General features: G+C 39.5%; 1 protein-coding gene across 1 annotated transcript; it reads left to right on the top strand.

Annotated features, from left to right (window-relative positions):
• Window positions 1-52,224: 52,224 nt before the first annotated feature.
• cntn3a.1 (contactin 3a, tandem duplicate 1) lies at window positions 52,225-139,113 on the top strand. The gene is made up of 23 exons (XM_026153117.1): window positions 52,225-53,118; window positions 62,851-62,994; window positions 78,372-78,504; window positions 81,524-81,699; window positions 91,584-91,679; window positions 105,942-106,145; window positions 107,294-107,396; window positions 107,958-108,142; window positions 110,545-110,684; window positions 114,279-114,408; window positions 116,603-116,753; window positions 121,227-121,354; window positions 125,056-125,231; window positions 129,025-129,142; window positions 130,542-130,700; window positions 130,885-131,034; window positions 131,896-131,966; window positions 132,472-132,706; window positions 134,033-134,148; window positions 134,409-134,595; window positions 135,672-135,784; window positions 136,759-136,927; window positions 137,733-139,113. Exons 2-23 carry the CDS (start codon window positions 62,940-62,942, stop codon window positions 137,822-137,824), a joined length of 3,087 nt encoding a protein of 1,028 aa, XP_026008902.1. The 5' UTR covers window positions 52,225-53,118; window positions 62,851-62,939; the 3' UTR covers window positions 137,825-139,113.
• The last annotated feature ends 717 nt before the right edge of the window (window positions 139,114-139,830 follow it).

The raw sequence follows: 139,830 nt of genomic DNA, 5'->3' as shown, positions 1-139,830 counted from the left end.
CAATAATTGCAGGTTCTGCCACACAGGTGCACGCCACGGTACAATTAAACAGTTAACATCAAATCACGCTCTGTGGCAGGAATTAAATTGTGGCAAGGGGGAAAAGCTCTTTAGTGACTTTGGAAGAGGATACATTGTTGTGGCGCAGATGGCAGGAGCTTCAGCCACAAACACCGCTCAGCTGGCTTGTATTTCAGCATGAATAGTGATTAAAGTGACATGTTGAGCATACTGTCAGCAAGAACATTTGTTAACGTTTACTTCAACATAATGACAATAGCTTATATAGAGTATTTTTCCAAAAGTGCACAGATACGAATTTGAGTGATATCCCATTCTTAATCCACAGGATTTAAGAGGATGTCAGCGAACCCTTTGCAGCTATAACAGTTTTAATTTCAGTTTCTTTTGGGGAGGCTTTCTACAAGGGTTAGGGATTTGTTCATGGGAATTTTTTACTATTCTTCCAGAAGGGCATTTATGAGATCAGAGACTGATGCTGGATAAGGATGCCTGACTTAGTCTTCCCACATCCCGCAGGTCTTCTATTGAGTTGAGGTTAGGGTTGCCAACTCCCTGAAAAATAAATAAGGGACACCTCGTGGCCAGGGCCGGGCGACCCAGTTGTCTTCACCCTTCCCAGTGTGGTGAATTTTCTAGCTCTTTTTTTGTGTGTGAAATTATTTTTTTAACCCTTTGACTTGAATTTGATTTAAGTAGATGTGTATTCTTTGTGATATGAACACATGTGAAACAAATGATCATTTAGCCATTTATTTTTAGCTCAAAATGAAAACATTAACACAATAAAACAGGTCTCCTTCTTAAACAGAAGCCTGTCATGCTTAACTTTTGAGAATATAAGTAAATCTTTCTTTAAAAGAACTCTGTCCTGCTTAACTTAAAACAATAGAAAGAAAAACATTCTTGTAACAGTGCACATTTAGTGCATTTAGTACAATCGGCTTCAGTTGAAATATTATTTCAGCTTTTCTAATGCTAATCAGCTGCTCCTGTTTGTAAACCCGCTTGTTCCCATGATTACGCATCTTAACTCATCATCATTATTCATCTATGTATTACTTTTATGTATTAGTCATCTATTTGTTGTAATCATCTATCCTTGCAGTTGTTTATTACAAAATAAATTATATTATCACACTTCTGGCCACATAGCGCTGATATTCATTGCACATGCCCATATTAACTTTTTCCAGCCAGGTGTTTTCCTTTTCCCATTCTTCCCTTTCTCTGAGGGGAACAAACATTGCTGCTCTAATGCTGGGGTTGTGCGGTTTTAGGCCCATTTTGAGCCGATTTTTGACCGATTTTGGCCTTCATCGTGCATCGTGTAGTATACGTGGGGTAACGAGAAGTGATTAACACCTCACGACCAGCTCCCGATCATCAATCGCTCGTGAGGGTCTCATCACAGCCGCTCACACTGCTCGCGCGCAAACACGTAAACGTTGGTGTAAAAGATGGAGCAGCACGGCTGTGCAGCGTGTGATCTGGACACAAGCGATGGAGGCACAACTTGTAGAACTTTGGAAAGCTCATCCGAGCCTTTTCGATGTGGCATCACAAAATTATCACGACCACAACAACCGTGAAAACAGTTGGATTTACACTGCTGCTCAATCACAGCTGCCTGATCATGTTTTTCATTAGCAATTTAGCAAAGTTGATGGTGGTGGTGTGTGTGTCTGTGTGAGTGTAAGACGGAGAGAGAGAGAGCGCGACAGATTTTCTGTTATAACCTTCGTGTTATGGAGGCACAGTGTGAGCACTCAGGTCGCATCAGAGTATCGGGCGGTATAGTGTGAGACCCTGCATCGTGACCTACCAACTTCTAACCCCTGCGAGTCAATCGTGCAGTTTGAGCAGGAGCTGAATAACGTGACTGAAAAAATCGCACAGTGTTTGCCCAGCTTTGGGTGTACTGTCGTCCGAGACTTGCACCGCAGTGTCGGCGTTTGTTTCCCTGTTGGCCATGCTTCTTGTTGTGGTCATCTGTTGTCTTCCGGTATTTTCTCCGTAAGCGACCTTTCCTTGACCAATGAGATGAGCGGTAATCTAAATTGTCATACTCGAATTGTCATAAGTGTGCTGTCAGCTCATTGGTCACAAAGCAGGAGAGGGGCTGGGAATTATGTTTTCAAACAAAGCGTTAATTCCATTAAAAGTTATAGACTACTTTTGATTCTCACTGTATTACGGGACAAAGTGCGTCCCTTATTAGCTCAATACGGGACGTGTACTTTTGTTTCGAAATACGGGACGATTCCGTATTTTAAGGGACGGTTGGCAACCCTAGTTGAGGTGAGGACTCTGTGTAGACCAGTCAAGTTCTTCCACACCAAACTCGCTCATTCATGTCTTTTTGGATTTGGCTTTGTGCGTGATTTGTCACTACAAAGAACTCGTCTCCACTGCTCTAGAGTTGAGTGACCACTGCATCCGACACTTAGCATTGCGCTTGGTGTTGTAAGGCTTGGATGCATCTGCTTGACCATGGGAACCCATTCCATGAAGATCTCTACTCACTGTTCGTAGGCTAATCTGAGGGACACACTAACAGTCGATTGAGGAATATTTCAACGCGACTGATGGCAAGTGATTGGAACATCTGGGTGGATGAATTAATACTTTTGGCGATATGGAGTATATAATATATGAGTCAAGCTTCACCCTGTTCTTGACAAGTGGATGCGTGGATTTGTAACGTACACCAACAGCATAGCAAATGAATACTTGATTTCTTTAGTGATAGGAGCTGCAAGCTCGGTAATTTGCTAGCATGTTTAGGTCCACTTTCTTCCAGGAAGCGAAAGGTCACTAATCAGCACTAATCAAGTTGTTATGGTGCTCTGTGAGGAAACATTTTTATCCTTGCGAAGGTGGTGTGTTCCAGGCATATGAAAATGATGTGAATCACATGCTATGATCTTCACAATTACACTTTCAATCCAACACTTTTATTAGCACTATTATGAATAAAATGCCAAATTATCTTTAGAAATAGTGGATTTTATCCCTTACAGAGAGATTTGTATAGTAAATGCCAAAGAACACTGTAGTTCTTCTGGTATATCATGGTGACCTAAAACCTTACTGCACTGCTTTATGTTACATTCTCCTTTAATTTGTCCTTAGTACATAGCGTGCTAACAATGGCTGTTCCTTCTGCTCAGACCTAAATTTATTTTCCATGTTTTCAAAATAGTGAGATACTTCCATATAGGCAAATCTGAAGAGTCATAGAAGTTAAATAAAATATGCATGCATACACGCAGTGAAAGCCGACTTCTGCACAATGGCCCCATTCATTGTTATTGCTCCTTTCAAACACACACCGATAATGAGCTTTTGTGCTCTGCCTGAAGTAACAAAAATAATTAACACATCACTGTGCTGCCCCAAAAATCAGGACAGACATATGAACAAATTCACACATAATAATAAATAAGGTTTTCATTAAGTAAAATATTTAGAACCATATACTTCCATCTAAGATCTGATCTAATAGGAAAACAACATCTAAAAGGCCCAATGCTCAAATGAATAAAAAACATTATCTTGTTTTTATTTATTAATAGCTGATACTGTGTTCATATTAGTTATTTCTAATCTGCTGAGTTTGAGCTTTTTGTGTGTGGGTAGCAGATGTAGGGCGAGAGGTGGGGTACACCCTGGACAGTTACCAGTCCGCTGCAAAGCTAACACAGAGAGACAGAGAACTATTCAATTGTGGATTCGACCTATCCATTCATGTTACATGTGTATTAAAGTTACATCCCAGGGGTAATGCCCAATATACATGTGTGATTTCCATTTCACCCTCCCAGTTGTGCTGCTCTTTAATATCTCAATTCACTGTGAAACTGAGAAACATCACAATGAATGAAAATGGCAAATAAAACTGGTGCAAAAGGCATCATTTGGCCAGACATAATCACACAATCGACTCCAAATCCTGCTGGAGCACGAACAGAAAAGGCTGCATGTTCGGTTCCTTCAATTCCCTTCAACACAGGCTGATTACTGTAATGGTTCTGTACAGCACTACACCATGAAACTACTTGATCCTTTTGCATGCTATGTTTACCACTGAGAATTCAACCGCATGCCCGTACACACACAGTCACATACTGGTGCAATGAGCACAGATGGGTACTATGTGTTTACTGGGTTTTCTATTCTTTTTAATGTGTTTTTCATTATTACAACATTTATTATAATGATGTGATCTCCCTTGAAGGCACCTTTCAAACACTTCTAGGATACAAGCTCAGTGGTACTAGATGTTATTGCTTTGACAAACTTGCGCCTTCTGTTTACCTTGCTTCTTGCGGATAATTTGTAATGTTTTGGATGTAACAGAGCTCGAAATGACAGCAGCATGCATCTTCAGAATGGGAATTAGAGCAAACCATCCAGAAAAAGATTTATTGTTTAGCAAAACACTTTTTGATGTGGAGGACATAAGCCAGGTGTTAGTATGCTCTGGTATACTTACAGATCATGTATTTGATACTGATAATATTTTATGGTAATCACTGATAGATTGTGGGAACATAAAGGGAAACACTAGGCAGAAGAATGGCATTTTGGTGAACTGAAAAAGACTAGAGGAAGGTACACAGCCTGAATACTCATCTGGGAGAGAAGGGTAATCAGGAACAGGTGAACTCAATCAGACATTAATGAGGGCTGGAAAAAGAACAAAAGGAGGAAAGGAAAACACAAGCCACACAAGAAAAGACTCTTCAGGAAGTAATGGATAGATATGGAGCACAGAGCCATACCCAGACAACAGAGGAAGGCACAGAAAACAGAAAGCACAGAGTGAAACATAAAGGAAATGATGATTGTGACATATAAAAAAACAATCAAAATTATCTGCTGGATATGTGATGATCCTGGGTCTAAGTGATTACTGTGTTCATTGAGGCTGTCATCGTTTTAATGTGTCTTGTGCTTTCGTTTTAGTTAATACAAACAAGCCCCACAAAAATATGGCAGCAGCAACATACTGATGACTAGCCTCGTGTTGTGGACCGTGTCAGGGTTGTTACTAAAAAAAGTAATTTACTTTTCTTAAAAGGAATGCACTATGTTATTTAATTACACGCTGGAGAAGGTAATTTGTTACAATAGCTGTTGCAATACTTGCGCATTACTTATTAAAATGATCTCAAAGGCATACACATAACTACCAATTAACAAAGTAAACATAACGCTATAGCTAAACACACCAACGCAAATCCATCCAATAGGATCTTTCTTTTAGTTTTTGCATATAAACACAAAACTAGCAAAACAGAGCAAAGATAGAAACAAGCCCAAAGAGACACAGTGATTCTACCGCAGAAACAGGCAGAAATTGAGGCAAAAATCTTGCAAGCCTGACTGCTTCTAATTGTCTCTGTTACCTGTTGAAGATCGGGCACTGGCTGCTAGGCTGGAGTTGGCATGCACTCAGCTCTAACATCACTCTGGGTTCTTTTTGTTAGCATGCGATGTGTGCAGATGCTTACTGAGACCTAAAGTTGTGTTAGCAGTATAATTCAATAGTTTCTGTCCTGGATCTAGTTTGCACTTTACCATCACATTCTTATCCTTGTATGCAATAAAAATAAAAGTAATGTAATAAAATGAATTACAGAATCTGTAGCCACTCCACTGTTTTTCTCCTCCAGGCACACAAACTGAAATCAGCTGATTGTTGCACAAGCTAGCAGGATGTAAAAAGAGCTTGTTAGTTTTCTATAACTGAAGAGCCTTTGTAATGGAAGCAATGGCATAATTGTAAATGTAATGTAATTACTCAGTTTAGTACAGTATCACATTACATTACTGTATTACTGAAAAATATGCTGTGATTACACTACGGGATTACTTTGTAATACATCACACCTAACTCTGGTTGTGGATGGATCATCTCAGATGTTCTCTTGGCTGAGGTTTGGTTTATTTTCAGCGTCTTCTTCCTGCTATGTGATGGCATCTGGCTGTGCCCATCAGGGACCATCAATGGTCATTGACCGGTAACTCATAACATCTCTGTGCAAATGCGTTCACATTAGCATAATCACAGCTACGTAGCTAGCCACCAGGTAGCACATCATTATATGTCAGCTAATCCAACTTCCCTAGCTCTTCATATTTTGCTGCTATTTCATTTTTTTCTTCCTTGTTTACTTGCAAAGTTACAGCAGATTTGTATTTTTTGTTTTGGTTTTTTTTTTTTTAGAAATTATTCAGTAAAAACACTATATATTATCTTTAAGTGGAAGCTAGGTTGCTAATTTCCTGCTAACATCTAATTCCACTAAACCTCATAAATCCTCTTTTTCATGGATACTGATCATTTTAATGGAGCTGGTAGAATTTAAAACATTTTTAACAATCAGTGGTCCCTCAGCGTTTGGTTCATTTTAGAAACCGAAGCAGTGTTTGGAACCAAAAATGGCTAACAAGAGGATTACAAAACCCCTCAAACTGTGACAGAATCCCACATTTGTTTTGGAGACAACAGAAATAAACCTGACTTTCTGACATTCACTCCATACACATACAAGCGTACACATTCAATGACATATTCATGGCTCATCCTCCGATGTTCACAGAGCGTGAACTTGGTGAAATCGGCCTCCATGTCAAACTTTACCTGCGCTGTTGGATTTGACATCTCTACAGCCTATGATAAGAAGTTTGACTTGTCGGCACTCATAATGCCTAAGTTCTTATAACGTTTTACACTCCAGTGGTTGCAAGCTCCCCTAAGGAGCTGCATCCTCTGCATCTTTCAGTCTAAATCACCTCATTTCATTTGCCTCCATTATACTCCATCACGCCTTATATCTCCTGTATGTCTTCAGAGAAACCTAATTTGCCCTACATTGTCTCAGCGACATGCAGTAAGACACAACAGGGGCGCCTCTTCCTCAATTAGTGGTCAGTCATCCTCCTCTGGAATCCATCAAGCCTTGCCTACCTCATTTATCTGCACTTCACTCTTCTTCTTAACTCCATATTTTCTGCCTGAGAGAAATCTCTCCTGACATGCACGATTACTAGAAAGCCTCTCACTGTGCTTTCCCATCATACTTATTCAGCTGTGATGGAGCCTAATTCGCCTCTATAGAAGGCGGAGTGTGAAATTCACTCTTTTCTATATGTCGTTTGCTGTATTTGGATGGAACTTTGCTCGTTGGGACAGCAATTTTCAGCCAGTCAGTCATTTTTTTTCCTCCTCTATATTTGTTCCCGCAAAGGAAAAAAGGAAAATGTGTATAAACATCTAATGACCACGCTGTTTTGGTGACTCCACATTGATAACAGCATGCAAAGTAATGATAGGAAGCCAACAGACCCTATCAAGGGAGTGAAGCTTAAAAGGGAACGAAGGGTCATGAGCTGTTCATAGACTATTATTGATCTCATTGCCCTGTGAGCTCTTCTCGCCCCAGTAAAGAGCCCCACTCTCACATCTACGTGGTGTAATCATTAATTTGTTATGATTCCTGCAAGGAGGCAGCATGTTCAGACATGGATCAAAGCTCCACGGTAAGGCACTTGCTTGACATTTATGTGGCTAATAACACCTCAACGGGGCCACGCATTCAAAAAAGTTACTTCACCGTACCTCGACACCTTTTTAAAGTTACAGTATATTAATGCTACTTTTGTCCTTAGAGACCAATTTTCGCCTTCCACTGCAGTCTGAGAGAAAAAAGAGCTTCTATGGTGACACTGATCTCAGGCACCACACACAGAGAATGAAAGTATATATTTATATGGAAGTATTTTTATTTTATTGTGTAAGCATCCTCTATACTGGATTTATTGTCCATCTGGTGTATTTGTTATAGAAGCCCTTCTTCAGAGTTTTTACTTTAAGCTTCTTTCACAGAGAAACTTATAAGGAATAGGTTTTTTTATCTCTTATCAAAGACTGAATAAGTAGTAGCCCTGAAGCACAACTACACTGTAGCATCCTATTACATGTAATGAATTACCAGCTGCCTCACATAAGCGTTATTCCAGAATACCTGGTGGGCTTTGAGGGTTTGTGGTTTGGCTTTTTTCCAGTATCCTGAAGATGGTAATGAACAAGATGAATGAAGATGGTAAATCTTATTGTCACTTCTATTATCTTTTATTGAAGGACCATGTGTTTCTGTCTCCCCAGACAGTAGGTAGCTCAGTGGTATATAAAGTTTTTGGAAGGCATCCATGACACAGTGGGGAGTGTAATCAGAAAACAACACAGCAGATCGTAAAATCACAATTCTATCAGGGAGAAACTTGATGTCGTGCTCTCTTGTGTTCTGCAGAGTAAAGGGAAAACTTTTCAGTGGATTCAGCACCTGTAGTACTATATCTGTATTGGGATATATGGGAATGGTTGTGTCTGGAAGAACATACGGCATAAAATGTTACCTAAATTAAACGTGGGTACAGGTTAACAGACGAGAGCCGGCAGGAGTCTTTGTGGAGGTGGAGGTATGTTCAGGAATTAAAGTCAGACGTAGAAAGACAGAATATATGTGAATGAGAGGGAGGGAGGTGGACTCAATTCAATTTGCTTCAGTTTTATTTATATGGCACCAAATTGCAATAACTTGGTGAAGGAATAGTGGGACGGACAAACTCCCTTTTAAAAGGGAAACAGAAATTAATAGTAACAAATGATTAAATGCAAAGTGGTGTATAAACACAGGGAGAGTGAAAAAAATGGACGCCTTCGAAAGAAGTGATAGTGTACGAAAGAGATGAAGAAGAGGGTGGAGGCAGGGTGGAGTGGATGAAGACAAGTGCAAAGAGCGATTTGTGTCTGAAGGATAGCAGCAAGAGTGAAAGGGAAGGTTTACAAGATTGAAGTGAGACCTGATGTGATGTATGGTTTGGACATGTGCAGAGGAGGGATACTGGACATGCTGGACAAAGAATACTGAAGATGGAGCTACTAGACAGGAGGAAAATAGGACCATCGCAGAGAAAGACTTGAGGATGTTGTGAAGGAGGACATGTAGAGGACTGTTGTGGCAGAAGAAGATGCTAGAGATAGGCTGAGATGGGGGCAGCTGATCCACTTTGGCGACTCCTAAAGGCCAAAAGAAGAAGACGAAGTATTACATGTGTTGTCAACAGGTAGGTAGGTTTGTAAATCTCCAGCATTGTTACTGAGAAAAAAGCAATTTTAAAAATCTGATGTAATAGTTGAAAGGCTTAAATCAAAAGACTTCTTTATTTTTTTTGGTAATTGTATCAGAAATGACAGTACATAAATAAGTTTCTTTTATTAGCAACTTGAAATGTCTAAGCACAGTCAAAGTCATAGTTAAAATAATCCCTTAGCAGTACCGGTGGTTTGTGGTAGCTACAACAGAAGGCAATTCTGGAGGCAGAAAACAATCCCTGCAAGCAGTTGATTTGTCAGAATACAACAGAAGAACTAGTACTGTATCGGTTTACAAGACAACCGAACAAACTCACAATATTAGTAAAGAAGTCGATCAATAATTGCTGCGCAGTGCAAGCCGATTTCCACACAACAGCAGAGCACAGTGAAGGGGGTTGGTTATTTTGCTGAGGAGTTCCAATCCTTCATGCAGTTTCCTACAATTATTATTAAAACATTTATTAAAGATAAATAAAAAGATTCTGAAAATGGTTGCAATTTTTTTCTTTTCAGTTTGGTCAAATACCTTTCACTGCTAATCTCCCCCAAACAAACAACAAAAAACCCCACTGCTTCTGCAGTGAATGCTTCACAATAAAAGCCACCCCATGTTTTACCACACAGTCCTTTTAATTTCAGGCATTTCAAGAGGAAGCTTACTGTGCATTTAAAAAAAAGTGCAAAATACATGTTATTGAAACGTTTTTGACACAAACAAATAAAAACAAGGTCAAACATCATGAAAATCATTTATATTTTATGGGAATTAGTTGGATTTGAGCTATTTTTCAAGCTATATCATCATCATCAGTTGGTCTTTTTAAATAAACTGCGGAGTTTCCATGTTCACTTGAACTGGTTGTGAGCTGCCCACAGTCATAAATAATGGCTTTGTTTATGGACTTCATCCTGCTGAGGGTTATAGAAAACCATAGACACAAGTAATGTGTAGTAAACCAAGCAATGAGGATGGTTCAACACAGAGAATCACCAAAGCAGAGGTACGTATGTATTCCGAGTGTTATTTCAGGCTTTTCCACAGGCATTATTTCCAAAGCTCGTATCCTTGGGTTGGTGGAGTGTGCAATTTTCACTTGCAGTGAGACTGCAGACAGGGGGACTCATTTTTTTTCTCCCAAGGATGACAAAGCAGAATATCCTATCGGAGTCTTTCCTGTGACATCCCGCTTTTTAGACAGAGGGAATTATGGGCCGTGATCAATAGGAGAGAGAGAGAGGTGCGGTGATACAACTGAGGCGGCTATCGCGGCAACTGTAATTTTGAGCATGCATTATTCAGCAGCTCTGTATGATCTGTGAAGCTTCAAGATTATTTACCCTTTGAAAAACGTTGGCAGGGCAATTGCAGGTATGTCCTAGAGAGCACTGAGGTAATATCTCAGCATTTGTGAAGAAATACAAGTTTTTGTGTATATGAGCCTGTACTATATACAGTTTATGGAAGGCTTTTTCATCATCATTAATTCTGACTGCTGACCATGAATAATATTCACAATGTCAAAAAGATGGCGGGATTAGTGAGATGCCACACATCAATGCCTCACTTGTCTAATTTTTATTTCAATAAGACATCAGTTAGTATTTTGGTATTGTATATGCTCGTGGGCTATTTTTACAGTGGTCTGGAGGTCTGGGCCTTTACAGTCATTATGGTAATTATCCATGGCAGCCAGGGATGACTCCTGCATGCTGTGTGTGTCCACTGAGCTGGCGTCACAGGAAGGGCATGGCCCACACACTGTCTACTGAGTTATCTGCATGTGAGTGTATTTGTGTCTGCGTGCCTGCTACAGGCATTTTCTACAAATATAACTCAGGCTCGTTGTCCTTCTATTTCTAAGCCTTCCTTTCGTTCTCTTTACTCTTTCTGTATGGGAGAGCTGAGCGTGATGCTAGGGCTCTGTAGCTGTAAGCGTAAACATCTCTCCATCTACACATGAAGACAAACAGAGGGGCATTATCAGGCAGAGGGATAGACCCAGCATTCAATCTTCGACTATATATAACCTCGCACCACCTCCTCATTGACATTCATGAGGTGAAATAGCAGCTTGGAAAAGAACCGCCACTCTGTTTGCAGTCTTATTCCTCTCATTTGTTTAATCAAACATCACTGCACAGAATTTATCACATCCTTGTCACTCACGTTGTCACGCTTCATAGCTTGTTCACTCTGGAAAATTCAAACTGTACCTGTTGATGTCTTTGAATGCTTTTTAGAAAGGGACCACTTTGATATGATGATTTGTGTTCTTGCTAAGAGTTGTTAGATGGATATCACGCTCATGTCTGCATGCTAAATATCAGGCTATTCATGGTTTTTGACATGAGGTTACGTCCTTTTAGGAGCACCGACTTAGTGGGCAATACAAGGTTTTCTTACTCTGTCTGCCAGTTAGCTTTGTAAGGTCTGTCTCGCCCAAATGCAATATGAATTCAGCACGTTGCATGAACGACTAGCCACTCTGTTTGTTCACAGCTGCTGTCAAAATTAGAGTATGTCGCTGCATGCAAATACACTACTTCAAAACCGAACCTAGCACTGGTGTGTGGGCCAGATTGCAATGATCCCTTTAATTGCAGAGTAACTCAGACTGACAGTGATGGGTCAGTGGTTGGAAGCAAGTTTTGATTAGCGGTGTGGAGTGTAATATGCTACAATATGTTACAACAATAGATTACTTTTCAGTAATGCAGTACTGTAACAGATAATTGTACTAAATTTAGCAATCAGATTACCGTTATTATGTCAGTAATTATATAGTATACAGTTATTATGTCATTACTTGTGTTACACAGGTTATCCATTTATCTGCAGGATTGGGCATATAGAAATAAAAAAACTAACAAAAATAACATCAGCCATGCTTTTTCTATTCAGCAGAGTTCAGTGTGTTGCCAGGTAGGAGGAAAAAGGAGCAGTCTGTAACATTTGAATCATGGATATATGAACATTACCTTGTTGCTGTGACAGTGAAGTGCAAACCAAGTCCAAGACAGAAACAACTGCATTACACTGCAAATACAGGATCAGCTATTTGCATTTGCACAGACAGGATGCTAAAACAAACCTGACCAAGAATCCAGAGTGATGTTAAAGGTGAATGCATGCCAACCCCAGCTCAGCATGATGTTCAACAAAGGCAACGATGAGCAGTATCTGTACTTGTTTGTACAATTAAAGTGGTAATTGATATGAAGTGTTACAGAGTAACATGAAAGTAGTGTAATAAATTATTTTGCAATGTGTTTTACGTTTTGTATTATAATAATAAGGCAACAAGCAATACGTAATACACAACTTTTTAAAGTAAAGACCCCAACACTGTTGATTATGTAGGCTATTACTATTGTAACAACTACCCTCGGATGCTAACTACAGTGGTGCTGAGTATCTGTTGTTAGTGCCTAAAATGTTGTCTTTGCTCATGTGTATTTTATTCTTCCTACTTTTGGAGGTGATGAAAATATTTGTGGTTGTTTATTTCCTTTGTCTCTGCAGCAGTGTGGCTTTAAAGCACCATAATAAACTGAGTGCAGCAGGTTAGCATAGCTAGTCACAATAGCTAGCTAATTCTTAAGGCCTTTACACACAGGACACATAAAATTTAATTTATTTATTTGGGACAGTGGATGTTAATGAACATACATGTAAAAAAGAAGTTACATGAATGTAAACATACCAGATTATAGCCAAAGGCTAATTTCCATCTGTTGTCCAGAAAATGGACATATTAATTCATAAAAAAGTTCATAATTTATACATAATAAGAACTCCATCACCAAACTCACACATACATACCATTCTATTCCCAAGTAAAACATTAAAACTATACAACTTATACATGATCACACACTTGATTTGTCCATAACCAATTTTTAACCTGTATCTTAAACAATTTGAATGTAGAGCATTCTCTAATGGATTGAGGAAGACTGTTCCACCAGTGGCCACCCTGGATAGAGAGGACATTCTGCCCAAATGCTGTCCGTCTGTGGGGTATAAACAAGTCTCAGCAGGTTGTGGCTCGAGTGGTCCTTTCTAAGCTTTCTTTACGGCTAATGAACTCCTTTAGTGGTGGTGGAGCAAGGGAGTGTAAAACTTTATATATTAAGCACACTCTTTTAAGTTTCACTAAATTATTGAAGTTCAATAATTTATGTTTTTTAACACATGACAGTGGGGATAGGAAGTCAATTTTTTGTTAAGTAATTTTAAACTTCTTTTATAAATATTTTCAATAATTTTAAGTGTTGTTGGACAAGCAAGTGACCAAGACGTCAAACAATAATCTATATGAGAAATAATCATTGAGTAAAAATAAGTTTTTGCAACATTCATATTTAAGCTACTACGTATATGATTAAAATTTCGATTATTAAATTTAAGTACCCGGGACACTTTATTTATTTATGTGAATATTTTGTGAATTTTGTGTATTATTTTCCAGACTCATTTATTATTAATGCAGCCATTTACACCGACCATGTAATTTTGCTGGATATATTTTTTGGCAAGCCGAGCTTGATACTAATTGAAATAGTGGGTTACATCTTGCTAAATTCAGCTGTGTAAATCAATAAAGAGTAGTAAACCTCAGAGCAGCAGTAAGAGCAGGTCAGCTGATCACAGCCTGTACTGTTGAAGTGTGGAGGCACAGTAAAAAGAAAGAGAAAAAAAGTTTTTTACTAATATTATTTTATTATTATATTAATTTAGCATCAGGTTGGATTAGCTTTGGATAAAACTAGCTGGTAGAAATGCCCTTCAGAGAGCAACTTTCTTACTAAATGTGTCTGCTAAATTTCAGAGCCTATACTTTTTCCTCTTTTACTTGAATAAATATGTTGAATCAGCACTTCAACTTTAACTAGAGTATTTTTTAAACACAAGTATTTCTACTTGTGTACTTTTGCCATCTCCTCTAATAACATGATAGCTGTCTTTGTGCAACCCCATGATCAAAAATTAAGTATCTGTAGAAATATTAGCTCTAGTGATCACTAAAAGAAGCCAAAGCAGAAGGGCCAACTGTCCAGCAAGTTAAAGTGGCAATAAAATACTTTCACTGTGGCGCCGTGGATGTTCCCAGTCGCTGTCAGCCTTCACACAGTTTATATTTGAGCAGCACAAACAGACAAGCAGCTTCTCTGGAGGAACATCTGCAGAGTCGGGTCTCTGTGTGTTTGTTAGTTGGAGATGACACTTTTGGGCGAAAGTGTGTAAAATCGTGTGCACTCACAAACCAGGCAACATAACAGAAGTCACACAACTGATATCTGATTCATTAAAGGGTCAATTTTATGTAGATTAATTTTATTTTTGTACTATTTACACTCCTGTCTGGTTTTACACTTGTTTTAATAGTTAAGCCAGTTACTCTCAAACCAGTTATCATGGTTCCCTCATAAACACTCAAAATAAATTTTGTTAAGCTCCTCTTAACTGCCAAAAATCAGAGGCAAGAGAAGTGCAGGATGTGTCCCAACCTGTGAGTGCAGAAGAAAATATAGTCCATATACAAAAACATTTCAGAAAATATATACCTGCTGCATAATTGAATATTTTTATGTCACATTAACTGTGATGTGTTGCAAGTTGAGAAAACAAAGCTAACACTCAGAGCCACAAAGTGAGACATCTGGCAAATCCATCTGAGTTAAAAAGTTAGACTGATACTTCCTTTTTGACACTCACACATTTAAAATTCAGCAATCCTTCCCATTGACTGAACCTTTATGTTTTATTTTATCGGACAAAAAAGTAATATTTTCGGCACAAAAAAAACGTGTGTCGCTATGGAAACTGTGCATATCAGTGTGTGTGACTGAAAGTCTGTCTCACAGGCATAATGGCTCAAACATCATTCTGGAGTCCCATCTTATCACACTGCTCGCTTGTTAAAAGTTTCAGCTACTTTTGTGCCTCATCTCCATTCTTCTTCTCGCTACCAATCAGCGTTCCTGATTTCCTTCTAGCCCGAGTGCAAATTCTACAGACACGCACACGTTTTGCAACGGCGCATGTTATTTAACACGTTCCCCAGGTCGTGTAATTCACGCTCTTGCTTTGTTATCTTTGATAGAAATTTCTTACATTTCCTGTGCTGACTGATGCGCCATTACCTGGCTTCATTCTTCTTTTCCTTTAACTACAGCAGTAATGTTGACATTTCAAAAATATCAACATCTCACTTAATTATGGAGTGGGAAAATCTTAGCGAAAACAGCGCTAAACCTCACCAAAGAAACACTAACTATCTGAAATCATTACATTGGATTTTAACATTTTGTTCATGCTTTTCCTTTTTCATTAATGGATGAGCCAAGCTTTTCTTTGCATCAGCCACAGGAGAACTATTGGCTATATGCCCGTATCAATCAATTTTCACTGGGCTTATGAATGTTTAGCGGAACCTAACATTGTGAGAACACAATGTCTGACCTCAAGACCCAAGAAAGCCACTGCATATTATTGTTATTAACCTCAGTTTACCCCAGAGGAGCTCGGGTATCCTCGGAGCTATTGTGTTTCAGGCTAACTCCTGCTCGAAACACAATCGTTCCAATGACGAGCTGTGAAATTTGCTACCTGTGAATCCTTGGTCATGAAAAATTAATAGGCGACTTGAATATTGACCTAGGTAGTGGCTAAGTTTGGAACATCATACTATATGTAAAGATGTATTTCATACACCGTTTTCACAAGAATAGAATTGTCTCATAGATACGTTTCTTTGGGGGGGGGGGGGGGGGGGGGTTGAATGCATTGTATTCATTCTGAGCATCCCCATAATAATTAATTAAAAAGTGTGTGTTCTTGAGTTTTGAAAACAGACGAAACTGGTGTAAAGATATGAGCAAAGCGCTTTTGCACTGTCTGCTTTTGAATCTAAGTCACTTTGTTCATTTGATTTTTCTGAGAAGCAAGGTCAGAATTGCTGCTAGAGATTTCTGTCTCCTCTATTTATGCGTTTGTATTTCTGTCAGGTCTTTGAGAGAGGATGACTAACGACAAAGAAGGATTGACAAGCCACAGCCTCAAGCCGTGAGAAAGATATGATTTATCCCTGTTATTAACCTGTGCCATTTCCCTCCACACTTATTCAAATTCATGACTCAATCTATCTCTTTTCCCCCGCCATTTTTTCATCCATGTGCTTTTGCATTTTCCCCGTGTTGATCTATATTCCAGGATAGAGATTTGCTGTTTATACACAGGCGCCGTTTCGATTGCATCCGCTAGTGTGGAAAAGGAATGAATATGAATCCTACATGACAATGCTTTTGATTAAAAGCAACACGAGGCACGTGCTTGGGAAAAAGCTGCATGGAAAAATAAAACCTGGATATGCAAGGCTACGCCAGTCGGTATATCATTTCTGAAATCCCACAAATCATACACCACACAAACACTGAATTTGCTCAAACAAAACGGTTTGCTTTAAATTGAATTTCACATCTTTACAGAAGCGATTCTCAGAAAAAGCACCACTGTTTTGACAGGTAGACAGCAGGTCAAGATTTATTGTAGCTTTTGCCGAAATGCATCAATACCTCTAACTGTCTGTCACTCCCTCTGTTGTTTTTCACACTATATTTCCCTTTACTCTAAGTGATAAACTATCTGTATGCCAAGGCAAAACACTGCAAGTTTATTTGTACCGCATCTTTCAAACACAAAAGCACAAAGGCAAGTTAAACTGCGTTACCGAGTAGAAGGGATCCAGAACAACAAACATGTTCTACTCAATTCTCTGTGAAAAAAATAAATCGAAGTAGTACAGAGTAGAATGTAATGAAAACAAGATGTAATGTAAAGGTGCATGAAAGGAAAAAGAAAAAGTTACAATTAAAAAACTTGATTTGCAATTTTACATCACTAAAAAGTGTGTGTGTATAACTTTGATCTGGGACTTCAGACAGAGTGCAGAGTGTTTTTATAATATCTTAGTTTTAGATAGCATTGCATTTTCAAGAGACGGGTAAAAGAATCATAAATCCAGCCACGAAACTCACAGGGACATAAATAATTGTTTCTGTTGTAGGTCTAACAACTCTATTTCTCATCTACCTCTTGGCAGTTGAGGCATATTCTCAGTGACTGTAACAGCCAGAAAAATCCATTTCAAGCATGACCTGAAACCCAGAGCAGCCACTCAGTGCCCCTAAAAGATCTGGGAGGAACCTTGCCTGCATTTGGAGTTCATGGTTTGAGTTTCAGCTCCCTGGTTGGTTTTATTCCCACCCCAACACCTCTGCCATTTATTTACCACAGACTTATTTAATTAGTCACTTTACTAGGTACACCTGTTCAACTGATTGTCATCTAATCAACCAGTCACATGGCATGTAGTCATGATTACACATGCTGAAATTCAATCTAAGCTTCCGAATGGGGGACAAAGGTGATTTGATGACTCTGAATGTGGCACAGTTTCTCAAAAAACCATCTGCAGGGTTTACAGAGAAAGGTCCCAAAAAAGAGAAGAAAATAACCAGTGAATGGCAGTTCTCTGGGTAAAAATGCCTTCTTGATGTCTGAGGTCAGAGGAGAATGGCTGACCAGACGAGCTGATAGGAAGGCAACAGTAACTCAAATAAAACACCACAGCCTACCAGCATTGTTATTGCTAACTGTGTAAATCCGTATATGACCACAATGAACCCTTTTCTGATTCCAGCAGGATAATGCACCATGTCACAAAACTCAAATCATCTCAAACGAGTTTCTTGACCATGAAAATGAGTTCACTGTACTCAAATGGCCTCCAGAGTTACAAGAGCTCAATCTAATGAGGATCCTTTGGGATATGGTGGAATGGGAGAGTCCCATCATGGATGTGCAAGCGGCAAATTTGGAGCAACTGTGACGCTATCGTGTCAATATGGACCAAAATCTCTGAAGAATCTTTTCAGCACCTTGTTAAATCTATGCTACGAAGAATTAAGGCAGTTATGATGCAAATTGCAAACTAGCAAACAGTACTAGCAAGGTGTACCTAATAATGTGGCTGGACAGTGTCTCCTTATATAATGTTGGAACGCTCCTGCGCATGTAATCCCAGCAGAAGGGGTTAATGTGAATATATATGAATATATAAACACAAACAAAAAACGTGCCCACAGCAGACACACGCCCTTGACATCATTATATTTATAAATGACTCACTGAAAACCTTTTCAAAGAGAGTTTTTGAGGTCATTCTATACAAGCAGCATAAATCACAGTCTAGTCAGTTGAAAAACAAAACAAAGCAAACCAAAAATAAATAAATAAAACAAAATGGAAGCTTTCTCTTTTTTTATTTTATTATTTATTTATTTATTTTTAACAACAGAGAAACTAGGTGATTGCTGAGCACCATTTTTAATATGCATTTTTAAAAGTTATTTTTAAATGTGCCTTTAAGGGCACAGTTAATCAATAGAGTCCTCTGTTTCACTTCAGGAGCAAGTACCTGATAAAATTTGGCTCACAGCAGGAACAAGAGCCCATGTGGAAACATCAAAATGTGAGGCTACATTTTATATTCATCACTATGTCGACCACGACCACAACTACTTTTTGTTTTGTTTCATTATTCATTAAGATCCAGAGCACAGCAAATATTCTTAGAGTATAATTTACACTCCTGTGAAAAAAAAAGGTTTTCCCAGGAATGGATAAAGTCTTGTGGAAAACTCTTACTGCCTACACAGTAATGAGAGGGTAGGTAGTAGTATCATCACCTCTAAAAGCAGAAGTTGTGCCAGCTTGCTGGCCTGGAGCATTCAGGTTGATGATAATACAATGCCGCAATCTTCCCAGGAGTGGACGTTCCAGCAAATTCATCCCAAGGCCAGAGCATGAAGTGCTCAAAGAAACTCCAAAAAACAACTCTACAGCCCACAGTTTGCAACTTTAATGCTAAAGTTCATGACTGCACAACTGAAAAAGACTGAACAAGTATGGCTGGTTTGGAATGGTTTCCAAGAGGAAACCTTCTTACTTAGAAAAAAACATGTTACTATGGATTAAGTTTGCAAACTTGAATCTGAGTAAAGCACAAGACTTCTGTAACCTTTGATAGATCAGACCAAAGTGGAGATGTTTGACCATAATTCACAGCACAACATTTGGAGAAAACCAAACACAGCATATCAGCACAAACACATTACACCAGCTGTCAAGCATGTTGATGGAGGGGTGATGATTTGGGCTTTTGTTGCAGCCACAGGACCTGGGCACTTTCCTGTTATTGAGATGACCTTCTCTGTATACCAAAGTATTGTATCCATCCGTCTAACACAATTATCCTTCTCGGTTTAGAAACCAGACAATGTTCCTAAGCAGAGCAGCAAATCTACAACAGAATGGCTGAAGTGATGCAGTGGCCCAGTCAAAGTCTAGTTCTCAACCAGACTGAAATGCTGTGGCAGGAACAAATGTCTGCAAACTTCAATGAGTTTACACAGTGAAATATAGAAAAAATACATTTACATATGTTAATAAGAGATGCAACAACCCAGCATAAGCCATTAGTCTGTAAAGTCCTGTTTTGAGGCAGTGACATCTTGGTCATGTGGAAGAAAAGGTGATCATATTTGGACAGGAGGATGCTAAGTTACCAACTAACCTCAGGATGTTTACTTTTTCTACCAACCTTTAAATGTATTTATTTTTAAAATGGGTATCTTAAAATCAACTGACTCACGTTTGGAGCCAACCTCAGGTGGCCAATCAAACACATGTTTTTGGCACTTACATTCTTGCTGCAGTTTTCAGTCTCGGAGGTTTTGGCTTGATTGTAATATTGGTGTACTATAAATAAAAGTGGAACAACGGACATGATATAAATAACAAACTAAACGGACAAAAATGCCAGCTGGAAGCTATCATCTAAAATGAATTTAACATGAATTGAACATTTACACACGAGACTATATGTATTCATTTATGATTTAATGTGTAATGTGATTTGTGAGTAAATTACATTTGTGCAGTACATGTATGCTGCAATGATATGCTTTTGGATTTAGGCAAAGTAAAAGTACCAGTGAGTAATAAAGCATTCATTCTCATGCTCTGGTTGGCATGCTGTCATATTGTAGAGAGAGAAAAAATTAGAGGGCATAATGCCCCAAAATATAGCCTGCAAAACAACTGTGAGCAAAATGGTATCTGACCTAAATTCAATTTAAAGTCATTAAACAGTTTTTGAGCTTGCGTGAAGGTTCATCAAAGATAAAAAGCTATTAGCTTTACTCTTTATTTGATGCAAGCCGAGCTGACAATTGCCAACAAGCGAGATTCAACCCCAAGCAGTTATTTTAAAACTCTTGGAGTCTCAAGGTTTTGAAGGGTGTTTTGACAGGCAGGGTGCATTTGCTGGGGAGGCTAATTGACTTGCAGCAGCTAATTAATTCAAAGGTTGCAAGGTTGTGATAACAGTGTAATGAGAGAAGGGAATGTCAACACCAGTTGATATTAGCCTCACTAAATATAGATGAGATGATGTTCGACAGCTTTTCTGTGGGGAAATGGGGTCCCAGATGTAAAAACAGATGGTGATGACACAATGTGGAGACAACAGAGCTCTTCAGGCTGTAGCTGTACACCGGGGGTACGGAATCATGTTTTAATAGACCCTCAAAATTCAGGGTCATTGTAGCGTAGTTTAAAAACATCTTTACTCACATGCTAAGCACTTCTTTGTTTGGCAATTAAGGCAAAAACACAATTAAGCAATGTGTTTTGCTAGTCTGTTTTTTAAAAAAAAGGTTCATAATCATTAGTTGAGCAGTTTCGAAAACAAAGCAATGAGGTGCTAGATTAAGAATTAAAAAAAGAGAGAGAAGCAAACAATTACTGCTTACTGTACAGACTTACTCATTTACTGTGTTGTGATTACAGACATTTAGAGGCTTTTTAAAAACTTGTTTTTTCAGTGCTTTGAAACATCTTGACACCAGGTCCCTAAAGCTGAAAGTTGTGAACTTCCTTCTTTCAACAAACTCTGTAGACGAAATTAAAAAACAGAATTCTGCCACCAGGATCGAGTCTATTGTCACCCTAACTTGAAATGGCGTAGGTGGATGCAGCTCTAACTTCTGGGAGAAATAATACCTCCATGCATGAACTACACCGACCTGTCAAATGTCCAGCTGAGTCTCAGTGTCAAGACAGGCAATTCTACCTGAAAGGCAGCGAGGTAGGTTTTTAATAACCACATCTATACTTAAACATGGCTAATCAATCATTCAGCTTGCATGAGAAAGTTAGAAGATTGCAGAAAACTGGAAAATATCTGTTATTCACCATGTTGTAAGACTCAGTAAATGAGAAGGTGGACCATGCAGACACACTGGCCTAATTTGACATCTGCAGTTGGCAGATTGCATACAGTTTGATTAAATGTGATATTTTACTGTCTGCTGAAAAGAAAAAAAAGATGAGACCAGTGGTTATTATCTCACATGGATTGCTGCTTTTGGAATCCAAAACAACAACAACAAACTGTTAAACTAAATTGGTGTTTCTACTCAGCTAAAGCAGGAATCAATCTGCTTTAATAGGGACAGCTGGGGTCCATTTGGTTGACCACGCAGTGGGGCCGACCTAATTGGCATGTCAATGTCTATTATCAGAAAACCCCAATTTGTCTCACTTTAAGCCGAGAGAAAGCCTCACGGTTCCAAAACGTTGGCAAGTTATTTTATTATTTTATATTAGAATCAAATGAGAAAGTGAACTAACCAGAGCCGCCTCCAACATGGAAATTCGCTGCTGTATAAAACACAATGTTCCTCGCGCGTGGCTTAGAAAACAAGTGATGCTGAAAACCTTGAGAGGCATCTAAGCTCAATCATGTTTTCCTTGAGTTGAACATATTTTCTAATTATGCCTTGTCCCCTTGGGCTGACAGAAATGTTCTCTGAGCAATAGAGTTGTGACATTTTAAAAATGAGGAATGCCAGACAATTAAGGCTTAAGTGGGATTACCTTCTCTTGTGCAACCGTAACTTGCATGTTAGGGTGGAAGGCTGTGTGCAGCCCAGTGATATGCTCTTTATTCTTGTCTCCTATCCTATAGTTTTGCTTGCCCAAATGTCACATATGATGGGGGATTGTTATTACTAGTTTTCTTTCCATGCTAGGGTGAAGCATCATGTCACATGAGTGTACACTAAGGCCACTGACATCAATTTAACCCAAGGGTCTGCTTGCAAAATGTCAGGTTTCTTGGTGATTTGAAGCCTAAATGTTATTTTTTTTTCTTTTACATATTTCACAGTCATTAAAATATAAATATAAAATTACTTCCTATAGCATGCATTTTAGTCAATTTTAATAAAAAAATAAGTTTAATGTTGTTTGTCCTCATGTTGAAATCTCTTACAGATCATTTTCTGAGAGCAGGAGATGTGCAGCCATGACAGCGACTATCTATCATGGCATCTCAAGTCAGTGTCAGAAAGTAACACCCATCCACTGTCTCCTCTTCAGTGGCTGCATAAAAAGCTGCTGAGATTGCTGATTGATAATTATTCTTATCTCCAAATGTCTCCTGTTACGAGGAAACAAATAAGGGGGAGAGGGAAGCGGGAGCTGGCAGGCAGAGGTCAATGGGAGGACTTCTACATTTCATCCGGCACACATTGAGAGATGGAGGTGCCAGAGTGTGACAGTCTCCGACCCCTAGGTGAGATCTAAGAGGGATGATAAAGGCAACTGACGGGGAGAAAATTGGCACATAATTACAAAGGCTAGAGGGGCACATTTTGTCTACCCTTGTCTCTTTCTCTCTGTCATATAACACACGCGCACGAGCAGGCATGCGTGCACACACGCACACAAAAGCAACAGTGACATGTCAGGAGGAACACTGTGCAGCATTCACAGGTAGACACTGAAATTACCTTTAACTCCAGTTCCACCATAATACCTGCTTGTTGTTGTTTGCTTTTGCTTGTTTCAGGAGGAACTGGTAAAATATGCCATATCATGACATTTTAGAGGAAATGGCCTCATTTACATGGTGGCCTTTTGCCTGTTCATTTCATGTCAGGCTTTGAAAAGTTAGGTCATCGAATTTTTACCCTGGAAGTATCTGCTTCTGCTCTTGTATTTACTGTCATAATGGAGCTAAATGACAGCAAGATTATAAAACTGGCAGGTCCAAGCCAACAATGATGTTATGTTTTGTCTGAAACAGAGAAACCTCAAACCAGTCGTGCATCAACAGTCAGATTACATTTAGTGCCATTAGAAAAAAATGAGCCCTAAACTATGGGCAGAAATCTGTGCCATCAGAAACTGAATTTGAATAAGTTAAATTTGAATTTGAATTGAAAACGCTAATTTAGCGTAGTTTGCCCTGAATTCAGCTTTGACAACAAATATGATCGACTGTTTCTAGTAGAATTCCAAAGTTGTCATCTTGGACCCTCTCAGAGTACCCCCTCTGTATGCTTGCAGAGACCCCTACAGTAGGGAAACATGCAAAACGGTGCCCAAACCTTTGTGTTTTAGCTTTATTTATGTCTTACACAGCATCCCAACTCTTTAGCTGACTTAATAACTTTAGCTAAAGTGAATAGTTAGTCTAATTCATTAGTGCAGCATTACTGGATCACCTCTGTTTGAAGTGATATAATATGATATACAACTATCACTGAAACAGCAAACTTTGTAAATAAGCAAACAACACTTCTCATTCTCTAAACGTTTGGCCACAGCTGTAGATTACACTATCAGTGCTTGTTCACTCTTGACAATAATTACATTTCTAAATTCTCTTTGTGCATTTACAGGTAAACAATATCTAATATTTTATCTAAATGACTGCTTTGTCTTTGAAAAGGGTGAAGAGCCTGAGGCCGGTGACAGTCCAGTTCTACTCTAAGTACATCCTTACTGTGGCTCACAGGACAAGGCCACATTCCTGTCCTGCCAGAAGAGAAGAGAAGCTTCAGAGTCTTCATGCAGTTCAACCACACCTGTCATATTCCATATGACAGGGGTCTCAAACTCCAGTCCTCAAGGGTGGACTGGAGTCATGCAACTTTTCCATGCCCTCGAGGACTGGAGTTTGAGACCCCTGCCGTATGGTGTTCATGCTGTTTTCTACCCCACAGTTACAGCATGTCTCACTGCCTGTTCAGCATATGCAAAAATATATGAGTTTAAGCATGTGATGACTAAGGCCTTCCATTATGGTGTTTGTCATCACATGTCACAGACATCTGGATGATCATTTGGAATAAACTAAAAACTTGTTACTTCATCTTTTATCTTTATTATTATTATTATTGTTGTTCTTATTTTACACTTTTCATGGTTAGGCATTAGGTTTATTTGTAGTAGTCCTTTCCAACGTCTTTCCCTCTTCCATGTTACTGTGTCAGCTTGTCAGCATCTATTTGGGTTTGGAAGTGGAACGGAAAGTCAGGAAATCCAAAGTGCCATTAAAACCAGAAGAGGTTCTTATATTTCAGAAGAAGGGATTAATTCAAAAGAAATGACCTCAATGCCATATTTTATTTAGGAACACTAGAGAGCACTTTGCAAAATAACACATTCTTATAATTTCACCCTCAGATGAGCCAAGCTACGACTGTCATGGAATGTGATGTAGGTACAGAGCATATGAGAGTGGTTAAGTTAATGTCTCTTGTCTAGATGAAGGCACAATAGGGATCAATGGCAAGGCGTAGAGATTCAGTATCTTCAGTCTTCAGTGGACACTCCATTTCTGGCACAAAACACCTGTAAAAGATGGTCGATTTAGGAGGTGACCCGACAACTTCAGCCTGTCAAACATAGTAATGGAGCAGCATGTTTAAAAAATATATCTAATTAAGCATGCACTCAGTACCCTAAGAATTATTATGGTAGTTAAACACAGTGATAGTTGTATATCATATTATATCACTTCAAACAGAGATGATCCAGTAATGCTGCACTAATGAATTAGACTAACTATTCACTTTAGCTAAAGTTATTAAGTCAGCTAAAGAGTTGGGATGCTGTGTAAGACATAAATAAAGCTAAAACACAAAGGTTTGGACACCGTTTTGCATGTTTCCCTACTGTAGGGGTCTCTGCAAGCATACAGAGGGGGTACTCTGAGAGGGTCCAAGATGACAACTTTGGAATTCTACTAGAAACAGTCGATCATATTTGTTGTCAAAGCTGAATTCAGGGCAAACTACGCCAAATTAGCGTTTTTAGCTAACAGCTACAATAAGCATAACAGTTACCTTACGGCTATCTTTTGTTAACATGACGCTTGTTCTTATACATGTAATACATTTATTACCAACCTGAGCGTTTATCCGCTGGTCATTCGACATGACGAATGACTTCTGAAGTCTTAATTCAGCTCAAGACGCTGTAGATTCCCGTCGGTAACACTTTCGGTCCACTAGTAAAACGTAGTTCTATTAATCTGCGCTTGAACCGGAACCGGATGTAAGTTCCAAAAAACTGAATTTTGGAACTGAAATTGAATTGTAGAACTGAAACTGAATGGTGAGAAGTGAAACTGAAATTATTCGAGAGCTGAATTTTTAAAGGATAAAATGCAGTTTCAAAGCAAATCAATTCATTTTCAAAATATAAATTCAATTTCAATTTAGTGATGATCATTTTCAAACCATAAATTCAATTTCAAATTAGACTAATTCAAATTCAGTTTTCAAAAGCATTTATTCAAGTTACAATTCAGATTCAATCGGAGCAATTCAAATTCAAATTGAACTTATTCAAATTCAGTTTCTGATGGCACAGATTTCTGCCCATACTAAACGTGGAACAGCAGAAAATAAGGCCAAAGTGGTTTAGTGTCAGAGTGTCTGGATATCAGTGTTTAACCTCAGAATCTCATTTTCACATACTGCTAACTTTTACCTACCTCAACCAAGTGCTTTATACATTTTTCAGCCACTTTTGTATTTCTGTACCATTATAATAAAGGACAGCTTTTTGGAAATGGTCAAATCTAGGCCGAAGAACCAGAGACAACTTGTCATACCTGGTTCCTACAATGCATCTTATTTTGAGACTTAGGCATTTCATGATTATAGAAGCAAATCCATCTGCATGATGTCACTGTTTTCTACAGGTGATAGCATCAAATGCACTCAGAGATCCATTTCATTTAAAATGAAATGTTACAATTGCTTGCAATGATTCAATATTGGCGTGCCCACTGACATCCCCCTACCACACAAATACCCTCTCCCAATGTCCCATCAGCCACCTCTGCTGCCCATTAATCACGTCATGCGTCCTTCTCCGGCTGTACCCCAGGGATTGCTGAGGGGATCAGAGGACTGAACTGTACTTGAACTGGAAAAAAACGAAATAAAGCAGTTCAAGCAGATGAACCAAATCGTGTCTTAAGAAAATTATGTATGTGTGTGTGTGTGTGTGTGTGTGTGTGTGTGTGTGTGTGTGTGTGTGTGTGTGTGGAGGGGGACAAGAGAGACATTAAAGTGCTGTGATGCTGGCTTAACTAGCAGTACTGTCCAAATGGATATGCTTGGCTTTTAGTAATGTCATTCCTTCTGAAGTGCTTTCTTAATCCCAAAGAGTTTTTTCCTCACTGTGGCCACCCTTGCTGATTCTGTTTCACAGAGGCAAAGTGGGCACAGACATATCACATTATTTTTGCTGGTCATCGAAAAAGTGATCAACTGAACAGCATCAAGAATGTATGGAAGAGGATAAGGGCCACTGGGAAAAAAAAAGAAGTGAGGACGTCTTTTTTTCCCCAGAATTCTGAGAAAAAAGTCAGAATTCTGACTAAACGTCAATTTCTTGGTTTCCTGGCATGAGGTTATTGCGCTGTTGTTTCATGGATGAAAGTAAATTAATGCTCGTATTATTATTTAAATCTTTTTCTGAAGTTGGGTTAAATTTCATGATGTTTCATCTGCATTTTTGTTTGGGATTCCAGTTCAAGCGGGTTTCACTCCATACTCTTTTTTAGAGACAAGTCACAAAGGAGGGTCGGCTTACACTGGTTAAACCATGAGCTGACAGGTGGCTTGGCCTGGTTCACCAGAGACACTTTACTCCTTAAAGCTACAGTTACAATGATTTAGATAGGCCTGTTTTAAGAATTCATTTGTTCAAGCACTGAACACCTCTTAAAGTATAAGACTGTATTCCCAATTAAGATCCACAGGCATTAAAAACAGCACTTGCAAGTTGGTAATTTTAACTGTAATTTCTCATCTGATTAGTAAAAAAAAAAAAAAACATTCCTATCCATTTGAATCAAATCTCCATTGCTTCCCACTTACTTTACCTAGATCATTGTTATGGGTTGCAAATGATGATGATGATTTAGTGCTGTAAGACAGACAATGATTTGACACTGTTCCAATGCTGGATCAATAGCTTTGTTGACAGAGAATCCAGATGAGCCAGCATTGCCCTAACAGTACAGGGCCTGCTCCATTATGCTAAACCCAAGACTTGGGAGGGCAGCAGTAATTGTCTAAACAACACACCCCACATTCCTCAGTTGATACCGCATTGACATCTAACATATTGGATTCCATGCTGGAGCAATCAGGCCAAGGCTGCAGTGTTGGGGCACTCGAAGATGCGACCAGGAGCCAGGATAATTAACATTTATTGATACATGACTGCTGTAAGCCTGTTTGCCCAGTGAATTAAACCAGCTCATTACAGGCTTAATGGTGGGTAGGGGGGATAAATAATAGATGCTGGTCCACTCACTGCCACTTTAGAATGCATCAGGAGACCCCCCCACTGCCTCTCCTCCCCACCATTCCTGACATCAATTTGCCCCACACAAAGTCAAGGCATCCTCCCTTGAAACCAAAACTGACATCGCCACTTTAATCCCATTCAAATGGTCTCATGTGGGCTTGGTTGGAGACTTTAATGATGGCAATTGTGCATTAAAGGTTAGATGTGCTGGATACTAAATCAGAGTTCGCACACAGGCAGGCACATTTTCAGTATATTGAGGATATGATAATTAGCAGTGTAAATTATGTTTAGGTTACATCTCATAGATTTTTTGCACCGTGGGGAGGATTTAGAGATAAAAACAAAGATGTCAAGATTGAAAAAAAAGTTATTTATAGGTGCAAACATCACAGAAAGGCTGTTCACTTGCTCTGTTGTGTGCTCACTCTCTGCTGCCTTAGCTCTGCCTGAAGAAATGAAAAAACCAATACAGCAAGGCATCCTCACAAACAGATGATGCTTTTTGTTGTGCTTCTTACCTTCTGTGCCTCTCTTGTCCTCTCCCATTGTTCTCCTCCCTGACAACATAACTTTCACCCTGCTGCTTCCTCTCCTCCCTCCTGTAACCCCACATGAAATCCTGCCTTGTCGAGCTTTAACCTGCACAGCCTTGTGCATTTCACTCACTTCAGAAGCTCATAAACATACTGAGAGCAAAGTGCGGAAGAAAGTAGCCATGCTTTAGATGAGTGTTTGATTTTCCTCTGTGGGCACACCACTGCCTGATCCAACAGTATCTTCTTTTTGGCTATGTTGCAGGCTTTTTTTTGCAGAACATTACAGGATTGACACAAAAAATATGTGGATTTTAAAGGCAGGTCCATGGCATTTTGTTGATACAAGGCAGCACAAATACATTATGCATCAGGAGTATATTTTTCTTGCAGTTTGTAAATTGAGCACGATTTATCAGTATGAGATATGTTGTACTTTAATGTCTTGTGAATATATCTGCTGTGTGAACAGACTGGCTGTAATCTCATCAAAAATACAAAACTTTACACAGGGATGTTTTATAAATTATTGGAAAACAGTCTAGGAAGTTAATGATTTTTTTTCTTGTTTTATGCAAAATTACATTAAATTTAACGAACTGGGAAAAAAAGATAAGAATAAGAACCCTCCGGCAATAAGAAATCTATTGTTGTTAATAGCATTTCCAATAAGTGTGGGAAGATGAGAAGAGTTGCCTGTTCTGTAATATGTAAAGATTTCACAGATATATTCCTCTATTAGATTATAATCACATCGTTTTTTCAGTCGTTCTTTATACTCTTAGACCACTTTGTCATCAATGACAAACTAAACCATCATTTCAATCTGGAAAGTTCACCCTAAAGAAAAACTTTACAAAAGGCTTAAGAGCCCCACTATTCAGTAGCATCTATTCTTGAAACATTACCACAGCAGCCATATAGTCATTGTGATGTCAAATGTATTGACGCATGTTTGAATTGGTTGTTGCATAAGCACCAGAGGTCAGTAATAAGTGGATTTTCATTTACATAACTTATAACGTAGGAACCCTAATCTACTACCCCCCCCCCCCCCCCCCCTCCACACACACACACACACACACACACACAGAAAATTATGATAGGCGACACCAAAAAATTTTAAACATGTGGGACTCAGGTCCTCCCTGATCAGTTGGATCCTGGACTTCCTCGCTGTTAGACCCCAGGATGTGAAGATGGGCAGCTCCACTGGCTCAGCGCTGCCTCTCAATGCTGGATCCCCTTTGGGAATGGGTCCTCAGCCCCATCTTGTACTCACCGTTCACACATGACTGCACAGACATGCGCAACTCACATGCCATGATTAAATGCACTGTCACGACCTTGAAAAACAGATATTCTACAACTTAAACCCTAGACTTCAATGTGCCATGACAACAACCTCCAAGGTGCTTATTGAGGGCTGCAGTTAAATGACACACGCGCGCGCACACACACACACACACACACACACACACACACACACACACACACACACACACACACACACACTCTCACATAGAGGATGGCACACCCTTATTTTGGATTTTAGAGGAACAAGTCAGCAGCTTCAGAATCCTGACTTCATGTTAGTGGGGTCCTTTCCTCACTCATTTCATCGTCTGCACGATAATGAGTCAGTGGTCCCTGTTTAAATGAACAAATCACACTGTGCAACTTTTACTGATGCACCATTAGGAAGATACTTACAGAATGTTTGACCACCTTGTAATGCAATGGCATTGCACCTCAGCAGCAAAATTAAAATGCAGACGTAAGAACAGGACAACCTGGCCAACATGAAGTCTAGATTGTTAGCAATGGAGAAATTCTATGCCCACGAGTTCAAGAGAAAGGTTAAAAATATTGCCAGGTGCATTAGAGTCCCAACTCTGAACTGATGCTGTCAGCCTGAATTTTGCCATCAGGTTTGGGAACAGGGCAAGCATCTGAACTTTTGAACTATACCAACATCCTTTCAACCAACACAAACAAAATCACTAAGCTCCTACTATCATGTCACCTCTTGCTCTGTAGGTTGTCAATACTTACTATCTGCACAGCATATTAGCACTGCTGGGATTTTGAATTAGATTCTGGATTTAACACAGAGCCTGTGAAGAGAAGCCAATATTGGAGAAATATCTTTTTCTAGTCTCTGTCAGTACTCTTGCTGCAGCATTTTGGATCAAATGAAGGCTTTTCAGGGAGTTTTTGGGACATCCTGATAATAATGAATTACAGTAGTCCAGCCTAGAAGTAATAGATGCATGAACTAGTTTTTGAATGTCACTCTGAGACAGGATATTTAGAATTTTAGAGACATTGCGCAAATAAAAGTATTTGTTTGATATGTGCATTGAAGGACATATCCTGGTCAAAAATGACTCCAAGATTCCTGTTTCTGGAGGCCAAGGAAATCCCATCCAGAGTAAGAATCTGGTTATAGACCATATTTCTGAGATTTTTAGGACCAAGTACAATAACCTTAGTATTATCTAATTTAGAAGCAGAAAATTAGAGGTCACCCAGGTCTTTATATCTATAAGATATTTCTGCAAGTTAACTAATTAGTATGTTTTAGCAGACTGCACGGGCAGATAAAATTATGTGTCATCTGGATAGCAGTGAAAATATATGCTATACCTTCTGATGATGCTGCCTAAAGGAGCGCAGAACCCCGTGGAACTCCATAATTAACCTTAGTGTGTGAAGAGGACTCTCCATTTACATGAACGTATTGGAGTCTATTAGGTAGATATGATTCAAACCACTGCAGCGCAGTAGCTGTAATACCTACAGCATGTTCTAATTGCTCTAATAAAATATTATGGTCAACAGTTTTGAATGCTGCACTCTTCAAATAAGCCATTTCTCTGCAGATGATTAGCTAGCTGTTTTACGATATGTCAGTGGTACTGAAAGTAGCCGACATAATGTTACACCTGTGAGATCATTATGAGTAATGTTTTCTCTAGTGGTTAAAATCTTATTTGTGAAGAAATTCATGAAGTCATTATTGGTTAATGTTAAAGGAATGGTTGGCTCAACAGAGAGCTAACTTTTTGTCAGTCTCCAATTCAGTGATCTTGGCCTCCAGAGCTGTGAATAGACTACATTTATTACAAGTATCATTTTTGCTAAAGGAGGCCGAGGAGTAACTAAACATCTGACACAATGAACAAGAAAGTGCAAGAGGAACAGGTGAAGAGGCCGTGTTGCTAGAGAGGCAGCTACTAGCTAAGAAAAGATAACAAATCTCTAAAGACACAGTGAATGAATACTGTGAAAACAATTAGCGGGTACTTAAAGCACATGAAGATTGCACTATGAAATAGGATGTTATCAAAAAAATTTCAATTAGACCCTGTGCACGAGAAAACGCTAACTTCCTGTTTAAAGACTGGATGTAGGGTTGTACATTTCCGGTAGCTTTATTTTGCAGTCAATTGCTACTGCGAAGGTGGACTCAAACATCATGTCCAAAATACAAAAACGGAAAGATTACGTTGAGTTAAAAACAGCAGAGGGTGGGAACACTCACCATTGCTGTGTCATAAAAAAATCAAATGATCAATTTTGATGTTTGAAGAGCGTAGATCGATTGTTTGTTTATATCACTCAACACAAGCAGAACTGCTTCACTGCATGCAGAAGACACATCGTCCACATTCAGAAGCACATCTCTGTATAGTGACAGCTGTTATGATTTAAGCAGGAAAATGTCCAGCATTCAAACTACAGGTGAAAAATAGTCAAAGCCAGATGTTTCCCCGTTATGTCGATATCAGTACACACCTACACAGCATGTCAACAAACCGTGAAAAAAAGGTTAAAAAAAAATAAAATGAATGATTGCGGGTAAGGGTCTCTATATGTTAGTATTTACGAAGGGTATGTTGTGACTTATCTTCACAATTACAGTGGTCCCTCGCTATAACTCGGTTCATCTTTTGCAGCTTCGCTGTTTTGCGGATTCTTTTAGTGCAAGTTTGCATGTTTGTTTGTTTTTAAAGCGCCTTGTGTTCTGCATCCCGATCGGCTGTAGATCATTGTCGATCTCCTCCATGCCGTGCTCTCCTGTACAGTACAGAATCGCTACATCGATCACTAGCAGTGTGACTCTGAGGTGCTGTACTGTATGTTTGTAAGTTTTCTCCCCAAGAAACGCAACAATGTCAACGAAACGTTTTGCACCGTCAAAGGCACCTGCGGTAGCACCATGCACAAAACGTTGGACTTCTGGACATGCCAAAGGAAGGTAGAAGTTACCGTTTTTTTTTTTTTTTTACCATACCGCGCACTGGATTATAAGGTGCATTAAGCTTAAATTAAGCAATTAAGCTTAAAGTTAAATTCATTAGTTCTAAAATCTGTCATTATTATTTATAGAAAAACAAATATACTGAGAGTTTTTTTTACGAAGGTTTGAACTTTGAGAGTGTTTAAACAAGACAGAAAAGTGTGAAACTGTTCATGCCTGTCTGAGAAAAGTGTATAAAGTGTTTAGTGACGAGTTTTACAGCCTTAAAATATTTTTAAAAAGTAAAGCTGGCTACTTCGCAGATTTTACCTATCACTGGTTATCTTTAGAACATAACACCCGCGATAAACGCAGGAAATCTATATACAAATACTGAGAAATGTCAACCCTCTCTCTCTTTTGCTCTGAGGCGCGAGGGAAAAATGATGAACATCATCTACAGATATATTCGGTAAATGCCCAAGGCATCTTGAGAAATGTAATTCGCCACTTGATTCGTCAATTTGGTTGACTTTTTTTTTGAAAACCCAACCGTAAACAAGACGCGAATATCACACCGGAAACAAAGCGCCCTACAGGAATTTCCCCACCGGAAGTAGCATATGCTGAGGTGCACATAGTCTACTGTAAGTTGTTTTAAAAACTGAGCTGAAAGATGTGTTGCACATGAATAGTGCTAATAAAAAGCCAGAGAGGGCTACAGTGACCACTGATTATTGTTAGGGGGTGTGTTTATATTAAACAAACAAAAAAAGAAGCATTTCCACAAGTTAAAATGACAACAGCCTTAATAGATGCATTTTTATAGCATTTTAACCTCCATTTTTCTATTTGCACTTGTTTCTACAGTAGAATTGCAGGGATGATTCGTTGAAGTCTCTTTGGTTGGTTTTCAACTCTACTTTGTGTTGTTGGCTTTGATTTCAACCTTTAACACTAAAAGAAAGTATTTCTTCATTAGTGTAGGGATTTGTGTGAGCTAGTGGCACTCTAGCCCAAGGTTTGCTGCTGATTATGTACCTGTGAATTTCAGTCGGTGTTACAAAGCAAGGTAATATAACAAGTATATTATTTTCCCCATTGAGTAGTTAAATAGTATAACGTATGATTTTATTTTGAAGTAATGAGTGTGTAATTTGTACCTTTGTTGTTTTGTTTTTTAATAACTGACCCCAAAACTGATAGTTCTAGTCCCTTAATTGTCATATATTTTAAGTCCCAGCAGCCCCACAAAAGTTCTTTTTCCAGTCTTTTAAACTGTTGGGACAGGTGCAAACCCACTGGCAGCTATGACCGCAATGCCTGTAATTTCTCAAATCTTGAACCTCAGATGTTTTGAGCATTTGTAGGAGTCATATTTCAAAAGCAGACAGAGGCTCAAGCCAGTACTTTACTACTCACACTTTAGCACAAATGGTGTCTGATTTGCACTTCAATTGTTTTTGAAAACAGTGAAGGTCAGCTGATGGGATTTCAATACTCCAACCATGTTTCACGGGTGCAGATAAGAGAAGAGAACTTGTAAGAGAAGTGCTCTCATTGTCCTCATTATGTCACTCCTGCCATTGGTGGGGCTGTTGCAGGTTTGTTTGTTCTGGCTTGTAGGGGGACTCCTCTGGTTCTGCACATGAGGGTCTATGAGCTTGTCAGAACTCTGAGACATTTCACCAGCCTTAAACCTGCACTGGGAATGTACTGTCAGACTCATATGAGTCATAACCAGACAGATCTAAGAGACTTCTGTAAATGTAATATTTGTGGTCTTTTTTTTAGGTTAGTATTTATCCAGGATGTGATTTGGCTTCAGCTGAATCACCATTTTCCCAATTTTTGAGTAACACGAGAATAATTCTACACAGCAAAATCTCCAGTGTTAAATTAACACTAGAGAGTGTCTATATGGGTCCACACCTCTGAGTGTTAAATAAAACACTGTTGAGTGTTAAATTAAATCCAATCCATTATTATTATTATTATCATGTTCTCATTGTATTTAAATTTCAGACATATAATCAATATTGTATTTCTAAAACTAAAAAAAAAGGGGGGGGGGGGGGTGTAAATACAGTGGAACCCCGACTTACGAATACCCCATTTAACAAAAAATTCAAGTTACGAAGGCACTTAACAGCAATATTTCTGCCCGTGTTACGGCAAAATGCCCACGTAACGAAATCCGCTTGTAGAGTACGCTTGGGGAGTGTGATCGTGTGTACAACGTCTCTTTATGTCTGTCTCCACGTTGGTTGAGTGTGGAGTAAGTGCATATGAGAGCATGAGGGTGGGAATGGATGTTTGTATCTGTGTGTGCCTGTATGTCTGTGTCTATATGTCAGGTTGGGTGTCAGGCGCCACCTCTCTGGGGACATCTCAGGCCCTCCAAGGTTTGGAGGCCTATCTCCCCCTACCACCACTTCCCCTGCCAGTGGCGGACCCCCTCAGACATCGGTGCGTTGGTGGTTCTTTGTGTCCGGGGATGGGCGTCCAGGTACACACCGGCTCACTCCTTGGCGGCCGCTTATCGGGGCCTGGAGCCTGGGGCTCGCTCGGGCCACTTCGGAGGTGGGGTGCCCCCGGCCTCTCGGCCTGGGGCTCGGTCACTCAGGCGCAGCTGGCTGCCGGCGGAGCTCACGGGCGCGTCACTGCAACTCCCCCTGGCTTCTGCTCCGCGGCTGCTGAGTGAGCCCTCATCTGGGACTCTCCTCAGCTCTTTCCGGGACAGTGGCGCGGCTGCCCCTCTGTTGGTCTTCCTTGGTCTCTTGTGTTCTGGGGGCCTCTGGATGTCTGGAGTTTTGATCTCCTCCACACCTGCTTCACGCCCTGGAGGACGGGGCTGTGGCCCCCCCCACACCCTCTAGCAGATTATTACATGAAGGAACCTTTTGAAAAACAAAAAACAAGCGCGTCCATGCTCACAGGTGTACACACGGGTGATCACACCCACAAACTACACCCTTTTTGGCTCCTACCTCAAAGCACACTGTGTTCTGTTGATCTTATGTGCTGCACAATAATGTTTAATATTTAGTATTTACTGTCATATTCCCGTATATCATTGTGATGTTGTTTATTCTAGTACTCTTGTTCTCTTCTGCTTGCTTTCTTTTTTCTTTCTCAGCAGGTGATCCAGGTGATTGATATATGCATTTTTTTTCTCTGCCCGTTCTGTTGGTTTTTGTCTTTTGCCCTTCTCCCCCGTCCCTCTTCTCAGCTGTTTCTCTTTCCCTCTTTCTTTCTCCCCTTCTTTCCCCCAGTCAAGTCTGTCCCGTATTCAGTAAGTGAAAATAAAATAAACAATAAAAGGTGAATCAAATGGACCATTACGGCAAGGCTGGGATGGTCAGTTTGGTAAAGTAAATCCGTTGGGCATCTTTCTTTGCCTTTAGACAACAATTCTGATGGCAAAAGAGCCAAACGGGACAGGCCAAAAAAAAAAAAAAAAAGAAATCCGCTGGCTCTGATTGGCTGAGCCTACAATGGCCACAATGCCTTGTGCCTTGTGCATTGGAACAACAACGTATTGTTGTTGCAGTTAGCAATTAACCTATAGCCTATCGTTCACTCAAAAGGCGCGATGGGTGCTTCAACTTACAAAAATCTTCGACTTACGAAAGAAACAAACAGTAACTGGCTTCTCCTCTTTGTCAGTTTATCATATCATATGCTGTAGCTCAGCGCATAAGGCTCGAAAGAAGAGAGCGCATATTGTATTAAAATACTACATAAAACAAGCATAAATGCTACGCATACTTCCATCATTTTTATCCATTCATGCTAGTGTTCAGCTTGTTGTAGAAAATTAGCACTGCCAGATATTTCTCTCGCTCATCAACGAAAATACACATTTTCATTTCTCAAATGTCGTTCTCAAAGTTGTTTAGCGACTCTGTGACATGATGACTATCATGGTGTCGCTGTAGTTTTTGTGCTGTGTTCATGCACTTGGCTTTCTGAAGGACATTTCTGTATAGCTTGGATGGTACTTTTTTTTTTTAGAGCCAATACTGTCACTAATAAGGTTAGAAGCAGTCTTTGCTGCTATCAGCACCCAGTTATAGGAGGCATTACAGAACAGGTGGCTCTTCAGTTGCTTTGGCTTTGAAGATTCTTAACTCTGACAGGCGGAGATGACTTTTGCTGAAGTGGTGTCACCACTGTGTTTTGAACATTTTAGCCATTCCAAGCTCTGTTGGAACTGCCACGGCTGAGTCTGTGTAATATCGCCTGTGGGTGCATTTCTGACTTTTACTTTGCTCCTTTTTGCTTTCTGTCAGTGCTTCCTTTTTTGTGACCTGAAACAATTTTTTCCACTACAATTTTTTCCTACCATCTTTCCGAGTAATCCACGAAGCAAAAAAAGAAAAGAAAAAGATACTTCAAAAAAAGCTCCATTCCAGCCTTTTTAATGAATATATTTGTAGTTTAGCTTTATATATCAGGCCCTCATCCAAATAAAAAAAATGCCCTGCTCCTTCCAAATAGATTTCATAGTTGACATCAACAATCATCTAAGGTTATTTACTTGCACTTGATAGGCACTTGAATTCCATGCAGTAATTATATTTCAGAAATTGATCTATTTTTATTTGCTTATAAGAGTTCTCCATAAAGAATATTCAAAGTAAAGAAAAAGCAGCATGTGCTGCACTGTATAAAGACTCTACCAAAGGCTCCAAATATGCAGATATTGTACATTAGTTATTTATGTTCAGTGCCAACTGTCAAATCCAGTGTGGGAAGTAATGTGACATTTGTAGCGCAGCGAAAATAAGGGTGTGAAGGACAGGGTGATGGAAGGCCTATAACCATTTGCCTTCAAGACAGCTAGATCACCTCTCATCTCATAATAACAGTTAGTGCTTACATGACTAGTGTCTCTCTCCATAAACCTAACTGACTCTGGGTAGACTGAAAAAAGGAATGTAAAATTTCTTCCATCTTGTGTTCTTCCACAAAATGTTTAAGATTATAACACTGAAACTTTAACCTCCTTATTGGGTAACAAATTTCTGTTTAATACAGTTCCTGTCATTCCTATGCAACAGATGATTGCACTTCAGGCCCAGGCACAATTTATTCCTGTGAACTACAGGAGTGAACCAGATTGGATACCTATGTAGATTTCAAAGGCTTTCAGTCTTGGCATCTTACACTGTTTACCATGAAAAGATCTTAAATTTTCTATGAGAGGCTGAAGAATAGGTTAAAAGGCTACTAGAAAATATCTTTTCCCCAATTTAATTGTACTGTTATTGGGGTTTATTGATGTAGCTTACTGTAGTGCCATTGACTCTGCAGTCCCATAAAAAACTAAATACACCCCATGATTCAGTAGAACCACCTATTGCAGCAGTTTCTTGAAGTAATTCTTTTTGTATGACTTTATCAGGCTCTCACATCACTGTCGAGGAATTTTGGCCCACTCTTCTTGTTGCTTCATTTCGCTGAGGTTTGGAGTTCATTTGTTAACCTATAAGGTCCCTGTACACCATTTCAATCAGGTTGAAGTCTGGACTTTGACTCGGTCATATTGCAGCATCTTGACTTGCCTTTTTAAGCCATTTTGTCGGCATTTACTTCTGTGCTTGGGATCAGGGTCCTGTTGCATGATCTAATGTGGGCTGAATTTCATCTATGGGACAGATGGCCTCACATTTGACTCGAGAATACTTTGGTATACAGAAAGGTTCATCTTTGACTTAATAGCTGTGAGGAACCCAGGTGCTGTGGCTGCAAAACAAGCCATGATTAACACCTCCTCCACCACTGGGCTTTATCAGTTAACGGTTGCTGGTGCCAGTATACTGTGTTGTGTTTTGCCCAAATATGGAACGGTGCATTATCCACTTTGGTCTTGTTTGCTGACGGGAAATAGTTCCAGAAGGTTTTGTTCATATGCAGCTTTGCAAACTTAAGCTGCGCTGCCATGGTTTTGGTCTGACATGTGCTGGAAACCCTTCCAAAAAAAAAGCCACATTTTTTTTGGAAGAGTTGAATTTTAACATTTGACATGCTAAATGTAAGATCTGTAGAGTCTGAGATGTGGCTCTTAGGGTTTTTGCAATTTGTCTGAGCATTGTCTGACCTTAGGGTCAATTTGCTGGAAAGTTCACTCCTGGGAAGATTGTGGCATTATGTTAAGACATCTCTGAATGCTGCAAATTTAGAAAACTGCCAAAACATCAGCACCTTATTAGCAGTTCTCAATAAGATTGTTCTGCTAAATTATTCTTGATTAAGCTCATTGCTGTGAAAGACAAGGTTAAAATCCTGGAATAACTCACTTCACCTTAACAACAGAGCTTCACCTCATTTAGATGATGTGAAGACTGGCAATTTTTTGCAAGCAGGAGAACAAATGTAAATTACAAATTCTACATTAGCCATGCCTCACTGGTTTTAACTCCACAAAAGAACAGACGGAAACCGGTGGCCACTGCTGCTACTGCTGCAAAGTAATTTTCAAGAGACATGCTGGTCAATCTCTGCTGAACAGCAAAACAACATGCGTCCTACAGCTTTCCATTTGAAAACTAATGGAGCTGTTGGGGCAAGATGTTTGAGACAAGTAAACCAAATGACACCAAAACAGCTGCTGAGGTGTGGCAACAATTTACATCTGCACCGCGGGTTACATGAAACAAGAACACCAAGAGTAACATACAATTTCACACTCTTAGACTCATGAACACTCGTGCCGTGTGCACATGCATAGACGCAATCCACTCAAAGGAAACACCTCCGCATCCTTCTTGGATGTTTTTATCATTCACTGTTTGATCCCACTTTCCTTGACTGTGTGTCTAACTTTAAGCCTGGCCAATTCAAGTGGCCAGGTGCAACCTCTTCAGAGTAGCTAACACAACAGCCCTCCAACACCACAATCATATGCAACAAATTATTCTGCCTTTTCACATTGCAGGACTGAAAACATCAAATCAGCTATCCAATTTTTCTTCTTTGAAATGTTGTGACCAACTGTAGCAGTCACACTGACATCCAAGAGACTTTTACTTTTCCTTCTCGCTCAGGACAATTTACAATAAGATATTTCTTGCTGTGTCAGTGGAGATGGGGAGGGGTGTTTGTAAAAGATCCAGATAGGTCCTTTCAGAGTTAGCAATGGCTAAAAACAGAGCAAAAAAATATGAATACCTATCCAAGTAGCAAAAACAACTGCTGGACATGTGAAAAGGCAACTGTTTGTTACAAGAATGCCATGTTAAAAAACACTGCTGTCTACATATGTTGCAGACTTCAGTTTAAATGCCTGGTTCGGATATTTTCAGAAATTCAAAAAATATTGTTCACTGTAATGTTTTTGCAAGGTCAATTTAGTGATCCCACAGCAAAGCCTTCAGGCTATTCCGCCCCATGCCTGGTTTAACTAACAGCTGATCGGACTGAATGGGGTCAAATAGGAAGGTTATTGGGATAAACACCAAATCTGTGCCTTTGCTATGCACTCAAGCACATCTTATGACTTCTTTGTGGCTCCAGCTGAAATGAAAACAAAACAGGATGCATCTGACATTTACGCCCAGACAATGATAATATGAATCCATCCCAGTAACAGTTGCCACCACAGCAACCACCACAGCTTCATCGATGCGAGCTAAAGTGTTACACAATCCCCAAACAACATCTGTTTAATTACATACCATTAAATCATTAGCTGATGTTCACGTAATGAGGTCATCAACAGGGATGTTCTGCCCAACACACACCTTTCCCCTCGACCACACACTGACTTCCCTTTCAATACAGCCTCACTTAGAGTACAGCACCACGACACAAGTGTGCCTCTTTCACCCACCACCACCACCATTTCTGTCAGCCATTCTTCTGCTCTATTGAGTCTAAAGCCACTCTCGCCCCTCTTGTTCTCAACTCAAGCAGAATCATTGGCACTGACATAATGTTCCTCAATGAGTGCTCCACCTTTAGCTGAATGTTGTAGCCTACGGGAGGATCTTTGTGCTGACCCGCGCTTGCGTTTTGATTGTCCACTCCAGTGAACCCCCACCCCCCTTCTGTTTCTTTTAGACTTTTTTGGGAAGCTTTTAAGGAACATAAACTACTTAAAAGTGCAAAATAGTTTTTAATAATATGCCGAGGTCAAAATGCCTACTAGAAAGATGAAAATTAAGAATTAAGAGTATTACTGCTATTAGCGCTTCCTTTATCTAAGTCAGCCATTGAAGCAAACATTAAACCCTAAGATACAACTAACAACAACGCAAGAACGATGCTTAAAATATGATTAAGAACAAATATTTTGAGAATTACACAGCTTATTTGTACAGTCGCGTATGAACAGAACAAAAAGGTTAGAGTGTGGTGCAGTGGCATTTTTAATAACTTACCTTGTAAAGATAAACAAATAGATAAATAAATCTCAGGTACACCTTACAAATCTGCTGCAAATTTGTCCAGTGGAGATCTTTTCTCGTCATTTTTGTGACAAAATAAATTACCAGATAAGAGGCAAGTGCTTTTCCACTATTTAAATCAAATGATATTGTGATACATATTTCTATTATATATGCAGCAGCTATAGTTTAAAGTGCATGAATAACTAATCCTTAAAAAAAACCTGAGTGTTACACACGTATTGGCCTGCTGCTTAATGTAAATTAGTACCTTCTAAAATGTAAGGGACTAATATGCATGAAATATTAAACCATGGGCAATCAGAGACACACTGTCACAGAGTCTGTTGGGGGCTTAAGTGTTCATTAGCAGTACTGGGCTTTGAGAAAGTCTCCTGCAGATTTCAAAAATTAACGCTTTGGGTCTTCTGTGATTTTTTCATAATGATGATCTTCCAAGAAAAGTCAGGCATGGCTTTGGGCAGACGTCGATATATACTAAAAGTATTATTCCACCAAATGACATACAGCCTATAATTACATATCCATCTTGAACATTGACATAGCAACATAAATGGTCACATTAAGTTTGCTAAAATCAAGGACAGAAACAATAGAACAATATGCAATGGCCTACTTATGCATAATGTGGAATTTTGGAGGTGCGTCATTGATATGGCTCTGGTTAAGAAGCATGTGGTGACTTTGACCTTTGCTAACCTTGGCTAGATGATGCTATGGCCAACTGTGTGGCCGGCTGTCTGTCTCTCACTGGGTCTGTGTCTGTAGGTGACAGGCCTGGAAATGTTGCCAGCACATTCCTTTATTCAGAGGAAGAATATCTGAAAGGGTTCACCAATGCATTTCCATGACAACATCTTTCTTGCCAAGATAAAGCAGCTGTTTTATTAATCTGAAGAATGAAGATCACACTGTGGTTTCACGGAAGCATAATCTTGCTTATGCTGACGTTGCTCGCTGTAAGAACAGCACATTTTTATTTGTGCCATTAAATGTTGTTTTGCCTGCTCTTTAATGGAAAAAAATGCTCAGGAACAGATGTATGTGTTGTCAGAAATGGAAGCCCATGCAGGGCCTTGGTAGCTCTGTGGTCTGGGTTCACCTGCTCACTCTGTTACTGCGTCCAGGAGGCGTGAGAGATATTTGTGACAGGTGGATTGCCATGTGGCCTGGTTGGTGGGCGCGCTTTTGTGTGCTCAAGGTGAGTTATCGCCTACCTATTTTTTTGTGTCTTTGAAGATCTGAATAGGTCAAACAGAGAAGCGGTCACCAGTGCAGCATCATGCTAGCACTGTGCGCTATTTTTAAAAAAAATATTTAATACATATGTAATCATTCATGTGGAATCATATCACTAGTAACACTTCATGGAAACTGTAAACAACACGCCATTTGTTTCCTGAAAAGAATGTGTATTTCAAAATAAAGCATATTGTGGAATGTAAAAACAACTTTCCTCTTAGAGGCAGGGAAAAACTAAGTGACATGCAAATTAGAAAAGCGAGGTGACTCATGAAAGCTAATGTGACCGTGTGTGTGTGTGCGCACATGTATGTGTGTATTTAGGAGGAAGTACACCTGTAAGCCCTGCACTCACTGGTGCAAAGCCTATTAGAACAAGCATAAGACATATCCCCCAGTCTGTGAACTGAGAACACACACACACACACATGCACATACACAAACACACCCAAACCTATTTTAGGGAGACAAGACGTTGTACAAAGCAGGCATGAATTACCATCCTGATCATACCCACGGCAGTCGTTATGTCACGCAAACTTATTGTTCTGTCTAATGCTGGGGTCACCTTCATCAAGCCAAGTCTGGATGTGGTATTAGGCTGTCTGCAATTGTGATTCTTTGTACAACTTGGAAAATGTATTTCTTGTTAACTGCGAGGAATCTATGGGATTTTCACTGGCAGGCCCATTGTTCTGCTTACTACAGAGGGTGTGGGGCTCTGGAGATCTTGAGTTACTGTAAACGCAAATGGTGGTATTCCAGAAATCCACTTAATATTACAGTGATGCATTTCCAGGCGCAATGTTTATTTCTAATCCTTTCTAAAAGATTAGTCATTCCATTGACAGCAAACCGCTGTAACTGTCTTGCATTTAGCATCTCAGGCTCTTTTGTGCATTGTCCAATATTTGGTGCTGATTAAATATTGATTTCTATACATTTTGGAACACAGTGAAAAATGTTCTCTCGAGTTGGATTATATGGGGCGTTACTGGAGGCCACTCATCATTTTTCTGATTCCTGTAATTTGACTCGAGAGGTTAGAATATACCCTATACTCTGTTTTAACATTTCAGTTATTTCAGTATTCAGCAAGCCTTTCTTTTATGACTTGTCCCTTTAGTAGAGATGAAACTTCACTAAACTTACTTCCCAGAGCAAAAAGTCCTTTAAAGCAATCAAGGATAAGGAGAAAATAGACAATCTCCAAGAGGGTATCTCATTCTGATTTTCTTGCAATGCTTATCCAAATAGTCTGGCTTCTTATCAAATTGGATTGGTTTATTTGAATAGCAGTGACGTCCCTTTTGGTCAGCAGAAGATTATTATTGATTTAATCTAAAATTGTTAAATATAGGGCACACGGTGACAGTAGAAAGACCTTGAATTCTGACAGCATTGTCTGTTACAATACATTGGTGTCTGCCTTTTTGCACAGAGGCAAGGCTTCTGTAGACTATTAAAGTGCATTCCTCAGACAGCGATGTGACACAGAGACCAGGAGCAGTCGTAGACAAGGTGTAATTGTGCACTACTTTGTCCTTTTTATGTACATTTCTGTCACATATTGAAACTGTGGACAATATTCAGGGTTCCCAGAGTACTGAACTAAATCAACAATAAATGATATTGCTAGAAATTGCTGACCTAGAGTAGAAGATATAAGATTTCATTATCTTTAAACACATTTCTGACCAAATAGAGTTTTGTAGCTCTAATATCTCGCAAATAAACAAACAAGCTGCTCTTATTCTCACTAATATGGTGCTATGATTGCAATAGATGTTACATGTAATGATTTCTCCTGGGTGAGCAACGTAACTGATTGTGGAAAAATGAGAATTGGTTTCATCTGCTGTTTCAGCGCTCTTGTCCAAAGCTCATTAAAAGCTCTCTCCGGGTGCCAGTAGAATATTACACAGGATTTACTGCAAGCCTTCAACTTAAATATCTTAAGCCACAGCAGGGCCATGGGTCAGCTAGCTGTTTTGAAAATGATCACAGCAAAACTGGGGCTTAGCCAGGATCAAGATCTGTACAGCTGAATTTCTAATTAGAGATACCATAAGCGCATTGATGACGTGGCCTCTGCTTTCATCTGAACAGCAGGTAATGAACTCCAGAGTATCCACGAGAGCACTACAAGCTTGATGCTTTCCTTGTTGCTGTTGTTCTTTTATTCCCCTATTCCCCTATTCCACACACAAGGGCAGTCTTTGAGCCTCCGCAGATGCTCGTGAGAGCCAGGAAATCAATCCACTCAAACAGGGATAACAAGGACTTGGTTTTGGATAACTCCGGGTGTCTTATTGTGCATTATTCATTAGACAGAAGAGAGACACTTGCGACTTCTGCCATTGCAGAGCTATACTAGACAATACGAATTAGCTTAGCCATGTGACTCCCTAAATCACCAGAATATTGTAATTCCTGGTGTTTTGGGTTTTGTCCTGCTTGCTTAGTGTGAGGGCAGAGTTTCTGAGGATGTTGGAAATAAAACATCCTCTTCAGCTGCACTCCTGAAGAGTATACTGACTTAATGTGGTTAACGTAATGCAAAAAAGCCCCCAAAACAAAACAAAAAATAAAATATAACTTTGAATCTCATCAAATAGCATTATTTAACGTAATTATGTTGACTGACATAATTTCTGCTTGAATCTAGGTGTTATCACAGCAGTTTTTAATTTGCCCTGCCAATAGCTCCATTTTAAGCTCAGAGATGAGAAGAAGAAATCTAATCAAAAACAGAGCATGTAGCTAATTCACTACAACAGCAGACAAATCTATTTTGTATTCAATTTGAAGTCACCTAAGCTCATTAAGTTCAGGCTAAATACAGTGTGTGAACATATTATTCATGCTGCTCCTATACAAAATGTTCCAGGAAGTGGGTGCCCTTTGTATGCTCCAAGAGATTGGCATATATCCAAAAACATATATAGCAAATACTTACAGATCAGTAAAAACACCTCAAGGGAATCACTCACACATTTTTTATGCTCAGTAAAGGTTGAAGTTGTCATTCTGTCAGTGTCAGTTTGTTCTTTGAAATGGTATCTGTCACTTCAAATCTGTATTACTTACCTACCAGAGTGACAAAAACCTCAAGGGGATGGGTATCATGTAAATCCATATGCAAACTGAGGGCAATGTGTTTAATTTGCACACTTCAAAATTTTAAGAGAACGTCTTCATGCAGGTTCACTTTGAGTTACCATCAGTGATTTGCCACATTTCATATTTCCAGCTATCTCATGCTCCCACTATTTTACGACTAAAGTAAAATGAACTAAACTGTTAATTTGTCACTGCATCAACTGTGTTTCAACAGCTTCGGGACATTTCATTTAAAGTTCTTTAAATCACAGTTAGCTCCGCCTAGTGTTTTCTTCATGTAAGGATACAGTTTTGAAAGTAAACCTTAAAAAAACAAAAAACTTAAACAACAACTATAAAAAAAAAAAACTAAACTAAACTCTGATAATGATTCTATCCTTCGTGACATTTGCAATGGCAATAATTGATTAATCTTGAAGTAGTCTGGGTTGTAACCTCCTTTCACAGGGACAACTACCTCTATTTCATGGTTCAAGAACTCAGCTTTTCTAAGTGAGAAGACAGATTGGCTCAAGGTTAAATGCTTTGGCAAGATGGTCATTAGTGTGCAGCAACCGAAGGCTGGTGGCCAGAGAGAAAGCCTCTACCTCTTGATTTTCTACGAGATAACTCCCACACAGACAATTTGGCCCATGGAGCCAAGTCACAAGTCAATCTGAAAGCCCTTAAACCATTTCAAACTAACAGGACTAATTACAGAATAAGAGTCAAGTGCATTCATTGACTTATTTCTAAGTACTTGCTTGGTACTATATTAGATAACAAGTATGCCTGTCAGAAGACTAATGTTGCCAAACTAAGCTCATTTTAGTCAGGCTGCATTCATAAAGACTGCCACGGAGCTCAGGTGTACTCTTTCAGCGTGTTAACTCAATAGTTATGAGCAAATTACAAACGAATAAATAATGTGACTCCTTTAGGTTTGCTTATCACATGATCTACGTCAGGTGCATCTCAGCTATAAGTCAAGGAATCTCAGTACATGTGTCTGTGTGTTCTTCATGTTTCTCAATAACCCTTTATCCAATCCACCTGGATGAAGGGAGTTTATTTATGTGGCAGAGCAAGCTAAGTGTCAAGTTTCAGGTTGATTGAATAAGCTGGAGTCATTTTAAACTTGTGGTGCTAGGCAATGAATGGGAGATTCCAACCCTGAAATCTCCAGGGTTAAAGAATGAAGGCAAAAAAAAAGTTTCAAAAACTTCAGGTACGAGATTGGCAACTTGATGCTGGCTCCAAAAGCAAATGAATCCCCACAAACTGAAAAAGAAGATTTCATTATTAGGGGCGTGTCCTCTTTGACAGGTGCGTGCTTTCTAAAATATAAAAATCAACCATCTTTTGCTCATTTACAATATAATAAAGAAACATTCTTAATAGTGAATGTATAAGCACTACTTTTACATTTCATGTTCATTACAGCAGCACACACCTATATTATTTCCCTCACAATTGACATTTTTTCGAAAGTCAATGCAAGAGTGCACAGTCAATGTCTTTTGTAGTCCACGTGTGGTTCTTTTCCCCTCAAAATGTGTAAACACTTTGATGTTGCAAATCAATGACGCCCCCCTTGAAACAAGTCAAAGCAGCACTCAAGACTCAAAATGTGTTGGATTAGGTTTAAAGCATCAGCACGCGACGGAGGCCAAACAGCAACTGTGCTGTCTCCTGAACACGTGTTGATTGTAGTATCTGCATTTGCCCATAATCAATTTTTACTTTAAAATAAAGTGTATTTTTTGCTATTGCTGCGTACACATGAAGGACACTCTCATTCTGTACCTCTGTGACTACGGACCCCTGGCGTTCACCTTTTTCACAACAAAGCCTGATATAGATCTGTGTTTCCAAGCCCATCTTTTCCTACATCTCCCAGCTGAATAATACAGTCAACACCAGCCTATATTTTTTTGCTCCTTGTTTCTCTGCCAGAATCCCATCTGTGGACCTGTGCTTTCAACAGCATTACCCTGAATATGCTCCACGGCAATGTGTTGCAGCTGTGCATTGCTCCCTCAATGAGTGGGCGGTTATAGGACTATCTGACAGTTTGAAGGCAGCTACCTGTCAAACTCCAGGCTACAAGAACAGATGAACAGCCATGTGTGTTTTCTTGCTCTCAAACTGTACATCAGCGCATATATGTCCTAGTGTGTCCATCCAGCTTCTTCTGTTAATAAACAGTTTTATGAACAATGGGTGTCAGCTCCAAAAAAACTAAAAAGTCTGAAAAGTCAAGATGAGTACACTGTGTCTTTGACTTGAACTATAAATAAGAGAATTTTATGCCTGTAACTAATGACTAGTGAGTGTTCACCATTTGTTTTCATTTTCCCAGTTTTCATGATTCATCCTCTGTAAGCTGGTCTACAGCAGAAGCAGCAGAGCAACCAATTTTCGTATCTAAGAAGCTGAAATGGGCAATTTTTCTGTTTAAAAAACACTTTAACTTTTTTTGTATAGTAAAAATTGTGTAGTTAACTGGTTGTTTCAGCACTTTGCATTACAGTGTTTTCTAGCAACCAACCTGCTGCTTCAAATGCACTCTTGCATGCTATCTGCTGCAAGTGAGTAAGTACAGGTGATCTACAAAGCACTTTTCACAGACATGCAGTCACAAAGCACTGAATAATCAAAATAATAATAAAAATAATTATTGATCCCAGATGGAAATTCATATGTCTGACATGGCTCATCTGCTATTTGTATAAGAATTAAAAAGCCTGATCACTGCGGGTTAAAGCTTTCAAAGCTAGGGATAACTACAATAAAATATAATATAAACTTAAAATACAATTAATATGAATACACACATGCAGACACATACTACACTAACTGCTAACTATTAAGCCTGTAGGGACAACAGTCCATTTTTTTATGGTTTTACGTGTAGCCAGGTTATTTGGAAGGCAGATGTGGACTATCTGGTGAGTTTGAGTGCAGTCAGATGGAGATTTAAACATCCAAACATGAACTTCAGTCAACATCAGATGATAGCCAAAGGTTTAAAGGCCTGCGCAGACAGTTTGATTAAATGTGATTGATTAATAGAAGTCAGCTGACAAATGGAAAGCTTCTAGTACCAAAATGCTTGTCCAGTGCCTACAGCCTTTTCTATCATATCCAATTATCACTTTGTAGCTTTTACTCCATACATAACTATAGAAACTTGATGCCTTTCAGGTTTCTGCTGTCACCAGCATAAAATAAAGATGAAAATCTAAACAGATCAAGTTGGATATTCTACCCATTGTAGTAAAATGCCTTACAAGCACTGTAATGCATTACAACAACTTGGGGGTAAGTATGAGAGAGTACCTTGACACAAGGTATATGTCTTGGTTTTAGCTGTACATCCTTTGGCCTTAAGAAAAAAACTCCAGTGTGTTGTCTGCATTGCTGAGCAGCTGCTTGAGATGCTGGCTGTCCTGCATTTGATTCAAACTGAGTGACATCATGCCGAGACAAGGGCAAGGAGGATTGCCCTAAGTCAGTACTGCACACCCAATCCACCATCTGTTGCAGTAATATTGTTCTAACAGAGACTTCAAATCTGCTTTCACCTCAGTAACATTTCACAAGCACAAAAAGTCTGAACAAAATGCAATTTAACAAGATTGTGAAATAAGCAGAATTCTGAAGTAACAGCAAGAGACATAAATTAGATTACAGCCTACACACATGATTTCTTTTCTCTTTGTTGCTTTTATGTTCAAGTAACAAATGGTATGTTGTGAAACAGGCAGTACTTGCTAATGATGAAAGTACTAACTTTAACTGATCAAACACACACATCCACAAATGTGCGATAACACTAATGTGCAATAATCTTTTCTGGCATCGTTGTATTTTTACTCAGTTGTATATAGCATTTGTATTCTATTTTTATTTTATTGTATATTTTATTCTATTTTATTCTACTGTACATAGCATTTTATTTTATTCTATTCTGTACAGTTGTGTACTGTATTTATTCTTATTGTATTCTAATTTTTGCTTCATAACTTTTGCACTCTCCACTTCCTGCTGTGACAAAACAAATTTCCCACATGTCGGACGAATAAAGGTTATCTTATCTTACTGCCTTTTTTTAAAACAAGAAAACAAACCAATTAAATCTCAGAGATCAAGCAGATACAAGATACAAGAATTTAGATAAATTAAATGTTGTTTTTTTAATTGGTTTATTTGGGAAGTGAAAATTATGAAACAAATCTATACCTCACACCTTCCCAGTCATCACAATGCATAAATTGGCAAAACAGCTGCACCACTATGTTCCTGTTATTGCAAAATATACTAACAACATTAACAATACGGTACATACTAGTAAGTATCATTGCTTATGATTCAAGACAGTATTTTATTTAAGCGTTGTTTCTCTTTTTATTTGTCTGGAAGAAAAGATAGAGAATAATCTACCTTTTCCGGCTCTTCAGTCTCCTGACAGTATTGGCAAGTTTCTCATTTCAGCATCTCGTTTATGGCCTCGGGACAAACAGAATTCATGTATTTAACTGACACCTTCCAAACAACAATGAAAAGTTCATCGTTGCATAAAGATGGTGGCATTTCTCTCAATGTATTTCTCTCAGTGGAGAGCACAGGGAAATGAGTAAAACTACATGAGGTAAAATTCAGTTAGTTTTTCTTTGGAGAGAAATCATCACAGTAAAACGATTTGAAAATTTCCCTCCAGCCATGAGCATTAAAGAATTCATGAAATATTCAAGCCTAGTTGCAGATATTTGTGTTTAGAGTGGCTATACTATTAAGTGTTCCTTGGAGCTTTGATGTGCCATTATTAGCTGCGTGCATGAATGACTAAGGAATACTAAATGTTCATTCAGTAGGTTAATCCAAATATTCTTTTTTCCCCCATTGCCTTTCCAAGGCTTAGTGGGGCATTCATTAATTTTGTCTGTAATTATCATTTTACCATTGGCTCAAAAAGAAGTAGAATCTTTTAAATCCCACTCAACATTATGAGCAGCTTGTGAGCCAGAGGCGTAGCGTTTGTAATAAGTCCTGACTGAACTTTATGAGCTGGCAGTCTTTCTAGTTTTGTATACTACAAGTAATGATGTATGATTAACTGAAAAAATCTTGGAGACAGCTTAATGTCTCCTGAAGTACATCAGAATACACTTAAAGTATATATAAAAAAGTCACTGTGAAAGATGGTCCCTTTCATGAGGTAGACTGTACACAGAAATGCACCAACAATAGTAAATGGACCTCTAAATTCTTTAAAGTGGCAGTAAGCAACTTTTCACCTGTGAGTTTTTGGTTTAAAAACATCCAGCATTACCATTCTAATAAATAGGAAGGTTTGATTTCTTTAAAAAAATGTCAGCTGAATGTTGCCTTTAAATCAGGTGAAATTCTATTTCATGTTCACTCTTGTTTGTTTTCCTGTCCCTTTCTATCACTTACCCTTTTTATCTTCTTCGCTTCTTCCAACAATTGGGTCTTTATTGTTTGACACAGTTACTCTGGTTGTTCCACCTTAAGCTATTTCAGCTACCTGGGGAAAGCTACTGGGAAACAACGAGGGCAAAAGTGAGAATTTAACTTTTCCAACGAAGTTTCTTTTCAGAGTTACATAGTGAAAATAAAAAGCAATCCACACACACACACACACACATACACACACAGACACACACACAGAGCATCTTTTGACACAGTGCCTGACTATAATGAACTTACAGTGGGGCAAAAAAGTATTTAGTCAGCCACCGATTGTGCAAGTTCCCCCACCTAAAATGATGACAGATGTCAGTAATTTGCACCAGAGGTACACTTCAACTGTGAGAGACAGAATGTGAAAAAAAAATCCATGAATCCACATGGTAGGATTTGTAAAGAATTTATTCGTAAATCAGGGTGGAAAATAAGTATTTGGTCAATAACAAAAATACAACTCAATACTTTGTAACATAACCTTTGTTGGCAATAACAGAGGTCAAATGTTTACTATAGGTCTTTACCAGGTTTGCACACACAGTAGCTGGTATCTTGGCCCATTCCTCCATGCAGATCTTCTCGAGAGCAGTGATGTTTTGGGGCTGTCGCCGAGCAACACGGACTTTCAACTCCCGGTGCCACAATCGGTGGCTGACTAAATACTTTTTTGCCCCACTGTACCTGATGCTCTTGTACAGAACAGTTATAAGTTACTTCTGTGTTTGAGTTCTCTTTCATTAACTATTAATTGTGTGTTCTTTGTGGCCTTAGACTGTAAGTCAATAAAAAAAAAGGGTTACAAGTCGTGCCTCCACTTACATTAAATAATTATATATTAGAATAATTTAATATTTCCACACTCATAAAAGCGTGCTCTTCACATGCACGCAGGTGTTTTCAGGTATTCTGACTCATCAGCAATGGCGTCATCACATTTTGCAGGTTTTAGAGTAGAAATGTTATGGCTTACTGGGATACGTATATGGAGCAGATCTGTAGCTCGCTTTATAGCAGACACACTGGCTTGTGGTACCACCAGGAAAAACATACTCAGAACTGATACTGAAATTTACTCCATTAAGGTGAGCTTATAAAGTGTGGCACTGTGCATGTTAGCTCATTCTATTAACTTTTCAGCAATGAAATCAGTTTTTACGTAATTTGCATAATTGAACTTTTTTTTTTTTAATTGGCTTCAAAGCCATTTTAAGATTTTGCGTACAATAAATGGCATCACTTTAGAAAATATGACCCATATTATGTATAATAAGTACCAACTAAACATCAGAATGAAACCATTAGCCCACGAATTTGCGGCAATAGCTTACAGGTCAATTCTGCGTAATTAGCAATTTTGGTGCTTAAGAAATACATTTTTTTAGACAATCCTCATTATCCCCCCAAATAAAATGAATGTGTGCATACATAACTCCCGTGCCTTATCAGCCTTATCAGCCAGAAACAATAAAACTACAGTTACTTTATACAGATCCGTTCTGCTGTACCCGGATAGGTGATCATGACATTTTGAGGAAATGTCGAAGACCTGCAGCTTGGAAAAAAACGCAGACCAAACCCTCCTGCATCCACCTCTGATGTCCCGTGTGCCAGCGGCGCCGCGCGCGCAGGCAGTTGGAGAACTCACCGTGTAGACGAGCTGGACTCGCGCATTCAAAAACCAGTTTTAAGCTGCTCGCGAACTCTTTGTGTTCCTTAAACGAATTTACCCAACAACAATTATTTCAACCTCAAAACGTTCACTACGCAAACTACCACCGCTAAGGGCTTGGTTTAAATCCGCCTGCCCGCGGTGCATGCGGGACCATCGGGATATCCTACATTAATGTACCAGTGAGGAGAGCGGAGGACCGAGGTGCTGGTAATTACTCAGACGCTGAAAACACTGGGACCGACGATGAAAAGAGTAAGCGCTTACATTTAGGGTAGTCTGCCTCAAGAAAGGAGAAAGAAAGCAGTTTGGGTGTATTTAGAGAGAGCAACACCCGCACTTTGAAGAGACCAACTAAACTGTAGTCGTCTACTCGATCTGGGGACCTGCTTGGGTGAAGGAGTGAGGAGATGCGCGGTGTATCATGGATATACGAGAAGGGATGAACGACAGCAAACACCAGAGGATATGTATTCCGGTAAGGAAATACATTTATTTACTTTATTCGGTATTCTACGGAAGCTGCAGTATTCACTATTCCCGATACAGTACTGATTATTTCTTATGCCTGTGCTACGAGGTTGTTGTTATCACCGGTCTACAACTTCCACTTCTGAAATAAACCACAGTAAAGTGGAGTAAAGCTGAATATTTTAGGTATTTACCGAAACGTGATGTCAAAGAAACTGCCTTGCTCATTTTATAATATGCATTTGTTTTTGAAGTATCCCATCAATAGTACGGAGCACACATTCACACCCACATATTAGACATTCAGCGCTCAATTGCACAAGTGACGGCATTGTGTCCATGCCATTATTGCCATGCATGAGTTAGAAAACTAACAGCTTTGAAATCCCAGCTGACTGGTGCCATTTCTCATCAGATAATCACATTCTGTGTCTCCTAATTGGCCATGGCCATCATTTATACCGTGCAGCTTTTTCTGTGAGGCACAAATCCAGACCATCATTCCTCGTTCATTTAAAACCTTTTGGCAGAACACATTGCCGTCAGTGATCACCAGGGGATTGGAATCAGTCCAGTCTCATCATCTCTCCTTTTCTTTGATTGCACCGCGCTCCTCGCTTGATTGGTTCGGATTGTCTAAAGTCCTTTAGCATCCGACTCTGCTGGAAATAGTTAATCTCGTGAAATCAAGCGTCCATATGTTTCATATGGATCTTCTTTGCTTGTGATTCTGCTATTAAGTAAATTACAGTGCTTTTGCTATTAAATGTATTAGAGGTGGTTTTGATTATTAACTCTTCCCTTTGTCAGTGTTTAGTGTTGCCCCTCTCTTAGGGATGCCTCAGGGGATGCTTCACAGGCGTAAATACAGTTTTTGTTTCATGTTGGCATACATTCAACTGCATGTTTGGGTATAGTTTTGTTGATTTTGTTGTTTCCACCGAACTGGAAGTGCAGTATCTCCTTTTTAAACATTTGTATTAAAGTGACTGGAATTGTAGAGTTACTACACATCTCCTTGGGGAAGTGAGCTTATGGCTGGGCAGGTTTCTGATGATGTCACCGGGACAGAAAAAGGAGGAGGGTGAACATGAAGTTCATAGTACCCCGCTGAGCCTGGTCTGCATGAGGAAAGAGGAGTCTGAGTTGGCAAAGACAAAAGTACCGCATGTGCATTCTGATTGGTTCAAGTAGGGGTTGCCTTTTTTTATTATTATTACTTTAACAAGTAAGCAAATCTATTTGGATGAGTCACTTGGTTTCTTTAAAATTCTGTTTCAGTTTTGTGTTTCTGCTGTTCATACTTGTCTCTGAGTTCACATGCAAAGAAGTGCAGACTATGGACATTTTACCTGCAGAGCTAAACTCTTTAGTCTTCATCTTTTATTCAGTTGTCTATGCAATAAGTAAGTGGGACACCAGCAGTGCATAAGCTAATCCGTGTGGACAATATGCTTACCTATTGCATTAAAAAGTAAAAAAACAAAACCAAAAGAACTGACTGCTTGAATTTCTTCTTATAGGAATATTAATAATGACAACTGTAATACATCAGTATTCAGTTTAGTGAAATAACGCAGAATTCTTGCATGTATACGAGAAGTTACATTGACAAGGCGCAGTTGCTCTGAGAACTGGAAGCAAAGTTTTCTGCATTATGAACCCCAATGAAGCAGCAAACAAGCGCATTAAAATGACATTTTATATACTAGTTTTAAACATGACAAATCTGTAAAAAGACAAAATTCTGTCAATCTGTGGTTGTGACAAAAATGAGCTAGACATGAACTGTGAGAAAGCTCAGAAAATTAATTAAGTAAATAAGCAAGTTTTTTCAATTGTAGTTTATTGACATAAATACATAATTGCTTATCATTAAAAAAGGAAATATATGTCCACACTGATAAAAAAAAAGTGCAAGTTTGTGCTTTAAAGATATTTTCTAGACCAACACTATAATATATGCATGTGTAAAATGTTTAGAAGGGGAATTGGCCTCCTCTGGATGTGATGCAGGTCACACATGGACTGCACAAGTGTCTCCATTCCTGGAGTAGTGCATCCTGCAGCTGTGCAGTGGTCATTCATCGAAGCTACCACTGTTGAGCACATCAACACATCTTCAATAAAAGACGTATCCGGACTAACTGCTGGCTAATGAAGCGTCCGGATATGATTGTGATCCTGAAAGTCCTTCACTATTCCCACTGTGGGCAGGCAGGTATTGTCCTTTCTAAACAGCCGCAGGGCGGGGTTCTGCTGCAAGAATGTCACAAGTACAGATGGGAACACTTCATGTTGGTACCGCTATCATGGACATGCAAACCTGCCATCATGGCAGTAGTCAGGTCAACTTAAGTCAGTCACGGCAAGTCAGCACCAATTACAGTGTTGTGTGACCACTGGCTTGTGAATATCTATCTATCTATCTATCTATCTATCTATCTATCTATCTATCTATCTATCTATCTATCTATCTATCTATCTATCTATCTATCTATCTATCTATCTATCTATCTATCTATCTATCTATCTATCTATCTATCTATCTATCTATCTATGCTTTAAACAATGGTCCTTACGGAGACTTAAAATCTGTCTTAGAGGATCTGTCTTCCTTACAGTAATAGCAGTTTGCCTTTTCTCCATCAAGGGCAGAAAATTACCTCCCATGATGACAGCTGAGATCAAGCAAGTGCTAAATTAGTGTATTTAAAAAACTATTAATTGGGAGGCTTTTATTATCCTAATTGGCATCCTTAATTGGTAATTTAGTAAAAGCATGTGCACTGGGATTGTCAGCTTGTGCCTAAAAACATTTATAGAGTGTTAAAATTACTTGTAAGAGAAGGCAAGGCAGGTTGATTTGTAGAGTTCATTTGCTCGAGGCAATGAAATTTTGACTCTCTGGTTATAAAACACAAGAAGGCGTTAAGATCTAAAAAAAACATGAGGTAAAATTAAAGACAGTACATAATCAGTACTTATTATCTATCTACATATCTGTTTCCCAAAACCATGTATATATCTTACTAATTTCAGACTTTTTCAATTAATTTGTTTCTATGGGTTTAACCACGTAAGCAGCAATGTTTTTAAGGGTTTTTAGAAAATGTTGAAATGGATTTAGATGCATGGCTCTATTCTCGGTTCTAAATTATTACCACACACTGGCTCATTATGCTAAAATTTGGTCTTGGAGCATGTATGCAAGCAGGGAGAACCTTTCAACATGCTCAGTTGCTCTTGTCACAGGGGAGATTGGAATGAGCGCGTTAGTGGAGCGCCCCTGGTGCGGTCTGGAGAAATGAAAAAGCTGGCATGTGTTATGTCACGCCTGCAGCTTGTGTGCTTAGATCAAAACACTATTAGTCTCTTTGTCTTGTGCCACTATTTGAGGTAGAATCTTGGCTGGGGAATACACTGGCACTTCCTTTGCCTCCTGCGGTGTGCCATTTGTGGGAAAGACGGAAAAAAATATTTGGGCATACATAAAATCTTTAGCTAAAGAAAGTTTTGTTGTTACTCATCATATGCAAATAGATTCTTCTGTGCTTCGTCAACATTGCACTTGTGTTGAATTCTTATACGTAGTACAATAATTAATACAGTGAGAAGTACAGTCACATTTAAATTGTGCAAGGGGCTACAAATACAGATATGGCACCATGTTAAAATTTAGCAAAACCCATAGTGACAATGAAAACAAAGCATAGTCAATATCTACATACCTTTATAAAAATAAAGTAAAAAAACATCTAAAATACATGTAGTGCAGTGAAAAAGTATATTTAATACTTGACAAAAGGAACCTGTGAAAAAGCTAAATGCAGTTTTGAAATAATCTTTTCATTAATAAGTAGGTTAAAAGATCTAAAAAAAAAGTGACACATCAACACACGAAGTCACCGACGTCTGTCAGCTAGGAAAAGGTTAAAGAGCCATTTCTAGCCATTACTCACACATGAAGAAAACTAGAGAAAAAGTAGTGAGCCTTCCCAGCAGTAGCCAGCCTACCAAAAATTTAGTATTACATGACTCATCCAGGAGATCACAAAAGAACCCAGAACAACATCTAAAGAACTGCAGCCATACTTGCCTCAGTTAAAGTCGTGACTCAATAATCAGAAAAAATTGGAAATATGGAATTCATGGGAGAATTCCAAGGAAAACAAACACTGCTGAGCAAAAAGAACACAAAAAATCCTGATAACCTCGAGACTGTTGGGTAAATATTCTCTGGACTAATGAGACAAGAAGGTTTGAGTCCCCTTACACCTGGTGTAAAACTAACACATCATCATTATATAATAAGAACATCATAGTAACAGCCATTTATAGTGGTGGTAGTGTGATGGCCTGGCTGCTTTGTTGCTTCAGGATCTGGATGACTTGATGGTACCATGAATTCTGCTCTCTACCAGAAAATCCTGAAGGAGAATGTCCGGCCATCAGTTTTTGCCCTAAAGGTCAAGCTTATTTGGATTATGCAGCAGGACAATGATCCGAAGTACACCAGCAAGTCCACCTCTGGATGACTAAAAAACAAAAACAAAAAAAAAAAAAAAAAAAAAAAAATGAAGGTTTTGGAGTGGCAGAGTCAAAGTCTGGACTTCAACCTAGTTGAAATGCTTTGGCATGGCCTTGAACAGGCCATTCATGCTTGAAAACCCTCTGATGTGGCTGAATTATAACAAAGAAGAGTGGGCCAAAATTCCTCCACAGTGATGTGAAATACACACTGCCAGTTATCATAAAAGCTTTATTGCAGTTCTTGCTGCCAAGGGTGGCACAACCAGGTAGAAGGTTTTGGAGGCATTTACTATTTCACATAGAGCCAGGTAGGTTTGGACAGCTTTTTTTTTCTCTAATAAATTGAATTATCATTTTAAAACTGCATTTTGTATTTACTTGGGTTATCTTTGTCCAATATTAAAACTTGCTGGATAATGTGAGGCACTTAAATGTAACAAATATGCAAAAAGAAATCAAGAAGGGGCCAAAGACTTATTCATCGCACTACTATCTACTCCATTATTAGTGGCACTTGTCTGGGAGGTGCTTGTTAAACTTTGATTTGTGTGTGGTGAATCCAAGAATGCAGGACATAGAAATAATTTCACATTTGCTACTACTACCAGTCTCAAGTTGAGCATCACCACAAAATAAATTTTGAATGACCGGAGGCACTCGGAGCTGTGAGATGAGCCACACGTGCAAGGAAAACACTGATCGAGCTGGTGTCTGCAGATTAAGTGAAGCCACAGCTCAGGTGATTAAAGATGCAGCATTGTATGCCATTCCTCCTGGTCTTGTCTCATTCCTGCAGAGTGTGGGAGTCTGGCCTCATTCATGATTCAGAGCTTGGGGGCCGGGAGGGGCTGGAGGGAGTGCATGTGCGTGTGTGTGGGGGATGCTCTTGCTTCTTAGTGTGAATTTTATCTTCATCTGGACTCTCCAACCACAAAAGGGACCCAGAGTAACCTTCTATTAATATATTTTTAAGCCCTAAAAACTGATGACAGCTGAAAGATCGGGTGTAGGGGAGAGGGTCGAATCAGTTGCCATCACTGTCAAAGTGTGTGGTTTACTGAACTGTAGTCTATGGTTTATAAGCTCCAGCTGGTGCTGTCAGAGAACAAGAGGATGAGTGGTGTCACTTTGACAACGCTGAAATTTGGAGGAGTGCTTTGTCTCTACAAATCTGAAGCTTCCCTGGAAGCAGCTGCGTATCCTCAAAAGTAAAACGAAACACTCGGTTTTGCATTCAAAGTTCTTTCTGCTGTTCTCTCATAAGCTCCTTTAAGTCAGAGAAGATTTCAAGTTTAACTCATTAGCTGATTGACAGAAACCAAACAAGCGCGATTTAGTCACTGAAGTAAATTTTTAAGCAAAGATGCCAAATATTTGATGGGCGTAGCTTCTTAAATGTGGGTATTAGCTGATTTTTCCCGTCTTATATGCGCAAATAAATTCCGTTTCCTTGGGTTTTAAAACAGACAAGTTCACTGGGTGGGTGGATGCTTGAGCATTTGGCTGCTGATAAGACTGCTGGTTTGACATACCATATGCCAGAGACACACTAAGGAAAACGATGGTTGGAGCTCATTAAAATTATTGTGGCCATGTGTAATGAACTTGCTAACTGTCTTTGAAATGGTTGCCTTGAAGACAGGGATCTGGACTTTGCCCACTTGCAGTCAGTTGCCATCTTCAAAGTGATTTTGGTTCTTTAAGATGGTGCTACCACAGCAATAAGGTACTCAGTCTGCTATCAGTTTCAGGGGTCAAGTTGGCAATTATTGCAATCCGCTTGTCATAATATGACAATTAACTGTGATAAATAAGTAAAAGACACAAATCTGTTGCTGTCTATATATGGCAAGAATCACACCAACTACTTACATTATGAGTCCAACCAGAAGCTCATAGTTAAATAAAACAGAGATTCAGAAATTCCTCCACAAATAGTGACATAGTTGCTGTAAGCTGGCAGTTTAACTGTATGATAACATAGGTGCTCAGCAACATTGCTTTAACGTAGGGAAATACAACCAGCTGGCAGATAGCCGAGCCAAGTCGTTGATGAATTATGCTCATTAGTGCGGATTGATTGCAATGTGTTGTCTTAGTCACACAATGATTGGAGAAAGGTTGTCTCCCACCCAGCAACCACTTTCAATTGCCTTGCTATGATATACAGTGATGTAGCTGACTAAAGAAAATCTTGGTGAAGTCATGCCTAAGTTGGTTGATTGGTTACAGAAAAAAAGAAGCTTTTTGTCTGTATTTAACTAAATCTGCCATATTGCAGATTAATTAAATGTAGAGCCTTACTCTTTTAGCTTAAATTAAATAATTTACAAAATCCAGTGTTGTATATTAAAGAATTTCCACATAGTTATTTTATTTCAGTCATAACAACAAACTCAACATATTCTGGCTCATATTTGTATATATTACCAAAAATATAATAATGCAGACTCAATTCTGGATCGCAGTACAATAATTTTGAGTAAAACTGTTAATCAGCCTCATGTCCTGAGCCGTAACAGTTCCTGTTGTGTATCGTTTTCCATTGGATGGCAAACCGTCCAGCTTGGTTTGAACGCGGCTGCTACTCTAGTCTCTTGAGCCTTCAAAGCTGTGTAGAACAAATTTAGACCAAACAGCAAAATATGTCAATTCAGATATTTTCAGTCTCAAAGCTTCAAAACTTTGCAGGGTTTTCTCTTTATCAAAGTAACATGGACGATTTGGTTGGATGAGCTCTTGTCAACCAGCCGACCTGAAAGCTTCAGGCTAATAACTTGACGAGTGACAAGAAGAAGACAGCGCTGTTAGTGAGTGTTTGCGTGTCATCTCACTGCTTGAGAGAAGAAATAACAGGGTCCCCCAGCTGGTACTGGTATAAGGTTATTGTGGCAAATGAGTATGCAAACCATTTCAAATATTCTGATTGGATTTGTACTGAAAAACTGGTTAAGGCATTAGTCAAAAAGAAAGAAACCATACAAATGTGTGTTCTTCATTACATGCAGTGCACCTGTTTTATTCTCCTTTACTTTCATCTGCATATGTGCAGTGAGAGGCTGACTTTGCGGCTGCGTTCCATTTAAGTGTTGTTGAGTTTGTGCAAATTGGGTCAGGAAATGTTTAGGCCAGGACTGTCATTCCAGGCCTTGATCATAATCCATTTTTCAAACACGGGCTTTTTTTCCAACAACATGAAAGAGGTTGAAACTTGAAAGGCAAAGTTTGAAAGCCTTCCTTATCATTAACTTTCATCTGATAAAGCAAACAAATGAGAGAATCAATTTGTGATGAAAGTAAGTCATTGGCCTTGTCGCTACCACTTAAGGTCACGAGGCTAATCAATTTGCACTGAATAGGAAGTCAAATGCTGGCCACGACTCAACTCCCCTAGACATCATCTTAGTGCTGAGCTTCTTTGGATCAAAAGGCTTTCTTTTGTCCCTCCACTAACCCTGTTGTCTGATGTCTCGTGTCTCGAGGCTTGCAGTCTAATAGAGATCAAAAGATTGGTGTTAGAGGCCAGCAGATAGTAGCTTTTTTGAATGGGGCCTCTCAGTAGTTCACACATTCCGGTCATGTTCAGTTGTGTTGCTGTCAGGGCAGGATAAATTAATTTTAGATGACCAGACTGTAAAACGTTTAATGGCTGACAAAACAATTACTTGAACATTTTTTAAAAAAACATGAAGTGTTTGTCGAAATGCGAGTGTCAAATTGCAGTGACAGTTCAATCTGCAGCCCGTGGTGACACACACGTTTACTTTAGTAGTCAAATTAAAACTGTACACATGCACGTTACATTAGATGTCGCCCGGACATTGAAGTAGCAATGCGCAAGTGTGCGGCTGGAATTTTTAAAGACTCCTATTTTTTCAATTAAAGACATAATGTTGAGTAATTTATTCAGCACATTTCTCACAATTATTCACTCAAAGGAGGCACATTCCAAAAATATCCAGGAGCCCTTGGAGGGATTTGAAGTGTCTCTGTTTTATTAATGAAAGCCAACATTTACTCCTGACATTTGCATCGTAATAACTGCGAGATAAGTTGGAACTAAGATGACTCTCTAAACCCAATCTCCATAATGAGATTTATAGGGGAAAAGTGTTGCCTTTAATGGTTAAGTACATGCAGAAGGAGGAATAGTGTAGGCAAATGTGTCAGGGACGCAGTTGATATATTCACATAAGCATCAGTATGCTCTATCATGCTTTTCAGCGGCGCAAGGATAGAAGGCGCGCATATAACTGAGAAAGCGTAATCGTTCAGTTGTCTCTGCTTTTTTGGCACGCGGCTCCTGATAGACTACACTGTATGTTCTTATTAATTCCCCCCCTCTCATTTATTTCAGCATGCTTATGGTTTGGAGTCAGAGGAAGCTTTACCATCAGTCAGTTAAATGTTCCAGGGAGAGTTGGTTTGAACAAAGGCAATGGCTAATTTCCCCCCTTCATCCTTTTTCACTCCATACGCAGCCTCACGTACGCAAACATTTATCTGCTGCTTTATCAGAAAGGATCTTGGCTATCACCATGTTAGGGATGTATGTGTATTTAAACAAATAAACAGGCTGCATCATTGTTTATCAGTGACGGGAGGAGTGCGACTTATTCTCATATCACAACTTGTTTGGGACTTCATTTAAGTAAGAAGGAGAGATAAATTACAGTTTAGCCTTTGAGAAAATCAATTGCAAGTCTCCCAGGGGGACTGAAAATGTTTTTGTACTGTGTACAGTCAGCGCTTTGTGTCAGACGTACATAATCCCCCTCGTTCAGGCAGAATCCAGGAGCCAGGACGCTACTTTATTACGTGCTAGGGATGTGTCTTGACAACCAGCGTGCTTTTTGTTTTGTCTCAGTAAGTTTGAGCACAAGTGAGCAATCCCTTTATGTTTCTCTCGCAGCCATGATCCCTATTATGAAACGTTGAGCACACTTAAGCAAACTCTGCAACAGTGGAAGCCTTTTGTGCACCACAAGATCTGCAGCTAAAACAAAAAGCACCTGCCAAATATTACCTGTTACCTAAAATACGTTTTCTACATGTTAACATTAACTTCTTGTTTTATATGTCACAAACATGGACAGTAATGGTTCTCATGAAATCCATCCAACTGTTTTGAATCGAGATTAGAGATTTTGAATGTTTAATGGTTTCCTCCCCTTTGCTTTCTTTCTTCTTCTTTTTTTTTTGACAGAACAACAGTGAAAGTGCTGGAAAGGACAAAGCTGTGATTCTACACACCTGTGATTGGAAGTGAGCTTTTATTGACCTGAGACCATTAAAATGAAGTTGCTATGGAAACTTATAGTGCTGCTGTCATTGGTGGAACGCCTGGCAGGTAAGCCTCCCAAATGTGTATTCTTGTCTTGATGCCTATGGTCTATGTTGAATTCAGAACAGATGGCTCTTAAAATTAAAAGAGAAAAATAAAAGATTTTTTTAAGGAAAAGAGTGCCCAAAGCTTTGAACAATTTTACAAATGTTAGGAAATGTTCATGTTGCTGTTCCTTTCATTGGCAGCTCAAGGCAAGAAAATCGACAATCTCTCAGTTGTGCATAGCAACTATTTCTCTCTTTCTCTTTTTCTTTTGTTTTTTCCCAGGCATTGCATCCTGTTGCAAAAAACAATCAGCCAGGTTTCCATCTCTGAAAGGCAGCCTCTTTCTATCAGTTGAGCGTGCAGTCATTCATTTTAAATAGCGCCTCAATTGTTACCTAAATGAGATCGCGCCGGTCGTAGTACTGGAATCTTGCTTTGTGATCTTGCTTTTAATGAGAAACCTAATTTTCCTCCCTTACAAATTTTTCGGGGTCAAATGGTAGCTCTCTGCAGAATGTCAGAGTTTGAAACTGAGAGCAAGATGAATAAGGGCTTTGTTGCATGAGCACAGTATCTTGAGGAATGAGTAATCTTTCATGTTGCCTTGCTCAAAATCAGCAGCCCCTCCTCACAGCTGGGACCTAAAATAATTAGTGTGCGTGCATGTGTTTGTGACTGTCACTGTGTGAATTTACGTGCACACGCGGGTCTTTTGTTTTTTTCTTTTTCAAAAGCGCGACGGCATGTCGGCACCTAAAATTGCCTACATGGCAATTAGCACCACTTATCACTAATTCCAATACACATCAGTGGACGTCTAATGAGGCTTTCCTCGGGGAGCTGTGACTTGCTATGGGATTACAATCTATACCACAATTCTGGACTGCATATTATGGCCTACTTAGGCATTCTCTTAAATATACAGACAAGACAGTGTCTTTGACATCGATGGAAACCCTGGAAGAGTTTTGATGTCAGACAAACTGCCTACAGGAGACAATTTAGGGCTGCAGTCTGCGCAGTCACAAAATTTGCTCTTGCAATCACGAGCTGCAGAACCCACATTCAGACGTTGCTATTCAAAGCAATTTAACGCTTAACAAAGGAGCAGAGGGCAAATCGTTTCTGAAAAGCATTGTGTTGCACGCCCCTTGCTTCAGTCCTGAGCCTGACATTCACAGTTGGTAACACAGAGTAACTGAGCATTAATATTCAGTGTGGAGTTACATTACATTGTTCTGCTTACGATAGAAAAGCATGGTGCAATGTAAGTACAGACCTCCAAAGCCTCTGTGTTCTACAGAAGACATGATCATTCTTTCAGCATGCAGACTTGAAATACTTGGTAGAGACAGTACTTGGTAGGTTATTTATCCAGACTCTGTGTTCTTTTTAAGAGTAAGCATTGGCTGTGTGGGAGAGCAGTAGGGCCAAGGGGAAGTTATTCCCATAGTGAGTTTATCTGAAGTTAACCGCCTCTCCCCCTATTGCTCTCTGAAGGTTTCAATGTCCGGTTGCATGGGTGTGCACTATATACAGGAGTGAGTGAGTAAGACAGAGAGCAAGAGAGCAATCATGATGCAGTTTGCCCACATAGATGCAGCTAACCTTCATACTAGGGATACACCAGTCCAATATTTGGATTGGTCTGATCCTCAGAAAACACATTTGCATCGTCTATGGGGCTAAACTGAATTCTAGGATTTCAGTGTTTACGAAGCTATGCTAAGTAAAACCACAAGCACTGCATGTGGTTGCTAAAGGCAGAGCTATCATATCATAGGGACAGGGTCAGCAGTTGAGGGTATTTCACACCTGCAGTACTGACAGGTTTTTGACTTGATGCCAAACTTTGGTCAAGTGAGCGCAGTGAGATTAGGAGTAAGGAAATGAGGAACTAGCATGATCATGAATGGCAGCGGCCTGCATTAACCTAATGACTCTCACACTGAGCTCTAACATGTGAATAATATATATTTTCAAATTGTATTTATTTTTGTTTAATTAATCAATCAGATGGTTTTCATTACATGTTCATTGCACAATTTTCCTTAAGAGAAAGAAGTTAATGCTGTAAAAGGTTTCCACAGGTGACCCTGTTAAAGGATGAGTTATATTTGCAGCTGCCTCTGTCTCTGGATCACGGAGTGGACTTTTTTTCACTCAGTCTGCTTTTGGTGTGGTGCCGCTGAGCTATTGGTAGGCTGTCCGCTCTGCATCGCTCTCTGTGTGATTACTGTGCAGATTTCATGAGGAGCACGAGCATGTTGCCTCAGCTTCTGGTCTGACATCTGAGGTGGGGGAAGCTAGCAGGGACCAACACAGAATGTCAGTTGCTCCTGTGGAATGGTCTTTTAGGTCAAAAATACCCATACAGCGTACACTATGTCCTTCACCATGTCCACCTGTTTTTTCCACAGTTTTTTTGCAATTTGTTGCATCTGCTCTGTCACGTTCCTGGGTCTGTTGATCCAGTGTTTTGAGTTTTAGTTTATTTGGATGATATGTTTAAGTTCTTTAGGCTAGCTAAGTTCATTTGTTTATTAGTTTTGTTTATTAGTTTCTCTTTGTGTTTTCTACCTGTTACGACTGTGACCGTAATTGTGTGTGGATTTGAGTGTCTAGGTGCTCCTCCGGGGTATGTTACGATTTGGCGTTGGTATTGTATTGTTTTTGTGTGACTGTTATGTGTTTCCTACTTTATTTTGAAAGTCTATGTTATCTTAGTGTGTTCAGTTTACGTTTCCCTGTCTCGTCAGTTCTGATTTGTCCCAGCTGTGTTTCCCTCCTGTTGTCCATTCCCTGATTGCTCCCTCCATGTATTTAAGCCCTGTGTTTCTGTATGTCATGGTCGCGATCTTCTTCCCCCCGTTGTAAATAGTTTGGCGCCTTGTGTGTGATGTAAATAAATATTGTGTTTTGCTTTAAAGAAATTAGTTGTTGATACTTTCGTTTTGGGATGATTTTGGCGGAAACCCGTATTAGTTTTTTCTCGTGTGTTTTTACCTTATTTTTATTTTCCTTATTTTTGTTTTTCTACGTTGCACCCCGGTTGCCTAGGCCGGGGTGTAACATGTGGGGGCTCGTCCAATCGCTGAGGGGTCCGAGGACCGCTTCGGCCGTCCGCCGTCGCTGGAGGGTCCGAGGGCCGGTCCGAGGGACCGCCTCAGCCTTCGTCGTCTGCTGGAGGGTCCGTGGGGCCGCTCCAGCCTTCATCCGCCTTCGCTGGAGGGTCCGTGGGACCGCTCCAGCCTTCGTCTGCCTTCGCTGGAGGATCCGAGGGACCGCTTCAGCCTTCGTCCGCCTTCGCTGGAGGGTCCGAGGCACCGCTCCAGCCTTCGTCTGCCTTCGCTGGAGGGTCCGAGGGACCGCTCCAGCCTTCGTCTGCCTTCGCTGGAGGATCCGAGGGACCGCTTCAGCCTTCGTCCGCCTTCGCTGGAGGGTCCGAGGCACCGCTCCAGCCTTCGTCTGCCTTCGCTGGAGGGTCCGAGGCACCGCTCCAGCCTTCGTCTGCCTTCGCTGGAGGATCCGAGGCACCGCTCCAGCCTTCGTCCGCCTTCGCTGGAGGGTCCGAGGCACCGCTCCAGCCTTCGTCCGCCTTCGCTGGAGGGTCCGAGGCACCGCTCCAGCCTTCGTCTGCCTTCGCTGGAGGGTCCGGGGCACCGCTTCAGTCTTCGTTTGTCTTCGCTGGAGGGTCCGAGGCACCGCTCCAGCCTTCGTCGTCTGCTGGGGGGTCCGTGGGACCGCTCCAGCCTCCACCAGCCTTCATCCGCTTTTGATCAAAACATTTCACTTGGGGTTAAATGTTTGATTTTTGGGTAAGGGGGTGTTACGACTGTGACCGTAATTGTGTGTGGATTTGAGTGTCTAGGTGCTCCTCCGGGGTATGTTACGATTTGGCGTTGGTATTGTATTGTTTTTGTGTGACTGTTATGTGTTTCCTACTTTATTTTGAAAGTCTATGTTATCTTAGTGTGTTCAGTTTACGTTTCCCTGTCTCGTCAGTTCTGATTTGTCCCAGCTGTGTTTCCCTCCTGTTGTCCATTCCCTGATTGCTCCCTCCATGTATTTAAGCCCTGTGTTTCTGTATGTCATGGTCGCGATCTTCTTCCCCCCGTTGTAAATAGTTTGGCGCCTTGTGTGTGATGTAAATAAATATTGTGTTTTGCTTTAAAGAAATTAGTTGTTGATACTTTCGTTTTGGGATGATTTTGGCGGAAACCCGTATTAGTTTTTTCTCGTGTGTTTTTACCTTATTTTTATTTTCCTTATTTTTGTTTTTCTACGTTGCACCCCGGTTGCCTAGGCCGGGGTGTAACATACCCCTGTGTTTAAGTTTCCCTCTCCCTGTTTCCCTCTTCTGTTGTCAAAGTTTATATTGTCTTGTCTGCGTCTCATGTTTCCTGTTTTATTTTGAAGGTCTGTGTCCTATGTCAGTGTAGTCAGCTTTGCTTCCTTTTTCTGGTTATGTCAGACTAGTGTCTGCTGTTTCCCCATGTGTTTCCACTTCCCCTAATCACCCTTGTGTGTATTTAGTCTGTGTGTTTCTGCTCATTCTTTGTCAGGTCATCTGTTGTTCACGCCATGTTTCTAGGTTTCATGTCCAGGTTTTTCATGTTGTTTGTTTATTTCTCCCAGTTTAGGTTAATGTTAGTTTTCTTTCAGTTTGCCTTGCCCTTTGGACTTGGGCGTTTCAGAATGGCTCTAGCACTCCACCTATGCAGGTTATGTTGAAGTACTACAGACACACAGTTTGAGCTGAATGAACGAAATTTATTGCATGTATGTAACATGCCAAGATGGACGAAAGAGTCCATGGAGACCCCATGATCCAAACCCAACACGAAGTCCAACATTTTGAATTGAAAATGGCAATTTTTGCAATTTCCAGGCATTGTACTTTTGTGAACTCCTCCTAGGGATCAACTTCAACTTCATATTCGGTCAGACTAAACTACAGACCTGGGCCACATTAAACTGCTTTTCAATTTTCACCACGTGGCACCATAGCGAATTTCGATAATTTGCCATGATATTTTAATTTGTTCATATTCCCACATGCATTGTCCAATCTGGACCAAGCTTCTCAGGTTTGCGGCTCTGCTCCTGAAGACATTTCAACTGCAATATTTTACAGTGTTCACAGCATCACCTAGTGGGAACAGGAAATGTCATGTTTTACACTTTGGGGTAATGTTTCAAGGCGGATGATCCCAACAGCCTCAAATTTGTCCAGGAAAGCCTTAATGAGTTGGTCTTAGGTTACATTCGAAAGGCGTGGCCCTGGCGGCATGGTGAATTTTGATGTTTTACCATGAAGCACAAAATTGCTAGAACTGAAAGAAATGTTGGCCAATCTCCCCCAAACTTCACAGGCATGAGTCCCACCCTGAACAGATTCATATGACCATTGCCAGCAGTGGTTAGAGCGCCACCTAGTGGGAGCACTTACTGCTCCACTTAGATTGAGCCCCTCCACCAAAAAAAACAGTGAACCTTTATGATGCTTCAGTGTGAAAACCGTGAGGTTTCATTGAACGGCGCACCGTGGTTGCCATGTAAATCACCATGAAATAGGACATAGGTTTTGAAGGACTTGGAAAGCTCTAAAACTCATGAATCTTGGCACAGACCTCCAATGTGATGAAGGCTTTCATGTTTTATGGTCGCTTTCAAATTTGGCAGCCTTATGTAAGAAATGAAGACGTAAAAATTAGTCTATTGGAACCACATACTAAACTTAACAGGAAATCATGTATTTAAAATTTAATTAGCAAATTTGGCGACATTTTTCGCCATTTTAAGGCCTCAATCTTTCACGAAGAAGTCCCCCTAGAGATTTCATCAGATCAACATGATATTGTGCGGAACCTGAAGACCTTGGTCATGTTAAATTGTGAAGCTTTTGGGGTTTTGTAAAATGGTGTGGTCATGGCCGCCATGAACTACTAAACTGCTGTAACTCAAAGGCACATTGTCCAATGTCTCCCAAACTTCCCAGGCAGGATGAGAATCGAGCCCCGAACACATTGATATGCCATTTCTCAGCAATAGTTAGGACACCAGCTAGTGTGAAGTGGAAATGCACAGTAGGTTATGATCATCATTCGATCTAGATGAACGTTTAACTGGTGATTCCACAAATGGCATGCATCAGTGTGACATGTTGGTAAATGGTATTCTCCATTGTCACCTAGTGGGCATAGGAGATGTTGGGCAGGGCTCGACTCCACCGCAATGCGACGGCCCTCTCTGCTTTCAGCTTTAATTTAAAATTGCTTTTATTTGAAGTTCAAATAAATCACATGTAAAATTATCCATGTACTATGTTAAATAATATGTAATTAATAGTCAAAATGATCGTTTTTATGGTTTATGCCTTACTTTGTCCCCTTGTATCATATTGATACTCAGCGTTGACAGATACCCAAAGCCAAAGATTACACCTGATGAAGCTGGATTGTTGTATCACTACTTAACACAGCAAGCAACTTCAAACACTGGGTCAAAGGTTTTTATGTGACTCTGTGGTTCTGCCATACTGTCTTAAAACAGTCAGTGGAGCATCATAAAAATTTATTACTCATGTTTTATTGAGAAATTCCATTTTTATTATGAAGTAAGTCATTACACGTAAAGCCTTGAAGGAAAAGATTGAATTTCTGCTTAATTAAAAACGAAATTCTGAAATATTCAAATGAATCAAAGGGGTAGTGTACAGCAATCTGGTCATTAGGGAAAAAAAATACTCGTGTGTCTTTTGTCATTTGCTGTGGATAGCAGCTTGCCAAAAATGATCTTCTATTGATGCAAAATATTAATTTGAACACTTTATTCAAAGTTCTACAAATTTACAAGCATCTGCCTAAAAATAATTGGCAGGAGTACAATCCTAGAAACATCTATAGTCGGCATTGAAGGAGAACAATTTTAGCAAAGCTGGATACAAAAACACATAATCCCATTAAGCTGAAAGGTTTAACCAGCAATCAAATGTTTGTTTGTTTTTTCTCTTCACAATAACTGAGAAATAACATTGGAAGAATCTGCCTTACGTATAAAATTGGGTGTCTTCACCTTTTAAGAAGTCATATATTTTGACTTTTATTGTCACAGCCAAAATGCACAGCCAGTAGCTTGGCAAAGCAGTGGTGTCACTGAGGCTTGCACACGATTTTCTTTAGTTTATATGTTGTGGAAACCTGTAAGAAACCAGTGAAAACAACAGTTATGAGGGATTGTGTTTCAAATTGAGGGACCAGGTTTGAATGAACACATAATTACCTTGGGGCATCTTGGAGTCCTACCTGATATAAGAGTAACCACAGACAAATACTCTCTGATCAGCAGGTTAGTTGATAAAGTTGGCTAATTTGGGCTCACAGATCATTTGGGCATTTCAGCCATGCTAAAATCAGAGTTTTAGCTGTTTATAATCCCTGTTTGACAGCCAAAGCATGATGTGGTATACAAACACCAAACAGGTTTCAGTGCACCAACTTAAAGGCTCACCCAAAAATCAGTTTTATTACTTGTTTTTCATAGTTGAGAATAGTAAACTAATGCCCGACACAGGTTGCTTAAATATAATCAGGATTTTGCAGACTGCATATTGATATGTTTACTTTTCAAAGCATATCATTATAAACATATTTATGATTTTTAGCAAAACTGCGCTCCCCTAATTGTGTAACGGGGGATCCATTTGCTCTGCTTGCTGCATAGCTAAGCTAAGTAGAAGGGAAAAAAAAACTTTTATTAAGAAAAAACAAAAGGGAAAATAAGAAACACACACACACACACACACACACACACACACACACACACACACACACACACACACACACACACACACACACACACACACACACACACACACATTAATGTTGCTTACCTCGTTTATATGCATTTGTTTCATTTGAGCATACTTTGTTGGGAGTCTTTGCTGGGATTTTTCCTAAGCTCTTTGTTTCACTGTGCACTTTGACAAGTGTGCAAAGCCCCTTCTCTTGACACAACAAGCAGAGGACGACTGGTAAAATTAAGATAACAATACTGATTGCTCCAAGTGCTGTAAATACTGCTCTTTACTGCATTTAGCAACAAATGACAAGTGCAAAACTGATCTGATACAAAAATTAAACAACAGCCAGTGTGTTTGCAATTGCCATTTTATTTGCCAATAGGATAGTGGCAGTCAACAAAAGCTCACATAATGAAAATGTTTGACTGAAATATGGATTTGTATTCCCAACAAAACTTTTTAGTGTAGATTGGGTTCTTTAAGATTTTTTAAGATAAACCTGAATTTTGTTTTTCGTTACAGCCAGCTATTACTCTAAATTGAAAACATGTTTTAAAATACACATTTTATTGACTCCAAATGGCTTAGTGACGCAAGTGAAAATGAAACTTTTAGCTAGCAGTCTAATACAAAGTAATGGAACATCTTTCACTTTCCTTTGTACCCTCATGTATGAATCTAAGACGTGAGTGGAGTTTCAAATATTGACTCACTCACTGATTCATCAGTACATGGCAAAGCCTTTAGGAATCCTCAAGCAAGATCTCAGAGTGTCTTTGAAGTTTTCTATACAGATATGTAAAGATGTGGACTGTTCCTCCCTGTGAATATTCCTCCCATCAAGAATAATAAATAACAATTTTGAGAATCTATCCATCCATTCATTTTCAAGTCACAGCAGCAAGAGACTTAACAGGGTATTCAAAGAATCCCCCAAACACCTGTTTCTAGCTTTGTTTCGGGAACCCTAAATGTTCTGTGGGTCATACTCTGGGGTCTTCTCCCAGCTGGATGTGCTCAGCAAGCCTCCAATGGAAAGTACCCTATCCTAATCAGCTTCCTATACTACCTGGAAAAAAAGCAGCGTCTTTACTGTAAACTCCCTTTGGAAAGCTGGTACCCGCAACATTATGGAATAAAATCAATTTGAACCCAAAGGTCACGATCTTAGGTCAGGAACATAAAAGCGATCCTTGGCCCAGGAGCCTGTTGAATACTTGAAGTCAGAGCATATCCTTAGTCACCATCATGAAGAGAGAGAAGTTAAAAACCTGACAATCTATCATCCATTGGAAATGTACCTGACTTTGTACCACTTTGGTTACACAAGGAGTGGGGTAGGGCTGTTCGATATAACAATATATATTGGATGACGATATAAAAACATCTATCGTTTCATTTATGCTATCGTCTGTTTCGTGGTGTCGCAAAATAAACTGTTTACAGCAATATTTTTTCATCTTTTTGATGGTCACTGTAGTGGCTATATTAATTTCCTAAAGTTCTCTCTTTCTCTTATTCTCTTATATTTTATATAACCACACTACTTATGCGTTGTCATTAGCAACAACGACGGTAACACCATCGCGTGTCCGCTTGTTTATGTTCCACATAAACCTTTCACAATAAAGCTCAAGATCCTGTTGAGACTTTTTCAAAATAAACTGAATCACATGAAAGAGCAGATTATTTACAGATGAGAAGTAAAAAAAGAGCCGCCAGGTGCTAAAAAATAAACCTTAGACTCAAACGTTAGAACAGGCTTTTCCCCGCAGCACGTCTTTACAACTTATGTCTAAAAATGTATAGTTTCATGCATCGGTTAAAACACTCGACTCCAGCTACATGACGCCCAGCTGGAAACACTTCACGCAAGTCGAGCTGCTCGAGATTCACAGAATTTACAGAAAATGTTAAATTTTTGTGATTTATATCGTTATCAGGGCGATAGAATTGTTATATCGGGATATGAGATTTTGGTCATATCGCACAGCCCTAGAGTGGGGTCATATCAGTGTCAGCAATACCTCATGCCACTCACAAGTTTCCCAGGGTGGATATAGTTGTAGCACTCCTCACAAAACTTCCCACAGTGTAAAAGAGCCCACTGTTCCATGGCTGCTGCTTCTCCTGAGCCCACAGCTTGACAGTCAGTTGAAGCCTCCTTTGCATCACCCTGGAATAAAACTTTAGTGAGGCTAAGCTGTATGACTCCCTGATAACTGGATCACATCAACCCTCCCTCTTTTTACATGCATCTTATAAATACATTACCAGTAATATATATCTGCGATGGAAGAAAAACAGTAGCTTGGAGAACTGCTGTGAGCAGACATTGACTTTACTTTTTGCGTCACAGCATGTCAGCATTCCTGTGCATGAATGTAAACAGCTTATGTTTGTTACCTTGTGTAGCAGCAAAGATGCAATTGTACTTATTTTCTTAAATTATCATCAAATTAGTTTTTATTTGAAAGAATGAATGAAAATGATTGTTTTCCCCAGTCATTTATTTTCAGGGATTTCTTTGTCATAACTGACTCATATAGTGTAGTTTAATTAGAGCGTATGCAATCATAAACAAGACAAATACAATATTTTACACAGATTTCACACTATATTCCTATATAGAAAAGAAATAGTAAAAACGTATATGATTTACTCATGAAAGTGGCCACTTTGTCATTACTTTCATATATTGTTTTAGTAAGTTTCCAAAACATACAAGTTTCATTATATAATTCTTCAAGGGATCTTATACCTGTTTTCACACAAGACAGATACAAACTTTATAAGATTTATATATATCTTTTCCATATGGGTTATCACTGTATATTAGGTTTTTAGTCTGTAGAGAAAGAAAGAAATCTATACTACATTGACGAAAATTAAAACCAAAAATGGTCAGGCATTCGTGGCTGTGGTTAAAAACATTCTACACATTTATAATAAATATCCCTATTACTATATCTTGACATCTGATGGTTGACAAATGACCTTCTTACTCATGTACAGGAGGAAACTTGATTAAACTAGATGAAAATATCCTTCTCAAAACAATATATACCTGTCTTTATGTAGACATTCAATATACAACAGAGAACAACAAAGAAATAACTTTAATTTGTTACTCCCGTATATGGGCTTGGACCTAATCAATTCTGTTTCCCCAGTGTACACAGCTCTGGAAACACTTGGTGCAATTGGTGATATTGCATTTGAGATGCAGTAGCTTTGATTTGCTAGAAGATGTGGTGACATGGTTGGAACATTCATGTCACATTTCTCTTACAAAGACAGTGTAAGTGAAAATGCAGCACAGCACAGCACACCCCAGCTGATAGTCACAGCAGTATTGGCTGGCACATTTTTTTATTAGCTCTGTTAACTCCTGTTTTTCTTTTTATGTATTTGCAGTATTTCTCTGTAAGTTTGTAGCACTTGAATCACAAGACTGTGTTAATTTTCCCTCTCTTTTCTAGTGAAGTTTCTAATTATTTTATTCTTTATAGTTCAATATTTCGGTTTTTCATGAATTAAAAAAAAGAATACCACATTTTTCAAGCCTTTGAATAAGATTTGATCAAACTCATACTGTGCTTGAAATAACCTGAACCAAACTGAGTAGCATTTGCTGTTCCTAAATGACAGACCTTAAAGATGTACCTTATCGGCCTGGACAGCGGGGAAGATGCCTTAAAAAGCAAGATTGGCTTTTTTTCATTTTTTTTTTTTATTTGATGCATAAAACCCTGAGCTGAAACTAATGGATTTGGGGCCTCACAAACGGCCGATACCTCCCCCACAGCTGACTCCCCATATGCCTATTTATTCATGCTGAGGTAAGCTGGAGGAATTCATTTGCTGTCAGCTAGTATTGAATTTGAGATTAGTTTTTATTTCAGCCTCTGAAACAGCTCTCTCTGCCTTCCACTTTTGCTCCGATGCTGAGTCTTGTGTTGTCTGAGGAGTCTTAGAAAACACGCGCGTATCACCATCTGGCAGCAGGTGACAGATATGAGCAAAGCCGGCTTATTTCATAATGACCTCCAGCTTTATCCTGAGGCATTCCCCAGCCAACTTCCTGTTAGGATTCTGGATCACTGCGCTTCTCTGATAGGGAACTTTTATCTTTTTACTTTCTGTATTTTATGGGTCTTGGTGTTGGACCTGCTATCAGATTTTGACAGCCTGGTTTTAGCATGACTTTGACTTTTTTTTTATGTCTTACAAGGCGTAACAGTCTGTCAACCAGAGTGTCAGTACTGATTTTAAATTGAAAACTTTCTGTTGTCCAGATGTCTTTGCAATATGTATCTGTTCTCTTTTTAGGCCAGCAAGTATACCTCCAAAATAACGCCTTCCTGGGAAGAAAAGAAATTTCTCACTGATTTCTTGGGCCTGTGGATTTCAGACTGGTGTAGCGTGTAGAACCTTAATGTTCGATTACCAGAAAGCAAGCTTGACAGTCATTCTGCATTCCCTACCGCATCTTGCTTTCATTCCCGTTAAGGCAACGAAAGAGTTTCAGAGAGTTTGCATCAGTTTGAACTGAGCCCCCTAGGCACAGCCCCAGGAACTCAATCCCTTCTCATTATTCTTATTCACCCTTTTAATAACAGTTGCCATGGTGCTGGCAACGATCAGGTAAGTTTAGCACCATAACCAAACATACAGTACTGTGCAAAAGTCTGGAGGCACCCTCCAATTCTTTGTATTGTAGTCCCAAAGAGCCAGACCTTCTTTCAATTTTTAAACTGGTGTTAAACAAGTTCTCTGGCCTTTGTGAAGGTCTTTCAGAGTTTTCCTTTGTTGCTTTTTCACTCATTTTCAGTCCAGTCCTTGTACCTGAAATGATTCAGAAGAATAATTTTGTTTGTTTATTAAATCACTTAACACTGACCTCTGAATCAATCAAAGAGAAAAAGGCACCCAACTCAATTTATGAACCAATGCTATGTCCACACATAACAGACAACTGAGCAAAGAATATTTTTTAAATGGTATCTTTAGCAACTTTAATACTAGCAGCCTGTCACAAAAACAGTTGAATGTAAAAAAAATCCAAAGATAACACAGTTTGAGAGACATAAAATATTTTTTTACACGAACAAGGTGATTTTCAAAGAGCTATTGGTCGAAATGTTGTCATATCTCGCCATGGTGTGCAAAGTGTACTTTAAAAAAATGAGGAAATTGGATAAGTGGAGGACAGAAAAAGAAGTGGCATACTTAAAAAAACAACAACCCAAAAACCCCAAACATCTACAGCAGATGAACAGTATTTGGAAATCATGTCCTTAAGAAATAGGACAATAAATTCCGCCCCATCGGTTGATCCATCTACTGTTCACTGAAGCCTTAACAGAAATGGTCTCAGTGGAAAGGTGACAGTTGAGAGGCGATTCTTAAGGAAGCGAAACCAGGAGAAACAGGTGAGATGTTACATGGGAACTAAACTGAAAATCAGTCGCAACAGGTTTGATTAAATTATGAATCAAATTTGAAAAATTTGATTCAAATCGTTGTCAACATGTAGGGAGGTGAGGAGAGAGGTACGACAGTGAGTGCCTGCAGCCATCTGTGACACATGGTGGAGGCTCTGTTATGATATGGGGCTGCATTTCAGCCAGTGTTGTTGAGGATCTTGTCATAATTGATGGGATTAGGAAAAAAGTGTCAACACACTAACAGTGGAGTAAAAGCGGACTTGGATAGAAAAACACAAAGAAGAACACTGGGCTGGCCTCCCCAGAGCCTAGACCTGAACATTATTGAAACAGTATAGGATCATCGTGACTGAGAAGAGAACAAAAAGCATCCAAAGAAGAAGAAATCTGGAAAGATATTCCTGAAGACTGTTTATGCAAGTTACAAGAAAGTTTGCTTAAGAGATTTCATGCTATATTTAAAAATGCAGTTGGCTTTCAAGCTCCAAGGATGTTTGCACATGCTTTAGTAAATTACTTCATCCATTTCCCATTTTCCTTGCAAATTCAAAGAAATGTGAGGTGGCTTAAGACATATGTTGAAGATAAATGTTTATCTTATTGAAATCAGAATCATAATACTTTATTAATCCTTAAGGAAATTATGTGGTTACGATTGTTACAAGACAATACAAACAGTAACAGACTGAAGTAAATTAAATAATAAAATATATTACAAAGTTACAAAATATAAGAAATAGCTGTACTATACACAAATAGCACAATTATAAATATTCAGAATATTACAGATATTAAAAATGTGGGATTTTACTCTTAAATGTAAACTGCTAAACTTTCTTATCCTTTATAGTCACTTTAATAAGCCAAATGATTCATCTCATGTTTGTCTTCCTTTCAAGTTCCTGTGCAATTTTATTTTAATAAAGGCTGCACAATAAGGATCTTCTAGTAATCATTCATCTCTCCTTTCTGCTTTGAGGGACATGCTACATGTAACAAAGATTATAATTAGACAGCCTTTTGTTCTGTGTAACTTTCTTGAAGGGTTATGCTTGCAGAAAGGAACAATGAGGTCCCTTGTCAAACATCTCCACCCTTTCAGAGAGTTATTTTGAATCTTGAGTACTCCCAGGACTCCAGAGACGCGAGGATGATACCTGTCTCTCATACAGATTAGTTGCCCTAATGATGAAATATTCCAACTTCTGTGCCATTACTGAAATGCAAATGCTTTGTGGTAAACACAAATGAATTCCCCTTCCACCTTAAAAAGAAATGTTTATTGTAATGAAGCACTGACTACCACAGGAATCACTCTTATGCTTTTGATGAATAACATGTAATCTCTGTTGTACCTTAGTAATTAACCAGGAAACGAATGTCACACATGCTCCTGTCCTTGTTGTCTATGTTTTTTGTTCTTGTATTAAATTTTTTTTTAATCAAGGTTCTCTATTATCACTCCAGGAATTTAAATACACTGTTGTAATTAATATATATGTATTGGGTGTTTCGTCCATATAAAGCAACACATAAGGAATGAGTATTGTAACAGTTCTCCACCATCAACACAGTGCATTAGTGCACAAATACTTTAAAGTGTAATTCAAGGTGATGTGTAAAAGCACACTCACACCCTCAAATATTTCCTCCCTCTCAACTTTGGAAATCAGAGAGTCTTTTACTTTAAGTTACGAGGGTACAATTTGACATGTCAAATGAGAGAGAAAGATTCAAATTAAGTGTTTGTTATGGCATTTTACTTCAGATCTTTTATTGGCTGACATCCCCTGGGAAGGCTGCAATAGGTTTGAAGGGTTTAAATTAAATTTAAGTGTGGTGGCAGTGTGGTTTGTTTTTGACAAGTCTGTACCTTCAGATGTTTGCATTAAAGTTTTATGAAGGTTACCAGCTGATTATGCAGTACTGCAGGGATCAAGCAAGTTCTACTCACATGATCGAAAGATCCATGCATGAAATGCGTACTGTTTATGCTTCTCCTGCGTAGAATTTTCCTCCCTCGCTCCCTCGCTAGGACTTCAATATCCACTTGCTTGCAGAAAAAAAAAAACCCTGTGCAAAGTGGTTTTCAGTTTAGCAGGACATCAAAGCTGATCTAGTTTTGTTGGTTCTTCACCCAGGAAGCGGAGTCCTGCTGAGGCCCATGTTTACCAAACAACCTGGCAGTGTGGTGTTTCCCATTCGTTCTGGCGAAAGTCGCAGGGAGGTGGTGTTTAGCTGTGAGGCCCAGGGACACCCACCTCCTTTCTACAGGTAACAGCTGCAGACATGGCTTTATGCATGCTTCCCAAGTAATATTCCAGAGACGGAAAAGGTAGCCAGAAATTTTCTTAAAAACTGTACAGTATGGATATTTTTTTTATTTTTATAAACTGTGACCACTGTGATTTGTAGATGCTTGCCTCCTGCAATAACACATTTGTGTCTCTCTCAGTCACAGCCAGTACAGGCTTATTACAGTTTCCTAAGCTTCATCTCCCCTAATTCCAGTAAATTCCAGTAACTGAGTTGGACCGCTTGTATTTTTGTGCTGTTTGTGCCTGTTGGAGCCTTTTTAATAGAATCTAATAGAAAAACCATTTCTATGTTCCACTTTGGGTAAGTGAAATTCTATTAATCTGTTACTTAGCCCTAATTAAGAGGTCCTTGCATCACAGCCATACAGTTTATAAATGCAGCTTGTTAACCAAGCACACGAGTGTTGGCTGCTCTATTTTGTCATTCAAATAGTTCACTTCAAAAGCAACATAACATTAATAATAAGGCTTATATTAATCTATGGTAAAAGGATTTATCGCCTTAATAAAACTGATTTGATGTCATTGCTCATTCTTTGTAAAATATTAATTATTAATTAACTGCCCTTAGTTGCAGGTGTTTTGTATATTTGCTCTGGGGTGGCTGTAGCTCAGGAGGTAGACTGAAGGTAGAAGCTACAATCTGCAGAAGGTTTGTGGTTGTAGTCTGCATGCCAAATATCCTTGAGATACTGATTCCAACTTGCTCTCCAATGCATCCACTGGTGTGTGAATGTGTGTGAATGTTAGACAAAAAAACACTTGAGCATAGAAAAAGTGCTTGTATGATTGAGTGAATAAGGCATGTTGTGTAAAGCGCTTTGGGAGCTTCAGGAGAATAGGAAAGCACTATATAAGAATCAGTCCATTTACCATTGACAGCTTGACATTGATCTATACAGTTCAGTGAAAGAGCTTCCTGTCGTTGCTATCCCTGACCAGTGAAAAGATCAAGAGAGTCAAGCACCACCTCTCTGATGTCATTGTTGAGACTGGGTGATAGAGCGACACATTAATGGAGTTTCTTTCACACAATAGGAATAATATGACAGAAACTGTCTTTCTGCTGTAGGCTTTCTTTACAGTCCCACTGGTAAAGATGCACAGACACTGCCACGGGGCATCTGATCTGAGGTTATCACTATGATAAACATGATGCAAATCGCTTGACGGATTGAGGTGCAGTAAACAGTTGCTGCAGGTTGTCTTTGTTCAGTACACATACCCTGTGTAGCTGAGGAGTCCCAGTGCTAAAAAAAAAATTAATGCACAGTTCTAAAATGTTGACAAATTAAAATAAATGAGAAGCAATGATTTACTTTAAAGTGCATCAAGCGCATAAGCTATTAATTTATAATCTATCAAATGGGGCTACATAGCTGTTTTCTGGCAGGGTAATTAAATACAAATCGCAAAAACCAAGCATTTAATGTGTAATAGCTCAAAATGATCCCTCATACATAAGCATATGCGGGCGTTAATGTAGCTTGAAGATCCTTGGTGTTATGCCTAATGGATACAAATTGAAATGAATGTACAAGATGTTATCACTTGGATCGGCTGGAATACTTAATAAGCAATTGGTCATTTTAGTTTTTAAACGAAAACTCGTTTACGAGTTCAGATCTGCAAATTGTTCTGCCCTTCTTAGTTTAAGTTCTGAGGGCACGCCTGGATTCACATAAAATCAAATTTTGTTTTAATTAGTTCTTTAATTATAGCAGGTGCCACCAACTGTGGCAGTTGGTACACCACATCAGTAACTGATTTCCAGATTGATGACAGCTGCTGTGATATCTCTTTTGATGATGGGGCTGATATTTAGACAGACATATCGGGGGCATTGTTACGGCCTGTTATTGTCGTGTGCCAGCTAGCGGTGGTTTTGATTTAGCGTGAGGTTTAAGATGCCACATGTTGAAAGTTTGTTTCAAGGTATCAAGGACAAATTAACTTGTCTATAACTACCAAGCTATCACGATGTCACGTGGCCCCTAAATTTGTGTCATCTGGACTTCTGTTCTAGCTGCAAAACAAATCGTTTAATCAGTCCAGCCAACATATCTGCTGGTGAACGCCGCACTGCTGCATATGGCCCCGTTCCCTCGCTCCTTCAGTGGTGTCCCTCTCTCCGTTTGCCTTAATCCTTAACACTGTCCGTAGCAAGAAAGTCTAAAATAGAAACCTCAAACTTCCTTCTTTCTGCGAGCTGTGATCATCTAATCAAATCTGCAATTCTGCATTATTAGAATTTTTTAATACCTATTTTTTCTCAGTTATTCTCCTGACTCTAAGTGCCCTGTGTACACTAGCATTGGCTGACTATAAGGCAAAAACCATCATCATCAACTCTTAAACTGACCACATTTATCTAAATGTAAAAGTAGCTATGAAACAGAGTGGAACAATTTTATCCTTTGGGTCTGTTTTTTTTTTTTGCAAAACATCGATTGTAGAACATTTAGGGGATACTCTTAATGGAAACTTAACCTTGAAGTCTTTGCAATCATTGAGGAGGTAATGGTCATGTGATGCATCATGAACTCGACAGGTTTCTTAGTACATAAACCTTAATTATGCAAATCAACTTAAGTCGCCCAAAGATTTTAAATATTGAAAGTCGATCATGTTCCTTGTGGAATAAATGGAATAGAAAAAAAATGATCATGAAGCATTTGAACTGAAAGACATAGAAATAAACAGCTGTTTGAAATAACTGTTGATGATTGCTTCTCATTTAAGTATATGTTTTCAGGTTTCCTGCAGCAAACATCAGTCACTGTCATTTCTTTTAATATTTATTTAATCCAGTATGAATTAAATGGATGCATATGGCTTTGTTTCTGAATCCCTAACAGTCTGTGACTTTATCATAATCTTATCACCAGACACTCTTCTTATGTGCATGACATTATTATGCAGATCAAATTATTTTACAAAGGGTTTTGTGATGCGTCGTGTGCTTGCATTCACAGGTGGAAGCTAAACGACTCTTTCATCACGCCCAGACCGGGGTCTCGTTACTCTCTCATGGGAGGAAACTTACACATCGCACATCTTAATAAACAGGAGGACGTCGGCATCTACCAGTGCATGGCATCGAACTCTTTCGGCACCATCGTGAGCAGAGAGGCCAGCCTTCATGTTGCATGTAAGTATATTCGCAGTTTTTTTTCGTGTCCGGATTTGCTAGTCGTTTCACTCAGTGGAGGTTGGATCTGAAGACTACAATTTGGATTCTGCCCAAACATTGCAGCTGAATCTGGCAATCAGGATTTGCTGTGAGTAATGTAGGTGCTATTTTCACAGTTAATAAGAGAACGTAGATTGAAAAAGGTAATTTAGCCGGTCCTGCTTGTTGATCCTATAACACCCTTGTGAGTATGGCATATATACTGTGAGTAGAAGTGCACTCCTTGGTAGAGTACTTTTATAAGAAAGCTGCAGGATACCGGGTGCAACTTTGGCATGGTTACGTCCAACAAAGCCTTTAATTCAGCATTTGTCAACAGTTTATATTCTTTAGTCTTTTATTGTTTCTCTTCTGTTGTGTTAAGGTCACTCAGATTTGACTTCACTTCATTTGAGTTTAGTTCAGTCTATTCTGCCTTAGAAAAGTAAAAGCTTCATTGAACATCAGACCCTGCGGTTCACTGAAAAGTATAATGCCCCAGTAGAGTTCTCTGGAAATTGTTTGTTGGCAGACCTGAGCTTTTTTAACAAAAACAGCCAGCAACAAGAGACAGCAGGCTCATAATGTTGAAATTATTAATTGAAAACCCAAATGAATGGGCCATTTTTTTTATGTCCTTTCATGATTGAATCCTTTGACCCTGATTAAAGCTCCAGTGCTAGTGTTTACTCTGCTAGGTGTTTCTAAACTTCTCACACTGCTGTGATGAAGACTGCAGTCGCGTTGTGGGCTTTGACAGATCCCTTATAGCTGATTCTTTACGGCTTTTATCCATCACATTTTATAAGACCACAGTCTAAGGCATCTCTCGTGGCAAGGTGAACTTGAGTCCTCCACTCTTGATGGGCAGCCCATATCAAATGACAACCCTGATATCTGGGAACAGATGGTGCGGCTAGATTGGATTCTGATGTCTGTTTCTCTGCCACAGTAGACACAGTGATGATCCTTGGCGGGAGAGCACCAGAGATATTCATCTTGCAACTATTTGGCAATTCTTTGTCGCAAAGCAGCATTAAATCTTCAGCATATAGAGCAAATCTGTGTGCTGAGTTGCCAGTGGGCTGTTGATCATATTCACATTTCCTATCAATTTTTGGGGACAGGCTTGAACTGTATGTCATTGTTATTGGTCTCATCCATCGCCCGGGCCTGACCTGAGACCTGCTGCTTTTGTCAACGGATGAGGACAAGCATCAGTGGTGATGTGTCGTACATCTTATTTATTGCTCTTGGTTTAACTTAATTAAGTGTGCTGTGTGATTGAGTGGGTTTCAGGTCAAGGGAATCATTCACAGAGGAGCAGTCTGTTATGAAAGTCAGCATCATGTCATTTGTAACAGACTGTGACTCAGAATTGCTGAAAATGCTTTCTCAGAAATCAAGGGGATTGCACTCCTTCTTCTAATAACTTCAGCAGACAAAGACCAGGTAATGGCGTGAACAGAGTGAATATAAAGATAAACGTTGCACACAGAGCTTTAAGGCACTGCCGCTGAAACAAATCCAGAACAGTGACGGCAGAGTTCTCCTAATTGAATATTTTGCTCTCTTTAACAATGCAATCAGTCTTTGTTGTTGGTGAACAAGATTAAAGTCTTAGATTTGCACCATCTAATGGTTCTAATATCATCAAATTTGTATTTCATGGAAGTTTATTGCATATATAATAATTGAGCTGGCCTACATTTTTAATCCTTTGAAAGATGGATGATGTAACAGTTTCTGTTACCATCTGGTAGGGGCTTAAATCTCTAAAAGTAGAAAAGGGTCCTGATCCTGTTGACAATACACAGTTCACGTTTAAAAGGTTCTGCTTGCCTGCTGGGAGTGCTGGAAGGAATAATTTAGTTGGTGATCGAGCCAGATTAAGTTTCTTAATCCCCAAGGGATGTTTTTTTTTTATGTAAGTGAAAGGATTTCCACTGATGCAAGATGCAACGTTATATAACAGATTGCAAGGCCTGCAAACGAAGCAAAGTGTATTGAATGTGTGTCCTGAAGACGGAACATGGTGCTGCCTAGATTCTTTGCTGCTTATAGAGCCACAAGGGTAACACAGTGTTTAATGAAGGGTGAAATAGCTGTATTTATGACCGCAATCTAGGATGTATTTCCCTTGTATCTCAGTGCCTGTGATTTCTGAGCAGATTCACGTCTGTAATTGCATACGACATGATTATTTTAATGCCTCCTTCATGGAGATAACCCTGACCGGAGTTGTCTTTAGGTTGTCCATCAGGGCAATATCTTTTGAGTCTTTCAGGGAATTTCTTCAAGTTTTATCATAAAGTTTAATTTGTACTCAAGTATGAAGTTCCTAGATTTTGTGGCCAAAGCTCAAGGTCTCTGTGACCCCACTTTATCCTATTCTTAGAAGCACTTGCAGCGAATTTCATCACATCTGTGACAGATGTTTCCTTAAACTCAAGCATGAATTGATTAGAATGGGGTTCTCGGAGATCAAGGTGTCTGTCAAGTTATTTAAGTATGTGCAGCTTCCTCGCTTGAAATAGACTGATGCGTTTACCCAAAGGTCACCTTCCCCTGTGCTTATACAAACCAGCAATCTCACACATACAATCACTAAGCCTAAATAATGGAGCCACATGTAAATGGCAGCCCACCTGTGGCATAAAGGCAATGCTACGTAAGCTAGCGGCGCAGTGATTTTGAGCAGTCTTCTCAAACAGTCTTAGTTAACAATGACTTTCCTTACAGCCTGTCTTCCTGGGCTTTGCACCATTTCTGCACCATTCTGTGCAGCAGTAACAGCTTATCTTAGCAGTGTAAATCTTAGCAATTTATTGATGCTGTATAGCTCTCCTTTTTTATGGTCTGGGCACAAAGCAGACCTTCGCTTCCACCTGGCTTGCTTTCCTGTCTGACCTTAAAAAAAAGCCGCCAAGAATGAATTTTCTAATTACTTTTTCACACAGACGTGTAATTGAATATGTCGATGGAGTGAATAGCCTTAATAGTTCAATGTCACTGTGACATCATACTGTTCTGCAAAACTGTGACCGTAATTTCATATTTATGAGGCAACTAGTTACACTAATCACTACATGTTTTCTTTGCCAATATAACTGGAAACCCATGGAACAGTTTCATACTTTCTCACAGTCCTTTCTTTGTGCTGCCACTTTTCAAAAAAAAGTGAGGACTTGACATTTTACACAGTCTCACAGCTTCTCTGAGCTTCTAAGATTTCCGTGTCTTTCTTTTGTTTGCTCCTCTTATTTCCATCAGCTCTGTGGCTTCTTCACTGCTTTTGACAAGGGTGAAAATTAAGACTTTCTTTTTTTTTTTCTTTTTGCAGAAGAAAGGCCATGTGCACTTAACAGTTGTACTTGTCAAGAGACACCAGCGGTGAGAAATAGGCTCCTTTGATGTTTATCACTCCTTAAATGTCATGCATCACACGCTGTTAGGGTTTTACTCAATGATTCTTCTCTGAGAACAGAGATTGGAGGGGAGGCAAGAAAAGACGCAGACAAAATGAGAGAAGATGACGGTTTCACAGCAGTGGTCATCGCAGTTAGTTATTTATTTGGTTTCCTCATTGGTAACTTGCAATTCATCGTCTGCAAGATAGTTGAACACTTATTATGTAGCAACTAGATAGAAAGAATTTATACTGATGAGTAACCCATCTTTCTACAGTTGAAATAATTTTTTAGTCGCTCTGTTTTTTCATTCTTCAACAGAAAATCATACAGTATAAAACTATTTACTGTAGTGTGAAGCTGTAATTACATAGCATATTATTTATTGCATCAAAAACAACTAAATGTTAATGGCAGTGCTAAAAAGTAAATAAATGGGCTGAGAAATGGTAACACAGTATAATATTTTTATAGCTTGACATCAAACTTATTACCTGGCTAGACTCATACATGATAGTGATGCCAAACTCCACTGAATGTACTAATCTGGAACTTTAACCAGGAAATACTAATCCGCCCTTTTTCAATCTTTTCTCCAACATTAACAAGATTTAAAAAAAAAAACAGTCATCTTGGCAAGGCACATCATTATGTTATGGCTTTGCATCACATATACTATTGTGTTAGCTAATAGGATTTTATCTTACCTCGACATTTCATCTTAGTCTTCCAGAAGTTTAAAGATGCTCTTTGTTGTCAAAATGCAAAATGGGTGACACATTTGTTGCCAGCATCACATGTGACATTTGTTACTGCAATCCTAAATCCAGGTGTGAGGTGGTAGGTGCAATTTCTCTGACAATAAAAACTCTGTTATGCCTTTTGTCTAATGGCTGGGGAAAAAAATTGAGCTGCAGTTCTGACAGAGTAGTTTCACTTTTTGGTTTCTCTATAATTTCCTCTTGTTCATTACAATGGGTCACATTGAAAGAGTTAGCCCAAAAATGCAAATTCATATCCAATTTCATGGATCTGAAAACACTCCAAATAGCCTGAACCCTGCCACGGAGAAGCAAAAGGAGGTGCAGTGTGATGGGCTTGATAAGATGATGCACGTGGTGCCGAACAGCTTGGGTTGTCAGGCATTGTTGGCTTTTAGTGCGTCTAGCTCATTTATGCCCCGCTATACACCAAAGGAATACTGATCAGGACAGACTCACTCCCAGTGTGAGCTGAGCACCTCTGTTTTTTTTTCCTAATGTATGAGCCCAGAAATTTTTGAAACATAGTATTATAAATAAATAGAATATATTTATATATCCACCATACTTGCAACAGTTACAGCCTTACAACTATTTTCTTAACAATGTGAATGCAGTAAGTAGTTCTTTTTTTAGCGTTGTGTAGCCGGTAAATTAAATCACAGTTAGATTGACAAGAAAAGTGACACACTAGTGCGTTTCGAACATTTCACATCTTCTTTCAGAAAAAGAAATTTAAACTGCTTTACAAAGGAGAAAGAGTTTTGCACCTACATTTTATAGTGATCGGGACATTACCATAAAATGTTATTTTTAATTTTCATCATTACTTTTAGAGAATTTAGGGGGGAAAAGTTCCTAAAGGTACATTATTACTTGCTGTGCTCTAATAAAGCCCTACGACGTGGGAGAATAAAGATTTCGAAAAGTTGTATTATAGGAACTATAAGGAAAACGGCTCATTTTGTTTAATATCATTGCAAGTCCACAGGGTGTTATAATTTTTATAATTATAATATTTCTTATCTTTAATAATGTGTGATTCCTCACACTATTAACTGCATCAAATCATTCAAAGTATTTGCAAATGAAGTTGCTGTGATACACTGTCCAGTCCAGCAGTGGTAGTGGCTCTGGCAGGGCATCCAACATCCATTAATTGTACCTTTATCCTCTGAATGATCAGCTGGAGCATATCCTAGCTGACAATGGATGAAAGGCAGGGTGAAGTCAATTACACAGAGACAGACTCACACCTCTGGCCTAAATAGAGCCTAACCTACTGAGCATGTCTGGAAGAATCAACACCCAGAAACACAGGGTACGTGAGTACGTGCAAACAGCACACATAGAGCAGGTTTAAAAGCTCCTGCTCCTGCTGTGAGGCTATCAGAGCAGGTCTAGCTTTAAATGTCATCAGATAGTTGGTTACCTTTCTCACTATAATAATGTAGGAAGTTTAGGTAGATGTAAAAGTTTTGCTCCTTGCTTTTCAGCTTGCTAGCGCTGTCGTCTTAAGAATGATAATCATCCCTACGAGAACCATGGGTGTAAATCATAAAAACTGTTATATCTATCAGGATCCTTCTTTTGCTCGCGGTCAGTCATTCTTACACTGTGCCATGTTTTGGTATTTAGTATTTATTTATTTATTGTCATTGTCAAGAACAATGAAATTGCGTTTGGGGCTTCCATACAACCCCAAAAAAAGAAGAAAATAATAAATACCCCTTAAAACCCAAGTGTACATATTTAACCCAGTGTGACTCCAATGCAATAAGACAATCCTTAGCAATAATGTTCGTAGAAATTCAGACAAAGACCTGAGAAACATGACAAAATACAACAATGCAACCCATTCAATATTATTGTACTGTGAGATATGATATCAGATATGATAGTTATCTATTTAAGAAAGAGGGGGGGGGGGGCAGGAGGGGGAAGAGAATAAAGATATGATGCACCAATGCAGACCAGTTCATTGCTATTAAGAAGTTGGATATGGTTATTGTCCGTGAGAGGGGGGCAGAGAGTTCAGGAGCCTCACAGCCTGTGGATACAGGCTGTTGGCCAGTCTGGATGTTCTGGCCTGTATAGACCTGTACCTTCGCCCTGAGGGCAGCAGTTGGAAAAGGTGGCGCGCAGGGTGATGTTGGTCCCGCAGGATACTGTGCACCCTCCTCAGACAGCGAGTGGGGAAGATATTACTGATCTCTGGCAGACTTGTTCCAATAATTCTGCCAGCTTCTTTCACCACCCGCTGGAGTGCTTGCTGATCGGTCTTGGTGCAGCTGGGGAACCACACTAGAAATCCATACGTCAGAACGCTGCTGATGGCACAGTTGTAGAAGTTCAACATCAGAGATCTGGGAATGTGTGCGCTCCGCAGTCTCCTCAGGTAGTAGAGGCGCTGTTGGGCCTTCCGTACAACTGAGGTGATATGGTTGCCCCAGGACAGGTCCTCGGTCACAGTTACCCCCAAGAATTTAAAACTGCTCACCCTCTCCACCGCCTCACTGCCAATGAAGAGAGGCAGATGGTTGTTATGACCCCTCTTCCGGAAATCTACAATGATCTCCTTGGTCTTTTTGGTGTTTAAGACCAAGTTATTGTCGTGGCACCATGACTCTAGTTGTTGCACCTCTGTCCTATAGTTTGTCTCATCATTGTTGGATATAAGTCCGAGCACTGTAGTGTCATCTGCAAACTTAACAATGAGATTGGACGCGCAGGAGGAAATACAGTCATGGGTGAAGAGAGTGTATAGCAGAGGGCTCAGAACACACCCCTGAGGGGCACCGGTGTTGACCACAAGGGTGGAAGAGGTGTTCTTACCCACTCTGACACTCTGTCTACGGTTAGTGAGGAAGTCCACAATCCAGTTGCACAGAGAGGAGTTAAGTCCCAGTTGGTGGAGTTTGGGACGGAGTTTGTATGGCCGGATGGTATTAAAAGCCGAGCTGTAGTCTACAAAGAGGAGCCGTGCATAGGTGTTCCTGTGTTCCAAGTGCTTCAGTAATGTGTGCAGCACTGTGGCGATCGCATCCTCGGTTGACCGGTTCTCCCTGTATGCAAACTGGTGCGAGTCCAGGGATGGTGGAAAAGCAGCTCTGATGTGTTTAATGACCAGTCTCTCCAGGCATTTGGCGGGAATGGGGGTGAGTGCCACAGGTCTGAAATCGTTCAGACATGTGACATTTGACTGTTTTGGGATGGGAACGATGGTTGCTGCTTTGAAACAGGATGGTACCAGTGAACAGGACAACGAGGTGTTATATATAGAGGTGAAGACGTCCGCCAGGTCCGCAGCACAGTCTTTTAGCACCCGGCCCAGCACTCCATCCGGCCCGGCCGCCTTCCTGGTGTTAATGCTCCGGAACACACGCCTCAGCTCATGAGTGCTCAGGACCGGAGCAGGGTCGGTTGAGGGGAGAGGGGACAGGACAGGGTCGGTGTTCTCCCTGTCAAAACGGGCATAAAAGAGATTTAGATCCTCAGCCAGAGTAGAACTGTCGGCTGAGGGTGATGGTGTTCTCCTTTTGTAGTCCGTGATAGCCCTGATGCCCTCCCAGACCTGCCTTGGGTTTGTGTTGTTCTCAAACCTGGCCTCGATACGCCTCCTGTGCTGCTGCTTGGCAGTCTTGATGCCTCTTCTCAGGTTGGCCCTGGCAGCACTATATGCCTCCTGGTCCCCGGATTTGAAAGCGTTGTTCCTTGTTCGAATAAGTTGTTGAACTCCGTGTGTCATCCAGGGTGGATTATTAGGGAACACACGGAATCGTTTCCAAGTTGTTACATTGTCCACACAGAAACAGATGTAGTCCAAGACAGTGGAGGTGTAACTGTCCAATGCGACACGATTGTCAGTGTCCTGCACCTTGAATACATCCCAGTCTGTGCAGTGGAAACAGTCCTGAAGCATCGGAATAGCATCCTGCGGCCATGTTCTCACGGTTTTGGTTGTAATCCCAGTGCTCTTGATCTTTTGTGTGTATATTGGGTGTAGCAGAAGGGAGAGATGGTCTGACAGAACACTTTGAAAATGTCTGCTGTGAAAAAAGGCTTCATGTCTGCACTCATGTAGGTGTTGAACTCCACATGACTTTCATGTCCTGTTCATGATGGATTGTAATCACGTCCATTTAAAAAAATCACTACATCACTAAAATTTTCATTTGTCCAGTTCCTGCACTAAAAAACCCCCCTAATAACTCTTGTGTGCATTCCTACATCCTGAAACAAGATTAACTAACCTTGAGTCTCCTAAACAAATGCCTTTGCTAATGCAACAGGCATGTTTTCATTCTGACACTAGCCATTATCTCATTGTATAGTCTGAGAAAAAAGCATGCCTGTGAAGTTGTGTTGTTCAGATTCTACTAAATCTCAATATATTCAGTGAAGCCGATAAAATTAGATGAAACTTGTATTTTCGGATCAGCCAGAAACGGTCATTTTTCCAGGCTTACCAGTGTTTTAAATTGCAATGGTCTTAAAAGTTTCGTTTCTGTTCAGTGTGAAATAGATAATAGATGTGAAGAAGAAGAGATTCAGTGAAATTATATCTTATAGTTATTATTTTGTTATGGATTTTTACAGTGATTACTAGCATGAATTATTATTTTTATATAATATGACAGTGTGTACTGCCTAATATAATATAATATAATATAATATAATATAATATAATATAATATAATATAATATAATATAATATTTTCTAGATTGCCTCAGCAGCTTGTGGTAGTATTTATGTCTTGGATGACCAGAAAGAACCTAAATGTTGCTGCATGTAATTGTCAACCATAGCTCATCCTGAGTTTAAGATGGTCACGAAGCATCCATTAAACCTGTCTGTTCCAAATGAAAAAAAAAAGTTATGATCTGCTAATTAATTTGTGAAAGCCATACAGGAGATTTTCATAAAATCATTTGTGAACCGAAACAAAAGCTCTCAGTTGTGATAACATTCTGCTGGATGCAATTTTTCCATTAGTCACAAGGTCTGAAAAGATCACGCTCTGCTTTTATTTTGCGAACGCTCATCCTACTGTGCTCGCACACAGGAGGTGTCAGTTTTGCATTCTTTCGCCCTGTTTTTGAATTCAGTCTTGATTATGTCATTATATGGCAGCTGCGTATTTGGCTGCTACGCCTGCGATATCTCCAAGAGCCGCAGCAGGCAAGAAAAGGCAAAGTGTTCAAGGATTGCTGTCTCTATTTGCTTTCTCTCAGCAGGTTGTCAACAAGTAATCGGCCTCCATACAAATGATGTTTCAGTCTTAGTCATTTAATTGTTGCTGGTCTGTGTGCAGTGGATGAAACACAGAAAGTGATAACAATACGCCGTTCCAATTAAATTCACTCATGTGTGACTTATACTTGAAGAATTGCTTTCTGCTCCAGTCAGAAGTGTTTAGGACTTTATAGAACCATGTCTGCATTTATGCAAAACTACCACCAGTATTTCACAGCAGGCATGCATATCATATAACACCGTTAAACTCTGGTCACTTGCCGTGCGCTAACTAGATATGAAATTATTGAGCAACCACATATATGAGTTGCAGTGCATTTCTTTATTTTTTTTAGCTCTATAAACACCCAGACTTGTTGTGTTTGTGTGCTTATGGCTTTCATGAAAAATGAAATGATTATTTTTGCTTTATTGCTTTTGTGTTGTGGTAAACAGACTTGGAGAATTTCAAGACTCAGAGAAGAAGTCCAGTGAGGGTTCGTGAAGGTCAAGGAGTGGTCTTGCTCTGTGGCCCTCCCCCCCACTCTGGAGGTAAGATGGACTGCTCTCAATGTTTTTTCCATTTCATTTCATTTTCTTTAAATATCCTTTAATATCCTCCTTACATAAATCTGTTTTTTTTTTCTTTTTTTTACTAGAAACGTAGAAATACTGTGGTATCATCTCTCTGATTCCTTATCTTCTCCTTTACTTGAACAAAGTGGAAGTAGTGTTTGCGTTCTCCAGCTCAGATCCCCTGTCTGTTTGTCTGTGTTTTTAAAGTCAGCGAAGTGAGTTATTTTTACTTTGGGACACTCTGGTCTGTCAGCCTGATTTTCAATGGGGGCGAGGAAAATCTTTGGCATACAGACTGGAGAGGCTGACTGCGGCTGGGGTCCCGCCAGGCTGAGTAATTGAGCCTCTCTCTGAAGATACCTTGCTGGCTTCACATCATCTGCTTTCATCTATGACGTTATCAATGCGAGCTAGCATCCAGTGCTATCAACTCCTACACACCGGTCTTAAGATTGACTTTTGCCAGTAAGGCTGAATGTAATTATCCACTGCGTGGATGTAATGTTAGTGCACATGACAGAGGGTTTTACTGTAAATATAATAGTATTGTCCTGCTGCCAGTCACAGGTTAGTTAAAAATTTAATTGTGAAACAGAGGAGAGGTTTCAGGCTTACTTCGCAATACACATTAAGTCAGCTGATCAAGTTGTTTCACTAACTCATCTACATGAGGCATTTCGTAGCAGGTATAGAAGATGTGGCAGTTGTCTGGCTTGAAATGTAATCTCCACATTTTGACTTTTTTCTCAAAGTAGTATTTCAACTTTAATCTCGAAATTTCAACTCTATTCCCCAAATGAACACTGTTTATGGCCCTAATACTCTGTAGTACAAGTACGCCAAGTTTTACATCCAGATGAAGTTGCAAGTCCTTAATTTTGGGACTGGAATGAAAGACGTTGTTAAGGTGTTGGTTTTTAGACGATAACCCTCATTTATGCTACTGGGGCGTTAAACCTGCAGAACAAACGGAGCTATTTTGTCTCATTCATTTGCAAACTGAAGAGAAGGCCTATATTTGTTGTGCTATGTTTTGTGTTTGAAATGAGATGTCTCACCTTGTCGTAACAAGACAAGTTAAAATAATGAGCCATATGCACACAACTGGCAGACTTGAAATGTAATAGCTCTTTTACAGACAAGTACTCTAAGGTGTCCACAAGCCAAAATACACATTCTGAACAGCAGCATTGTCTGGAGTGTTGAGCTGTAATAGCAGTGTCATGACGGTGTCCAAAAATATTTTGGAAAAAACTGGGCACAGAAATCTTAATCCAGTAGTTTATGCATTATGTAGAAGACAGCAGCGCTTGTTTAATCAGGAAGATATGCATATTTGTCTCGAGTTTCAGCTACAGCACCATCTGTAGTAAAATCACCTGCCCAATGTCTCACTGTGAGTGCTTTGACTACCTTTTGTGGGCAGTCTTCTCTTTGGGTAAGAGGACTGTAGCGAACCCCCCCGAATGAAGGATGACACTTTACTGATGACGTTTTGAAGGTTTAATGGCAGTAAACCATCAATCTCACCGTAAGAGCTGGAGATGTATACACAGAAACAGCGTGTAAGCAAAATAATCCACACTCTTACAATCGTAAACCTTATAACATGAAGTTCGTTTCAACGTAACATTTAACAAATGTAGCGACTGTCACAAAAACATCTAAACGTCTCCTTATTTACATCATAACCATACCTTGTGCCTCTATCAAGGGGGCTGCTAATGACAAAAGAAATCACCATAGGCTCCGTTAAGCCATCACTTTTCTAAACTCCCGCGACTGCTGCTGAAAACTGCGCCAAAACCTGTTTTACAGGAAATCGTCCCATCAAAATAAAAGCTTCTACACACGGACAGGAAGTTGGTAGTAGAAAACAGGAATGAGTGCCAAAATAAGGTGCAAAGAAAGGCATTCAGGGTTATTTACACTCCCACCAAAATTACGAATAATTGGTTTACATAAGAACCAAAATGAATAATTTTCCCAAACAAAATAACCCATGTAGGAGTTACCTTAGGAACTTTCTAACAACAATACAAGTTTTTGTACTGGACGCTCAACAACTGATAGTTTAGTAGAGCGTTGACCTTTATTATTGAGTCTCTTTTCTCCAAGTGAGATCTTTACCCTTCGCACAAGTCCATCTTTTCCACTGACAGTTTCTACAACTCTTGCAAGTCTCCATTCCCCTCTGGGTGCCAGTTCATCCATTTCCAACACAACATCACCTACTTTTAGATTCCTCTTTGGTGAGTGCCACTTTTGCCTTGAAATGATGTTGTGAATGTATTCTCGTCTCCAGCGGCTCCAGAACTGCTCTGCAAGGAACTGCACGCGGCGCCACCTCTTCTTGCTGTACAGGTCCTCATTTGAAAAGGCACCAGGTGGGGGCAACGGTGCATTGGATTTCATGTGCAGCAGATGATTGGGCGTGAGCGGTTCCAGGCTGTTGGGGCTATTCAAGTTATCTATAGTCAAGGGTCTGCTATTGACTATAGCCATGGCTTCGTAGAATAACGTCCGTAATGAAGCATCATTGAGTCTGTCGTGAGCCAGTGACAGAGTGGTATTCAGCACACTTCTGACAGTCTTTATCTGACGTTCCCACACTCCCCCTGCATGACTAGCATGGGGTGCGTTCATCACAAAGTCACATTGTTTTTCAGTCAAGTATGTAGTTAGTCTCTGAGTGTCTAGCTCATTTAAAGCTGCTTTAAACTCATTCTGAGCACCAACAAAGTTCGTTCCCTGGTCACATTGGATGTGTCGAACTGCACCTCTGATTGAAATGAAACATCTTAATGCATTAATAAATGCATCAGTAGACAAGTCCTCTAAGAACTCGATGTGAATGGCACGAGAACAAAAGCAAGTAAGTAGGAGTCCATACCGTTTGTGTTGTTTTCTTCCCTCAGTTGTCACAAATGGACCAAAACAGTCCATGCCACAGTGTGTGAAGGGAGGAGAGGGCTCTAAGCGATGTGGAGGTAGGTCACTCATCCTCTGACCCTCTGGAGCTTTGCGGAGTCTGCGGCAGATCACACATTGTCGGATGAATGAGGCAACTGTTTTACTCATTCCAGGAATCCAGTAGCCACTGGATCTGATTTCATTTATGGTGAATCCCTTTCCTTGGTGTTTTACTTTGTCATGACAGTGAGATATTATGAGTTTGGCTGTACAATGTTCTTTTGGGATCACGATCGGGTGTTTGAAGGTGTCACTCGTTGCATGCTGGAGTCTCCCTCCCACCTTGAGGAGACCATCTGTATCCATGAAAATGTCCAGTTTAAACAGTTTGTTATGATGTGGGAGCTGTTCTCCTTTCTTCAGCTGTTTTATTTCCTGTTCGTACGCTTGACTTTGTACACGTCGAATGATCACAAGTTCAGCATTTTTCTGCTCACTCACTGTAGCTGATGCATTTGACTTGATGTGTCTAGCCCTTCTTATGAGACGTGCTACAGCTTTAATTGCTTTGGACCAGGAGGAGAACTTACTTAGACATTCAGCAAGACTTACAGTGTCTGTGACTTTAGTTAACATTGTCTGTACTTTTCTGACTTCTGGATCTCCTCCCAGCTCGACAGGTTGTGCTGTGGGCAGTTCATTTTTGTAGTTCTCATTCTTGTTCAACCTTCTCCTTAAGTGTTCCAGTCTGATCTCTGCAAGCCTTCTGTTGTCTGGTAAGTTTGGCCTTTGCTTGAATGGAAGAGGCATCTCACAGTATCCTTGTTCATTTTTCTTTATCCCTTCCTTAAGTTTTTCCAGAAAAACGAGATCCTCTTGTGAGACCGTTTTGTCACATGCCTTTGTGTCCTTGAAATCTGATTCAAGAACATTGATCATGTCCATTGGTGTTACAGCAGGCATTTCCTTTACCATGACCCTATGGCACAGACTTGTTTCAGTTTCATTTGACTCTGATGAGCCACCAACAATGCTCCACCCTAGGTCTGTCTGTATGGCAAATGGCTCATTGTCTTTTCCGAGTAGAACCTGTTTTGGAGCTAGAGTTCTGGGACAGTTAAATCCAATGAGTAGTCCAACATCACAACTCAGGAGAGGGGGTATCTGATCAGCGATCTCTGACAGATGGGGCCATTGCCTTGCAGTTTCATTTGTGGGTATGTTGTCATAGTTAAATGGGATGTAGTCCTTTGTGTAGGAGGGTGGAAGGTCGATGTGAACATCTGAATTATAACCTCTCACACGTAACCCTGCTACTCTCTGGCTTTTGACTGTCATGTGAACTCCCAGCATCGTGGTTAGTTTTAGCTTAACTGGATGGGATGCTGCTTGTAACTGGTTAGTTACCTCCTCACTGACAAATGTGTTGTCACTTTGTGTGTCTAATAAAGCGTACACAAGCTGCTCTTTAGATGGACTCTGAGTAGTGGAAACCCACACAGGAACAATCATGGAGGTACTACCTGATTGACCCACCTTAGTAACATTCAGAGCTGTGGCTGCCATGGTGTCATTTTCTGTGGTTGAAGCGACGTTTGTAGAGCTCTGAGGCCTTTCATTTGCCATGTGACTCTCATTGTGCAAACAGGTGGGGTGTCGTCCTTTGCAAGTGTCACATTTGTGGCGATGACGACAGTCTCTGGCATTGTGGCCCACCTTTAAGCACCCGTAGCACAGTTTATTTTCCTTCACAAATGTCCGTTTGTGGTCTAGTGACTTCTCTGAGAAGCTTGGGCACTTTGACAACTGATGACTTTCATCTTTGCAGAACATGCAGGCCACCTTTAACCTTGTGTCATTTGACTTAGTTTTTCTCCTTGTACTGTGGCTTGTGTAGTGAAGACTTGAGTCACAGATCTGTTTGGTTTGGTCTCCCTTACGTATCTTTTCTCCAAGGATGAGCTGCTTGAGTAGAGTGCATATGAAGAAGTCACAGGATTACATGCAATTTCTGCCTCGAGTGCTACAAACTCTGCGAAATCCTTGAAAGAGGGAAAATCTTTGCCTTTCATGAGAGTAACTGTGACTTGACGGTTCCAACGCGTTGCAAGCCATTCTGGAATCTTTTGCAATAACTTTTGGTTTTCCTCACAGTCACTTAGTATCTCTAAGCCCTTTACATGTGGTGTTGCTTGCAGACAAGTCGTGAGAAAATCAGAAAAGGCCCGTAGACCTTCTGCATCTTTTGAGTGGATTTTAGGCCACTTTGACAGTTTGTCTCTGAATGCCTTTTGAACAACAAATGGCTGACCATAGCGTTGGTCAAGTCTTTTCCATGCATCTTTGTAAGCCTCTTCATCACTGCGGTAGAACGTGCCCTCAAGACACTTAAGAGCAGGACCAGTGATATACCTTTTTAACAAATGCAGTTTTTCAGCTGGAGATATACCTTTGTGGCCCACCAGTGAGATGAAGGAAGCCTTCCATTCGATGTAGGTGATGGGATCTCCGCTGAACACAATGGGCACAGGCACTGGAATTCTGCTGACTGCTATGCTGTCTTGAATAGCTTTAGCCAGCTGCAATACGTCTGTGGGAGGCGATGGAGTGACAATTTGTGAGTGCAGTTGTTGTAGAGGATTATTGACAGGGATGGATGCATATTGTTCCACATGTGGGTGATATGAACCTGTAGAGAGCTCTGAGGCTGGTTGTGCAAAGCTTTGGTTGATAACAGACATCCCATTGCTCTGTAACATTAGCTGACTGTCCATATCAACTCTTAACTCCTTGTCATAAATCTCTAATTTTGCACGTGCTGCTTGCCTTTCCTTTTCTGCTTGTAAACGTTCTAGTTCAGACCTTTGTGCATCCAATTCCCTCCTGTGTTTCTCTTCCATTTCTCTTATTTTTTGTTTTTGTTTTATTTCCTCTTGTGTGATTTTATACTGAGCTTCTTTTGCAGCTAATTCTGCAACAGCATCGATTCTTTTGGCTGCAATGCTTGCTTCAGATTGGTAACTTGACTGTGATGCAGTACCAAATATGGACTTAGCATGTTCATAAGCTAAGAGCTGATGGAGGCGCTGCCTTTCTCTATCTGCATCATACTCATCTATAGCTGCTAAACGCTCAGATATGATTTTCATAATGTCCTTTGTCACTGATTCACAAGAGTCCATTTTGCGCCTTATGACATGGGATGGTTCATTACGTTCTCTATATTCACTGTATGCTTTTGTCATATCATTTACTGTCCTTTCAATATCATCAGCCATTTCTGCTAACCGTGAATCTGATAAATCACTTTTCAGGTCTTCTCTGTATACTCTGACCTGGCCTTTCCAATGTTCATAAATGGTTAGCAGTTTCTTCTCTCTTTTATTCTGTTCATCTCTTTGATATAAGAGCATTTTCTCCGTGGGCACACTGGGCCGTTCTGATCGCCTTGGGAACGTTTCATTAGCTGTTTCATCAGCTTCGCATGTCAATTCCTTTCGTTGTTCCTTTTCGTTTAACTGACCTCCTTCTATATTTTCCATTTTGAGAGCAATTGCTTGTTACCGGACCGCTGCTGTAGCTTGCTGCTCCGTGCCGTGCCGTGCCGTTCCGATCGCAGGAAGCTCTCTCTCTCTCTCGCTGCTCCCGGAGGTAAGCTCTCTCGCTGCTCTCGGAGGTAAGCTCTTACTGTAGCGAACCCCCCCGAATGAAGGATGACACTTTACTGATGACGTTTTGAAGGTTTAATGGCAGTAAACCATCAATCTCACCGTAAGAGCTGGAGATGTATACACAGAAACAGCGTGTAAGCAAAATAATCCACACTCTTACAATCGTAAACCTTATAACATGAAGTTCGTTTCAACGTAACATTTAACAAATGTAGCGACTGTCACAAAAACATCTAAACGTCTCCTTATTTACATCATAACCATACCTTGTGCCTCTATCAAGGGGGCTGCTAATGACAAAAGAAATCACCATAGGCTCCGTTAAGCCATCACTTTTCTAAACTCCCGCGACTGCTGCTGAAAACTGCGCCAAAACCTGTTTTACAGGAAATCGTCCCATCAAAATAAAAGCTTCTACACACGGACAGGAAGTTGGTAGTAGAAAACAGGAATGAGTGCCAAAATAAGGTGCAAAGAAAGGCATTCAGGGTTATTTACAAGGACAAAAATGAGGTTTTAATTAATCCTGACTGACGTCTCCTTGTACTGATTGTATGTACAGTCACCTAATCAAAAAGACATTTACATTCATTTACTTAAAAAAAGGTATCGATATGAGTCACATACAGAAGTATAGACTTCAAGCTTTAATTCATGGGGCTTTACAAAAAACTTGCATTAGCTATTTAGGAATTACAGTCATTTTTGGTTACAGACCACATTCATACAAATTCAAATTTAATTGGACTATTGCCTGACAAGCAATTTCATGGCCAGGTGAGGTCTGGTCCCTTTCACTGGTATTTCATGACAAATGAGCACATTCAAAGTATTGAATTTGTATTTTATAACTTTTCACTGTAATTTTAAATATTAGACCTAAAGAGCTGGCAGAACAAGTGAGGGAGGCAATTATTTGGCTTAAAAGAAACCCCACAAGATGGGAAAATAAAACTTTGGGAGTGACTAAATCAACAGAATGTTTTACATTCTTAAAAATAATAAACAAAAATAAACAAACCTCAGTAACATCTAAAAGCCTTAGGTAGCACAGAATAGGAAGTCCAGATTAGTATTAAATCAGTTCATCTATCTATCTATCTATCTATCTATCTATCTATCTATCTATCTATCTATCTATCTATCTATCTATCTATCTATATGTATGTATATATATATATATATATATATATATATATATATATATATATATATATATGTATATAAAATTATGTCTGCACTGAAAGTCTGCACTTGAACCATACAATAATTATAATACATAATCCAGCTTTATTTACATTAACAGCAGCTGAGAGTTTCACTCTCACAATATGCGAGATACGTGAGAAATCTTACAATATGTGCACCTTTTAAAAGCTTTTGGAACTTGGTAATTTTTCTTCGCATGCGTAGAGTGTTACTCTTTTAGTTTCACAGCTTTTGTAAAAAAATAGATATATGTATGTTATGCCTTATTTTTATTACGAGTGAAGAAATACATTGTTTTTACTTTTAACTAACAGATGGTGAAATCAGCAGGGGTTTCTGTACTGTACTCTGTACTACTTCTGTACTCATCTTTGTGACTCCGCTCCCATTTATCACCAGGGTACCATTTCATTTGAATTAGAATCCGAAATATAACATCTCTGATTATAAACTCCTCTGCATGACATTCAGAAGGTTCTCTAGTCTTCTGATGTTTCACTTTGTTCAAGAACTCCAGCTGCTTTGTTGTGACTGTGATCTCGGATCTTGTGACAACATCATTTTTCATAGATGTTTGCTAAGATGAGTGCCAGCATGTTTGGCTAAAAAAAATTACTAAATCATTGGAGATATGGTGGTGGTGATGTGGGGGGTTCCTTCAGGCAAATGTAAATAGATTTATTCTGTGATTCTATTCAATAATTCATGTTGATATTGTATGTCAATTTTTCCCACATGCAATCTTTTTTAGATAAACTCCACACGCCTTTCTTACTCTTTCCTACGTGACGCCCATCATTTGGGACTGGAGTCCTGAAGCGATTGTTGTCAGTGTGTTACATTGTACCAAGCCCATATCTGTCACATCCAGTCTCATACAGAGTCTTTACCTACTTTTAAAAAGGAATGATAAGTAGATGCACAGCAATGGCATGACCCATTTTTTTAAATTAAGCTAAATGCAGTCTACCTACCTACCTACCTACAAATTCCCTTTGCATGGGCCCCAGCCATACAGCCCTAGGAATCCGCTGATGATGATCTGGCAACCCTCAGTCACCAGGGGAAATGTGTATTCCCTAAGGGGTTGGTGACCAGTTGCTGGAGGCTGATGGCAGCTGCCATGTGAAATAGGTTGCAAAAAGGGGCTAAACAGAGGTACAAGACGGAGCACCACTACACAAAAACTTGTTTGCCTCGGCATACTGCAACATGTAGTTGAATGATAATTGTGGCAAACAAGAGAAACTACTTTCTGGTGCAGCCTCCGAGAGCCTCAGTCTATAAATGGCATGGATAAATAACAAAGCAACATAGCTCACGAAATAATTAGCAGTCACTAAGTGAGAGATAGTAAGGCTTTTATGTACAACAGTTAACAAGCCAAGTACTGGGATACACTAACCACTAATGCATTAACACAACACATAACATGAGGCTTTCAGGCAAGCTGCCCACTCTAAATCACAGCTACCCTGAATAGTGTGGTGTGGGCTATCATTTAATGAAGTGAGTGACGACATGGAGCAAGCCTGAGTACTGGGGCAGCAGTCTATTCAGTCTGGGTGGAAGGTTGGATGAAGGAAGGAGTAGGCGGAACAACTGGCTGAATAGGAACCAAGTGGAGACACCAATTCAGCACACACGCTATTTTTTTACTGAACAAAACAGGCTTTATTAGAATAATTGGTGAAGAAGTGCACACACCCAAGGCTGCACCAGCTAAAGTAATTATCGTGGTTTTATAAACATGTCAAATGGATGAGCGCATTTTTTATGTTAACATTTGTTTTGCCTATTTATTAACTCCTCAACAACTAACTGCAACAAAGAACCTGCTGGATAAAAGCCATTAAACATTTCTTGAAAAGTTTCTATTTTGAATATAATAATACTCCAAAATAATGTTGAAGTAACTCGTAACTCTTGCTAGAACAGGCATCTTTCAAGTAAACAGAAATTAATTTTTTGGTTTTCTGATAAATTTCTAAACTGCTGCTGAATGAAATAAACACAATCAAATAGAATGCGGGACATGTCTTGTGATAATGTGAAACAGAGGGATCTCCAAAAAATCCAATTTTCATATTAAGTGCTTTCAGACTGTCACAACATAATTTTATAGTGGTGTAATTGCTATACTTGGTCAAATTCATTTCAGCTGGGCCAGTTTGTTTCTCTGCTGTTTTCTTTGCATTTGTCCAAACCAGTAATGTACAAATAGACTGATAGCCGTTCTAGAGGCCTTGCCCAGTGCCTGTTATACTCTATTTTCTGGCAACGTTTTGTCAAATTCAGCTGTCATCATGGATAATAGCGATTGATGGAGATGTTAAGATGTGCTATAGGATGAATCACCTTCAGTTTTATGACATATTCGCTGAAAGGGTAGCTCACAGTATGCATGAATGCTTACACATTCATACATATCCACACACGCCCACACATTCTCGTCTTGGTTCGGCTGCTCATTTTCACTGCATGGCTATATTGTACCTGATCTAGCTGTTCAAATTAGATTAGGTTCACTGGAGAAATTTGGTTTGATCTTGTCAAATATATATATATAAAAAAAGATTATTTAGAATAAAAGAAACAAAAACTTGAAAATTGGTAAGGTCTGAAAAATGAATATGCAAAGACATATAATGGGATGCTCTATGGCTCTGTGGCTGTATTGTTTTTCATCTGATACAGAAAATCCTGACTGGCATTTAAATAGACTGCCATAGTGTTGGAAAGTAAGGCATGTTCTCATAAAGGGTGACAGGACATAATTCACGATCAGCAAAAAATGTGGTCTTGGACACGGATCTGCCTCATCTCTCCTGTAAAGGATTTCAGTGCCCCATGCATGATTCAGGAAGCCATTATTTCACTTTAACGACGCCTCGAAACCCTTCAGACCGCAGCAGGAAGTAGTGTGGTGCAGCCAGGATGTTCTAAAGCTGAAAGAGAGTGTTGATGCACGTTTCGAAATGATCGAAATATTGTCAAGTGTCCAAGAGGGGCTCCGACATAATTCTTTCCCTGTGCTGCACTGTATTAGCATTAGACGTCACTCTGTATCATCTTTTGCTTTGAGACAGTTTGAATGGCTGTTCTGGTTAGTCCAGGACCTAATGCATCTGACCTCCTTTCCCTAATGGAAATGGGCCTTTCAGATTTACTCAAGGCTGAAATCACTTGTTTTGTCAACCCAGTGCATCTCGTCCAAAACAGAGGGGGCTCGCTGGCTAGTAACAGCCCACATTGCTTGCAGGGATTTTTCCCGTGTGCATGACCTAAGCCTTTTCAGTGAGCTTTTGTATTATGAATACAGAGAGGAAGCCATGGTTGATGGTTGTTTCTGTTGAGGTAAAAGATTTGTGAGAGTAAACTTTGACACAAAGTTGAGCATGTACTTTTCTTTGATATAATACACACTTGTGCAAAAACCCACTCTTGATTCAGTATGTCCTTGGCCTGTCATGTTCCATTTCTCTTTCCTCTTCTCAGATCATTAAGGGGGAATTGATGCTGCCTGTTCATTATACAAAGGCTAAATGGAAACAAAATGAAAATCTGCCACTCACTGTCAGTCATGATTGCATTATTCCATTACTGCCCATCCATAGTAGGCTCTTAAGTCAAATCATAAGATACAGCCAATGGTGCTTTCCAATTTCTATTTCCTGCTTCCTTTTCTCACCATAAATCTTTAACTAACCAATTAGTAATCTCTTATTTGCTGTTCACTGTGTCACGCTTTGCATCTACAGAGGGTATTGTTTCAAAAACAGACATTAAATATACATGGAAATGCCTGGATGAGAGCTGGCATGTATTATTTATGAGAGAGGAGGATATTTCAATGATTCCCTTTGCGGTTTGAATGGATAGAGCTAGAATTTATGTTTGGTAAGTCATAGAGGCTAGGAGATGCCTTAAAAGTGAAGTGCTATGGCTATAATTAAATGATTAGTTCAATGTTATGGGAAATACACCTCTTTGCTTTCTGGCAAAGAGTTATGAGAGAAGAACAATCCCACTCTTAAATATAAGCGTACAGTCAGAAGGTTGTTAGCTTAGCTTTGCTAAATAATTCAAAATACAAGTTCAATTCAATTCTATTCAGTTCAATTTTATTTTTATTTATATAGCACCAAATCACAACAGCAGTCGCCTCAATTGTAAGGTAAAGACCCTGTAATATTAGAGAGAAACCTCAACAATCAAACAACCCCCTCCGAATAAGCACTTGGCGACAGTGGGAAGGAAAAACTCCCTTTTAAGAGGAAGAAACCTACAGAAGAACCAGTTGGGGGCAGTACTTGTTTTTGTCTGAATCAAGTTTTTTAAAAATATGCACTTGTCCATATTTCTGTTATTCACTAATTACTGACTATTTCATGTATTTAATTTTTTGAAACATGAGGTAATATGTATGGTGGTAACAAATTCCATGTACATTATACAGTATGCTCAAAAGGTAAATCCAAAGAAGAAGCCACACACCAAGGCCAAAAAAAGAGGGCGCTTACACACATGATTTTACATACTGTAAAAATTATTTCTCATATTGGAGTTCTGGGCATCACTGACACATTCTTGGAGAGAAAGGTGTGATTGAAATATGTGGTCCAAGTTTCAATCTGCAGTTGTGTTGATCACAAGGTCAGGCTGTCCTTTACTCCTCCAATGCATATAAAAATCTGCTCTGTGCTTGGTAAAAAGGGAACACCTTCACATGCTCATTATACAGGAACTCAAACAAAAACTCACTTACAGGGTCACAGGAAAGAGGCTGGCATAATTACAGGGAATATAAAACAGACTAAGTTAGTGTAAACATTTCTAGAAAGGTGTTAGTTAGGAATGTTCTCAGAGGTACTCTGACCAAAGAAGCGACAGATACTACTTTAAAAGTGCCTACAACACACAGTATGAAAACAGATGTGCATTTTTTATAAAGTGCTGAAAGTTGTTTTATGTCTTTGCTTATATTTATTTACCTACATATTAATAGAAATTGGCTCAGCTTTCATCAGTTTCTGTGATGATTGTCTTTGCTGGTTTTCCAACTCCTTAAAAAACTCTTAAGCTTAAAACTCTTGAAATTCTTCCCTTCTCCTGGCAGTTTTTCACCTTAATAACTCTCTTAAGGGCTAAGATGCCATTATCTTTACCTGGATTTCCTAGCTGTGTACAGGGATTTTTTGAAAATGTCATAATTTTAGGATTTTTCTTTGCATTTTACCACTCAGCTCTCAGATTAGGGCCCTACAGGTTGCATCTGGCGAGACGTCAGGCCAGTTTCCTGTGACTAGGAGTTAAAGAAGAGAATGCAGGTGACCAGGGTAGTACGAATAAAATAATCAAAGCTGTTACACACGTTGTCAAGATTATGATCTCTGTATCACTTTGTGATCTGCAAGGTTAGCAGTAATATGCCAAAGCCCACACATCCTCTTGACCCCTAATGAGCAGAAGTGAAGAATACTGAGTCAGTAGATGAGTGTCCAACTCACATCTCAATTATTCCCTGTACTGTAGTGCAGAATCATCACTTAGACAAGTTTTTACCAACAGCCAAGATTGCTTTTGGGAACAGGGATGCAATATGGTCCAGAGCAATCTATCCTAGTGTCAATATGTCAAAACACCATCATTCCTTTTTTATAATGTTGCTGATTGTTAGTGCAAAGCCTCTCTGACTGCACTCCATTTGGTTGATAGTACTGGGAGGCTTTTCCAGAAGCTTGTTATCATGGATGATGAATAGTAGACGAGGTGGCACAATACCAAATAACCAAATCTGTAATAAATTGGTTTTATTGGGCGTTGAACTGTTTTTTTATGCAGGAGGTGCAGCTTAAAGTTTGATTTAGGGCCTTCCGTAGCTACATAACAACCACAAGGGGAGATGCTTTTTTTTCTGTGTACATCCACTGTTGCTTAATTGAATTCTTATTGGATTATAAATCCCAGAAAGAAAAGGTTAGTCAAATAAAGAACAGGAAATAAAAATTAAACAGCATACGTAAAATTAAGGATGGTCCACTTACAGTTGAATTTTACTTTAAGCTGGGTTTAAATCGGGAAAACTCACTTATTATGTGTTATTATGGATTCCTATGACAGAATTCTTACTCTCTGAATAGCAAATTATTCATATTCACAGCATCATAACTTCAGATTAGTGGACGTATGAAACTTTTACCATATTGAGGACATTTATTCAACAGTGAGTAAGAGTAATTGCGCTTCAATTATAAATTGTGTTTTTAATCAAGGAAGGCTGGTGCTCAGTCCAATCCACTAATTGCTTTATCCCTGAAGGCATCCACTTACCCTCTGAAGTGACGAGGCTGCTGATGAAGCACACATTATCTGTATATGGGTGTAGGCGATGCTCAAACACAGCATGTGTTTTTCATCTGCTGCTTTTTGATTGCGTTCACAGAACTTAGCTTCACATGGATCTTCAATGAGCACCCCTCGTATGTCACCCAGGACACGCGGCGATTTGTGTCCCAGAAGACGGGCAATCTCTACATCGCGAAAGTGGAACCCTCTGATGTGGGGAATTACACCTGTGTAGTCACCAACACGGTCACCAAAAGCAGCGTTGAAGGTCCACCAACACCTCTGGTCCTGCGCGTTGATGGTATGAAAGAAGCTATTTACTAAAAATACACACAGGGACTGTGTTTTGAGACATGTAAAATTGAGAAAGGCTTTTTTGTTTTTTAATTAAATTATAATTGACTTTCATTAAAACTTGGCAATTTTCACAGCCAAGTCTGAGAGTGTTTTCAGAGTGTTTTGATATTCTCTGATCTGATTGTTGAAAAGATGGAAACACTATTGTCAAAGTCAGATGAATTTATTTTTATACATTCCAGGCACGGCAACCTCTTTGCACTGTGCATTTCATGATGTTATTTTAGAAAGTGGTAAATGAATCTTTTTTTAAAGTAGTTTTAAAGTTAATCTAGAATGCCTGCACATCTGAAAACTGACCTTTCAAGAACAAACTCTTTATTGTCATTACACAATATTTTCTTCCCATGGTGCATAAAAGCTTAAGTAGCATAAATACAAATATAGAATACAATATACAAATACGATATACTGACATGTATTAAAAAGTGTGTGATACCATTAAGGAATAGGTAAAGTAATTCTGTCACTGTTTAAGGTACATATACTTTTCTCAGCTTGACTAATTTGCACAACGTTACCATCACATAGAAATTAATGTCATTGTTTTTAGATTAAGAGATGATGGCAGGATAAGTAAGAGGTGTTTACAGTGAATATGTAAAAGGAGGTCAGCCCACCTACATAGCAATATATGCACTGTCCTGGGGTCACTCGTTTGTGTCTATATTTTTAACATGTTGTACAAAAACAGTATACATTTTTATTTTATTTAGTTTTCTTTCACAGAATGTGTTTTTGTGTATAATTATACAAATTATATGTGCAACAGTACTTGTTTTGGATGAAAAATACATGAGTGTAATCATTTCTATCATTTATGACTTTGACTTGACTCATTAAGTTAAACGTTTTCACTGTGCATTTATAGAAAATAATTGAAATTTAAATCTACAAGCCAACAAATGCAATCAAAAACATCTCCCAGAGTGAGATGTAGAAGTTCTTAGAGCCCATATACAGCATCATCACATAGTGATCTAAAGTATGTTTTGATTTTCTTTCATTGTGACCTTTTCAGTCCTTAAGCTGAAAGAATCCCCCTCTCATATATGTGAGGCATCTCTCCCTTTTTTCTCTCTGTAACTGCAGGTGTGATGGGCGAATATGAGCCAAAGATTGAAGTGCAGTTTCCTGAAGTTGTCCCCGTTGCTAAGAGCTCCACTGTCAAACTGGAATGTTTTGCACTTGGAAAGTACGTCCCGCTGTGAATTGTTACGCCACTTTCATAACTACACACTGAGCTGTTTGCTTTGCCATTGTAAGCTGCATGGTAAGAGCAAAAAAAAAATACTCTTCTTGTTTCACAGACTGTAAAGAAAAGAAACACTCACAACTTCATGTTTCATGTTATTTCTACTTAAAAGCACTTTATTGCTAATATTCATTATTCTTTCTCATATATTAAGTGAAGGTAGATCTCAATAATATACCAAAATACTCATTGGCCATTTTTAGTTTTGCAGCTCTAATATTTGAAAGTTGCTTTCAAAGACATTTGTGAAATGCATAAATTTGTATAATTGAAATTGTGCAAATTCAATAATTGTAGAAAGATTTTTAAATTCTACACATAATATTTGTACAAGCCTTCTTCATTTTTCTGTCACAAAAAGGTGGCTCCATATCCATATAAGTCAAATAAACAATCAACAACCAATGAATATATTAGCATGGACTGTCACCAGTTTATTATGTTAAACACCAGTGTTGATATATGTTGTTTTTGCGTGTGTGTGTATTTTTGTGGTTTTAGCCCTGTGCCAACAATCAGCTGGAAAAAAGTGGATGGAGCCTCCTTTACCAGGAAGGTGGACATAAATAAAGCCAGTGGAGTTTTAGAAATCCCTTACTTCCAGCAGGAGGATGCCGGGATGTACGAATGTGTGGCAGAGAACAGCAGAGGAAAAAACTCGGTGAAAGGAAAGCTGTCTTATTACGGTGAGCAGGAGCGCGGTTTGCCTGTGTTTGATCTCAAACTTACCTTACTTCACACCTCTCAGAGATTAAAAAAATATCTCATGCCTTCAACCTGTCAGTCTTCTTCCTCATATGTCATGTAGTTTCAGAGACTTTTACCAAATCCTTTACCCACTGATTCATAACCTTATTTAAACCTCTTCAGAGGTTCACTGCTCTGAAGTATGATTGAAAATCTTTCGAACAGGAGTGCGCCATTGGCGTGGAGTGTAACAGAAAGTTTTATATGTTGTCATGCAATCTGTGGTTTTTATTAGAGCCTGTATACAACTGCATCATATAGTGGGATGTGGTAGTAAATTAACCTATTACCAGTAGTACAGTTCAGACAAGCTCCTTATTGAGCCAGCAGGTAAGACGGGGCACACAGATTTATACCACCTTTCAGAGAGGCGTGATTTTTCCTTCACCACACTGGACTTATGGACCATATTCTGAAAAAGCTTTTAGCAGTCCTTGATTAAGTATTTTTATGGCTTTTCTCTCCATTATTTTGCAGTTTATGCATTGATGATATCTGCCCACGAGTCCCAATAGGGATGTGCTTGAGTGAAATCATCAAATCCAGATTTTTCTTTCCTGTGAAGGAGGATGTCTTTGATATGATAATAGGGTTTTTTTTTTTGCAGGAGCTGTGGGTTAGATGAAATGCTCACAGTACCTGTTGGTAGGCTGAGGACTGAATATGCATTACTCCAAGCAGTAGCATGGCTGACAATGCTTAAAATAAGTAAAATGATCAAGTGTTATGGTCATGTTCTAAACAAGGTAGTGATTTTTCAGCAACTTATAGCTAGAGCGCTGGCCTCTGTGCCTCATCTCAGCTACAGTTGTGGGGAAGTCATGTTTCTCTTTGTAAGATTTAAGTCGTGTCTCATCTCAAAGCCCCACAGATTGACCAGCTGCCAGGTGATAAAAATCAGTAATCTCATTTTAAAGTCCCATAGACAGGGGCTTGTGGGACATCCATCAACTCTGCAGAAGAATAGAAGAATCAATACGGGGATGTGGAGCTAGTGACAACAAAACAGAACGAGCACAGTAACAATAAGGGTCGGCCTCTCTCCTTTCATTCCCCGCTTAATTGTCCTTCTGCAGTTCCAGGGGGTTTTAAGTAATCAGATCATGGTTTACTGCATTCGAATGGGCTCAGTCTCAATCAGATTGACTTTGTGTAGAAGTCACTTGCATGGCTTCTTCCATTCCATTATGTTATCTCAGACAACCTCATTTGTAATGTTGTTAACAGGCTGTCATGCACTCCTGTTTCTATAGTCACACATTTTCAGTACTTTGCACATTTACCATACTAAATGTACTTCCCTCTATCAAAATGATCATTAAAATAACCATTTGATAACAAAATATTATCGGATCTCTACTGAACAGGAAATGCACCCATAGCTACTCATATTGCTTTACAAAGAGTTGTATTCACAGACACAATAGTCCATAAAAGCAGCCATCCTTTCTTCCATATAAAGATTTGTTGTTTGTTTGTCTTTTATGTTATTAAACAGCAGAATTTTTTTATATGGCAGTAACCCCACCCCTATGCTAAGGTTCATAAAATGCGGTACAACTAATTTATATTGATTGTCTTATTAAATAATCACATTTTGATCTGAAATGACACCATTTATAAAACACTGTATTTTAAATGGAAAATGATTGGCTGAAGTTGCTGTACGTGGGTGAGGAGCTCCTTTGCAAAAAAACCTCCTTGGCACTGAATGTGCTATAGGTGCTAATACTTTATGATATTATTATTATTACATTATTAAAGTAGCACACCTAATCAAGCCTGACTGACTCTCATTGACCCTGGCAGGGTGTCATGCATTTGCGTGGGTGCTTCCTGGGGTCCATAAATCTTATATAAGGTGCTGGCTATTTGTGCGGCAGGAAAACCACCATTATGTCTTTAAATTGATATGACAAGTGTCAAAAAGTCACTTGCCTATGTTACCAACTGCACTGCGGAAAGCAAAGAAGCAGAGAGCCATTGTTAGTGTCAGTGGACCCGCATCTTTTTAAACTTCTACACTTTACCGTGGATGGTCTCACCTATTCACTATTGATTTTTCTCTGTGCTAACCTTATAAAGCATTACTTATTTATATATTTTCCATGTCGAGGTCAGCTTCAAGTTAATTAGGAGTACATTTATGATTTGTGCCCTTGAATGCTTTTTAAAGAAGTAATTGCCGTGCTTGGCTAATTCATAGATTTTTTTTTTCAAATTCCGCTGCTTGAGGTAATGCTAAGGCATGTGTTTAGGTATAAAGTGTTAATTTAAAAAAAAAATATATATATATATATATATGTGTGTGTGTGTGTGTGTGTGTATTTTGACTTTCTAGCTGCACCTCACTTTACTGAAAAGCCTCAGGATGTACAGAAGACCATTGATGAGACTCTGGTGTGGGAATGCAAGGCCAGTGGCAAACCAAAACCCTCGTACCGCTGGCTGAAGAATGGAGAGCCTCTGGACCCCATGGAGGTAAAATGGATTTCTTCCTAAACTGAGATTTCTTACATTGCTGCAAAGACACATAAAAAAGCCAATTCCCTCCTCTGTGCAGCACTGGCCCCCACAAAAAAGCACAACAAAAATAGAAAGAAACAAATGAAAAATAAATTAAAATAATACAAAATGGGTAAAAAAAAAAAGAAAAGAAAGAAAAGGATCTTACCTTTGATCACAAAATCAGTCTGAAACAAAGAAGCATCACCTTTTCAGACTGAATTGTCAAATTAACTTTGGCTGAATTGTCAAACACTGAAGATTCTTTGAAACAAGATAATCAAATGATAACTCTACTTTCATGCCAGAAAATCAGTTTAAAATTGTGGTTGTGCAAATCACTTGCTGGCCAAACTCCTCTGCTGTTTCAGGTGGTTGGTTGTAAGACTTTGCAACATAGCAGCAAAAAACAGAACAGTTTAGCTATCCTGCTTTTTTATTTTTTCATCTACACGTTTTAACCACACACATAATAAACATGCACTGTGTGCTTACTTTTCTCCTTAGATTTGGTTCCATAAAAGATGCATTTAATTACCAGCATAAAAACATACTAATTTGTCCTCTCCACCTCTAATCAATACCAAGTAGTACGAAGGTGTGCTTTGAAAACAAGCACATTAAGACTACTGAAAGACTGAAGTATATAGGCTAGTAGTTAAATGGTATTGTTATTGTTAGCAGCATAGCAATATTTCTTTTTCCGTCAACAGCCCTTAACCAGTTCATTGGGTGGAGATGAACGTAATTTAATGTGTAAGATGAAAGATGATAAGATCACAGCAGATTCCTGCAGTAACACGCAGTGCATCTTGGTTAAAGGATGCACTGCGTGTTACTGCGCTGTTTTGCTGGGATTCACTTTGCTTCGAAGCAAATAATGCTTCCAACTCATAGGCTTGTACTTGGCAAGAACATGTCAATTTGAAATGCCTCTATTTGCTTGGGACTAAATTTGGCATCAAACGTGTGTGTGTATGTGCCGGGGGTGGGTGTTTGTATGTGTTTTGCAAAGGAGCCAAAGTGATGCCATTTTCTGCCTGTCATCAACTGGGGACTTTGTCGACAATTTAGCGCTCAATCTCACTCTTATCTGCAACTCTCAATTTTATCATTAAGTCTCTCCTCTCTGGGGAGGGTGAGAAATGCCTTATCATCCAAAGTGCATTTCACATTTAGGCAATTTGCCTTGTTTTGTGTTATTGTGCTGCTGGAGTGAGTGTGCTTTCTGCCTAAAAAGACCAGCTCTAGAGAATCACAGTCACCGATTGTGTCAGAATTTGGGCTGGGTGTAATGGGCTCAAAACTGGACAGTTCCTATTTAGTTTGGACATGCTTTTAAAGGGGGGGCTGGTGGGGTTTTGTTGTCTGGAACTGAGATAGGTACCCCAAATATGTGGCACTTTAATTTAAGAGCTTAATGTCAACACACAAGCACCAAGGAAGATTACGTTTTTGCCATTATGACACCAAAGTATTAATCTGCAAAGTCTGTATGAGGAGCAGCTTAAGTCTGAATCTGTAAAAATAGGCAATATTATTTGAAACATTTTATCTCTGAGCCATTTCAAGTTTTATTTATTTGAAAGCCCACACATGCTTAACCACAGGAAGCCCTTATCATTCCACATGCGCATTTGCAGCATTGATTAGTAAATAACTGTAAAACTTCCTTTGGCAGGTAGCCAAGGTAACATATTCTCTGTACATGTGGCTATATTAATGAGGTGGGGTGTTACCATTTTCAAAATGCCACCGTCAACCGCGGCAACAGTAAATCAATTTCCAAACCCAAAGGTCAGCAGTGTAGAAGGAGAGGGAGCAGGAGGGGAAGGCCAAGGGGGCCATTTGTTATTCCTCATTAGAATGGATCAGTTCTCTCTCCCTCCTCTCTGTCTCAGCATCCTCGGCGCTTTCTTTCTCTTTCTTAAGCTATCTTTCAAGCTTTTTCCTCCCTCTCCACCTCATTTTCCGTCTGTTCCAAGGGAATTAAATGGCGCAGAGGAGAGCTGTCACTTCAAAATGTCACCCCGGCAAAACAAGAACCCACTCATGTTTGTACTTTTTTCACTACACTACCAGCTCCGCCTTTTAGTTACATACACGAGAGTTGGTTTCTCTGCCTACGACCCTCAAAACCTGCTACGTGCCTTCCGCAGTTCTAATGGTGTAGTTGCATACCTGCGACAGTCTAGCTACTATAGGTGAGCGATAGGATCACTACAAGATACAGAGAAAGCAGCAACAAGGTGCCCATGACTTAACTTTTCAGAGCTCAGTTTGATAAAGTGTTCATATCAGACAGGAGTCAAGCATAATTAAAGATGCTGATAAAGTAGACAATGCCACAATTTGTCTTCAGTGCTAAGGAGATTGTGATAGAGCTACCACTAAGTGTCAGGGTACAGAATAGCGCAGAATGGCACCAACCTGTGCTTTTATGGGTTCGTAAGTGCACAGCCCTGGGCTTGTGCACTGTGTAACCTGAAAAGAACCATCTATCATCTATTCAAAATCCTCCCTCTCTTTGTGGTCCTCTCCCTCTCTCTTTATCATTTTCTTTTTTCCTTGAATACACATACATGCACCCAGCCGTAGCCAAATTTATGGGACTGCTTATTTTCCACCTGGAAACTGCTGGATGCATCAACACCCAGGACATCCTCTGGCGGTGGTTTTAGTTGCTAGGTCAGCCATGTCTCTTATCTTGTTACTAGTCGTCAGAAAGAACTCTATTTGAAAGTCCTCTGCGGTGTCACAGACTGACGTTAAGGGACAGTCCTTGTCTTTTCAAGTGCCAGTGCTGTAATGATTCCAGACGACAGACAGACTGACGGCAGGACCCTCTGGACTACTTTGTCAGAGGCATTAAAAGGTCCAGCTACACTCTATGGAAAGATCAAGGGCAAGAACAATGAGTGCTGCCACAATTAAATTGGGGTAACTATAAAACGGGAGAAACAAGAGGTGCCAAACCTTGTAAAGGTCAAACGAGCAGTGGAAAGTGAAGAACTTTGTATCAGTTTTATTACGAAGGTGTTTTTGAAGGTATATGTATTCATTTTAAAACAATTAATAGCATTGTATATCTATATCTATATATATTTATAAACTATGTACTGAGTATTTGGTGGAGTAAAAAAAGAGTCAGCAGCAAGTTTGATGTGCTTGATTTTAATTATTGTTCTGTAATGAATATTAATTAAATCTCTCAATATAGCTCTGCCCACTGTAAATCTTTTCAGTCTAGCACTTTTACTGTATCATATACTTGTTAAAATACTAATTTTACCGTTAGAGACGTGCTGTCAAGTTCTCCTCGGTTTCAGTAAAACACCAGTTGAAGTGCAGAGTACGTGGAGTACCAGAATACCATCTACAAAGATGGTGGTCCTGATTAGATGCGAACCTTGGAGTGTACTGGGGCATATTTTGCACCTGAGGCAAGAACCTTCAGTTGCTTCCTCGAATATTCTCTAAACTTGTTTGTTGTCTGGCTGTTGAGCAGTTTTCATTTCAGATCATTTTAAGTATTTGATGCATGCATGTGTGTCTTTCTCTCTCCAACAGGACAGAGTTCAGGTGAATAATGGAGTTCTGACAATCAGCAGCTTGAACCTGGCTGACATTGGCATGTTCCAGTGCGTGGCAGAGAACAAGCACGGTCGAATCTTTACCAATGCCGAGCTGAGAGTTGTAGGTAAGACCAAAGATAGAAAGCTGTTCATTTGTCTAAATTAACAAAACAGAATTTAACCCAAGGCTATATCTCTTATACCTGCTAGAATAAAAATGCTAAATACATTTTTCCAGTAACATTCTCCTTTTTTACTCTTTCAGAAAAGTCTTTGCAATACAATAAATATGAGTTTTCTTCACTCTGTGAAGGAGACTGAGGAAAAAACACAATTATTTCTGAAGTTCTGTTGCCAGTAGTACTCTAGCTCTGTGCACATGACCTTATTTGATGCTTGTCCATGCCTAGCAAGGCCGAAGTGACTGACATGTTTACTGGACTGAGTGTTTGTGTATACCAGGATAAAACAACTATATGTTGAATAGTTATATATTATGTTATTCAAATATCATCAGGCAGAGTTTTCAGCTAGATCGTCAAGAGGCACATGATAAAATGGCTTGTTTCAGACAGATGATGACCTTAGAGGGTGCACTGATACCAAGCATAACATAAATAAGAACAACTTTTTACTGTCAATTATGCAAATATGCTCATTATGCACAGTTTCCAGAATATTACCAGAAAACCTCCACTTCTTGTGAAGTTCATGGATCACATGCGTTTGTGTTTTTGATGTATGGTTACTTTCGGTAGATGCAGTGTAATTATGGAAGATGAGGCATGTCTCAAAGTACAGCTGCAGTAGCTGACACAATATGCAGTGTATACTGTAGAGTTAGAGTAAAAGGCTTTTGGTTTGGAGAAATTGTCAAAAGGCAGGCACATAATTGGCAACAGGAATTCTGGTCAACAGGTAAAGGTAGTACAAAACAAACAAGATGCTGAAATCGTCTGGGTACGAAGAGCTGAAAAAATATATTCCATATCTTGTCTGGTATACTTACTCATTTGGCTCTGCACATTTGGGCTATTGTTTTGGAAACAGAGTGAATCCTTTTCCTGCAAACTGCATTTTAAGTACTTTGGCGTGTGAGTTTGATGCAATAACATTTGTAAAACTCTCAGGAGCAATGCCACGGCTCGACAGATGAGGTTTAAACGCTTTCTGTTCAGAAACATATCTAACGCTGACAGTCAGCTGAACATAAAGTAACTGCAAGAATGCAGACAGGGTTGATGATGTAAAGGTCACAGAGCCGCTCGGCTTAAATGTTTGGTGCGAAGGTCTAAAATTACTGTAGCAGTAAAACAGTCACCACACAAGAGCTTGGCCACTAATTGTCAGCGATTACTAATACCTAATGCCAATAACTTGTTGTATTGTCACAGAAAGTTAACTGGATTTGCATATTGCATCAGAAATATAATGAATAATTAATAAATAGTTTCAGTTATAAGACATCTAAATATGTTGGAAACTTGAGTAGGTGGATTTGTTTATAATTAACTATGTTAAGCTTGCCTGGCTAATTAAATTCAATTATTATTATTGCTTTTTCTCTTTTCTCAAGTAGAGAATATGACAGACATTGGTCTACGCGACCTGCTTTTAAGTTACCCATTATAAACAGATTGTACTGAAAGTCCCGAGGTCATATAAACCACCCATGTAAACAGAGAAAACGAGGAAGACAGAAACTCTTGGCTTGCTTTTCACACAGAGTGTCAAGAAATAATTGTGAGGGGGCAATATGTGCATAGGTGCAAGCGTACATTGTTGTATAGTGCTGCATACGCACGTGCACCGGCATATGTTGGCAGGTGCTCAGCCATGTCACTGGCGCCAGGCTGTGTATTCACTTTGAAGAGCTTTCTGCTGAGTAGTTTCGCATACAAAACAGCTCCGGACGACGGCGCCTTAGTAATTAAGGCCTAAAGCAACAGCAGCAAAGCCTCCCTCTTGTTTTACATTCGCTCGTTTTGCTTCAGAGTCCCGCGGTTTTATCTTTAATGCATAATGTCGTCCCAAGGAAATCTGGAAAATCACTTTCTTTTCAAATAAAATGTCCCACGTCTGTTCTCCTGCATTTACGGATGCATTACAGTGGATATGTGTGTGTTGAAAGAAAAGGATGTGAGAGCTGACCTGCCTAATGGATTTAGTGACCTGCGTGTTTTAGGAAGCTCAGGCACTCTAGCTCTTCCACCTTGCTCATCGGTCTCTTTTTCTCCCTTTCCTTTTTTTTACACCTCTCTTGTCTCCCTCACAGTATTCACATGCCTTTCCACTTTTCTTTTCTTTTTTGTCCACCAGCAATTGCTCCAGACTTCTCCCAGAACTTGTTGAAGGCCCAAACTTTGGCCCGACAGGGTGGCGACGTTCTAATCGAATGCAAGCCCAGGATGTCTCCTCGAGGCATGATTTCATGGCGGAAGGGAAAGGAAGCCCTGAGAGAGAGCCACAGGTAACAGGTTTCTTTGTGTTGAGCTGTAAGTGTATTGAGTGGGGGTTCACTATTGTTTAGCTTTTCTGCTTTACTTGCAGAATGGTTTTTTATCGATGTATTCAATTTTTCCCTACTTGATATTCAAGTGACAAATAACAAAGAGTAAAATCACAGTGTGACACAATGCAATTTGAATTGCATAGTGTGCTCTCTCCCTGCTTTCTGTGTTTCCTTCCTGAACTCTGTTGTAGTCTTCAGGCTGTGCTCAAAGCTGAGTTTCTGCACTGTTTACTTAAGGTAATTGGGCATTCCTAGACTGCGGCACTTGGATCGATGCACTGATCCATCAGCTCATTAGCTGCATGTAAGGCCTGGAGGGTCATTAGAGCACAAGTTAGACGATGAGCCAGACCACCAGCAAGACACGGAAGGAGTGAATCCCCAAAAGGACGGATCAATTGACGGCTGCTGGACATACATTCTTTTATGATAATGTTGGTGACACAAGGGAAACCAGCTATACAACTTGTTTTATTAAAAGTCAGGTTAAGTACAGATCAATGTGATGCCGCTGTGTGCTGGAGAGCATAAGGCAAAAGGAAAAACAAATGTTAATCAGACAAGAAGGAAAAACAAGTCTTCCCCTTGAGACATAATACTGGCTAAGGTAGAAGTAGGAAGTAAAGTTAGTGACTGATGGAGATTTCTACTGTTTGCTCACACAATGCAGCAAATGGATGCATGCAGACATTCACTTTTCCTCAATAATGTGTTTTTTGGGGCAAATATTTTAGGTGTACTGCTTTAATCTGCCATTGTATGATAGTAAATCACTCGCTCTCTGTTTGACAACATCTGTATTTTGAACAGCAGTGCACCAGCAGTAGGTAAAGCTCGCCTGCTGGCAAATCCAGTGATGTAGCAGGGGTTCACATTTCTCTCTTGACATGGGATTAATTGTTCACCTGGCCCAGCAGCTTTTCCACATCTAACCTCTGGGATACCCACTGACACTGCAGTGGGGGGTGCCGGAGGTTTTGTCATGTCTCGGCTCTCTGCTGCAAGAGTGTAGGTTTGGAAATCATGGGGTTCGATTTCTTCACTTCAGAGAAATATTTTATTTGCAGCAGCAAATGGTTGCAAATGGCTGATAAATATTGGGACCAGCTTGCAGATTTATCACCCTCTTAAGTATTGAAGGAAATTGCATCCATATTGCATTATCAATTGTACCTATAAAGGCCAGATTTGCCCTGTGGGATTTAACGTTAGAGCCTTGCCCTGAAGTGGGAAAGATGCATGCAAGACGTTAGGTTCTGACATTATTGCAACATCTCTTGCAAGCCTATTCCCTTGTTCCTGGCTCATTAGCATTTACTTTGCTCCACATCGAAATGGGGGCTGTTACCAATGCTATTACAGCAGTGGCACAACACTAATCCATCCCACTGGCTCAACTAAAGTACCCATAATTCCTTCTAATCTTCCAGGGATAATGTTTTCAAGGATCTGGAGTAGGAGAAAACAAATCAACTAAGAACAATGCGGGATCTGATTAATGAAATCATGCAGGGGTGATACCTACTCCAGCTCGCGTTCCTAGTATTCACAGTATAACGAAATAATTTTATAACAGGGTTTCTGTGCACTTATGTGGAGAACTTTGAGGTCAACGATAAAGTGCTTACCTTAATTTAATTTCAGCGCTGACCACTGCCAGCTATTGCAAAACGGATATAGGAAATAGCTCTCAGGAATATTACCTTTAGATTGAACCACGGTGCTTAAGATCGTTATGCTAAACGGTAGTATATGTATCACTTTATCATGTAATGGCAATCAATTTATAATCCTAGTACTCAAAGAGCTTTCCAGCTGTGTTTCCAGAATGTGCTTCACTTGTGAGTGACACAAGTAGTACCCAAGTATACTGCAAGTTCGTAGTAATACGCTGAGTTAATTATGCAGCGCTTTTTAAGTTGGCTAAAGTAATGTTTTTCATTTACAGCCTCTTGATTTTTGTTGCACCATGGAGAAACAGTGCAGGCTTTTAGATCACAGCCAGAAGCTCACTTTAACACCAGCAAGAAAGGTTGAAGTAAAGTGTCTGTTTACTATATCACACTGCTCAAGCTTTTATTTGCCCCACAAATTTCCCCAGTGCCTTAATTGCTCCAGGGCAACCTTTTAAAGGAAGGGGAACCAAGCAAAAGCATTTCAGGCTGATAATTCTCCTTACATCTTTATCCCACACCTTTACTTTGTAGCTTTGGTGAAGACGAGGCCTGACATTGTCTGCTGCACTGTTTAATGGCAAGTGTTATCCGTGTGACATCTCATATCCATAACTCTTTGTTATAGCCCATTACAAAGGAAAGCCCTCAGTTCAGTTTGGAGAGTACACCCACAGCTCCGTGGGGAATGGGCACCGTTGAAGGGGCTAATGTATTTTAACTCCTTCAGCCTTTGATGCGACACAGGTCGTTTTAAAACATTTTAACGGATCCACGTTGCCTTAAAGGGACCTTTTAAAAATCAGCGTTTAAGCTCCCGTTTCATACCAGTTATTTCTGAAAACCTGGCCTCTAACCGTTACTCCATAATGTGCAGTTCAGTTGATGATGTGGGAGCTTCTAGTGTGGGTTTGCAGGGCAAGACATTTATTGACAGGATAATTGATTTGTAAGGATACAAATATGGTCAGAAGATTGTTGAAAGGCAGTATCAAAAATTGTTGGGAGATAATTTAATCAAATTGTCATGACCTTTCCGACCGAAGAAATAAACCGAAGACAGATTTTCCACTGCGGTTCGGCTTTGTAAAAGAGATGACGCCGAAGGATTTTCTCCTTTGCATCCATCAAAAATGTCAATAACGCATTTTGCCTTCGAGCGCTGAGTGTTTGTTCGGCGTTGTAGTCTCTTCCTTTGACAAATTAGTTTTCAACGCAGAAATCCTGACACATGGCAATAATCATGTCTTCCGTTTTGTCAGTTAAACCATCTCATCCCAATCTAAGTGTAACATCTGTTTCACATTAGGAAATTTTAATTTGTGCTCATGAGGCTTAATGAGTTTGTAATAACTTTGACAACACCCGAACAAATTAGTTCAACCAGCAGTGGCTGTCTTGCACGACCGAGAAAGTTGAGTTTTTTTATTGTCTTTTTTTTTTTTTTTTACAGTTTGCTATTTTATTGAAGACTGCAGGGACTTTTTCTATATAGCTTCCCCTCTGGGATGATCAGGGCTGGTGGAGACAGTGTGGACATTTCAGCAAGTCACATTCAGAGTGACAACTGAGAGATAGCTTTTTGTAACAAGTAGTTTGTCATGCTTCTGTGCTTAATTTCCTTCTCTCTACAAAGTACAACAGATAATGAGCGACAATTATAAATAAATAATGTAAGTTTACGCCTTCATTATTTTCTGTGGAAATCAAGATAAGTGAAAAACAGCAGATATCCTCTTTCTCTAATCATGGCAAGCTAAGTGTCTTGAGTAAGCAAGGCATGTGATAAATTACATCTAGTAATTAAAGGAAAATCAGAGATGGCAGTGGAAATGTGTTTTTTAAAACCCAGCAGAAAGGTTAGATGCTAACTGTAGGTGCTTTGCGACATATCAAACCAATCTCGTGTGAGTGATATATGATAATGCCATGATGAAATATGGGTTTTGAAATGAATGGTTGTGTTGCCCTGCATGCTGAACACATGAATAAATCCTTTTAGCTTTTAATCTGAGCATTTGTTCTCCAGCTTGTGGCCAATTTTTTCTTTTTTTTCACCAAGGCAAAAGGGTGCATTTTTGGCATCACATTAAATAGAATTAATCAAACCCTTTTATTTCATTATTTTGTACCTCAATCACTTGCGCGGCCGTACTTTTCTAAAGTGTTTGGTTGCATAAGGCGTTAGTGGATCTCAACAAACAAGTTTCCCACTTACATGGTTTTTTTCTCCCTCTTTTATCCTCCGTCCTTGACTACATTCAAACACACCGTAATGTGGCAAGATGAATTTCGTTAAGCCTATTTTGTAACATGTTATTTGTGCCCACATTTTCAGTGCATATTCAAGGCCTTGCTGACACCGACATGCTTTTAAGACCTGTTTTCGAGTGTTTTTAGTGCTGCTGGAGTGAGCGGCAGCATTTTTGTGCTTTCCTTTTTTCCCCATTTCTCAGCTTTCCATGCTTGTTATATGCCAATAAGAGCAGAGAAAATATTTCTTGATTTCTTTGATTTCTGTTTACAGTTGGTTGGTTTATAGTCAAAAATTAAAAGCATCTACTACTACCAAAACAGCAAATAGCCACCCCACAATAACAGCGACAGGTCGTGCAGGCACTGTTAATGCTAGGTTCCTGCTTATGTAAAAGCACTGAAAGGCTAACAAATTAATCAGATAATGAACTTGATGTTTTTATGCATTTCAAATATACAGCATGTAAAAATGTGTAATTAACTTTTGTTTTACCCTTTACAGAGTTATGGTGTTGGATAATGGAAGCCTGCGGATCTCCAATGTTAGTAAATCGGATGCTGGAATGTACACATGTGTAGCCAGAAACCAGTTTGGAGTAGCGAGTAGTGCTGGCAGCCTTTTGGTAAAAGGTAAATAATTGTTCCCTATGCCTAAGCACACGAACAGTGTCTATGTCCCCCCCCAACAAGTATTTCATTAATGAGTTTGTTAGCTTTTGTTTGTTGAACCTGTTTGTATTTGTATTTTCTTCAGTTTTTTCCATCTAGCCTTTGCACTAAAGTAAAGCATTTACTTTATGGAAAAACCTCAAGCGAATAGACGTCTGCTTTAAAGCTGTGAGACACAGTGTTACTCTTTAGATGAGCACTGAGCATCACTGCAAAGCTGAGGACCAAACAGCAAGGCAGAATTCCTGGTGAACTGTATACAGTCCAATTAGCTGATTGACGGTGGCTGGAGGAATTGGAACATGAGGCCCATTGAATTCTTGCACCATTATGTTTAATTCATACTTTTTTTGCAGAGTGGCACGTAGCCATGTTTAGTTTGTTGAAGATTCCTTTCCCTTTATTTCGGGCACTTTTGCCGAGCAAGGAATTTTCTGGGTCTTTCTAAAAAGCAGAGTCAACAACACTGCTCTATTAAAATGCCTTTTGGTGATTCCTCTTCACAAGTACTTTAAATTGCAAATTGCTTTGCAAAGAAGCCCAATTTTGCTGTCTTTTTCCCCCCACAGCCTCTTTACACATAGCAATGAATGCAGTATATATATGTGTGTGTATGTGTGTGTGTGTGCATGTGTGTGCCTGTATGTGTTTTCTGTCTGTGAAAGAAATTTTATTCACAAAAAATGCAGATTTATGATATTAATCAGTAATTATTCTATAGTAATGCTTAATTAGTTAATTAATATATGTCCAGATAATTTGTTTTGTGTTTTGGTTTGGTCATTTTTAGGGGTTTTTTTGACAACCAATGAAAATACATGAAATGGCAATTTTATAGATCCTCTGCTGTATTTAAAATCTCGGTGTATTCAGTTATGGAAAGCAGAACATGCTCCAGTTCCTTACATTTGTTATTTCTGAAACATTCAATTAGTACAAAGTTGGAATCATTTTTATTTTTATAAAAAAAGAGTCTCTCCTTCTCTGCTTTACAGAGGTTCATGCTGAGCTTCAGTTCATTGTTTGGCTGTCAGTCAATCCACTAATCACTCTGCATTACCTTCCCAGCACCAAGCAGCTGAAAAACACTGTTAGTTACCAGTTAAGGATCCAGTCCTGATGACTGAAAATGAATCCTGGACTTTATCATCTGCCCACAAATACAACTGCGCATTAATAAATCTTTGTGTGTAATTGCTGGATGGGTAAACAAGCAGCCTAATTAATTTGCCATATCAATATGAAAGGTGTTCCATCTGTGTGTGCTTTCTATCCTCCTGTCTCCTTAATTGCAGATAATTGGCTTTCACTTGGCTGCTCAGTGGTAAATCATTCCTAAGATTTTACCAGGAGCTGATGGCTGATGTTCCACTTCTGGGTTATTTTGACTCTATTGAGCCTCAGTCGTGCTGTTTAGGCTTCAGCACCTCATAATGTTGATATTCAGACGGATCTCTGTATTTCCTATGCTAATTCGAGCCGAGACGTTGAATTTAGAGATGGCACGATACCACTTTTTTATGTCCGATACCGATACCGATATCATAAATTTGGATATCTGCCGATTCCGATATGAATCCGATATAGTGTTTTTTAATCAACAAAACTGTTTTTTAAAATATCTTGCTGCATTTTGCAAGTCTGCAAGTTCATACTCAAGTTTAAAACAACAACTACACTAAAGCTATTCTGTTATACCTGTATACAAAAAAAATATTTCATAGTTCAGCAATACTGATCAATCTAATAAACTTAGACCTACACCATCCTCCCTATTCTGGTATTTTAAAGAGTACTTAGCGTAAATATTAAGCAACCTAACTAATAGGGTTCCAACTCCCAGCAACAACAAAAAGAAATAAATAAAAAATAGGGAACCACCCCTCACACTCCACCTCATGATGCTTAATCGACGTAATCAACCTTAATTTGATGCAGTGTGAAAAAAAATGCACAGAAATCAATTATTTTTCAAGAAATATTAAATAGATTCAACATCTTTCTTCAACAAAATTGCAGACTGCACAGATGGTACCTTCCCAAAGTAAAAAGTACTATAGCTTACTAGGGTATATTAGACTTAATAGTCACTATATACAGTAATTGACTTCTATTCATTTTACATCAAATTAAAACTTTGGGTGTCAGATAATTATTTATTAAAAGCTCGACATTTTAAATGAGAATAAGAAAGAAAAGTGTGTCTTTGTGCCCCCTTTTCCCTGTTCATGCCCTATCGGCCCCCCTGGCTAAACTTTGCTAGATCCGCCCCTGCACAGTTACCAGCGTCAGCTACGTAGAAAAAGATCCTGGTGTAGAAAGTAATATTAAATAAATTCTAACAACAGCTTATCAAGCTTAAACGTTCTGCTGTTGTTCAGCCGCTGGTTTCCTCTTTCTGGTGCAAAGTGGGCCAAAAACAAACAAGAGACACGGACTCGCAACAGAAAAGCCGATCAGCTGATCATTTAAGCAGTTTCACGATTGAAGTAGCAGCTGGAGAGCGAGAGGCAGTCGCTTGTTAAGCTTAACGTGGGAATGCTTTACAAACATTCAGAGATGGACTTACACACTTGCTTTACTTCTCTCGGGGATAACTTTGTCGGAGATGAAATGCCAGGTTGCTAGCGAAGCTCCACATGCTATCCAGACCACCGACAGGTCGGGCATGCCACAGCTGCTCTATCACGTGATGCATACTGCTCCGACTGCTAACGTTCTGAGGTGAGTTACGGCGTGTTGCAAGTTTTGCCAGGTGCTTTCGTGATATTTAATGGATCGGATTACATTTTTTATTTTTCTCCGATATCCGATCCAGTAATTTAGGTCAGTATCGGACCGATACCGATACGTAATATCGGATCGGTCCATCTCTAGTTGAATTAATTTCTAAACTTATCAACCTTCCTCATGAGCGTTTGAGAATATACTGATTTTCGATACGTTTACACACTCTCGATTACCATGTGCAGAGCACACCGATGGAAACGAGGCGGCCGGTTTATGATTTTCCTTCCATTTGTAACAGGAAATAAACGTGACACTTCGGAAATCGGAAGCAGAAAGTTTTGCTTCACCTATTTTGCATCGAGAGCCAAGCTTTCCCAAGAATCACCTGGAATATACTTTCATGACCATTCGGTTCTCCTAAGGGGGTGAAGATAAACAAACAGCCTTGTTTTGACAGAGAGAATATAGAACTTTACTCCTCCTGACATGCTGCACTGGCTTGCCTGTCCATTAGATGCTTATGACATGAATGCATAATTCACATTCAGCCTGGTTTATGGTCCTCTCTACACCGCACTGAACCACACTCTGAACTGCACCACAATCCCTGCCGCTGAATGAGACGGCAAGCTGAGACGACCAAAGATTATGTTGATGCGCATCACACCGGGGATGAAATAGGATGGCTTTTTGTCTCACATAAACAGAGCTAAATTGCAGACTCAGAGCTGACCTGCCATAATGGTGTTTGAGTTTTCTTTGCACTTGTTTATTTTACTTCTTCTCTGTTGGTTATTGATATTTAAGACCATGGTCCTGTTTTTGACACAGGGATCTAAATTATTTGAAGTATAAATACATCAAATAGGAAGGAGGTATAGGGAAACTAGCAGGTATACATGGAATGGTAAACTGGTTCTCTGTGTTTACAGACGCAACTGTGATTACCAGTCCAGCAGGTCATCTGGATGTGACTGTAGGTGAGAGTATTGTCCTGCCCTGTCAGGTATCGCACGACCCAACTCTTGACCTCAAGTTCACCTGGTTTTTCAACGAGCAGCTCATTCACTTTGGAAGCCACGGAGCTTATTTTGAAAAAGTTGGTGGGGTAAGTACAACTCCGGGTCTGAAGGGAGGTCCAGGCTGTGGCTGGAGGGTAGAAAATGATGGAAGCACGAGCTATCGGCTAGAGGCTGAACACGAACATCCCCTTTAGATCACAATCATAATGTGAGCTTCAGAAGCCACGCACACATATACACACAATTATCTGATTTGAGTTGTTTAAATGATGTTTGACGTTCATTACAGAAGCACTACAAAACAGATGAAGCACAGATTTCCTGCCTAGATGTTTTAAACTCTTCTGAGATGTAAAACAAGTACTTTTATGTCATCCCCTTCTTTTTATGTTTTCTTTTGACAGCAGTGACTTTGTAAAACTAAAATCAAAAGCATACCATCAGAGGGGGAGTTTAAAGAAAGGCCACTTGGGAAGCATTTCACTCTCTATATAAGAACAACATTCTCTACATACTAATTTTTTTATTACAGATGAAAAGCTACAGATAATTGAACCTGGAAATATTTGGACATTGACACGGTTTGGGTCATTTTAGGTCTGTGGTGAAATAAAAAAGATTTAACTGAAGTGAGCACAGACTTTTAGCTTTTATTCAGAAATATCAGTGAAATGTTTAGGTTCAAAATTAATTCAGCTGTGCTTATCTTCTGTTGCATCTTATTGTAAGCATGCGTCACACTGCTTCCACTGTGTTTCACATAGTATCATGTGTGTTTTGGAGTCTTCTCCATACTTTGTTCATCTGTTCATAAGATTACCTTAGACTTGAGAGAGCATCTTTGTAATGTTATGGGTTTACAGCAAGCCTTTTCAATTCTAGTACTACCTTTTACCTGGTGAACGGAATAATGAAGGAGTCGTTAACATTTCCAGCTTCTGAGTTGTACAAATGTGTTTGCTTCCTTGAAAAAAAAGTTAGACGCATATTGAAGAATTTTTCCTCCAAATTCAATATGACTAATCTGAAATTTAAGACAAAAATCTTTACGTTTAGCCATATTCAGCTAGCTAAATTTAGTTGTGGTGGTGTCCAAGTCTACGTATATCCACCTGACTGTGTATAGAGTAATGTGGGAACAGGGAAGTAGTTTGTGATCCATTAAAAGTAACACATTTTTTAGCAACTGTATTCCAGCTTCAGCTTTCACATTTATGATGAATCATGCAGCCTTGATTGTTTTTTTGTGTCTTTTTAATTATTATAACAGAACAGGAGGACGCTATTTTGCTTGTTCTGCTTGTTAATAACACCTCCTACATTGACAAAAGCAGCAACCAAGAAACTCATAATGCATTGCTCAGCCATGTGCTACGTGTGATCATCATCTTTTAATAAGGAAAAGCAATTATAAGGCCCGGGCTTCTTGTTTTTCTATTTCGTTTTTTGCTTTTGTTTGTTTGTTTGTTTATTTGTTTTTGGCATGATCATAAACGACAAGAAACTTTGCGGTTCAATATAGCAAACAAATCAGACTCTTGCATACACCGAATATGCTGACATGTTGTGAATAGTCACGTTACTAACTTACCTCATGTGTTTTGCATAAATGTGACTTTGTGGATATGCTTTATTTATTTATTAATTTTTTTTGCAAAGCTGTCTGCCTTTTAATATTCATTGAGTCCTCCGTGAACTCGAAGAGAGTGAAGCCTCCACATAGAATAAAAGCGAGTCGTGACCTTATCCGTAAAATAAAAGCTTTACAACTGTAGATACTTTAAGATCCAAGTGCTGTTCCACTAAATGTTTGAATTTCAGTATTTGATTTCTACTTTCTGATGCCCTCGCTGACATTTTTTCAGCAAAGCTCAGAGTGAACTGAAAAATGTCAACTGCAAGTCGCTGAATGAGTTAACTGTAAAGTTTTATGTCACACTGTGAGTTTTGTTAACTTGCCAACATTTTACAGCTCAAAGAAAAGCTGTGCTACTTGCGTCTTATAAAGGCAATCGCTTTAAATGAATGGATGTTACTGATAAATTGTGTCACTCATGGAAAAAAGAAAAAGAAATGTTAGCTAAAATGAAAAAAAAAAACATCAGACATCACCCTGTTGTGGGGTTTGACACGGTTTTTATTAATATCTGTAGATTTCAACCTGCAGAACCTCTGAAACAGCTTTTATAAAATCAGTTCATGATTTCCAGATTCCCTTGTAAACCTCTCTGACTTTTAAGGTGCATATTATTCTTTCTATTGACACAAAGTTAAGGCCAGACTGAATTTTTCTGATTTTGAATCAAACACAAATTGAAGTGCAGATATTCAGTTTTAATTCAAGGGGTTTATTAAAAGGTAAACATTTAATATGCAGTTTAGCGTTTCTGACGATCAAAAGTAACTGGACCATTGATTGTTCCTTTGATTGATGACAAGCAGATAAAAGGTCTGCTGGCTCAAAATATTGTATTTGCACTTGGTCCTTCCAATATGAGGTCCAATTAGAAGCCAGTGCAAGTGAAGGAGGACTCAATGGGCTGAAACAAACAAACAAAAGTAAAATAAATAAATAACCTAAATAAATTTAAAAGGAGTAAAAACTTTAAATGTGGCACATTCATGAAAATAATAAATGCACTGGGAAGAAAACATCTAAAATCTCTGCAAATAGATAATGACCCATATTTCCCAATGACTAAGCTGGTCACCTCAACACAATAGATCACGCAGAAAACAAAACTGAAGGCAGAGAGAACCACGAGCATTGGCTGTGGTAACAGTATTTTATGTATGTCACGCTGTGAAACAGCTTGCGAGTCAATTGTCCAGTCTCTGAAGGTCAGGGACAATTTATGAAAATGGTAGTAATTCAAAAACAAACAGTCAATACAATAGTTTCATTAAATGTCTTAGATTAAACTACACAGGCCTTAAGGACACTTTGAAGGTTTGATTTAAGAACCACTGTGGGGGTATATAGAGGTTAAAAAAAAGCAGAGTTATTGTCCAAATACTTATGGACCTAAATGGAAATGAATGCTCCTAGCTGCAGCTTTCACAGCCATTTCAGGCACAAAATAAGACCTCCTCCTGGTGTAGCTCTGAATATCTGAGCCTGTGCTTCCATTTCTGTTGCTGGAACAAATACTTTTTAAAAAAAATAATTATTAAATCAAATAGAAGTGAAAACCTGCTGAGACATGATTAGTAATCAAACCTTGGACTACAAGCAAAACCAGAAATCTTGCTTTGTATTTATCTTTTGTATCCATGACTACACTTTTTATGAGTTTTTCTAGCAGTCTCACTTGATATTGCAAGCAAGGTTATCTCACAATAACATTTTGCATACTGCGAGATCTGTGGCCTAATATATTCTTGCCTATGTTATTTTAATAATGGGTATCAAAGAGTGGATGACTTGGAGCAACTGAATTTTTATCTCTTTAAAATGTCCCTGATTATACATCAAAGTAGTTACCAAGTATCATCCTGTTTCACAGTTCCCTACTTTCACAGATAAGACATCAACTTAACATTAGCTCCAACTTTAAAGTTCAAAGCTAATAATGCATTTGGCATTGAATGGTTGTCTGCAGAGTAAATGGAATCAGAGAGAATAAAAGGGACGAAGCTGAAAGAAGCTTTTTAATACCTCACAAAGACCTGTGCTCATAAATGATGAAATGATGAAAAGCAGCACTCAGTCATTTGGTGTGTCCCTGGATTCATGTTGTACCTTTTTCCTTCATAATGCAAGGAACTGCCAAAATAAATCACGACAAGCTCTTTTCCTTGATTTTGCAACTTTATAACACAAGATTCTGTGTTATTCCCTTTTTTGTTTTGTTTCTCCCCTGACATCTGGACCAGCAGCGATCGGATGGTGACATTATGATCCGGAATATTCAACTGAGGCATGCTGGGAAGTATACCTGTGCTGTTCAGACCAAGGTGGACAGTATTTCTATTGCCACTGATGTGGTTGTGAGAGGTAAGGGAAAAAAGCAGAAGATCAAACCCAGATATGTTTATTTAATAACTTTTTTCTTTCAGAATTTCCAAACCTGAACCAGGGCATGCAATGCCCTTATCATTGTTATTGTCTAACATTTAAACAATGTGCGTATGGACTTATGTAGTAGTATTGTGTTAGATCCAAAGTACAAAGTCGTTGTATTTTCTTGTATTCTTGCATACTTCCCAGTAATGATTTTGTCTGAACTATTGAGAAAAGTGAACCTCTTTTGGTCGTGTTTGCAGCGAGAGTCTGGGGCTGCTCAGGCCAAAGCTAAAGCGTCACATTTAGATAAATGGAGCTCGTTCATCAGTTCTCCCTCTTACCGCTGCTGAGACAGACCAGCTCTGATTACGATCGCAGCTTTGGGATAACACAGCTGGCTCTGTGACTGTGGCAGCAGCCGTGGATGTGCTTTGGTTATTATTTTGGCTGTGACACATTATGGTTTTTTTTAATGGGGCCAACAGTGACAGTTTAGTAGTTAATTGTAGCAGCTGTATATAGTGCCACCATAGACTGAACCACAGCAGCAGCCGAGGTCTGAAGAAAAACCGCATGCATCCACGGCTTCACCTGTCACAGCCAGGCGGAGCAGCTGCAGCTGTGCTCTTAACTGGGGCTATACTGTGGAAGATCGGCCTCTTAAAATGAGAAATGAGCACTACATGCGTCGCGTAAAGAGTCACATTATCTCCTTATTCCTTAGTATTTGCAGATGGTTTTCTTGTAGCTGGCAGTAAATTCTAAGTGGACTGGAAGAGCTCACCAAATGTTCCTGTGGAGCAGAAGGAAATATAAAATGTTCACTGACCTCCATTTCGGAGACACCAGAGAAAAGGAGAAGATAATAGCAATAGTTCACTTGAGTAGCAAACAGCTACACTCACATTAAAGTGAACACATGTATTACAGCTGATTCATGAGTCGACTCATTAGAGATTGAAACAAACTTTCCTTTTTATCGTCTATGTTAACGTACCAAAAATGAAATAAAAGATTGCAAATAATTACTTCTTGTGTGTATAATAAAGCATTTTTTCCTTTTTTTCTCCCTTTTTCTATCCTATTTATTAAATTGTGCATGCTCTAATTTATCTCTGCAATCCCTGGCAGAGATTCTGGTGGCAGCGCAGCCACAAAAACATCTTGTTAAATGTAGAAAGTCTACATTTTCCAGAAAAAAAAATCAATGTTCTGTTTTTATATTTTTGATACGCATTCATTATTGTGAGTGTTGATTTTGGACTCGGTGTAATTCAGTATTGCACTCGAGCTCCACAAACACTGTCTACTCAGTCTCTCATATCACCTATAATCTTGAGCTGCTATGTATCAATATATTTGAGTAACCTGTGACTTACTGTCTTTTTAGGTCCTCCAGGCCCCCCTGTGGACTGTCAGGTGACTAAGATGACAGAGACCACTGCCTCTCTGTCCTGGGGTCCTGGCACGGACAACCACAGCCCTATCCTAAGCTATACCATCCAGGCCAGAACGCCCTTCTCTCTCGGGTGGCAGGCTGTTACCACAGGTTTGCTTATTTAAATGTGTTTGTGTGGCTAGAAAGTTTAGTGAAAGGTTAAAAAATGAGCGATGGGGTAACTGGTAGCTGTCCTTTCCAAACTCCACACATAAAATGCAGATAACTAAAACTTCACCCTCTTGGCTAATTATCAGTGAAATCAATGAAAGGTTACTTCTGTGATGTTTTTCAGTTCCTGAGCTGCTGGGGGGGAAGCAGCTGTCAGCCACTGTCACTGACTTGAGCTCCTGGGTGGACTACGAGTTCAGAGTCTTGGCGATCAACAGCATCGGAACAGGAGAGCCCAGCAAACCCTCCAAAAAGGCCCGCACCAAAGACACGCGTATGTATCAGAAGCTCCTTGCATTTTTTCTGATGCCAACATTGGGAAAAGTGGTTTCAGGATCATTCTCATCATGTACTGAATACTTAAAAAAAACCTTATTGTCCTATTTTATTTCAGTAAACTTTCTGCTTCTGCAAGATAAGCATGACAGAACTAATAAAATTACTGATGCCTGGAAGCTTTAGTACAACAGTATTGAAAAGGAAAAAGAACTCCACTTTAGCACACTAAACAGCAGGGCTGGACTGACACATCAACACACTTTTTGCCAAAGTTTAAACAATAAAGTAGTTCAACAAAAGTTGAACTTTTTGGAAGGTTTGAGTTCCGTTACATCTGGATAAAACTATAACAGAATTGCATTAAAAGAACATCATACCCGCAGTCAAACAAGGTGGTGGTAGTGTGATGGTCTGGGGCTGCTTTGCTGCTTTACCTGGACAACTTGCCGTAATTGATGGAAACATGAATTCTGCTCTCTAATAGAAAATCCTGAAGGAGAATGTCCAGACATCAGTTCATACCTTGAAGTTAAAGCTCACTTAGGTTACGTAGCAGGACAATGATCACAAACAAACTGACAAGTTCACCTCTGAATAGCTCAAAAAAAGAAGGCTTTGGAATGACGTGGTCAAAGTCTGCACTCAAATCAGATTGAGTTGCTTTGGCATGATCTCAAACAGGTGCAATGTCAAACTTGTGAAGTACTCTTATAAGTCTGTATTTAAGGAATTTGCAACTTTTTTGAACACGTTCGATATCAAAACCTGTTTCCATGCTATGTTATTTCATGGTGAGAAACAGAATACTGGGTGTATGTGTTGGACATGACTATCTAACCCTGTTCGAATCTGTTAGTTCCCAGGTTAACTCCAGCAAGGGTGAGTGGTGGTGGTGGAGGACGTTCAGAGCTGGTCATCACTTGGGAGGTAAGCATGTATTTAAATGCATTTAGGAAAATGTTATTTAGAGTTTGTTGCTGTTGTCGTTGTTAACATCTGAATGTAAAGTAAAGGTCAAAGTAAGAGTGAGGTTGCAGAGGGCAGTCAGACATCAGCTAAAACAAAAGAATTAAAAACAACAATGTTTTCATTTTTGTTATTTCCCTAATTTACATGCGCTGGTTTTATCTCAGCTCATTGTAAGTCTCTACTGCTGTTTTGCTCCCCTCCATTGCCCTTCGCTTGACTTTTTGCTCAAAAACTTTCTAGCTTGTAAACAGAATAGAAAAGAGGGTGAGGTGTGGCCTGTGGTGTGACATCCTGTGGTCTTGAATTTTGCTTATTGTGCCTTTAACCAGACAGGATGATCATTTCGTGCAAAGTCTTGCATGTACAGTAATGCCCTCAGCTTCTTTTAGGTTTTAATATCTTCGGGATCATTCATGCATTTCTCTCTTGAGTCATTGCTCTGAGTCATCTTGTACCTTCTTAGCCTGTTCCCGAGGAGATGCAGAGCGGCCCGGGCTTTGGATATGTGGTGGCTTTCCGCCCACTCGGGGCGCAGGGCTGGATGCAGGCTGCTGTCACGTCCCCAGATGCTTCTAGATATGTCTTCAAGAATGAGAGCATCCCTCCCTTCTCCCCTTATCAAGTCAAAGTCGGGGTTTACAACAACAAGGGAGAAGGCCCTTTCAGTCCTGTGACCACTATCTACTCAGCAGAGGAAGGTGTGCACTCCTAAAGCACAAACACTGTGTCAGTGATCAGAAGCACAAATACTACATTTTCTGACAGACTTTAGTCTTTTTGTCACATTTTAATATAATATAATTTGAATATAATTCCAAGGATGTTATTGCTTAAAATAAACACTGTACTTCATAACACTGGTTTCTGGTCCTAAACATAGACTGTATATAAAAGATGGAATGATCTTCCTAGTCTAAAACACTGTTGAAGCAAGTTTCCTGTTTTCATAAAGAAGTTTAAAGTAAAATAACCTCAGTTAACACTTTCCTAATAAATCTATGGCCTCATTCATTAAATTCAAGCCTTTATGAATACAGGTTCATGCTAATGTAGTAAATCATGGCTCCATTGGAGGAGAAATACAATAAGGCAAGGAACGATTTAGGGCATGACTACTTGACTGTCCGATATGTATCTGGAAGCTCTGCTCTTTATCTGTAATATCTGTTTTAAAAAAAACAGGGCTGATCAAATCACACTCTCACAGTCCCTGATCCTGAGTCCTGAGACGGCTGGTAATTTACCTTCATGCATCTTTAGCCTAATTGCACATTTTGTCATGAATATTTAATGTAACAGGACACTACACCAACTATTGAGATTTGAGCATCATTACTGGTCTGTAACATCATTTCGGCTGATAGACCATTACCTCCAACAGCCATCCCTAGTCTTAGTTGGTGTGTAACTTTGGCACCTACACCCATACACATACACAAACACCAGAATAAGGTCATTTTATCTATAAAAGGCGGCCAGAAATAACTGAAATGTAATTATGTTTTCGCACCCAAAGTTTGTCAGTCACACAGTTAAAGAAGAAAAATCCTTTCCTCTGTGCTTTTCTTTTCTCTCTTCTCCTTCCCATCAACCCAACAACCGGTCGTGGCAGATGGCTGCCCCTCCCTGAGCCTGGTTGCGCTGGAGGTCTCATTCTGCTAAAACAGAGTTCTTCCTCCCAAGCGTCGCCAAGTGATTGCTCATAGGGGATAATCAGATCATTGGTTTTCTCTTTCTATTATTATAGGATGTTTACCTTACAGTATAAATCGACTGCAGATGGCCGGAACCGGACCTACATAAATGAAATGGAGATGTATGACAATAAATCAAGGAGGAAATGCTAATGATGTTTACATGAGAGCATTTCCCATATTATTACATTAATGTTGGTATTATGGTCTGTTAAAACCACAGGGTAAATTTATCGCTTCTGTATATTCATTAAGCCACACAGTGTCTATAGGCTTAATAAATCCATGTCTTCCTCTCTTTCCCCGGTGCCCCTGGTGTCTGTGTTTCAGAGCCCAGCAGAGCTCCAGGGAGGCTCAGGGCTCGGAGCGTATTAGCGTCCGAGGTAGAGGTCACCTGGAAGCCACTGCCCTGGAGCAACAACCGCAGACGCATCCTAGGCTATGAGGTCAAACCCACACAAGCCCACACAATAGGTCTTGTACAAACATGTTGGACAGCACCAGCAACACGAATAGCTAGTGGCAATGTATCTGTTTTTGATTTTTGCAGAATAGCGTTGTGACCTTTTTGCATTAGTGTTTATATTATTCATTTATGAAGTAAACTGCAGTATATGAGGGCCCTCTGGCTTTCATGCCCACAGAGAATATTGAGTAACAAAATAGATGCAAGCGTAATCCGTGTATTCTATGTGTGTGTGTTTAGTTGCAGTACTGGAGTGAGAAGCAAAAGCAAGAGGCAGCTACGGTGATCAGGACAGCAGGGAATAAAACTTCAGTACTCATCAGGGATCTGGAAGGCAGCAGTACCTATTACGTGTGTCTGCGGGCTTACAACAGCGCTGGAGTGGGCCCACAGAGCAACATAGTCAATGTCACAACCAAGAAACCGCGTAAGGACTAAGATACTGAAGGCGAATGACAGTCTTCTTTTGTGTATTGTTTTTCTTGTTTTTGTTTTCTTCTTCCTTTTCTTTTGGCTGTAGCTGCATGGTCCATTCAGTGTATTGGATTTCACCAGTAACTGAAGAAGGAACCATTCACTGCAAAACAATGTGGCGCTTTCATTTGTGTCGCTGTTTTTTCACCGAATTGTGTTTTATGTTGTCGAGACTTGAAATGCGTTAAAGGCTTTTCTCTCACATAAAAAAAAAACATTGTTCCAAACATCTAAATATTTTTGGTGGGTTTTACGGTTTTCTTCTCGCGCACATGGATACGCTGCTTCGTGTCCTGGCATCTTACTGATGCAAAGAGCGTGAAAGTAACAGACGTCAAAGCAGGTGTCGGCGTAAGTTTCTGCCACACCGTGTTATTTATGTTATTATGTTATGACATCTATACTTGAGTCCCTGTTTGCCGTTTGCAGCAGTGCATCTCATGTCATGTGAATGCAAACGTTTGAGAAAGAAGCAAGAAAATCTGAAGTTGTGGATAATGGTTTAAAGCGTTAATTGTCAGACATATGTCTTTAATCTTATGCTCACATGCGCAAATAATATAAATCGCCGTATTCTCGTTATAACATGATACAAATCTTTCATGGCTTTTTGTTACTTCCCCATTAACTTAAAAAAAATAAATAAATGGTAAATGGCCTGTATTTATATAGCGCCTTACTAGTCCCTAAGGACCCCAAAGCGCTTTACATATCCAGTCATCCACCCATTCACACACACATTCACACACTGGTGATGGCAAGCTACATCGTAGCCACAGCCACCCTGGGGCGCACTGACAGAGGCAAGGCTGCCGGACACTGGCGCCACCGGGCCCTCTGACCACCACCAGTAGGCAACGGGTGAAGTGTCTTGGATTGTTCTCACTGCTCACTCCTAACAGTGGGATGATAAACTGATAATGAGAAATCTCCTTCATGCTGAGTTGGTTCGTGACTGTTTATCGACTTGACAGCCTCTTTTTTTCTTCTCCCTCTTCCCCTTACCCTGCTCCCTGTGTCCTCACTCAGCACCCAGTCAAGCCCCAGTTAAAATTATGTGGAACACTTCCAACTCCAAGGTCATCCTGAAATGGGACCAAGTGCACGCCCTGGAGAATGAGTCAGAAGTCACAGGATATAAGGTAAAGTTTTACACTTCCACGGTAGACTGCCTCAGCAAGAATCAATTCAAAGCTGACAAGTAAAGGGTTTTATAGATAGTAACATAACAGAGAATGATAGACTGTTACTTGGTCCATTTGCTTCATTAGAGCACGCTGTTATTTATGAACACACTGGTTGTGCTGATGAACTTCTCAGAGTGTTATTAATAAATGGGAGCCTCATTTTATCCCCTGCATTGGTGTAATATTCTGCAGCATTTCACTTTAACCTCGGAAGTCCTACACAAATTGCCTCCTCGCCTTAAACCAGCGGTCCTGTGATAACCCAAACACCCACAGCACCCATTATTTTTAGCCACATAGTTTAAACTGTACAACTGTTCTGAGCGAGTCATCTCAGGAAAAGCATGTACGAAGTAAAATCTTATTGGCGTTCATCTTCCCGTATTGTGACATTTAACTTGCCACTGCAGCATCAAGTGCACAATAGATATTATAATAACTGCTTCAGGGTTTTTATCTTCATCTGTCTTTCCAAGTGTCACTTGGCTTGTAAATGTAAATAAATAGGAGCACGAATTTGCAGCTTCCTACGCTAAACAGGCGGAAAGTGTGAAGACTTGGTCTTAGTCGTATTATTCCCGTTACAAGTCAAGTGAAAGTGGAGAGCTTGGCGTGTGTTAAAATGGGCAGATGCATCCAAACCGCAGCTGAAAAGTCAGGACTGAAGATTTCCGGCAGTTCTGCCTTATCTCTACTGAGCCCTCTCCTCCAGTGACCCGGCACAGTCATGTGCAGATATCTTAAAGCAAGAGTCTCGTTCTTGTTAACTTTCAGATACTGCTCACTCCAACTCGCCGAGCTGCAGCTCACACTTAGATTTTCCTGTCAGCGCGCTAGGAAGGAAAAATAAAACACTCATATGTCGCATTGTGAGTGCCTTCATGCCACGCCACACTCTGTTATCATCGTTCGCACTCTGTTTCCTTCAGGTGATGTACAGCCAGGACAAACACAGTCGTCCCAACGTGGTGGAGACCAACAACACCTCTTTGGAGTTGTCGCTGCCGGTCAACCAAGGCTATGTAATCCAAATTAAACCTTTCAGTGAGGGAGGTGAAGGGATCAGCAGCCGCCAGATTACCATCCCCAAGATAGCAGGTAGGACAGTCCTGAAACATTTCTTTCTCTCTTTTTGTGAGAATGAATATATTCAAGCTGGGGTTGAGACATACAGAAAAAGGCCCTTGCATATACCTGTGCACGCTCAGGAAAGAATTATATCCACTTTAGCTTTTCAGCACCCTTTTCTGAGTGGAAGTAATTTAGGTCCTCTAGTTTCGCTGCAGAGAAACACTGTGACAGCACTTCTTTTGATCAAGCTGTGCGAGTCTAACAATGCACATACTGCAAGCCTGGCACTTGTACAAACACACCCTGCAGCTGCATTAAATAGATAAATTGTTATCCGAGAAACTCTTTTAGGAAGCTTTTTTTTTCCAAATTAATTGATGTAATATTAGTCTTCAAATAAGTAATTTCCTCTTTCACATTACCTCTAAAATAGTCTCTTATCCGCAGACCGGGAGACATACTATCAACAACATAATGGTCTCCAGCATTCTCCAAGTATGGCCAGGAGGTTGTTTGAGAGTGGATGTGCCATTTGGATCAAACTATGTGTGTTGCTGTTGCCTGCCTCAGTAGTCCAGCTCTTTGAAACTCGGGTCGCCCCCATAACGGAATATGTTATACTAGTGCCATCTATTGATAAGTGCACGCACTCGCATCTCGCATCAGTTCTTTGTACTTCAATGTAGAGCCGTTCTGCTCTGTGATAATTTATCACGTAAAAGTCTGCACTCAATGACCTTCTAACGTTTTTTCATGCGTTTCTAGACCACGCCAGACTTTTTAAATGCAAGACCAAGCGCCTGTTGGATTTTGATTTGATTGTGTTTTTCAGACGCCATAGCCGCGGGAGCAGCCTCGGAGTTCTCGGCCTTCCCCACGGTCAATCTTGCAGCCCTAATCATCACAGCCAGAACGCTGCTATGACAAATGTCTGCAGGAACCAGGCTCTGCAGCTGCTTATTAAGAGGAGAAAAAGCAGGTCAAAGACAACAACAGGCTGACAGCCACATTCCCACCTGCTCCCTTTCCTGCACTACTGTGTCTTTCCTCTTCTTTCTACAAATATCGCTTTGTGGGGAAGATTCTTTTCCTCCACCTTTCTAAAGTGGTTACTGAAAGGAACTGGCTCTTTCATAAGTTGCTTTTATGGAACTGAAAGGACACTGTGGCTCGACTGCAGTCTCTTTGAAGACGTTTTTTTTTTTTTTCACTCGCCTTCTTTCTAACCAGTGGATGTTCTCGTATGGTTTTCATCTTGGAGGCCACAATAGAATGTGTGTATATGTTCTTGCTTAAGAGGCTGTGCAGGTTTTATTAAACAGATGTGTATGTTCCACTGGACTCTTCTCGGTTGATGGGATTTAAACATGACAGAGAGTGAAGGAGTTCTAAAGCAAGTGAGTATCATTAAGCTTAATTTGAGACAGGAAGTGGTTGAAGCCATTTCCCTGCTGTCTTTGAAAAACCTCCTGCGTTCTAATGAGGAAAAAACAACTGTTAGTCATCCCCTGCTAAAAAGCAGGGAGCTAAGTCTCATTCCTTTATGACAACCAGAATCTGAGACCTTTGTAACTTTTACCTGTATTTTATTCATGCTTTTATGTCACATCAAAACCTCAGCTGCCATGAAACTGAGTGGAACCAAAGGTACAGAGCCTACAAGGTTCAGTTATACCTGTTGTATTGTGAGAAAATGCTGCGTGTCCATCCCAGTATTACTTCCACTGTAAACAGCAGATCTTTGTTGACTAATTGATGTCTCATCTTCTTCTTTCATCTATGAAAAGTGTGCAACAAAGGCACGCCGAATAATGTCAGCTGCGTTGTCGCACATGTCGCGTATGTATGAAATCCTCAGGTCCCAAATTGAGCCTTAAGTCCTATGGTTATATCCCACGTTGTTATTATTCAAAAGAGGTTTTATTTATACTCCTTTTCTTTATCCGCGTTGTATTTTGGCTCAGTCATGCTCTAATTTAGATCATGTTTTTTAGGCGGTTTTAGGACATAACAGGCCTTTGTCTTCTGTCCTTCATAATGAGCATTGTAATACAATAAGTGGCAGATATTTACTGACGTTTCCAGCTTATTACAAAGTAGCGGGAGTACTTTACTGTCAGCCGCTGTTAGGCATGAAATCAGTCAGTGTGTGTACCTTGCTTAGGGTGTCTGAAACGGAACAACCTGCTTTTAATAAACATAAAGTCATTTTCCTTGTTTCTTTTATTGATGTCTGAAGTGGAGAGTTTGCATACTTCAAAATCTAAGTGCTGGGTTTTTCCATCAGACTACCCATATGGGTATAATTTTCACATTTCTAACAGAGCCTTATAAAATTAAAACAAAAAAACAAAAACCAGCCTAACCCACTTATTGCTTCTCTATGGAATTTTCAACTCTATCACCGCTCTGGAAAAGTGTGAAAGTTCAGGTTTTCATTTGATCTATTTTCCAAGCAGAAAATCTGATATTTAATTTGTTATTTAATTTGTTATGAGGTCAAACAAAAAAAGTTGTCCAGATGAACAGGTTCTACTTTCTGCATCACACCAAAATCTATCAGTTCCTGTTATTCATCAGCCTGTGGGATCACCTACAGTCACATGACTGATTGAATTTCATACATCCATTCATGCATGCAGTTAAATGAAATGTAATTGTTTCATTTGTGAATACAGATTTCTATAAACTGGTTGAAACTGTGCAGCATTAAGCTTAACCAAACACAACCTGTAATGGTGTATCTGAACTGCACGAGCTTCATGGACTCTTTTTCTTCAGAGTTTCTTGCTCACATCAGGTCAGTATTGCTTTATATTTAGGAAGCTTGCCAAAAGGAGTTCTGTTTAAAGGTATATTGGGATGAACAAACACCCTAGGCAAGCTCTTCAATAAAACAATGGTGTTTTATTGAAGAGGCTTGCATTGCA

Source organism: Astatotilapia calliptera, chromosome 20, assembly GCF_900246225.1.
Source record: "Astatotilapia calliptera chromosome 20, fAstCal1.2, whole genome shotgun sequence".
NCBI lineage: Eukaryota > Metazoa > Chordata > Actinopteri > Cichliformes > Cichlidae > Astatotilapia > Astatotilapia calliptera.
The sequence above is the reverse complement of the archived record's forward strand: the minus strand, read 5'-3'. Positions and strand labels throughout refer to the sequence as shown.

Coding starts and splice junctions, on each gene's coding strand:
- cntn3a.1 (XM_026153117.1), top strand. CDS start 62,940: ATGAAGTTGCTATGGAAACTTATAGTGCTGCTGTCATTGGTGGAACGC. Junction 134,149..134,408: donor GACGCATCCTAGGCTATGAG/GTCAAACCCACA, acceptor GTGTGTGTTTAG/TTGCAGTACTGGAGTGAGAA. Junction 135,785..136,758: donor CAGAAGTCACAGGATATAAG/GTAAAGTTTTAC, acceptor TGTTTCCTTCAG/GTGATGTACAGCCAGGACAA.